Below are 144,179 nucleotides of genomic sequence, written 5' to 3' on the forward strand. Positions count from 1 at the left end.
AAAGCTTTTTGTCCCCCAGCTGATCTAGTATCTTTGTTCCTGCATTAAGGTTTGTTTTCTTGCAAGCTCTGAATGTTTCTTTGTACTCTTATCCCATAATTATTTCATTAGGACCCATGAGGCTGCTGCATCAGCACAGCACATAAAGTCCAGGTGTTGCTGAAATGATAATCTACGGGAAGCAATCAGAGTATGCAGCAGCCTGCAGGTCACACCTGCTCAGGGGGGTGGGCTTGTGTTCCATTATGAATTTTCCACAGGGTTTATTCCAGGATAATACATTTAGATGTAGGTCTGGCAGGCAATTCAAGGATTTTAGAGTGGATTCATTTTTTGTGATGGATGGGATTTACAATTAAATGTTAATTGAGTAAGGCAACTTTCTGAAGCCCCTTTCACTGATGATTGTGTATTTGAGGGACTCTACTGTGACATCATAATTCTTTAAAATGGCAGATGAACCTTATTTTATTTAATTCACACTTAACTTGCCCTTTAAAGAGACCAAGTTACGGCTTGGTTTAACATTCTTAAAGCCAACTGCACTAAAAATGTGTTGAAGAGCAACAAATGTTGTTCTCCACAAGAATTCCCAGGGTGAGTGGGTTGTGCACCATTGCTGAATAACTGATCTTAGCACACACATCCCTTTGTGTACGTGTGTTGTGTCTGTAAACACAAACTCATCCGGCATTCTTAGAGCTAAACATTTTTCTTTATTAAAGGAGTTCACAGTTTGTGCCTGGAGGGGACTGTGTTTTCTTGCAGAGCCACCTGGAAGAGGCCAGTTTAAAAGACATGTAAGCAGTCAATATAAACACAATTCACATGCAATGACTGAATTCCTCTGAGCTCCAGGCATAAAAAAAGACTTTTTTTTTTTTTTTTTTTTTTTTTTTTTTGTCAGAGGCTTTTTAGTTTCAGCCAGATTTCTGAAGAAAATAATTAGATTTGTATAGCTGAGACCAGCATTTCTTCCCATTGATCATGGAGCTAAGAGTGGCCTCAGGGCTGTGTTCACTCCAGAGGGAAAATCAGCTTGGAGAGAACAGATACAAGAAGGTGGTATTTAGCCCAGTTATTTTCCAGCTTTTAATGTGCTTGACAGAGGCTCTTTTTCTTGTCAGATGAAACATGTCAGAGGCAGATCTCTCCATCACTAACCTGTGGTCAGTAATACCAGAGTACTCAGACAAAGCCTGCCATGGAAATGCTACAAATAGCTTTCCTGGCCATCTTGCAGGGTGAGGGTTCTCCTGGACTGCTCATGAGGACAGACCCTTTAAATCCTCTGCCCCATCCAGCTCTTGGCAATGTTTGCTCCCAAGAGTGAAAAATATTCTGGGTGCAAGAAGCCAGCAGAGAAATGATGATGTTGTGGGCTGTGGGATGGAAGGGCACTGCCTCTCCTTCCTCTCCTGTCTCCTGGATCTTGAGGTTAAATTCTCAAACAAGCCCAAAAGATGAGAATATACCTGGAATAGCAGGAGGCCATTGCCACTGATGAAGCATTCATGGTGTTTATTCTGTCAGTACTTTAGCTACCGTGTGTATATGAAGACAAGTATCTTCCCATCTGTACCTAAACACCCTTTTCATGCTGTAACTCATTTAAGTATCCCAGGTGATGTGTTTTCTTCAGGGGTTTAGCCAGGGAGCAGGGTTAAATGGTGTTTTTCTACTCAAGCAGTTCCCCAAGTCCAGAATTTTCAAATGCTTTTTTCTAATGTAGATAGCAAAATTTATTTGAAAAAAAAAATTAGAGACATTTTACCATAGAATGCAATTTCCTAGATTTGAAATGCATTGAAGATTTCAGGCCTTCATTGAAAACCTCACAATATTGTATTTTTTGATTTGTTTTCAGTGTAAATTGTACAAAGCAAACCTGAAGGAACACCATCTCAGACTGCTGCTACTATTTTGGGTCAAGACTATGTGTGAACAAGATTTTAGAATAAGTGCCCTAACTTGAAAAACTTTACTTTGAAGAGACAAATTATTTAATGCATATAGATAGCCCATGTCATTATGTATACAAGTCCAGGATTTTGTCCATGACACATATGTACATGTATGGTCCTCCAAAAGCATCACAGCAAAGAATCACCTATTTATGTTCATATTTTCATCTACTCTTCCACCACAGCTTTCCCACATCTGTAAGACCCTCCTGCACAGCTTCTTGGTGGATGGGGAAGTGTCTGCCCTGTATTCTGACATTAAAATTAATGTTGTTGTTTCTATTCAAAAGGGAACAAGTGATATTTTACTCCTTTTTAGCAGAGACACAGGAGCTGTTCAATCTCTCTTCCTCTCCCACACCTCCCTTTCTCCACCCTGAGCCTTTCCAGCTTTAAAAATTACCCCCTCAGAGCATGTCAGAGCTGGTTATCACACACACAGCTGTTCAGCCAAATAAATGTTCAGCATTATTGATGAATTGGTCGGTGATTCTCTTAAATGCAAAATTTCTGCTTTTTTTCCCCTCTCTCCTCTGAACATTACATGCCATAGTGAGTAGTTGTATATAGAGAAATCCACATTCACACATACACTTTCTGTAGGTTATAATTCCTGCAGATTAAAATACAATGCACACCCTCTGCCCGGAGAAGAGGAGATGCATTATTCAGTGGGACTAACCACCACACAGTCTCACTGCAGAGTAATTAGCAGCATGACTGTTGGGCACAGAGAGGGAAAAAAAAGTCTGGAAAGGGCTGCAAAGGATGAAAAAGCTGGCGAAGTGTATGACTTGCTATTAGTAACACATAAGCTGCCAGGTATGGCTTCCAACTTAAATGGTAAGAATTATTTATAGCAGGGATTTCTCCCCAGCAGCAATAGCTGCCAATGATTAATTCATACAGAAAGCTGAGTTAATTACGAAGTATTGCAAATTAAAACTCCAAGCACTAAAAAGAAATGTAAATCTTAAAAAGAGACAGCTTTAAAAGGGATTACTTTTCCCAAATAAGCCAGCAAGGTAGTGCATTTCTCAGACTGGATTGTGAGAACCAGGAGGGGTTTTTTTCTAAATTTCAACATTTAAGGAACCTGTAGGCAAATGAGCACCTGGTGCTTGCAATGGAATCATAGAATGCTTTCGGTTGGAAAGGGTCTTAAAGATCATCTCATTCCAAAGATTATCTCATTCCCTCATTCCCTACCCATGGCAGGGACACCTTCCACTTGACCAGATGCTCCAAGCCCCATCCAACCTGGCCTTGAACACTCCCAGGGATAGGAAGTGTTTGTAAGTCCTGAAAATTTTTATTTCTAAATAAATATACGCATTTGGAGCTAATTTTGGTGTTTATTTATTTTAAAATTTTCTTATTAGAGGTTTATTTCATATTAATTTCATATTCAAATTAATAAAGTGATCACATTATTAAATATGGGTCTAATAAGCATGTGTATAGTTAAAGAAGTCAAAGCAAATAAAATGTAGCTGACCAGCATTTTTCAAAGCATGAAAGCATTTTGGAGCTTTTTTGCTCCACTGTTCTGTTGAAAGCTAAAATAACAACAGGAAGAAACAACTCCCTGGCTTTTCTTCACTCTTTTTTTGAGCAATCTTAATTAGAAATTACTGAATAGTAAAACCTTATAACCATCAACAGCTGATTTGGCTGTGGCTATTCCTTTCCTGCTTGTTCTTCAGTAGATACAGAGATGGCTGATTAAAGACCAGAGGGTGTTAGTGAAGGAATCATTTTTGGCCTGGATGCAGTTCACACCTGCAGAGCAGCAAACCCGGCAGGCTCTGCCCTGCTCCCTGCCTGGGGAACCACAATTCCATCAGCTGGGTGGGTAAAGCAAAAGCACCCATGTACCAACAGGCATCTTCACATGCAAATGGATGTTTGTGAGTGCTCTTCTGTCTACCCATGCTGGCACAGGCATCATGCTGGCATTTATATTTCAGCATAAGTTATCAAACAATCACTTAGCTGAAGGCAGGAGAAACCAGGACAAAGGGAGGGATATAAAACTCCAGCAAAGTGGGCAGATGTTGTCAGTGTGTTGTAGCACCACAGCAAGAGAGGGATGAGGAGGAGGAAAATGCCACGAGGAAGGACTGAGAGAGGAGGCAGGAGGAAGGGAAGGTCCCTCCTCTCATGTCATTGATGCTGAGAGATAGAAACAGATTTCTTCTACAATCATGCCCCTCTTTAGGAATGGTTAGAAAAACATCTTATTTCTCTCCACATCTGCTTTTCTTACAGGTGACAAAGCAACAGCATTGCTGTTGATTCACTCTCCTGTGAACTGTTTGGAACAAAAAATACCCAGGCCCACATTTTCCTGGTAGAATATTGCTATTGACATTCCACTGACGTGCATTCCATATTAATGCTGGTGCTGCCCTCCTCCTACTGCTATCCATGCAAGCTGTCAACTAAATAATGTCATTTTTTGACCAAGTGCCTTCAGTATCTGACACTCGAAAGATGAAACATTTCTCCTCACTTCAGTCCAGTTGGTTGTATTTTTCTGTCTCCTCTGAATACAGAAGTCCTGTTTTGGAAATTCATCTTCAAACGTGAATGTGTCCAGCTGCTGAAGCTGCTGGTTAAAAAAGTTTAACAACTCCAAACCAATTATAAGCCATCATTCAAGAATCAATAACCTATTAATGGCTTGGGGTGATACTTGTCATGTGCTGGCATAATAGGCTCTATATAGAAATAACACGTGGTGGACATTTTAAATAAAATCAAAGCTACCTGCATGCAAGCAAAAGAGTGCTGAGCTGTCAGCAGATCCTCTCCCACTTTTCACTCTTTTTGAAAAATCTGTGTATAGCAAATAGCCCACTGTCCTGAAAATTTATTCCCATTCCTAAGACCTGTTAGACTTCATCCAGAGATGGGTTAAGACCCAAGAGAGCAATTTAGACCATAAACATTTATCTCCTATTACAAGTGACATTGGCAAAATTCCAGTGAAAATGTTTTTTGTTCTCAGTCTGGGTGTTTGCAGCACAAAAAGGCTGCTGCCACAGAGGCACCAGCAGAAGTTTGAGCCCTTTTCTAAGAAACCTGCATCAGCAGTGAAATCACAACACATGGAAGATGGAAACCACTAAATAGATTAAAATGCACTGCAGGCAATGTAGCTACAGAAATAAATGACCTGCGTAGTGATGATGTCATTATCTTCAGCATGACATTTGGATCTGGGGCTACTGAGCTCCTGAAGAGGCTCCTCTCTTTGGTTTTTCCAAAAGTGAAGCTCTGTGAAGCAAAGAACAGTGCACAAAGTTCAGTATTTGGTGACTAAAAGAAAGTAGTGTGTTATTTGATATGAAAGGCAGGAGTTTTACAGAAGTGGAAACCTTTGTTAGAATGTGTTTCTTGGCCAGTTCAATGTGGTTAACCTCTTTTTTGATATAAATTGAGAAGAAATTGATGAGGCTGAGTCAAACACTTGGAGTGCCATGAAGAGAAGATTAAAAAAAATTGAGAGTAGACCTCATTGTGGTCTTTAACGACCTCATGAGGGGCAAATACTGATCTCTTCCCTCTCATCATCAGTCACAGGACTCAAGGAAAGGAATGAAGCTGAGTTAGGGGAGGGTTAGGTTGGGTATTAAGAGAAAGTTTTTGACCAGTGGTTGGGTATAGGAATAAATCACACTGGACTTCATTTCCTTCCTGGTGGAAAAAGGCCATTCTTTATGCCCATAACTCCTTTTTATACAGTTTTTTGCAGACTTCGTGTGGGACTCCAACTGGTTGGTAGCTTTCTTGCCAATTACATTTATTGGTTAGTAACAAGTTGTTATTCTGCATTGATTGGTCACTCAAACCCCAAGTGTCTATGTGTAGGGGCAGTTGTTTGCGAATATAATTTTCATTTTTCTATCTAACAGTGTAAAAACAGTTTATGCAGGTGCAAGTTATTTTTTCCCCAGGACTAGCTTGTTATGTTAACAAATTGCTCCCAACAGGATTGCTTTCACATGGGAACTTGCAAAATGCTGGCTTTGACAAGGCCAGCCAGTGCTTCCAGGAGAGCAGGCTTGATTTTATGAAGCCTTTCTCTATGATTTTTCTACCTTACTGCAGCAGTTGGGCACTCAGGCTCCCTGGGACAGTGGGCACAGCACCGAGCCTGCCTGAGCTCAGAAAATGTTTGGACAATGCTCTTGGGCACGTGGTGGCATTCTTGGGGTGTCCCGCACAGGGCTGGGAGCTGGACTCCACAATCCTGGTGCGTCCCTTCCAATATTCTATGATTGTATGAAAGTCCCAATTTTAGGCAGCTCTTCCTTGTGGCTCACCAAAGGCGGCACTGATGTGCTCTGGGGTCTGAGCACCAAGTCTGAGCGAATTTGCTGGGCACACAGAGATTCCCTGGGCACACAGAGGTTCTGGCACATCCCGCTGGGCACACAGAGATTCCCTGGGCACACAGAGGTTCTGGCACATCCCGCTGGGCACACAGAGATTCCCTGGGCACACAGAGGTTCTGGCACATCCCCCGGCCACACAGAGATTCCCTGGGCACCCAGAGGCTCTGGCACATCCAGCTGGGCACACAGAGATTCCCTGGGCACCCAGAGGCTCTGGCACATCCCGCTGGGCACACAGAGATTCCCTGGGCACACAGAGGTTCTGGCACATCCCGCTGGGCACGCAGAGGTTTGCTGAGCACCCAGAGGCTCTGGCACATCCCGCTGGGCACACCGAGGTTTGCTGAGCACCCAGAGGCTCTGACACATCCCGCTGGGCATACAGAGGTTTGCTGGGCACCCAGAGGCTCTGACATATCCCGCTGGGCACACCGAGGCTCTGGCACATCCCGCTGGGCACACAGAGATTCTCTGGGCACCCAGAGGCTCTGACACATCCCGCTGAGTACCCAGAGGTTCTGGCACATCCCGCTGGGCACACAGAGGTTCTGGCACGGCCCCGCAGACCCGTCCCGGCTGTCCCGGAGCATCCCTGCCTGGGCTGGGGGGACATAGAGAGGAGGTCAGAGGAGAGGAGTCCCCGCCGTGCCCCGCACCGCTGGCCAGCGATCCCCGGGCTCCCACGGGGACCAGAGGAGCCGCCCCTCTCCTCTCTTCCTCCTCCTCCTCCCGCTGCTGCCGCTCCTCCTCTCCCGCCGAGCAGCGAGGGCCGGCCGGGGACGCGCCGGGAGCGCAGCGCGGAGCGGGGCTGCAGGAGCGCGGCTGCCGCCCGTGTGTCCCCCCCGTGTCCCCCCGTGTGTCCCCGGGCCCCGCCGGTCCCCGCGTGTCCGCAGCCGGGCCGGAGCATGGCTTGGGGCGAGCTCGGGCTGCTCCGCTGGCTGCGGGAGAGCCGCCAGTCCCGCAAACTCATCCTGCTCATCGTCTTCATCGCGCTGCTGCTGGACAACATGCTGCTCACCGTGGTCGGTAGGTAAAGCGGGCTCGGGCTTCTCTCCCTGCCCCGGCTGCTGCCGGCAATGATCTCCGGCGGCAGATGTGCTCCCTGAATGGCTGATTAATGCTCCCAAACCCGACGTTTTCAAACACTGATTAATTTTGTTTTTAACCATGAATTATATTCCAGGCATTGCGAACGCGCCGCCGTGGACATCAAAGTCTTGCTTTATTTCCGTGTTAATTGCGAGATAAGGAATGGTATAAAAAGGTCTTAATAACTCCTTTTTTTCTCTTTTTATTTTCTATTTTTTTCTTTTTCCTGCTAAACACCACTAATAATTCATAGAACGACAGATAACAGTATTTTTAGCTCATCATCTTTTTTTCTCCTGTGGTCATGCAACTGAAACAACAGGCTAGATAACACTGGAGATGCCTGTTTCCTTGTGATAGTTCTGTCTCCCCCACATTGGTCTTAAAATGATAGGTTAATAAGAAAACTATCTAAGTCACTTTTAAGAAAAGCCCTTCCATGAGTTAGTTTAACAAAATAATAAAAGTTTTGATCAAAGTCTAAGATCCAGCTTTTGATGGCTTCAGTGGCATAGTGTCAAGATTCAGAAATCTACTCAAATAAAACAATTGAATATTTTTCAATATGGTAGACTTAGAAGTCTTCATATTCAAATGTTTGTGTGAATTGAAAGAAGATGGTCCAGAGGAACCAGTGGCTTGTGGATGTGCGCACAAAACACACATGGTTCTCCTGGAAGTGACTTGGTCTGTGCAGAGCTCAGCTCTCAGGTGATGCTTCAGACTCAGCTTCTGAATCTGACTCCTGAATTTCTTGAAGGGGTTTCAGCTTAAAAGTTGATGCCACAAGGTAAACCTTAGTTTAAAAAAAAGTCTATTTTTTGCAAGTTGATTTTGGAATTTTTTACATTAATAATAATATTCCTTTATAAAATTAGTAATATTTAATTTCTTGTTTAGTAATTTGTATGCTAGAGACCCTAGAAATTATTACAGATTGCAGATTTGAGAGGCTGGGCTTTTTCAGGACGAAGTGCAAGATGGGAAGGGGTGATTCTGTCACTTGTATTAAAATGAATGAACCTGACATCTGTTTTTAAGAACTCTGAAATCCTAATGTCTGAAATACATATTAATGCAATTAAATTGCAGCCAAGATCCTAAAACATGTCAGCATGGTTCCTTTTGGATGATCTTTTCAATATAAATTTTACAATAATGAGACATGCAAAGATTGACCTGTTATTTCTGATTCCTTGATGTAGGTCTGTTACCTCTTTTCCTTCTTATGGCTGGTAGCTATCGATATTTTGGTGGTTTATTTTAGAAACGTTTTCTATTGTATTTTTAATATTTTGGTTTAATAATCATTCCAATGCTCTTCTCATTATCCATGCTTTCACAGCCTAATAAAAGCACTTGGGCAGCCACGTGCAACAAAGAGGCTTCAGACATGGGTTTTGATACTTCTAATATTTTACTTAATGATGTATGTATAGAAAACGTTATGGACATCTTATGAAAACTGGAAAAAAAAAATGTAAATGAACTTTTTGTTTTAAACTGCACTTCTGAGTTATGGGTGTGCTTTTTCCCATGAGCAAATTTCTCTTTCAGTTCTGTGTTTCTGAACGTGCTCTGTAGGAAAGCCTTGTGTTTCCTGATCAATGGCACAGCCAGCAGCTTGGTGATTCCATTTCCAAACAACCTGAGAGTAAGATGCCAATGTATTCTATTTGTTTTTCCAGTGCCAATAATTCCCAGTTACCTTTACAGCATCGAACACGAGAAAAATGCCACAGAAATCCAGACTGCTAAACCTAACCTCCCCTCAGCCACCATGGACAATTTCCAGAGCATCTTCTCCTACTACGACAATTCCACCATGGTCACTGCAAACGAATCTGACAAGACACAGCCCGGAGAGCTGCATCAGACCCAGACAGAGCAAATGGTTGTGAGAGTGACTCCCTCCCCCTCTGACTGCCCCAAGGATGACAAGGAGCTGCTGAATGAGAACGTCCGCGTCGGTCTCTTGTTCGCTTCCAAAGCCACAGTGCAGCTGATGACCAACCCCTTCATAGGGCCTCTGACAAACAGGTGTGTCCTTGCTGCTGCGCCATCACTGAGGGTCTCACACTGGTGTTTTAGCCCAGATTAGTGGTGCAAACAGATTATTCTCAGTTCTCTTTCGGCCCTGGATTGCTGCCTTCTTGCTTGTTCTGGAGGATATTTTAGTGGAACACGTTTGGTGAGCAGTTCTAAACGCTTACACCCTTTCCAAAGTAGCTGCACATCAGCCATTAGCATCACACACTTTTCCTCCAGCTCCTGAGGCCTTGGGTTTCTATAAAAACGTTTGCAGAGATGGTGTTGAAATATCTCCCACAGAGTTGTAGGAGGCCAAGACACTGCAATGTAGTATTCACAAAGATTGTGAATTGTCAATAATCCTGTGACACCCACATTAGAAAAAGATGATATTGAAACTGTAGGCAGGGCTCAGATCCCTTCCCTGCTCTCACTGAGCAGCTCTTGGTGGTTTGGAGTTGTCTGAGGAGAGAATCAGTGGGAAATTTGTGTGGACTTCAGGGAAAAGGGAACAAATGTCCAGCTTTGCTGATGCCATGTTCATCACCCGGTTCTGCGGGTCCCACATTCCCATCAGTACATGACTCTGCCCAGCCTCCTAATTGCTCCCTCTAAATTCCTGCAAATATATGATGTCTTGAACCAAATATGTTTAAATGGGACTTCACAGTAAATTTATTTAGGATCAAGCTTATAAACAGCAATATCAATGACTTAAAGCCCCTCTCCGAATCCAAGTAGGGATGATATTTACATGAAGATTAAAAAGTATATATAATATCATTTAAATTTTTGATGTTAATAATAAATTTGATTTCACTGTTAGCATTTTGTGTAACCACTCCCCACAGCAGCAGCTTCAGTCCTCTCAAACAGACTATGAGATCAATCTGCAGGACATAAACTCCAAACTGTATTTAGTCAGGTCACTGATCTGCATGTTTCTTATGTAAGCTGTTTTCATAGAGAGTTATTCCTTTCAGAAAATAACATGCAGCAGAAATTTGCACCTGTAGAACACTTTTGTTTAAGCAGTCAATGTCCATCAATGTTTAAAACAACCAACACACTCCAATGCCAGATATTTCAGGTTTTAAAGCCAAAACTACCTTGTTTAGGTTTTATTGTATATATATATATATATATATATATATACACTATAAATATATATAGTATATATATATTTATAGTGTGTATATATATTATAAAATCTAATATATGTATACAGTGCATATAATATATAATATATAATATATAATATATAATATATAATATATAATATATAATATATAATATATAATATATAATATATTATATATATTATATATATATATTATATATATATATTATATATATATATATATATATATATATATATATATATATATATATATAGTCTGTTTCCTTTCAATCTAATAAAAAGTATCCAGCTGAGAGCTAAGCAGCATTTTTGGACTCACTGTTTTATGTATTCAAACCCAGTGTTTGATCTGTGGAACTGATCTAAACACAAAAGCTTCAAATGAGAGAGACAGTTTCATTTGTCTCTCATTTTCCCTTATCACCAATACATATCACCTCCACAGATATAAGTACACCACCACAAAATTACTTTTGCACAAATATTGCAGCTAGTTGAGAAGGATTTTTCTTACCTGCATGGTTTAGTGAGGATGCTGTAGCTCCTCTGCAGGTAAAGTAACATAACACCAAATTATGTTTTTATAATAGTTCTTTGGATGTGCTTCTAGGTTTTCTTAATTGCCTAAATGGTTGCCCTATTGATATTTGCTGGTTTTGTGTTTGCACCACCATTTTCAGAGCCTGCCAGATCAGGAGGAAGGTGTGTGGTCACCCCTGTCCCCTGGAGCCAGCTCCTGGGGTGTGTGTGATGCATCCCTGGTTTGGCCATGAGGCAGGAGATGTTCCTGGAGCATCCCCCTTTCCTGTTAGGGGCAGGGTTGGCACCACACCAGAGTGAACTTTAGTGCTGGGAGCTGAGGTTTCCTCCTGGAAACATCCCCCAGGCGTTTGCCTGGGGCAGGGTGTGTGACTGCAGGCACAGTTTGCTCACATGAGTGTGACCAGGAAAAACAAGGAGCACTTCATCCCATCATCCCACATGACAAACTCTTCCCTCATACAGCTGAAGTGAGTGCCTTAATGGCAAAGTGGCCCTAAATTAAATTTAGGGTTCCCTGGCTTTCTTTCATGCATTATTTGTATCTTGGTACTGGTATCTGCCTTTCTTCTCAGAAATGTTTAGTGGGAAATATCAGTTAACACATTTATCAATTAACTGTAGAAGTTATTGGATACCCTCCCCCTTTTAAGCTGACAATTTCTAATAACAATGTGCATGATCAGCTAGAATGTGTGATTGTATAAATCAAACAGAAAATATCTGGGTTATCAATAGAAAGACTCTTCCTTACCACTGATAAGCTGTTTGGTTACTGTTAAGCTTTTTGCCTTTATTACTTCTACAGAATTCCAGCAAAATATCAAAGCTTAGGTAGAAATGATTGCTTGTTTCAAGATCAGTGTGCACAGTCGCTTAAGATGCCCAGTAAGTTTCTTTTTCAAATGAGTAGCACACTGTGTACAGTGATTTTTATTTTTCAATCAAATATAGCTGTTTAAGAGTGGTTTAGAGTTTTAGTCAAGTGCTGGTTTTCACCAGCTTTGAGTTTGCTCAGCCAGCAACAGGATGCTCTACTCATATGAGTCTGTGCAAATAATCACTATTTTTAAGGTTTCCTGAAAGTTTTGGAGGCCTATTTCCCTTTCTTTTATAATTACAGAAAGTGTAGCTTTTCAAAAACAAATTTCAGAATCGGTTTCATTCAAGGAGTATGCTCTGCAAAAACCATTTCTTATTTGAAGCCCAGCTCTTTTCATGGAACACCAGGCACACCTGGCTCAGAGAACAGGTTTGCAGCTCCTGAAACAATCCGAGTTCCCTCTGCCCTAACAAAGTCCTGGCAGAGCAAACACCAGTGATGGCTTTGCCATAGGAAGTCAACAACACACTTCCCACCCTGGCACGGTTTCAGGGCAGATCTGATAAGATTTTGTGGGTCAGAAGCACATTGTTTTTCCTGGTGGTGAAATTTCTGAGAAACTGTCCACGAGTACAGCATCAGACACAGGGCTCTTTGTGAGGAGGATGCACTGGCAGGGGCAGAGTGAAGGCTCTGCCTGAAGCTGTCCTGTGAAGAGAGTGGGCAGAAGGCTGCCCTTTGTAACCACCTGCTTTTATCCAACTGCACTGGCAGAGGTGCCCAGAGAAGCTGTGGCTGCCCCTGGATCCCTGGAATGCCCAAGGCCAGGTTGGATGGGGCTCTGAGCACCCTGGTCCAGTGGAAGTTGTCCCTGCCCATGGCAGGGGGTTGGAAGGAGATGGGCTCTAAGTTCCTCTCCAACACAAGCCACTCTGTGATTCTCTGATTGACTCCACTGTTTTTATCAATCTCTCACCAAGCTCTGTGCACCAGGCTGTGAGCCCAGCTGTGCCAGCCCCTCAACCACCAGGGCCAGTTAATGCCTCTACCATGTGTGTCCCCTTCTTTTCATTAGTCTCAAAAAAAAATTTGTAGTTTTAACCTTGTCCTTATTCATATCAGCCTCAAAACCCATTAAAAATCATTAGCTATTTTCCTCATCACCATGATTTTGACACCATCCTGGCTACAGCTTTGAACTCCTTTGCATGAGAGAGAGAGAGTAGCTAGGACCACAATGTGTTCATGCCCAAGACACACACAAAGAAGGAAGCAGAGGAATGAATAACATTTATGGCTGCATATTTACAGTTCAGTTCCTGTGTGAGCTTTCCTTTCAGGTTTTGGCAGGAGGTTGAAATGACCTGTTCTGTCTGTTCAGGTCACTCTGTCCCTCTGCCTTCCCTGTGCTCCAGCATGGGGCTGGGAGGGGCTTCCCTGCTGACCCTACATGTTCTTTTTGCACTCCACACATATTCAGTGGTTCATTGGTTCAGAACCTCAAGGAACATATTCTTGCCATGAATCCTCCCCAGTCTTCACTGGCAGTGAAGAAGAGAGCCAGAGTTCCAGCCAGGACAGAGCAGCAAGGGGTGCTCACGTGGAGCTGCGTAACAGCAAGGCTGGAATCAGTGGATTTGCAGCACTGTAATTGGTAATTAGGCTCTAATAATCCACAGCTGCTCACCTGGTCAATGTAACCTTTATTGTGCTGTTGCACAGGACCAACAATCTGTTGTCTTAGTCTGGAGTGATCTTGTTAATGGGTGTAAATAATTTCCTGAGAGCCCTACAATCTGGAACCACAGTGACTGAAATGGAGTTTGTTTGGGCATTCTCCAGCAGTGGTAGCCTTTCCTTTCCCTCCTTCAACTAGTGACTCAGACTTTTCCAGAGATCAGAACTACTTGTAATAAGCAATTTAGCTGCAAGTAGCCTTGGTGAGACATGCTGGACTCTGCTTCAGAATTGCTTGGAGGGTTTTGAAAGGAGTGCCCAAGAAAATTATATGTTTGGCCATAGTAACAAGAAAAGATAAGAGAGAAGACAGGCTGTAATATTCTTTGGTGCTGCATACATGCAGAGGAACAAAATGCAGGGGTAATTGTGATGGAGGGTGCTATGTCACGGCTGAGGAAAAACTGCATATTCATTGTTTTCACCTGGCAAGAACATGAATGGCCCAGGACCAAGGGGCAGAATCACTGATTTGACTGTTACAGGCGGTGCCTCTCCTTTTTATAATTATTTCTGTTGTGTAGTGCACTTGTTCAGCAAAACCTCCCAGTCTGTGCTCTCCAACATGTGTAGAACAGACCAGGGAAAGCAGCTGCAGGTCAGACACTTGTGGTAGCACAACTGCCAACCAATTAGTGCTGCTATTTCAGGGTTTGCTAAGAGGCAGGGGGTGTCGAGATTGCCCAGGAAAGGGCAATCTGCATATCTAAGGACATGTCAGCTGGACGTGGGCAGGACTGTCCCCTGAGAAAGCCCAGCCATGGCTTCTAGGGGTTCAGCAATTCCATGCAGGGGCAGCACTCCAGAATTGTGCATCTCCACATTTTGGGGGATGCTCTGGGCAGTATTATCCTTCCAGAGAATTATAAGGACTTGTTTAGCTCCCACCCTCTGCTGTGTGTCACTTTCCACCTTGCTGTGGCCCTGTGTGTCCAAGGAAAAGGAAGAATAACGTCTGCAACTGCAAAAATTAAGAGCAGAGCTTGAACAGTCTTACACTGAGCATTAGAAGTGACTTCCAAAATGCTTGTTTTCTTCCTGCCTTCAACCACCAGAAAGCTCCCAGGAAGGTGCAGGAAGCCCATTGGAAGAGTTGAAATCTCCTTTATTTAGTATGATAGCACTGCTCTGTGTTTAATTTGTGAATGTTTGTGAAAGATCTCACAGCTCATGGCTCTGGTGTATTGATGGAAATGTGAAGGTGGGAGCCAATTTGGATGGCATTTCTCCTCATGCAAGTCACTGAATATTATTTCAATGTACTTGTAGCAGAAGCAAACACAGGCCCTGAGTCAAGTCTATGAATTGCTTGATTCCTGTACTGAAATCAGAATTATCCCTCACAGTGCCCATCCTAGATACATCTGGGATGGCCTTGACAGACCCACTTTACTTTACTTAACAGGGGGAAAAGGCATAAAGACATCCACCTTCTTTCACACCCCAGAAAAAGCTGATAATGCCCACCACCAGCAGTATCCATACTGCACAGTTTATTTATTTTTTTATCTGTACTCCTATCAGTGCTTTCTTTAATTGAAAAACTCAAAATCAAAGCAATTGTGATCTCTGTGGCCTGCTCTACCTGGGCTCACTGAGAAGTGCTCACTTCAGCTCTGAGGCAGGTAAAAAGTTGGCAAGAGGTAATTTTTTATTCCCTCATGTACACAGAAACACCAGTGGAGACCAGCATCCCAGTGTAATACCTATTACACACACAGCAAGGGAAAGCTGGCTCTAGAAAAAAATCATTCACTTTAAATAAAGCAGACAAAAAAAGTATTGCTCTTTTATATATCATGTATGAAGGTGCTGGGAGATTAAAATTATTATCCTAAGGCCACAGGGGAAGTTTGTGATAGGGATTTAATTTGCTTTGGAGACACCAGTTTGGGTAAGTAGCACATGAGTGACCAGTCTCTGCTGGATATTTACAACACACACTTACAGATTTCAACTGGGAGAATCTATGTTAATATGTTTTATAATATGTTTTTTTCATGTTTTAATGCAGTGATGATTCAAGGCAAAACACCACGTGAAAGCTCAATTAATTTCATTCACAAGAATGAGACAAACACTGAACATTGAGCTCTGCACTCTAGGGAGTTTGCCATTATCAAAGGTCCTTGACTGTATAAAAATAATAATACGAAAACAAACCTCATAATAATTATCTTGGTTTGTCTATGTCATGACTACTGTTATTAAAAGGGCCATTTTTGACCCTTCCATTATTTGATTGACCTGCTTTAGCCAATACTGCCCATTTAAATGTGCAACACTGTCAAGTCACTGGAAACTGAAATCCTTGGAAAATACTCCTCTGAAAAGCAGGATCCATGTTGAACAATTTGGCCATTAAATCCTGGCAAATACATTGGAGATGCACAGTCCTACAAAAAATGAAGCTGTGAACAAAGTGAGCTGGATAGGATGTGCACAGTGTCTTCAGAGCTGCCTAGGTTTGGACTCTAGGGTAGATTTTTATTGGTGTGAAAAATAATATGTTGTGATCTTTTCTTTTTGTGGTTGAATTTTCAGTTTTATCTGCTCAAAAAATAGAATTGCTTCCCAGCCAGGAAGTTCTTTATTTCCTGGAAACTTGAAAATACTTGGAGCAACCAGGCATTTCTACAGGCTGTTTGGAGTCCTAATGAAGAAATGGGCTGATGAAGAAAGCTTTGATCAGCTCCATTTCTACTCCTAAACCCATGGAAAGCAAAAGTATTATTCTCAGGCTCTTTGGAACTCTTCCAGTGCTCCTGAGGCAAAACTCCCAGAAAAGCTGATGACAAATTTTTCCAGTAAAAAAGCCATTGGCTCGACTGTGTCTCATTATAATCATTGTCTCACGAGGATGGAAACAGATGAGCACTGAAACACGACTGGGGTATTTCAAAATTCAGCACACTCAGGGAAATCTTCCCTTGGCATATCTTTGGCAACCTTGTAGAGTCCCAGAGGGGCTTTATTTGGAACAATTAAGGCAGAATGAGAACAGGAAAATCATGAGAAGGATTTTTCCAGGGATTTCAGATAAAAAGTCTGCTGTATCAGATGAAAAGAAATTTGTGATGTGGACAAATATGGCCATGTGGTCCACAATAAGTGGTTCAAAGCCTGCCAAGGAACTACAGGTTGGGTTTGTGTGGTGTGTGAACTCGTGTAAGACTAACTCAAAACCTCAGAAATGTGAATATTCATTTTGTTTTCCAGAATAGGCTACCAGATCCCACTGTTTGCTGGCTTCTGCATCATGTTTGTTTCAACAATCAGTAAGTGTCACATCTTACTTGGTCTGGCCCAGGCACAACTTTTAAATTACTGGTCTATAATAATTAGCACTAGGAATTCCTCTTGTTGATGTCTGGGGACTAATTCCCAAGGAAAGTTTAAGGGAGTCAGCTCCACATTGGTGGTGGTGCTGATGAGATTGAACAAGTGCTCTCCTGGGAACTTGATCTGAGGGGTCACAACCCTTCATCCCACCTCAGGTCCCTTCCTTAGCTGAGTCTTCCAGGTATTTCTGATCTGGAGCAGTGCTCAAACAGTTTTAAATAGCCATGGGAGAGCTGTCTAGCAAGGCCCTGGACAAGCAGATACCGTGGGGGTTTATCACAAAGATTGTGAGGCTGCAGTGGCTCATGAGTCAACAGGATCACAGTGTTGCTAAACATCTCTGTGGGATGTGCAAACAGGAGCACAGCCTGCGAGTCAGCTGAGATAATTTGCCTGCTCTAATGGCATTGATAAGGCTTCAGCTGCTGTTTTATGTTTGGCTTTGGCCTGACATTTAAAGCTGTGGCCCAGACAGAAAAGGTACAGAGAACATCAAGGTTCATTAGAAGCTTGTGAGGATCAGTGAAAGAACTGTTTCTGCCTCAGAAGGCAGATGTAAGATGTATTAGAGCCTGTGACAAAAAAAGGAAGGGGACAAACAGTTTTCCATGTCCACTGTACATAAAAGAAAGAATAATGAGAGGTTTCCCAGAGGAGATGTGGATGGCCCATCCCTGGAAGTGCTCAAGGCCAGGTTGGACAGGGCTTGGAGCAGCCTGGTCTAGTGGAAAGTGTCCCTGGCCATGGCAGGGGATTGAGCCAGGTGATCTTTAAGGTCTCTTCTAACCCAAAACATTCCATAATTCTCTGATCTTAAAACTGTATCATCAAGGGGACTGAAGTACTAGAGAAGATGACCTGGTCTTAGAGCCACTGACAGCTCTGTGTTTTAGGAACATGTCAGGTAAATTCTGGTTGGGATGTAGGTAAGAGTAGGGAGCCTAATTCATGCCAGAGGGGAGAACTGCTGATCTGCTGAAATCCTTTTTTTCCTTTATTTTTATGTGGCCACACAGTAGGGATTTTTGTAAAATGTGGTGAAAAGCCCCAAGAGGCACAAGCACAGGGCAGATGGGAGCAGTGCACGTGGATCCCACGTTTAGTTGGTGCACAACACCTTCCTGCAGCTATAACCTGCCCAGCAAAATTCCTTAGGTGGCCCACAGATGGAAGCTGAAAAAAACCCAACTTTATAAACTCACTGCAGAGTCAATGACACTGACAACAACATGGGCTCTACAAGCAGAGATGGGGCTGGGTTTCTGAGGATCTCCTGTTTTCCAGTGTTGAGGGTGGGGAATTCAGCCAGGCTGAGTGCAGCATCCAGGGGCTCTGTCCCAAAGGGCAGGGAGTGGCTGAGAGTGAAACCTGGGGTTAAATCTCTCCACATCCTCTGGTGCAGTTTCTCCGCTAGTGGCAGGAGAAGGAACTCGCTGGAGGTTTGGAATGGGGGGATCTGGCTTCCCTGCACCTTCAGCCAGCTGTGCTCCACACATCTGGCACGGGGCTGGCAGCACCAGGGGAAAACCTCTCTCCACCCCCTCACTACTGGAGGAAGCAGTGGTGAGTGTGTGTTCCAGCCTGCCTGGAGCTCCAGACTGGGCAGCCTTAAGCGAAGCAGCGTGGAGAGGTGAGGCTGGAAAGAAAACTCTTATTACTCCTCTTGTGGGCAGCTGAACCAGAGCAGATGTAATCAAATCCTGAGTAATTAGTTAAAACTGCTTGGGCTCTTGCATTCTGTGTTACCTGGAGGCTTAGACACCTGAGAGCAATTCAACACTGACACGTCTAAATGCAATAAGGGAAAATAATGCAGTTAGCATTGAAAGTGGCACAAGTCACTGTAAACACTTGACTAAATTGTAGGAAGTTTTTGTGATAGTTTCAAGAAATCTAACTTTTTAAACTAGTTAGAGTTAACCTAATTTTAAAAATTGCCTTTTTTTTTTTTTTTTTTTTCTGCAGTGTTTGCCTTCTCTGGAAGCTATGCACTACTATTTATTGCCAGGTCCCTTCAAGGAGTGGGTTCCTCATGTTCTTCTGTGGCAGGTAAGAGATGATAGAGGAAAATGCAGATCACTTTCAGTCTTTTTTAAAATTGAATTTTATCAGCACATTCAATAATTAATACAAAAATATTTAATTGAATCCATTTATCTTTTTTTTTTTCCTATTTCATATAAAGTAGCTCAAAAGCAAATGTCTTTTAAGACTTCCCTGGTATTTGGGTTGCAGTGAGGTAGAGCACTAAATGAACTGCACTCTCCCTGGGATTTCTGCACCTGTGTCTTCAATATTTTAAATTCATTTTTAGCCATTTTAAAGGTCACTGGGAACTTATGTTGGTACTTATTACAGTTAGAACAGCAGCTCTGTCTGTTATGGAAATTTCTGTTATAAAATGTTGTTTTCAAGGGCTTACCATGCTGGCTGCCAGTTTGGGCTCAGTATTTCTGTACCACCTCTCCAAAAAAAGTGTCTCATTTTTAAATTAGTAGGTAAAATGGACTATGGGTTTTCAGCCCAAATTATTTGAGCATTCTTGAGGCTGAGGCTGGAGAAAATACCTTTTGTTCATGCTGAATATTCCAATCTTGGAAAAATTTCCTGCAATGGCAGGAACTGACATCAGTTAGGGCTGCAAGTCAAGCTTTCCCAAGGGAAGACATGCCAGAATCAAAATTATTGTTCAGCTGTAACTCAGTCCCTCTGCAGGGGAGAGGGAGCTCACCTTGAGCTGTGGGCTCTTAGGTGAACACAAGACATTTTTTTCTCAGCCAGTGAACACAAAAGAGCAGAAGAGGCCAAGGGACCGTCTAGTCCACCCCTTCCTGAAGGCAGGATCAGCTTAATATCTGTCATTCCTTATGCACACTTGACAGGCATGACCTCAGAAGCCTCCAGAACTGCCCTCAGCATCCAGCTCAGTGCTTACGTACCTTTATGGTCAGGAAGGTTTTGTTCCTGATGCCTCATCTAAAGGCTCTTTACTGCCATGTGAACTCATTTCTGCTTGCCATCCTTCAGAGAATACAAAGATCAGTTTCCTTTCTTTATCTTCCTGGCTATCTTTCCTATTGCAAGACTGTTATCACATCTCACATCAGTTTGATCCTCTCTGGTTTTAAATTGGAAGTCCTGCAGTTGTCCCTCACAGGTGTTATTCTGAACTCTTGCTCTGCCTCTGAGCATTGCCCTTCTCTGCATGGTCTCCAAGCAGCCCCAGATTTCTGCCTGTGCTGCAGCAGACCCAGACCCAGCTCTGGGGAGAAGCTCTGGCTCCTTCCAGGGTCCCCAGCAGTGAGAGTCTCACCCTGTGTCTCACAGCAAAGGGAGTTTTGTGTGCCATTGCTGGCAGTCATTTACTGCCTGCATTTGTGTGTGCAATCATTCCTATCTATGTGTAGAACTTTGTGTTATTGTCTTTGCATTTCCCTCTCCTTTTTTTTCCCCAGAATATTTCCCCAAATCCCACATTCATTGTGAATTCTAATGCAGCTCTCCAGCTGTTCGTGCAAACAATTTGATGTCACCCACTCTTTTCAATAAACATGGTAATCCACTCAGGACCTCTGCTCTTTTGATGATGGATGGTATTTACTGAATGATCAACCATGCAATGTATTGTTTTCCTTCTCTCTGTAGCTGCAGAACTTATTTACTGAGTCCTATGTAAATCTTGATTTGAAAACAGAATTATTAATTTCTATAAGGACTCTTCTGCAGCATTTACGTCTGCAGCGTCTGAGTGCTCCACAAAAAGACAAGCAAATTGGGTTTCATGGTTCCTTTTGTGAAATGAAGGCTCATAATCAAGTGCAGAAATAAGGCATGTGAAGATAAAGGTCAAAAGGATCCTTTAATTTTTTTGATGCTGAACTTGAAATACTCATTTACAAAGCAATCAGCTCTGCATAATACCTCATGCCCAGAGCACTGCCCAACAATTGGAGCTAAGTGGTCACCAGACCTTTGTGCACCCCGAGTATAAATGAATGATGGTGAATACTTGTCAAAAGCTTTGCTTCTGCTCATTGGAAAGCATCATCAAAAAGCTCTGTGACAAAGAGATGAATAAAGAATCTAACAAATAAGGGCATCCTAGATTACCTGACTAATACTGCACAATAGAACGTGGTCTTGGGGACCAGGAGTGTTGCCAAAACCATTTTTGCTTGGAAGTCAATTCTATGGGGAGGGAAATATATATATACACACATATATATATGTATATATATATAGAGAGAGAGAGAGAGACAGATAGATATATACACACACAAATACTTGGTCATTTCTATATAATATTTAGTGGGTGTGGCAAATGATGACCATTAGCTGTAGCACACAGATGCCTAATTTTGTGCTGTGCTTTTTTCCCTTTTGTCTCTTTATTTATTTATTTATTTGTAATTGTAGGGATGGGCTTGCTTGCCACTGTTTATACGGATGATGAAGAAAGAGGCAACGCAATGGGAATTGCACTTGGAGGCCTGGCTATGGGAGTGTTAGGTCAGTGAGCTGGAGGCTCTGCTGGCAGAAGAAACCATCCCCCAGCCATGCCAAAGCTTGTTCTTGGGACCTGTGACAGCAGCAGAAGGGTCTCACTGGGTGTCATGGTATTGTGCAGTCTCCAGACTGGATTCATGGTGCATGTGAGGAGCAGCTTTTCCCACAGCACACATTCCCTGTGTGGATCCACACAGGGGATTACATGTCAAGCAGTAATCTCTGTGATGTTTGGGTTTTGTTTACATTGCACGGTGTTTTTGGGGAATGAAGGATCTGGTTATTGCCATGATCAATGGTCTTTGTGGGGGTTTTCAAGCTGGATTTTTGGTTGCTGTGTGCCCGTTGCAGGACGCCCAAATGCTCACAGGGGTTTTGTTCAGAGTCAGAGTTTTCACAACTGTGTCCTCTCCTTTCCTTGGCAGTGGGCCCCCCTTTTGGGAGTGTCATGTATGAGTTTGTGGGGAAAAGCTCTCCTTTCCTGGTGCTGGCAGCCCTGGCTCTGTTCGATGGAGGTCAGTAGGTACCTGAGTCAGTATCACCCTGAGGCACGTCCCTTTCCCATTCCTGCCATCCATCCCCCTTCCTGCAGGGGAGTCACAGCATGGATTTCTTTTCACAGCTGTTCAGTTACTTGTCCTGCAGCCCTCCAGAACACAGGCAGAAGTGAGTATCAAGGTAAAACACTGCAGGAATGGGTGTCACTTTGCCTTTCCTAATCCCAAGCTTTTGTTTTGCAGAGCCAGAAGGGCACACCTTTACTGACACTTCTGAAGGACCCATATATCATTATTGCAGCAGGTACCAGACCTTCTTTTCCTTCTTTAGACCACCCATTGATGTCATGTCCTGGCCTCTTGGCATGCCTTGGGCTGAGCTGCTTTAACAGCATTGTCATTTGCTGATTTACTTTATGCAAAGACGTAAGAATGCGTTGGTAATACAGGACGAATGTACCAGCAGAAGCACAATAGGCAGAAAATTTGAAATTAATGTGTCTTTCCAACAAAGAGGCCACTGATGACTTGCAGGTGCCTGCTGGGGCAATGAGAAGTGCTCAGGAAACTTCCTGTGAGGCAAGTGACTTGGGCCAAGGCTTTCAGGGTGAGGGATTGCACAGGGAATAACACTGAACTTTGTTTCTGTTTGAAGAGGGAGTAAGTTTGGTCTCTTGAGTGTGAATTGTTGCGTTTCAGAAAAGGCCTGGTGGAACGGGGAGTGGTGTTTGGTATTGTATGTATCTTTTTTCTGATGAGCCTTTCTGTGTCAAGAGGAGTTTGCCTTTTTGCATTGCACTTTGTTCAATGTTTATTCTGAAGTCTGTAATTAGGCCTGGCCCTTTCTAATGTTGATAAAATACCTGGAAACAGATAATAATTTTCACAGTTGTGTTTCTACATCCTAACTTGCTCGTCTAACAGAGCAATTCTTCCAGGCATTTCTGGAAGTTTTCAGTTTCTTGCTGATTTTAGGGAATTATCCTAACCTTAACTCTGTCACTTGATCGTGCTGTGACTTAAGTTATGCTTTTGCTTGAGAAATTCTTGGAGCAGGAAAAAAACACTGAATAAAACTATTTGAGGGAAAGGTATAGCAGTGACAATGCTTGTGATAAGAGATCAGATTTGTCCTTCAGCTGATTCAGTAACTTCTACAGCAGTTAAAGGATATAAAATATGAGAAATGCCCATGGATTATCAGTGGGATTAAGGGGAGCACCTGGGGTCTCTGCCTCCCAGAAAATCAGTGCTGCTGCCTGACAAAGCTGCATGGACAGACAAGTTGGTTTAAATGATCACATCCAAAAACCAGAGCTGAGACAGATACCACCATGAGCTTGGGAAGGTGTGGGACAGCTTTTCGCTGGGTGCAGCTCTTTCACAGGAAAATGCCACTGATGTCTGTGGCACTCTGCCAAAAGCTGGGGGGTTTCTTGGCTGTGGAGATGGGATTCAGCTGGAAGGCTGCAATTTCACACCTCCTGCCCAACACAGGACCTTTAATCTCATTCAAGGAGGAAAAGGATTCATGCTCTTGGCACATGGCACTTTTAAGTAAGGTCAGCTCCAGGCAGGGCTGAGGAAAAAAATAATTTCTTTTCATTTGGGGAAGCTTTGCTGAGGTAGCAGGCTCTTGGAGTTCACCCTGAGACTGCAGAGTACAGCTCAGGCTCTCGCTTTTCTCTTGGGGCACATTCCACAGGTCTGAAGCAATTTTATCACCATATCCCTGTGTGCTTTGGTAAGCTCTGGTGCTGCTTCCTGGCCTAAGGAGAAGTGGGTGCCACAGCAGTGTGCAAGCACTCCTGCAATTTCTCCTTCCTTTGTGAGCTTTGTTCAGAATAGAATAAACTAAACAGAATAGAATGTTTAATTAAATAGAATATTTAATGAAATAGCAAATCCTTTGCTATTTGAGCTGTCTCAGTTAGAATGGTCCTGCTTCCTCTGGCTGCACTTTGTGCAGCCTGAAATGCTTTTTCCAGCATCAGGGAAGCTGTTTTGAGCCTGGCTGATTTTGGCTTGGGAGATCCCCAAGGGGTTTAACTGGGGCTCCTTACAGACCCACTCTGGGAGCTTGCACCCAAGTGGAAAGGTTGGCTTTTGTCTTTAGGGCAAAGCAGTGCTGAGCTGTTGCTCCTGGCCCAGGGAAGGGAGTGAGCCAGCTAGCCAGCAAGTTCATTTTAGGAATTGTGGATACACAGTCTAATATATTCTGACAGGTTTGAGCAAAGAATGACATCAGTGCTCATTTGGTTTTGAACCTTGTGATGAGGAACTCCCTCTGAGAGAAATAAGGTTTCTCTGACCTCTGAAAAATACAGCTTTTTTTTTTGTTAAAAAAAAAAAAGGTAAAATTTGTGTAGTAAATGACTGGAAGAGTCTAGAATATTTTCCTGAAATTCAGATACTGTAAGTATTAGGAAGAAAGATGGGAACACAAGTTTGAAGTTGTCACTTCCAGCAGTGATTCCCAAAAGCCATTTTTAAGGGATTAGCAGAGGGGACATGTCCTGTTGCCCTGCATTAAGCTTTGAGTGCCTGAGGGTCTTTTGAGTAAGTGTTAAAGGCATCTTGAATCCAAAGAAATACCCTGGGGTTTCTTAATCCCTGCACTGGAGCTGAAGTGCAGCACTGAGGAGAGATGAGCACGACACAAACCCACTGGAGCCTGGCTCTGCAGGCACCGCTGAGGAGCTGCCAGGCCGGACTGAATCAGCACTTCCACCACTTGTTATCCTTTGTGTCTGGCTTATTCAAGGTCCAGGGATTCAAAAGAGATTTGTGAGCATTGGAAATTCATAGGGTTGTGCAAGCTCAAAGCCAGAGCCGCGTTTGCTGCACAGGCTGGCTCACTGCTGCCTGTAGGATCTCCAGAGAAAACCCCCATTTGTGGGGAGCAGACATCCCTGTGCTTGTATCGTGGTATTTTCAGGATCGAGACCTCCACATCCTGTCATGTGAGGTAGGCCTGAGCTCTCAGATGACAGAGGCACAGGGTCAGAGCCTGAGCCTCTTGCACAGCAGGGCCCTGGTGTTGCCCCAGGAGAGCAGGTAAAGACCAAGTGATTGCAGTTTCAGCTAATCATTTGTACAACAGACCTCATGAACTTTCCAAATGTCATCAAGCTCACTGCAAACTTTCACATTATGAAATAGCTTAACCTTTATTGTAGAATTTCTAGGAGGATAGAAACATATAAAAAGCTAGCCTTCAGTGATTTTACACTGTGTTCTATTTAATGTTAATCACCATCTGACGCAGGACAAACAGGGCTGTGAAAAGTGCAGTATTTTATGTAAAACCATCCATTCTTTGCCTGGTGTTTTGCTTATCGTCAAAAGAAATAATTACTACTGTTTTTCCCCCCTCCCTTTCTTTCTTTAAGGCTCAATCTGTTTCGCAAACATGGCTATTGCTATGCTTGAGCCAGCTTTACCCATCTGGATGATGGAGACCATGTGCTCAAAAAAATGGCAGCTTGGTAAAGTACAGTACATTGTTTGCATCTCTATGTTTTGTTTATTGAATGTCTGAGTTCTGGGCCTGTTAAAGATTATTTGCTTCAGGGGAATAATTTTTAATTATTTTTTTTTTACAATCTGTAAAGTGTGTTAAACCTGCACAATTACAAACACTGATATGTAAAAAAAAAATACAGTGGGGGGATGTTACTGCAATAGAGGCTCTTGTAATGGGCTACACTCAACTACTGAACTATTTGAACTATTTGTCAAGGAAAAATAGTTGCAGGCAGCCTCAGGACTGGGGTTGATCCAGCTCCATTGGGAATCCCAGCACTGCTCTAGCAGTGGATGTTGCCAGGGCAGCTGCAAGGTGCCTGTTGAGCTACAGAGCTAGCCTTGCAGAGCAAAACCATTTGGTTTTTCCCTGCAGGGAATCCCTCCTCAGTCCCTAGTTTGAATTGCCCTGAGCAGGCAGGCACAGAGATCTGCAGCAGGTGCTCTGTGCTTGCTGCAAAGCAGGTTCATGGCAGCACAGCCTCCTTCCACCCTGCTCCTGCTGACACGTGGAGCAAAGATGGACTGCTGCTCAAAACGTGGACGAGGAGCACTTTCCCTTGGAATTTACATATTTGGCTTCCTTTAGTGGTTACTTAATCATCCCTTTCAACAGAAAGCAGTGGGGAGCCCCACCTTGGACCTCAGTATGAGTTTTAGCAGGGACACAGCCTTGGGAAAACAAGTCCCTGGGCACACATGGAGCTTGCCCCTTGTATCCGTTTGCACTCCAGAGGAAAGGGGGACAGTTCCTTTCCCTTTGAGGTGAGCAAGAGCAGGGAAAAACCACCAGAAAGTGGATTAAATTCTAGTGAGTGACAAACTGGGTGTGAGAGGTTGATGTGAATCTTCTTGAGTGGGGGATGCCCAGCCTTCATCTCTCTCTGATTAATTTAATGATGTGGTCATGAGGGTATTTTTTAATATCAGTGTATGGTTTGAAAGAAAAAGAAAAAATCCTTCATGAAAATGATGTTCAGCTGATATCCCTGCTCTGTGTTAATGTACACACTGCACCCTATAGGAAGCACAAATCTTAGTCCTAATTAATGTGGTTGAGATCTAGAGTGGCCACAGAGGCAGTTCTTAGTGTACTGCTGAACCTGGCAATAACTTCTAGCCTGTAATACAGCAGAACGAACACGCAAACATAGGTATTTTGAACCTCAAAAAGGAAAAATAAATATTGCCTATCTACCCCCCTCACCAGTTTCATATTACTGGTGCAATAGAAATGAGATTTACAGATCTCCTCATTGAACAGAGGTCACTAGAAGGAAAATATCCATTTTAAATTAAGACTAATTTAACCCCTTAATGATGCAAGTAATTGACTCCATTTCACTTGGTCTGATTTGACAGCATTAATTAAAATTTTTAAGCCTCTTACATTTTAAATTGAACTGCAGAGTTTTAAGCAAATTATTATCTCATGCAATTGGAAGCCAGCTGTTTGAAGCATGATCTGAAGAAGGTATAAAGAACCTTGATTTGACCAATGAATATTACTGTGCATAAAACCCATTTAGAAAATTATGGTTCTGCCTCAGTCTACCACAGCTTACAGACCAGCCTGTGCAAGTCTTATTTAACAAACCTGTGCAGTATAATTTCTCTTTTACAGCTGCCAAGGTCTGCTCTGTGTGACCATTTGGTATAACCAGACAGCTCCAAGCAGTACTGAAGTAGCTGTGGTTACACAGGCTGCAATGAAATCTTTCCCCAGCGCCACCGCTGTAACCCACAAGGTTTTTAATCACAGGATATTGCTGTGCTAAAAATTACCTCTTGATTTTTTTTTTTCCTTATGAATATATCAGAGAGATGGGAAGGAAGATGGATAGGCAGGAAATGAGAAAACCTGTGCTGCCCTGGTGAAAGATGAGGAGCACACACAGGTGAAGGCAGGGGTTGGGTTGTGTACCCTGACACCGTGGCTGCTTTCTGAATCTCTGGCTGGATCCTGCCCTGGGACTTCTGTGCAAGGAGAGGATGAATGCTCCGGAACAGACTGTAATAACTGGATTTTAAACCAGAGATGTCAGCAGACAACAGCATCTGCTCTAGATACAGCCACTGCTGTGGCAACCTCAGGGATAGAAAAACATTGCTGGTGCCAACAATGTGTTTTTCCAAGTGGAGGTGGGAAATGAGAGAGAATTTACTCAGGTGTCTTCATCTACAAGCTATTACAGTTTTCTTTTAATTTTATTTTATTTAAACCAATATGTGATTTTTTAAAAAAAAATTAAAAATACTTTGGCTAAATCATTTTAATACTGTTTTTAAAGATTTTTTATCCTTACATTATTGATACATGCTTCAGTCTGTTCTTGACCGAGGGCAGTATCACAGCACTACAGACTTGCCTGTCACAGGAAGCTTAATGGCATTCCCAGGCTTGGAGGGGGACTGTCACTTGCAGAGCCACAGCAGCCCTGCTGTCCCCTCCTGCAGGGGGATTCACCCACCCTGAGCACCCCGGGCTGGCTGCATGTGCAGAGCATATGCTCCATAAGCCCTGAGCTGCAGGAGACTCGCTCTCCTTGACCTAGCCCAAAGCTTATTGCAGTCAGATATAAACTTTTTGCTCTTTGTTGTTCTGTCCCTTCTCCCAGGCCAGTTCCTTTTCAAAGGCATCACGTTGCTGCTGCATTTCACAGATGATGTCCTTAGATTTCACGGGGAGGCTGCAACAAACCGGATATTTGATTCTTTGGGCTCTATTAGATGTGTCCAGATCAAAATTGCAGTGTCTGGCATTTATTAGTTTCTTCTAACACTTCCCTGAAATCCTTGCTGATAAAACCTCTCATTCATATTTTTCAGGCGTCGCTTTTCTTCCAGCTAGCATCTCTTATCTCATTGGGACGAATCTTTTTGGGATACTTGCACACAAAATTGGAAGGTATGCTTAATTTAAAAATACTAATCACCTTCCAGTCTCTTCATGTACCATCTCCACTGTTTCCCAGGACAGTTTATTGATAGTGGAAATTATTAAATTGCTCTATAGGAGCAAAATTGCTTTTTTTCTTTGAACACATTGCTACTTTTGCTGTTTAACTCAGCGCTTCAGACGTGGCTTTGAAACATTCAGGATCACTCTAATACCTCATTATCACCACCTCTGAGTGATGTTTCTTCTTTGGTAGGTGGCTTTGTGCTTTGCTCGGGATGCTAATCGTGGGAATAAGTATTTTATGTGTAAGTAGATAATCACACATCTTTTAAATCATGTGAATGTTTGTGTGCTCATCTTCAAATACGTGCTTTTCCCCTGAGAGTCCTATGACATATTATTAAACAATGCATGGTTAATAGGTTCCAGATCAGAGTTTTGAGTGCTTTCCAATTTCAGTGCTTCAATTATTTTTAGAAATGATGACTCTGAGAGGAGCAAGCTCCTCTGTTGAGCTGTCACTCAGCAGTTTATAATAGTAAGTGTGTCAGTGGTTTAATGGCACAGTTGTCTGCAATGACAGCTCAGAACAAGGATCAAGCTCTCAGATCTGCACAAAGTGGGCCATAACTACTCGGAGAATTTATCTCAGAAAAAGAAACTAACCTCATTAGCATGTGCAGCGTGATGTAATTAACTGCCTGAAATTCCCTTTGTAGGTACCGTTTGCTAAAAACATTTATGGGCTCATAGCACCAACTTTTGGAGTTGGATTTGCCATAGGTAAGAACATTTGCAATGAGTTCTTACAATCTGTTATTTCTGTAAAAATGATTAGATATGAAGTTACGCAGAAAATCAGGTTTTTTGCCATTCTGATCTAACAGTGGTGCAGCCTGAGCTGTGGCCCAGACTGGCAGGCTGAGCAAGAAGGATTGAGGGACAGTGCTTAGGGAGTTTGAACCAGGCTGCTTTAGTCCAGCTGGACCCCCAGGCTTGTCCAGAACTGCTCCACCAACCTAAACAGCCCTTTCAGCCTGTCCACAAATATAAATGTTGTTTTTAGAAATGCAGCTGCGCACTGCCCCAAACCCCACAGCCTTTCCTGCAGAGGAAAAGGATTTATATAGATATTTCCACTAGAAAAAAAAAGGCTTAAATTGTTTGTACATGAAGAGGAATTCCCAGGCTCACACACATGTACTCCTCAAGGGGCACGTGTGACTTTCCTTACACTGGGCCATGCAGGCAGGCTGCAGTGAGGACCCTGCCTTGCTCTGCAGTGCTTGGTGCTCAGCCAATGTCCTGGGGCATCTCCACACCAGAGATGTGCAGTGAGGAAAGAAGCTACAGGCACCGATTCACACCCCAAGTGTCTCAGCAGCTTTGTGAGCTGCCTGTGCTGTTTCTTGCCAGAAATTAGGGTGTGCATCAAAAGGCATGATAAAAACGCTGTAGATCATTTTGGTTGACTGGGGGTTAATGCTGTCTTTAGGCCTTCAGTCAGGGCAAGCTCACCCCAGATATCTTTCCCCTGATTACTTGGCAGGGAATGCGAGGTGGGAGCTTTGCTCAGAGAGTTGGTGGGAAGTGTGGATACACCTTAAGCTCACTTCTCTCCTGTCTCTGGCAGGTGCCACATGCACACCTGTATACCTGCCCACACATGACCCCAGACACAGCAAACACCATGAAAAGCAAAGCTAGCACAGACTATTTTTACTATTTTTACACAAATCTTGCTTAGTCATGAACAAGCATCCTTTTAGCTGCTTTTGCACCCCTTCTTAGCACATAATTCACCTAAAAGGGTTAAAAGAAGGGCAAGAAAAGGCAGCGTTTTCCTGGAATATGTTTTGCAGGGATGGTGGACTCCTCCATGATGCCAATCATGGGCTACCTGGTGGACCTGCGCCACGTGTCAGTCTATGGCAGTGTGTATGCAATAGCTGACGTTGCCTTTTGCATGGGCTTTGCCATAGGTAAGTCCAGCCTCTCCCTGCCTGGAGAGCACAGTTAAGAAAAGGGGAATCTGCAACAATGCCAGCTGTGAATCCCAGTGGTGCTTGCAGGTTTTATGAGGAGAGGTTCTTATTTTCTGCGAGAAATCAGAGCGGGGAATTGGTGTTTGGCATCTGTTCCCCTCCCCTGCTGCGATTTGTGCTCATTTCATGAGCTGTAAGGGGCCTGAAGGTGGCTGAAGGCACTGAACACAAATGGGATATGCTGAGGAAAGAGGCCTTGGAGCATTTAAAACTAACACCACAGCTGTGCTCCAAGGGTCTGTGAGGGAATCACTCCCCCCTGACTCCCTGCCTCCCTGAGAGCATGGCACAGATGCCCCAGGAATGCCTCTAATCTCCCCAAGGAATGTGGGATATGGTGCCAAGAAAGTTTTATGATATAATTCCAAATATGTCTTTACATTCCTCAAATCTGTTTGTAAGATGGGGGGTTTGTATACAAAATTAGCATTGTTTAAAGTGTCTGCTGCAAATGTTGTGTCAGAGCAATCTCCAGCAAAGGTTTTTTATCTGTACAAGGTCCCTCTGCTGGTGGTGCCATTGCCAAGGCCATTGGATTCCCATGGCTCATGACAATCATAGGAATTGTGGATATCATCTTTGCTCCCTTGTGCTTTTTTCTTCGAAGTCCACCTGCCAAAGAGGAGAAAATGGTAAGTGTAACTTGGTTTATTTTTTTTTTTTTTTTAATTTTGTGGTTTTTTTATTGAAACAAATGGTAACTTACATTTGCATCTTTGCCTCTAACTTCCTCAAAACAGGACCAGCACAGTGTCCCCTCGTTTCACCCTCAGGCATTCACTTTGCAATGAACTCCCCCTGCCTTCTATGTCCAAGATGTATGAAGGCAAACCCTTAATTAATTAGATGTTGCAAAGTCACAAATTTGATGTTTATGAAACAGGGTCCTGCAGACATTCCTCTCCACCAGCACATGCTGTGGTGGAGTCAGTATAGAATTCATTTCTCTTTTCCTTGAGGAGCCAGAACTCTATTGGCCAATTGACCAAATTATTCCTTGGTGTGCCTCAAACTGTTTTTTTTCTCATGGTCCTCTGGGGAAAAAAAATTACAAAAATATACCACAGTATATTTTGAATCATCTTTTTTTCCACCTTCCCTTTCCTTCATACAGTTCACCTGTCCCTACAAACTAGTGGCTTCTCTTGTCCAGTATGTACCACAGGGCTTCTCTTTTTTTCCTTTTTTTTAATATAAATTTGCCAAAGACTCTGCTGTGAGTGCTCTGAGGGCTCTGTTACTTTGCTCTGAGTGCTCCCCAGCCACTCTAGGGTGTGTAAGAACAGAGTCCCCTTCTGTAGGTTTTGCCCACTCACCACTCCATCCTTGCTCTTCCTGAAAAAGGCTGATCTGGGACCAAAATGTAGTTGCTGGTCGTTTATTTGGGTGAAATAAGAAACTAATTTTGCACGGCCATGGTCTTATTCTGCAATGGCACCTCTCTGCAAGGTAAGGACAGCGCCTGATGCTGGTGCTGCTCACTTTGTACTGGCAGAAGGTGGAAAATTGAATCTTGCTGAAATAATGGTGTGTGTGAGGCCAGAGAGCTTCTGTTTGGCTCATATTTGGACTGCAGAATCCCAGTTAATCCCTTGTCATGACCTTTGCTGAGTGCACTGGTTTCGTTTGTTTTGGGTTTTGTACATTAAATAAGGCTGAGGAACAGAAAGGAAAAAAAAAATCAGCTGCTGTTTCTTGGCAATATAAAATTTATCAGATACTTCCATGGTCCCTGACTGTTTCATTTGTAACATCACAACCCTGAAGGGACAGGATCTCTCCCCATGGTCCCAACACCTTCCAGCACCTGCCACCTCTAACACACCTTTAAATGCAAAATAGCTCCTGTTCCCAGGTGGCTCAAGGCTGTAAATTGATACACCAATTCTTTCAGGTGGGAGGAAAGTCAGAAAGAGGGTCCCAAAATTGTGGTCTTTGCATAATTATGAACCCCCAAGCTTAATTACACTCAGCATGAAGAACTCTATACAGCTGCTCCAAAACTCTTTGGGAAATTTCAGCCCAGAGAATTCAGTATTTTGTCTGGCCCTTACCATGATTTCCACTTTTAGCTTGCCGTGGGTGTCAAAGCACAGTGTTGGGAACACCACTCCTGGCATCATCCTCAGTTTTGCTGTTCTGGATCTCCATGGAAAGAGGGAAAAAAAGCAGTAAAAGAGTCCTACTTGAAGCAGTGGGACTGCTCTTGATCATTCATCCAGGTTTTAATAGATGGAAAATAATTCTGGGAGGGGTGGACTATTGTCTCTGGAGAGCAGGTAGATGTATTTCAGTAATACCTGGGCTGAAATACTGGAAATAGAAATTTTCCAGAGCTGTCTTTAGCACCAAGATACCCCCTCACACAGACCTGAGGACTCAAGTTACCCTGATTGGAAGCAGTTTGGGCTCTGCCTCAAGGGAGGAGAGGCGAATCCCTGAGCGGTGCATGCAGCCCCAGCCTCAGCTGGATGCTAAGCAGAAATACTCACACTCTCTTTTCTTCCAGGCAATACTCATGGATCACAACTGTCCTGTGAAAACAAAAATGTACACCCAGAACAACATCCAATCCTACCCCATAGGTGAAGAAGAGGAGGAATATGAAAGTGATGAATAACAGAAAAGCCATATAACATATTTAGGTGTACAAAATGCTGTGGTTCATGTGAAACATCTCATCCAGAAATAGGTTTTAGTTGTACTGTACATTTAATAGTGAAATGGTCAGAAAAACCAAAGGTATATTATTTATTGCCCGTGACTATAAAGCAGACTGCAAACCGCCTTATGGGGGGAAAGAGCTTTTATAGACCATTTGTATAGTGTTACTCTTTGTGTATTTAATTTTATTGAATATTACACTCTATTTTTTATTAAATGTGTAGTATAAATCTGTATAAAATGTGAATTTTAACTATTTGGTTTTTAAAGTCACCTCATTGACAGTATTTCATATTTTATTTGAAGTCATAGGTTACTGTCAAACTTGAATCTTTCTTATTTAATTCAAAATTTTGAAAAGCAACCCTCAAAGAAAACCCATCCAATTTGCATCCTTTTAAGTGACACCCTTGTAAGTGCATTGAGAGGAGCTGGAATTCAGAGTGTGGACAGCACTATCACTTTTTCCATCAACGTTATGTCCTAATAATATATACAAAGAACTAAATAAGAGGCACAACTGCTCTGCCAGTTTAAGTACTGACTACTCCCTGACCACCAATGTTGAGGAAAACATGTTGTTAAACAAATGAGTGTATTGCTATTCTTGGTATTTAACAAAGTTTTAATCAAGCAGTTGAGCAATATGAAGCCCCCAAACACACAGCACCAGGTGAACAAGTGGGTATGAACATGCACTGGTCCTTTCCCTTAGCAGGGAATGTAATAATAGCATGAGGATACTTTTTGTATTTGTGTCTTTTGGATCTTTCAACATATTTCAACTTTATTTTAGTTTATTTGTTTTCAGCAAGGGGTTAGGAAAAGCTGCAGTATTACAGTCTTTAGACTTAGCGTGTACTGAAAATGAGCTGCTAACTGGAGCAGTTCAAACAACTCCTCTACACGCATTTACGTATACATCCAAAGATTTAATGTACATTTATTTTTTTAAATGAGTTCAAAAACATTCTTTGCTTAAAAAAAAAAATGGAAGAAACAGCCAGTTTGTTACCAATCTCTCATAGCATTTGGGGACACAGCCCAATACAGGTGAAGTATTTATTGTATTAGGCAGTCCTTGCCTGCACTTAGAAAAAACAAGACTTGGAAAGAAAGAATTTTAAAACCAATCCCAGTGTCCTTCTCAACCACGGTGTACCATTTCATTTGTAAAATGAAAATCTTTATGTGCCTTCTCTGATGTAACTGCAGATGTTTTATGTACTACAGCATAGATACTATGTTTACATATAGTTTTGTAAAGCGTATATACTATGGTCAAAAAATATGAAAAATATAGTGGATCAAGCTGCAAGTATTGCTCTGTCAATAATTATGCATTCAGAACGCATCAAAATAAAGTTATCTGACAGAAGTTCACGATCTATTGTAATAAAGTGAAAAAAGGATTAAAAAAGAACAACCCCCCTCATGATTTGCCTTATGCAGTGTGCTTTAGCAGTGTGAGGAAAGCTGGCAGGAAAGCATTTCTCAGAGCTCCTTCAGCAACCAAGAGTCTGTCGTATGATGAATTCTTCACCAACACCAAGTAAGTAATAATTGTGCAGATCAGTGGCTATTTACATTAGGCTCAGCTTTTACTGTGATTTGCACACTGAATCTTTGCCCCAAGAGATGTTATTCTGCTTCACTGAAGTCTTTTGGTCAACATCAAATTGTTAATCTGATCAAATTTGAGAGTGAAATACCAATGCAAGAGTTCTGAATTATTACAGGACGTGTTCATCTTTTTGCCAGCTGATCAACCAGTGTATTTCTTGAATGCACTAATACAGAATTCAAACATAGCAACTCACTTTTTTTTTTTTAAAACACAAAAAGGCTTTCTTCGTGGCTTTGTTCTGAATTTTTGAGCACATCAAAACTAAGGAGGAGTTTGCATTAATCTGCAACATGAGTATGAGGAGAAGAACCAAGGAGAGAGAAATGGATCACATTCCTTTCCTACAGCTGGTGCCAGTTTCTGCTGGGCCTGAGGGAGCAGCATCCTCCCAGGATTTGCTGAGCAGATCAGTGCAGTGCAGTGGCTCCCCTTCTCTTGCTCCACGCCTGCTCCATCAGAAGAGGAAGATTAATTAAAATCCACACAGACACTCATGTTTGTAATCTCTGTGCCACCTTTCTCCCCACTCCCTAATAAAAACTTAGCAGTTGTTTAGGATTTTTTGAGTAATGAGTAACCAAACCTCTTTTGGTGACAGTCAGGAAGAAATTTTACTCAGAAAATACACGAAAATCCCCCTTCTGTCCTGGAAAAATGTGGATTTTTTCCTATTTTTTATATTTTGATCTGTGTCAGTTCAGGTGTGATAAAGACACTTTATTCATTTGTTCCCACCATTTATTCCTCCTCTGCAGTTGCAAACTTCCACAGATGCTTTCTTTCGAATATCTCACCCCAAATAATCTAGTTATCAATATTTTATATAATACAAAATGTGCTTCTCCCCTGAGGATCCTTCCTTTAAGAGATGGCTTTAGATGATAAGCTACTGCAATAGAAGTGCTTAAAGAACATTGACACAATGCAAGAAAGTTGATAATTTAGCAAAACTATTTTATTAAAGCTTATTTTCATGATAAAATAATAGCCAACAAAATCATATTAGGCAGATCTTCTGCAAATGTGTGTAGCTGCCACCTATTCAGATATCATTAAGTCAAGATATTCTTGTTTTCTGTGGTATTCTTTATTTTCAGCTATTTACAGTCAAGCATGAAGCAAAGATTACATCAGGAATGTAGTATTACAATTTCCCCCTGGAGATTCACTGCTTATTGTAAATAATGCCAGATAGGAATTCATGTTTTCCTTCTTATCACTAAAATACAACTATTTTGCCCTTCTTCCATTCAGTATATTTAAAAATATTGCACTACGTTTAATTTACCTCTTACAATCATCATCATTAGCAACACTATGTGAGGAAAACGATACCCAGCTTTTCTTACCCGCTGTGTTACAGGAGTCAATTTAAAACCATGAATGTGTTTTTTTTGAAATCAGTATTTGCATTGTTTTCACAGCTCCTTCATGTGCACCAGGGCTTAAATGAAGCACTTGGATATATTTGAAAACCTCTGTAGTAGTCTGTCAGAGCAAACACTGATGGCATTGAATGCAGATCACCACCAATGGTAAGCTGCTGAGAAAATGGAGTGGGGAAGTCTTAATATGCATCTCAAGCAAGTACAGGTTAAATAACTTTCAGACAAGAAGGGAAGCTAATTTTGTGCGATTATTTGCTGAAGCTTAATTTCAGAAGTGTGTCACATGCCTGTTTTAGCATGGATAGCTTTCCATACATCAACTAAGTAGTATCAACTGCCCACAACTCACTAAAAAGTGCAAGTAGTTGCATGACTGGCAGTAACCATTTTGCTTAGAAGCAGAAGCACGCTGTCCCATGATGAAAACCACTGCTTCTTAATTTTGCCCATCATAAACTAAACCAAGAAGCAAATTTAAAGGAGAGGTACATTACAGGTGACCTCAAAACCTACAGGAGTTATTTTTACCATCTCAAACTCCACTCCCACAAAGGCTTTTTTTTTCTACTACCAGCAATACCAGTGATAATGATACGAGTACCTAGCACAGTACCTAAAATAAAGATGATATTTTATACAAAATTTCTATACACAGAAGATGAAACAATGTCTACAGGAAATAAATAAGAATGACGGCCTTAGCCAGGTGATGCTAAGATCCACAGTTTACACATAGCGCAAGACCAGACAGTTCTTTTCGAAAGCAGCTGGCTGAATTTCTTCCTCATCTCTACTGGACTCACAAATTGACTCAAATAAAACATGTTATATACACTATAAGACATTTTGCTGACAAAGGTGATCCTTCTGCTCAGACTCTATCTTCTGTCTGAGAAGCTGAATGCAACTTACCATGCTATGATTACTCAAAAGTGTTGAGAGAACAATAGTTACTTTGTATTTTGCACCTTAAGCTTTCCAAAATGATAGTCTGCAGCAAAATATTAATTTCTTTATATTACTTACACCATGATTACATGCTTTTTCACAGAAGGCAATGAAACCTCCAACTCTCGTGAAGAACAATGTTCCTTTATCAGGCTATCAGATAATACAACATCACATACATATGATTTCGTTCTGGAGGGCAACGAGCCTCTTACCTTGAAAATATTCCCAATTAAATTATTATGAGATACCAGTTTACACTTTGACAACTAACAATAGTCCCCAGTTCTAAGGAGGATTTTTTTAAGCATAGCATTACTATATTTTGTGTTAAATACAAACTACAAAAAGTTCTTGTATTTAACAAAAACATGGAAAACAAATGATATGCAATGGTAACTTCAGTAAGTATCAATAACAGACAAAATGAAAGAGCTTTTGTTTGCTTTCATGATATGTTTGGCAAAAAATACACAACTACCTAGAAGACATACAATAAAACGGTGATCAACACTTGAAAGCCTGGCCCCTTGGTGACTTCTGAGTCAGTCATCAGCTTAGGCATGCAACAAGCTTATGCTGTTTTCATCATACAATGGATACTAAACATCTTGAAAACCCTGCCTGTTTCCCATTGAAAATACTAGCTAAAAAAAAAAAATACAGAGAGGGGAAGTGGGGTCAAGTAACGCATTGTTGAGGAAACCACACACATTGATGTGAAATGGTAAGGTTACATAATTAGAAAAAATAAAAATAAGTTATTAAAAATAAATTTCCAATATAAACCCCAAAGTGTAGTTTTAACCAGCTACTTTACCAAAATGATGGTGCTGTAGCTGGAGAAGAACCACTATTAGCAATTAACTGTGGAGAAGCAGGACACGCACATTGTACCAGTGTTTTAATTTAATTTGTGTGTGTTTGGAGTTAAGTGCAAAGTATTCTTTTAGTCCATTCCTTCAAAGACTAAATATGTAAATATCAGTCTACTGATTGAGGTGGATCAACAGGTTCTTCTGATATGATGTTCAATGTCGGAGCCTCTGTCAGACTGCCATCTTCGCTATCCACTTCTTCTGCTATACTGGGTTCCTCAAAATCTTTAGTCAGTTTTTTGGATTGCTTCTCTGAGAACATGTTCTCCAGGGACTCTAGATCCTCAATGCCTGCCCTGTAGTGGATCATCAGCAGCGTGAGGGCCTGCAGTCTCTCACCCGACTTAGCCAGTGCAGCAGAAATCAGGGCTTTTTTCCTCACGTCGGTCGTCTCCTTCTCTTCTTTAACCAGCGAATTATTGTTTTCCAGCTCTTGGTCTATTTCATTCTGCAGCTTATCCAACATAAACTCCAATTTCTGAAAGCGCTCCTCTGTGGGTAAACTTCTGTAGAGATCACGGCCGATTTCCTTCACGGCGATGAAGACGCTGTCGTCGAGGCCGCCCTCCTTGCGGACCAGCTTGATGCCGGCGCCCGCGGCGCGCTTGGAGGGGCTGCTGGGCCCGCTCAGCTCGGTGTCGCTGCTCTCGTTGTCGGACGTGTTCGGGGTGTGCTTTGGCGAAGGCTCGGCCACGTCCGGGCCCTGCTCGGCCAGGCGGGTTTTGGGCACCTGCCGGAGGTTCAGCAGCCGGGTGCTCGTGTTGATGATGTGCCTGGTCAGACCCGTAGTTCTGTTGGCGGACTTGGCCTCGGAATCAACCCGAGAGGATGCGGCCGCAGGAGCCTCCTGGCCCTCGGCTCTGCTGCTGCCCCCGGTTCGATCGAGCCGCTTTTCAGCTCCTACACAAAAGGGCATCTCAGTTAAACATTTTTCTTGACATTTTTTATGGCAAACGTAAGCACAGAACATGCACTGCGAAGCTGCTTTAGTCCATACTTTCTTTTTGCAGTAATCGCACCAAGTTGGATTCTGAAACTGAGTATCTTGAAAGTTATGCTTGTTCTCTGTGAGAACTTGTCCTGAGAAAGGATCCTCTTTCTGAAGAGCACGAGCTTCTTCTTCTGAGTGACACTCTCTCTCTTTCTCCAGAAATACGCTTGAATCATCAATTTCACCTTCTTTTAAATATTTGAATTGTAAAGTTACATCACCGTAACAAAATTTTTCATTGAAACCTTTATGGGTGGTCAAACTCCGCAACGCTGTTCTGGTGACTGCTGCTTTGGGTGTAGGAGCACGCAGCTGAAATTTTCTAACAAATTCCATCGAGGACGTAGCTAGACAATCTAAAGCAATTTCTTCAAGTTTTATGCTTGCATATCCTAAGCAGATAAAACCACCTGCTTTGAAAGGGTCTCTGCACCACAGTGCAACATTAAGGTACTTATGGTATTTTTCTACTTCAAATAGACAGGATGATGTTCTCGTCATCGGCCATCGGCCCTGACGGCTTTTGTAAGGAATTTCTGGTGACTCCCACGTTCGATGATCATCACTATCTTTGCAACTACGTGCATTTTCTGTAAGTCCATCTTTTAATGTATCTTGCTTTGGTGCTGTTACTACTTTTGATACTGCTGGGTCTTCTACCTGATCACTAATTTTAAGTAGCTTCTCTGTAGATTTTTCTCCGTTATTTGCAGGGGGAGGTGGCCTCTCCGGTTTATCAGAACATACACTTCCAGTTTCTAACGTAGTTTGGCTATCAGTAGTAGACAAAACAGGCTTAATTTGTGGCCTAGGTGGCACAGGAGGCTTGGTACTAGATCCTTGTGACTGTTTACCCGACGTCTGTGGTGCATCTGAAACCTCAACAGTTTTAGGCGTTGCCACTTTAGCCCCATCTTTTTGTTGTGTTTTGGATGCTGCCTGGTAATTTCCTAAATGCAGTTTTCGATTCAGGATGGGTGATATAGTTCCAAGAGGTTTAGCAGCAGCAAGAATTACTACCGACCGTTTGGGACTCGGAGATGTTGGCAGCTCTTCTTTTTGGTCAGGTGCATCACAAGCTAAGTCTTCAAACTCTGAATCAAAATCTCTGCTATCAGTATCAGCTGCTAAACTATTCTGGTCATCTTCTGCCTGTGCCAAGAAAGCTGTGTCCTCCAATTGTCCAAACCCATCCTGCAGTGCTGAGCCATGCTGATTATACCCAACAGGCCTTTCATAAAAGACTAAAACTCTCTCTCCAGCTTGTCTAATAAGCTTCAACACTTGGACAGTTGATGTGATTTTAACACCTATTAAAAAAAAAGACAAACACTATTAAGTTCTAATTATGATAATAATCTAAGTGACCAAAAATAGTCAACAAACACACTGTTGCTCAGTAACAAAGGAAGTCAATTATGACAGAAGAGCTTAATTGAAATGTAACAGACGGATTCTCTTCATTTTATTCATATAAATATGGAGCTAGAAAAAATAATTACAGAAACATTTCAGTTTGCTGCTTGTAATAATACTGTCATCTTACACAGTAATGTTGATTTGATGGAAACAATTTTAACCTTGCTCTTACTGTAAGTTTGGACTTTTCAGCAGTAGACATTTAACAAAGGACTAAAAAAAGATGGGTATCTTTAAACACAGTTATAATTGTAACAGAAGCAGGCTAAAATGAAAATACTTCCAATGTGTTAATGAAATATGGGCATAATGCTACATTATCTGTGTGGCAGGAGTGAGCTGAACCATCTTCCTGAGCACAACTTTCAGAGCCATTTGGTGTATCTCCAAATTACATGCAAGCTAAAATATCTTAATGAGCACACAGTCTAAATACAGTCATGCAGGGGATCACATAAAAACGACTTTTCCTTTTAATAAATAGCTGATGAATGTCTTAGAACAAAGGAAATGAAAACCCTTTTAAATTACTGGAGTATTGCAATGGGGATTTATTTAGGCACTACCTAAGCAAAAGAACCCATAGTAGATTTTAAGCTCTGGTCTGTAAAACCTCTGTAAAAGGTTAAACTTCCTGCTAGCCCAATCACATTAATGTTTTGGCTCGGTTTTCTATTGTTTTGTTTTGTTTGTTTGTTCTGTTTTTAATGTTGTTGCCAAATGTTTATTCAAGCTTCTTTTGCCTTTTACCTAAGAAGGAGTAAATAAATATGCAAGAAAATAAATCAAGCAAACAAAGACCTTAAGTGACCATAAATACATTAATATTAGCTTTTGAGTGCCAAGCACAACTGTAACTATTAAGAAAGGGAGATTGGCTGAACTGCAAAGAGGACAAGATGACCCTTATTGTGAAAGCTGACATATCACTCACTGCCAATCGCCAGCAGTCTGTCTCCTCTCTGTAGATCAGCAGCTGCAGCAGGTGAGTTTGGAGTCACAGTTTCGATGACAACGTGCCCTGCATCCTCCTCCTTGGACTGCACAAGGCGCAGCGTGAGCCCAACGCTTTGCAGATTCCCTTTCACAAGTTCTGCCTGCAGAGACAGAAGTCAAAAGTATTTCAGTAAATCTGACTGCAAGGATTCATTTATTACTAACAATAATTCAAACAAAAATGAAATAAAATTATAGCATTTTAGTATTAAAACCAGATTATTATTTAAAAAACGCATGAGGACATCCATTGACTTCACCTAATTGATTAACTGTCTGCCAACTAATTTTACACCTTTGGAGATATTCACAGAAAGTCCCAGTCCTAAATAAAATAATACTATTAAACACAATCCATTTTATTAGGAGCACTGCACCATCAACCGAGGTATCACTTTGAATGTAGCCCATTTGTGTTATAAAACCTAACACTAAGAGCAGCTTTCCAGTAGTCTGTGCACAAGGGTGTTTGGAGTGACAAAACTCTTATGTACTTACAGATTGCTTAAGTATATTTAGGACAAATCTCAATTAACAATAGCCTAAAAAGTTTCTTCAAAGAGGCAAACCTTTTTCTCATACTTATCTTGCAAAAGAAATACAACTTAAATTTTAACTCAAATAACCTCAAATTCCTTTTTAAAAACAAACGAACAAAAACCAAAAAAAGGACAACTGAGGTGCAATCCCTGTAGCTGACTTTCATATGACAGACCTAGGTAGGGATCAATTATTTACAGACTTCAGTGTCTGAGGTCCTTGGCAACTTTTTTCCTAAAAAAAGCAGCCCTTACTGAATTTAACAATATCATTTTTGCCTCTATAGCACATTCCTTTTGGACTATTTCAAATGACTGTCTACCATCATTCCATCAACAGATATTCTATTTGAAAGAAGAACTCATATGTTTCAGCTTCAAGGATAGAAATTTAATTTGTTTTTTTGATTCCCAAGAAGAGAGAGGCCGACAGTGTAGAAACCTCCACAGGAAATTTTATATTTGGTTTCAATTTACTGAGTTCAGGTAGACAGCCTCCTCCTCCAGCCTTCTGCATTTCCTTTGTTGGTATTCAATTGTGGATGTTTGAACTGTCTGGAGCTGAGCCTCCTCTTTGGAGGATGTGCTCATTTACTCACTTTGTGCAATGGCCTTCCTCAGATGGAAGTGGATTACTTAAGCTCAGTCCATGGCTCTCTCCTTGGCTGCATGGCTGTCACTCCTTTCCTATAATCTTAATGGCAATGCATCTTGGTTTTTTTAATTATAGTTCAGTTCTTTACAGAAATAAAAAGGCTGTGCTGCTCTGCAGTTTGCTATAGAACAGCACTGAGTTTGAAGAAGCAGACTTGTATTAACTTTCAAAGCTTTGTCACTATTTTCTGCATTTCCCACAGGCACCTACTCTTTTTTCTCCAACTTCCATTGTTAATAACCAGTAATGTATGTAAGAATAACAAGACCAATATAAGCTTAATTGCAGTTCCAAGACTTAAAGGTTATTCCAGAATGAAGCAAGTAAATAGTTGCCTACAGAAACAACCCTGATGGAGTTTTCAGGTTGATTTTTGTTCATTTATTTGTTTAAATGCTATCCTCATTTACACCAAAACTACTGTTACATAATAAAATTTCAAAAAAAATTAAACTATAAACTACTAAGTGTTAAGAAACAAAGAAGTATTAGAAAAGTCTGTGGAAGAAGACAAACTTTTTTTTTTAAAAAAAGAATTGCTCTTCTGCTTTAGCCCTTTATTTATATGCAATATAGCTTTAAGCTAGCAATTCACAAATGTTGCAATGTGCTGTATGGAAACAACATGAACAATTACTGCAATTTCAAACAACACTAATTGAATATTTTAACTGTCAAAAACATAAATGACATGAATTTGCTTTGGCAGCACGCAAAGCGGCAACAAAAACAACATCCAAAGATCACAATAATATAACTGCACATTCTTATCAAACAATGAGGAAACCATTATTTCTGAGCTTTGCTCGGAGTCCAAGTACTCAAATCTCAGTTTTCCTATGATGGTTCCTTTGTAAGTCTTGCTCTAAGTGATTAAGCTCAAAAAAATACTTCCAAATCATTGCGTTTGAATAGAAGAGGAACTATCATAATGAAGATCAGGAAGTAAACTCACATTTAAGGAATGCTGACAAACATGAAAATTACAAAGGGCTGAAAAACAAATTATAACCACTTTTCCCCCTAATTTCTGTAAGTGCACTGAAGTAGAAAGCTGTTTAGTGACAGAATTCCAGGAAAGAAATGGATGCATAGAACAGTGAACGGGAAAAAAAAAAACAAAACACCAAAAACCTCAAGATGGTTTTCCTTTTACCGCCCTGTTATTCTGCCCATTTAATTGTACTCCTTTAGGAAGTCATCTATTTGGACTGCATACAGTTTCTTCTGAAATCTTACATCAGTTCTGTAGCTCAAAGCCCAGAAGTGGAGCTCATTAGCAAGACAAGATGTTCGAGAGTCAAGGCCCTTTCAGGGTGGACATCCTGTTAGCTTTGCATGGCAGCAGAAGAGACATTGCTGGGAGTTTGTTCTCAACGTAAGACAACTCTTGTCCACTCAGTCTCTGAGCAGAGAAACACCCAACTACTGAAGGAAGGTGGCCACCACAACCCTGTCACAGGAGTTACCGCAGGCAAACCTACTCCTTTCTTTTACAGTTGGTATTTTCTCATCCATTCAAAGAATGGCCCAAAGTATAAGATTTCTCCAGAAAGTCACAAGTCTTGTCTGAAAGAGGATGTCAGGAGGAAGAGCTGGTGTTGCAACATCTGACTTTTTGAAAAAGACAGGAATGACCTCTAACCACTGTTGGTACTCGCAATTATGGCAAAGTGCATGATGAGCAGATATGGAGAGAGGGCATAGTTAGACAGTAAAAAGGAATAAAAAAGTTACCAAAAGCTGTTTTTAAAAGAGCTTGTCAGTACAGACTCTGACGCTCTTGAGTTTCCTTTGAATCCGAGGACTCCTTTGAGCGGAACTACACAGTGGATGACTTAACAGTGAAAATATTCTGTAGTGCAAAGACTAGAAACTCCTGAGGTGATTCCCAGCATTTCACCCTTCCCTCCTCCTCCAGGGAGAGACCACATGAAAGAAATCAGGGACAGCTGGGACCCAAGATATGTAGGTATCTCTGAACATTTGGCTCCCATGCAGGGACACAGCCTGCAGATTACAACATGTATGACTCACTGATGGCAAGGAGACTTCCCATATTCCAGCAGTATCTGATGGAAAGCTGTTTTTGGAAGGAGAGTGCCTTTGAACGTAACAAGCAAAGTTCATCACAACTTTTTATTAACTCTGGCACAGTCACAAGCTTTCTCATGAAGCAAAGTGGTTTTATTTATCAAGCCAAACCAGATGAATGGTTTCCTTGATTATTCTTTCTGGCACCTGCAAGAAACACCACGCTGTCTCAGGCTATGATGAATGCAGGTGAAGACCATTTGGAGCTCTCAAACACCCCCACCCCAACAAGTTCACTCACAAACCCAAACATCTTTGTATACCCAGCACAGCTACTTTGTGCCTTTCTGTCTCCCCCTCAAATTAAGACTTGATAATAAATGTGAAGAGCCAAAGACCTATTGGAACACTAAACACGAGGAGGATGAAAATCAGCTAAATGACACAGAGGCTGGAAGAAAATTGCTAATAATGAAAGGACATTTATTGTCAAGAAACCTTGCTGCAAGGGAGAAAAACTAACAGCTGCACCCAGGAGAAAGGGAAATTTTAACCAATTAGCTATATTATATTAAAGCAAGTTTATTTTAATTTGATCTAATTAATAGCTCTGTTTTACTAGTTCCTGCAAAACTTAGTAGTTATTTAAATAAGGAGCAAGACAAAGCAGATATTAGCACTTCATTGTCAGCGACAGGCATACATTCAATGTATTATATATTGAAATAGTTAGAGCTAAACTGTATCACAGAGCTTAGAAAATGTCTCTTAAAAAAAAAAAGGCAAGAAATCCCCAGACTAGTTATTAAATACTTGTTGAGATTAAGATGCAACAAAACAGGAACGACTATCCTGGAGAGAAAAAAAAAAAAAAGTAGTAATTTCCTTAGTGTTTTATTATTAAAAAATCCTCCAAACCCAACAATAAAACAAGAGGACACAAGATGTCCATTAACTTTAGAATTAACAGAACGTTTTAATGTGGAGCTGTGAACACTTGGCTTTTACAGCACGAAGTCCACAAGCATCAATTCCACAGCACAGCCTTTAGTTCGTTTGTATGCACCAGTGTTTGAGGCACTGCAGAGCACAACCCCACTGCCACGTTCAGTTCAGTACTGATGTGTGCTCTGGAAACACAACGCAGGAGAAAATCATCCTGTGTCTCACAGCCTTTTCTTGCCCCAGCCTGGTTGTTCTGAAAGCCCAGCAGCTGAATGTCAGTGAAAAGAAAATTTTCCAGACCTTTTCCAACATACCAGCACTGAACTCCACAGTTTTGCAGTTATTAATCAGAAGTTTACAGCTTGCTAGTATCATTTAAATGGCCAAATATTTACGTGAGTGTCAGAAAACGATGCAGTTTTAATCTTCAAATGCTTCATGAAATTATCAGTCTGAAATAATTTACAAATATAATGGGATGATAAAGAAACATGCCTTTAACAGGCAACGGGCAAATGTGATGCCATCTCATTAACTATTTATTCCAGAACTATATATGAAATTAGATTACTATTTGATTCACAGGTAAGAATGCCACCAGTAATACTGTAGTCTCATAAGTAGAATATAAACAAACATTAGATACAGCACTTCCATTCAGAATTTCAAAGACAAGACATAATAAATATTGCCTATTAATAAATACAGAGATTACAACATCTAGGAAAGTGAATATGACAATCTCTTACCAGTAGTGCAACATTGTTCAGCTAAACTTTAAAAATTATTAGGTGTATACAAAAATAGAAAATGACAAAATTAAGCCATAGTAGGATAACTGGAGCAGAAGACTCTTGCTTTTAAACCAAAGTGCTTATTTTCAGGAAGTAAAAAAGAAATAGTTGTTTTTGTAGACTTAATTTTACACTGTAAAATAATTTATAATAGTCTAAATTTTCTAAACTATTTGTACCCATTAACATCATAAATCTTTACTAGAATTTAGTAAGTATGTCACATTCTTTCGATTAATTGCTAAGAAAAGCTTGATCACCCAATGACAACTAGGAAATCTTTTTTTACTGACTTTATATCAACTAGAAGAATACTGTGTTTCCCAATTGTTCATATTCCCCAGCAGGGCTATGTAACACTCTATGTAGCAGAAACTGAACCCGTGTCAGTGCTGTACTATAGATAAAAATATTTATTTTTGCCAAACCATTGGCATTGTTAAAGGTGGTATCTTAGGTATTCTTCCAAGGTATAATCTAATGCCTTTTGAGGAAAAAAGTGAAAATGTCTGTGAATATGTCTGTAAAGTATTACACTCTCCCAGACAACCCCGCACGCCGAGAGGAGAGGAAGGAATATTTCATGTCAAACCCCCCCAAAACATTAAAGCCCAAAACTGGGAAGCAGTTTCTTCTCTTCAGAAGACTCAGTTCTTCGTATTATTGAAAAAACATTTTTGGCAAACATCCTTAAAACATTGACTTTAGTATTATTGCTTTTTTCAACCCTATTACTGAACACAGTTATTATGTATGACCTGCACAGCAAAGAGCTGTGGGATTATTTACAGGGGACAGGAGGCACTGAAGGGAAACATGTATCACCAAACTCATGATTTGCTCCTTAGAAACACTGGGCACAAAGGAAATAAAATAATTTTCTTTTAATGTTGTGAGAGGATTTCAATCTATGGCTTAGAAAAGGAGTAGATGTTGTTCATCTCCTTGTGACACAGCCCTGAAGCCTAAAAAGAGAGCTTGGGGCAGTGCAGCACAAGTCTTTTCCAGCCCTCCTGTCATGGTAACCCCAGACCTGCTCTGATGTAAACCTGGACTAAGGAATCCATGATGACAGAAACACTTTCATTTCCCAGGCACTGAGAAAACTCCCAATTATAGAAAGGGAAATGTTTTCTGAGCATTCAAGAGCTACCCTTGCTCTTGGGATGTTTAAATAGCTCAGTAGTCAGTAAAGGATGCCCCAATTATCAGTTCTACACTGTATGTGCTGTTATGTCTTACATACACACAGGTGCAATGATGCACATGTGTGGATGTGCCTCCATCTCCACATTTAACCTATTCCCTTTAGTCGGTTCAGAAATGTTGAAACACACTGACAGAAGGTCTAAATAAAATAAAAAGCTGTAGTAATATTTATAGAATAACTACACTATACAGTACAAAAAACAATGAAAAGGAATGAAATAATCTCTGCAATCAAATTAAATTTATATAAAAAATTGACTTAAGTTCTTTTCCTCCCCACTAGAAAGAGGCATTAATTACAAATCACTCATTAGAAAAAGACTGATGGTAATGTAATGTAAAAGATAATACATTGGCTACTTAAAACATCAGTATACACTACAGCTAGAATAATTTATGCCATTCTAAGAAACCAAAATATACTAGAAAACACATTTACAAACTTGGAAATTAATTTACAGATTTTTGAATTTTTTTTTCAAATAATTTAAAAAAGACTGCTCAAATAAAAAAATTTCTTCCAAAATTGAATCTAAATCCTAAATCTAAAATTGCTACTGCTCTACAATTTGTATCAAGACTTCTATAACAATAACTAACATACTCTTCCTTGCTATGTGATCCTTCCTCCACGCCAAACATACACAAATCTTTAGAATCATTCAAGTGGAAATTTAAATGTATTTTTCTACCATTCCCAAGTTGACAATTTCTACCATTCCCAAGTTTACAACTGATTCAGTTAATTTCAACAAACATTTTGATTTGTCCCCTCCATTTTTCTTAATATTTTGACAAAACATATCAGATAAATATGTTGAATGAATATGTATTTCTTCTAGATATACAGAATGGCAGATGAAAGGGGGGTGAAATAACTGAATTTATTAGTACACTTAAATATATCTATATGTGTGTATGAATAGAACTTCCAAAAAGAAATCAAAAGGAAACTATCTGCTGCTTATAAAAAAAATTCCTGTTGAACAGCAATCCCAATTATTGTTTTTGCACAATTCTTTTTACAGTCATAACTGAGCAACTGCTATGAAAGTATTCTTATGCCCATTTTGCCTGAAAGAACTAATTTGATAATACTATTAAAAACTTAAAATGCAAAACCAAAATAAGTTTGAAAAAGCTACTAAAATGGACTTTTACCATAAGGAGATATCACTAATAAAAAAACAATTTCAATTACATTTTCGTAATTTCTCTTTCTGTTCTGTGCCTCTTACTCAATAGCTAAACCATTCCTTACTTGTACCCAACATTCACTGGAGTGTTCGTAGTGGGCTTCTAAACCAGGCTGATCAAACTTTGGACATATTCAAATTTTAGATGGTTTTAATTGTTTTTTTTTTACTTAACCTGGTCTTCTGCTTTCCTCCCCTGCAGCTCTTACAGTGTGCTGGAACTCCGTGAGTCAGGAGGGTTCTCCTGTACTCACAGCTGTCCTGAGCAGACCTCCACTTGCTTAATCCCCTAAAAAAGTCAACTTTTCACACTGCTCACCTTTCTCTCCAAAACCTCTGAACAACACACCCTGTCCCGAAAACAATTTTCATCAGTGAAACAAAGGAATCAGCCAACACTCAAAATTATCTTGAGACTAATTATTCACACACAATTTTTCTAGTAAAAATATCAGAAAATATCTAGTGCAATATCAGAAAATAAGTTCTTCAGCTCCTTTCCTTTGATTCAACACCGCCCATTTTGTAATTTCTGCATTTTTGCCACATATTTGCATTCCATACCCTATCAACTGGAGCAGCTTTATAGGACTGGATATACCTTGGTGTCTCCTTGAGTGTTACTGCATGAATAGGCACCAACTGTTTTATGGAATATTAGGAAAACCATGTTTTTGATGACTATAAAACAGTGAAAAAAGGGAAGTGGGAAGTTCTACCTTTTGATGTTAATCTTTGCAGTCCTGTGCACTGTGCATGGGGAGACACAATGATCTCAGATGAACACTGCATTTTTCCTGTTTGGTTTGTTTTACTTCTAGGAAGAAGTGTACTTATGGACAAAGGTCTTGATATTTTCTTACTAGTCATCCTAAACGGCAAGCCAGTGGGACTAATTTTCTGTTCTACATGATAACTTCTAAAACCCAAAAAACACAAGTTTAAAAATATGACGATAATTTCATTCTGAAATGAGTTACATATTGGGCCAAGATCATATTTAAAATAGCAATTCATTAACACCACAGTATGGCAAATGTTATGCACATGTCTAACTTCACCATCATAAACTACTCGTCTGAAAAGAAATGTGACAATTCATCGTAGGAAAATGAAGCATCTGCATGTCTGCCTGATGAGCACTGAAAACTTTAGACATCAGCAAAATCCAGAACAGGCTTGTTACTGAACAGAATGAGGAGCTGTATCTTATTTTCCCAAATACTGGTGACACATTGCAGGTACTCTTTGGCTAAGCTACTCCTAAAAAATTGCACCTTCCAATTGCATGGGGAAGCAGGTTAGACGACTGTAAGAAGCAAACTGTTTAGCAATTATCATGAATTGCTGGGGCATTCTTACAGCAATTATAGGACTTGAATGGAGGAGATAAAGACAAGGCAGCAGAAAACCTGCATTTAACTTTGAAGTGTCAAAAGCAGGAAAAATAAAGGCCTTCAGTTTTAGGTGGAGCTCTTCTTTGCAGAGCAATTTAGCACAAACACCAACATAGCTCGTCTTTAAGTGCTCTTACTCACTGACATCCTTTTAGTCTTTATTAAATCCAACTTTGATGATTTCCTTTGGCTCTGAATAAATGAAAAAGATCAATTTTTTTTCCCTAATGTCATATAACCATATAAGCCTTTCATAGGAAAAAGGCTTCCTCCAATATTGCTTAAGCATTTCTCGGTAATCATATAAATATTTTGTGCAAAACTCAGGTAGTCTAATAAGAAACACTGAAATAATGTTACTACATTAATTAATAATACCATGTGTGTCATCAAACCAATAAAAACTTTACCAATCACTGCATTGAAAATTGCAGATAAAGGAGATTGATGAGAAGCTGTGAGATGGAAGCAAAAAACTGAAAAAATTCAAGTGTATGCATTAGAAGTAAACCCTTTAAAACAGTAATTATTTATATGTATCTTGGAAGTATCTAATTAATGGTGATATGACAGGTACTATTAATCTTCCTGCAATAAACTCAAAATATTGGACTATCAGGTGAAGTTCTTTACAATGGAACTAACAGACACAGTGAAGAGTTTCCTCCACACAGAGAAACTGCTTGGCAATTTTCACTATCAGACCCAGAGCATTAACTACTGAATACTGACATGGATATTGCCATCAAAACTAAAAATATGAAAAGTTATTATCCACTGTGTTTACAATAATATGCATCACAGGTGCTAGTCTCCATGGAAAGAGGATATACAATATAATTTATATGTACTAAAAAGTAGTAACTCTTTGATTTCAATAATGGGCTTAAAAGTCACATTTTAAAGGGCTTAGAAGTTACTTTTCTGACAGAAAAGCTACACTTTCACAAAAAAAACCATTAAGACTGCAGGTAATACAAATTACAGTCTTATCAATAACACAGCCAAAGCAACAGGGACCTCACATGCACCTAGAAGCTCCATAATCATACAGTTTGAAATATCATAGAACTTAAAACAGTTTGTTTTTTCTGCACTGCAGAAACACTATTTTCTTGGCAACTGGTACATTTCTCATCAGCATTAATGGCTAGATGGCTATTAAAGCAAAGCACAAGCCTGAACAATATCCTGTGTGACCCACAGAGTGTTCAGACTCCCACATTCCCACTGAACGAGCTAAGCCCAAAGGAACTAAAGCAGATGTAGAAAAATGATTCGTGATCTTAACAGCTCTTCAGAGATTAAATAGAAGACCCATCTGTATCAAAATGAAGTTCCTGCTGCATACAAGCCCAGCCCCACCCTTTGCCCAGTCAAACCAGACCAACACTTTTCTGAAATTCTGTGTTACCATGGCCAGAAGAAATGAGGATTTATATTTAACTTATTCCAAATGATTACTGCAAGAAGGCCAAGGTTTTGTATATAATAATTTTTCTGTACCTAGAAAGGCAGCCAAACCACACTGAGTTGTTTTCAATTAAATTCTGGACAAAACACTGCAGTATAAACACACAAATATACACCCAGTAAAGGTTTCCACGACCATACATCTATTTCTGGTTATTTTGTTGAACACATCACATCAAATCAATTTATTTATGGTTATAGGGCACAAGTCACTGGCAGGCAGTGAAACAGCAGCTCAATGTCACATCTAATTAGTAGCACCAAGACAACAGCACACCTAGAAACCAGATTTTCATTCTGTTACTGACGACCACCACTTATAAAAATTGCCACAACTATTAAACTGAAAATAACTTTACATCAAGTCAGTCAAATACTGACAATTCACTTTGCAAAAAAAACCAAAATCAATACCCAGCTCTATCTCCTCTGCACTTGAAAAATAACCCAGATTATTTTTTAATACACATAAAGATCAGTTTCCAACAGACTCAAAGAATGCTTCAGAAACAGAATGTTAGCTGTAAATTGGAATGCACATACCAGCCAGCTTTGCAACCGAGCTTCTAAAAACGCTTCACGAAAATCCAAACGTCTGAACTTTCCATAGAAGGGATCTTTGTCTGCTCTGCTCTCTCCACACAACCAACGTGACCATAAATGCCTAATAAAAAGTAGGACTTCCTTTCCCTATAGTCAGCTATCTGAATGACAAGAAAACAATTTGTGTAACTACGTCTTCTCCAGAAACCAATTTTAGATCTCTCTAACACTAAAGCATGTAAAAGAGTTAAAAAGAAATATTCTTCCAGAAACAGCTTATTAAGAGTAAACCCAAAAAAAGTTACAAGAGAAGCAGAACACTACCCATAATGGAAGTAAAAGTTCATTCCTTTTGACCTCTTTTTTTCAATTTCTTCTGGCTCAGGGAAGTAATAGATACCATGTCCTCGTCTCCCTTTTGTAGGGTAAGTGAAAGAATGAATAGGAAATTATGTCAAGCTTAAAAACTTCTTTTACTTCAGCACTCACTATAACTTCATACACTCTGGTTTTATGCTCTATTATTTTTAAATTAGCAACACATTCTATTGATAGTTGGTGAAATATATATGAAAAATACCCAGGGGATTTCATAAAGTAACATCTTTCTACTTCCTTTTTTCCTCTTCTCTCTTCTGTCACCAGAAACCCAGCTTGCTTGGGACTGTGACCAATTACCTCTTCCACAGAATTCAGAACTGACTCATTAAATTGAAAATTGAACAAAGGATTAGTCAATACCATACAAGGCTTGAGAAATAAATCTAACTTGAAAAAAAAGTCATATTGAAGAAGGTAGGAATCATTCAGCTTACTTAATAATTTCAGTGACCCTTATTATAAAAGAAAAAGAAAATTGCATCCAAGAAGTTGATGAGAACTTGTGAAGTAATTTGAATACTTGGTTCAGACCACGGTACTATACTTTTTTGATCATCACAGTAAGGGCATTGGTGAAACAGCCCAAAAGAGGCATCATTCATAAACGGCACATTCAACACTAAGGATTCAAAAGTCTGAGGTTTCTCTTTTCAAGTGGTACTTGTAAAAATATTTCATTTTAAACTTACAGGCTTAAGACATTAGGACTCCACAGAAAAAACCAATGTGCAATGTGATGAATGATGAAATACCTCACAGTAAAAAGAAGAGGAAAACTTACAAAATTCCCAATAGCAAAGCTTCAGGACACAAAATTACAAATTTAACCATCAGCTTGCTCCCAACATTATGCAGCCACTTTCCTCCCACTAGAGTTCAATATTTTTTATAACCTCTACAACATACAAAAAAAAAAAAAAAAACCTACCAGAAAAATGATATTCAGTCAGGGTTTAGGGGGAAAAAATAAAGGGGTAAAAAGATTGTGTAATATAGAGCCAGAAAGGGCAAGGAGATTAGAGATGGGAAAAAAAAAAATCAGATCTGGACCAGGAATTAAGTTGGAGTTTGTAAATCCATGGCTGCACTATGACGGCAATACACTTCTAATATTCCCATTCTCATGACCTCTGATTAATAAAAATTTATTAATTCACATTAACTACAGGAAACCAATGGATTTAACTTTAAATTGATAATTTTCAATTATTTGTGAACAGTGTTACATTTCGGTAGAGACATCCATGCATATATTGCAATATATTAAGAAAGGAATTGCCTTTTTTGCATGAAAAAGGGGAAAAAAAGACAACGTGCGAGTTAAGAAAGCAAAGCTATCAATGCTTTTTTTTTACTTGGGAGCTCTACCAAAAGAAAACCATAACGAATAAACATGTGTATTCATCATGCACAGCTTGCCCTGCTTCATGAACTCCTGAAGTCCACAAAACCAGCCTGTGACTTACATACTTTCATGCCATTTGATCAAGAGCATTGCAAAGTAATTAAGCCTCAGGTAAATCTCTACTGTTAAGTCAGACAAACATCAAAATTAACTGTAATTTAGATGCCTTCAGCAGAAACATCATTGATTTTTTTTCCATTTTCATACAAGGACACATTTCTAAATTTAAACAGCAGTATTTTGCATAGAAAGCAGTCCAAGGTTAAAAATGGCATGCAAGAATCATAGTCTGAATATAATATCAACTAGTGAGTTGTTAATAATTCTTGAAAGAGCTATAGTAGAGCTATAGTTTTATCACAGGGAGAGTGAAGTGCTTGCTACCATGAAGAATATCTGGGTTTTTTGCAGGCCCTCCTCCATGGCAGCTGCCAGAGCTGTGGTCACAGGGGCAAACCAGCCCTGATGGGGACAAGTGGCAATAGTGGCAGCATCACCCATGCCCAAAGGTGAGTGGAGAGGGACAGGGTGTTCCCACAGCAGCACCTTGGACACCCATGGCAGCAGGACCCTTCTGGCAGCCAGGCTGCCCTGCTGGGGAGGTGTCCCTGAGCGGGGGGACCTGAGAGCCAACCCAGCCCACAGAAAGCCTGAGCTTTTCACCTGGGCTTGCTGCAGCTCTCTGCAAAGCCCTCACCAAGTTGCATAACCCAACATCTTTTTATTTCCCTTTCCTGCTGCTCTCCTCTGCAACCACAAACCCAGCTTGTGTGGGACTGTGGCCAATCACCTTCCCCAAAGAATTCACAATTCACCCATTTAATTGAAAATTGAACAAAGAATTTGTCAACACCATACAATGCATGAGAAATAAATACAACTTTAAAAAACTCATACAAGTAGCAAAGCTCTGAGGACACAGGGCCAACAACACTAACAAGGACTAGAGCCAAGCTAGGCCATGGCCACCTTCTTGGTTTAATCCTCTGCCTGGGCAAACAACTTTTTTTCCAACAGAAGTTCAAACTCTATTTTACAAATAACTGTGCCTTAAAAAAAAAAAAAAAAAAAAAAAAAAAAAAAGAAGAGAGAGAATTCTACAGGTATAAAGACACTCAGAAATATCAAAAAAGGAGACATAGCTAAATTAATACAAGATGAGACTTTTCCAATGAGCAGTGAGACACTTTGCAATGGATATCAAAGTTATGCCTGCGGATTCAGTGACACTCAGTTGACTTACCTACCTTAAAGCAGCATGGCTAAAATACGATCTTTTGAAATTCTTAAATAACAAAAAATTGCATTACTAACAATAACCAATTTTTAAAAAATCTATACACTAGATAAGACCTCTAGCCAGCATTCCCATTACAGAGTATTCAAGACAAATGGGAGCAATACTCAAAAAATGGAACTAAAGATATGCTGGGGAAGAGGTGAAGTGATAGAAACTCAAAAAAAGCTTGTCTGCATCTACAGTGCATATTTTGCATATCAGCCACACTTTCTCTCTCACAGGAAGGCACTGCTTTAAAGGAGTGCCTTTAAAGATAGTTACTGGCTGCCTGCTCATCCAGCACTCTCAACTGCTATTCCTTCCTTAATAAATGCTATGTAGAAATGCATGATACCTATAGATTCACAAAAAGATGACTGTACACTTCAAGTTCATGACTTATTTGCAAAATTTTCATTTTTCAGTAACAACAAATTAACCACTGCTCTCCTGTCCTGGCTTTATGCTGCTGCCTCGAGAGAAATTCCACTTAAAAAATTCAATCAGTTCTATTGACAGTAGAAAGTTATACTAGAACACTTGAAACTTACCTAGTAATCTGTAGAACTGTTAGACACCAATAATCAGGAAAGCACATTGCAAGAAAAAAAGAATCTAGCTTTCAAAAGGAAGGGGAATCTCTTTCAGAAGTTGGTTGGTAAAGTTACTCCCCAGTAAAATGCAAAAATAAAAAATAAGAAAGAGTGCCAAGGTTCAATGTCAAAGATTTATTTCTGATATGGACAGAAGAGAAGAAAGAGAAAGGCATTTGCTTGCACCTCTCCCATTCTACAACTGCTTTGCTGAAAAGGAGTCCCGGGACAAAATCTGTCAAGACCCACACAGCATCCTTTCCTACACTGTTCTTCCTGCAGCCACAGCAGCATCCTTTCAGTCTTTTCTACTGTAGATTTAAAACACCTACCTCAGCATTTGAAGAGTTATACACCAGGTTGAGGATTTGGCAAAATCAAAAAAGAACCCTTTGCTCCACTAAATTATTTCTGAATGTGCAGAAAAGTGTGTATTGTGTCCAGGACACATTTCCAGTGTCTTTATAAGTTACTACTTCCATCTGTTAAAACAAATTCAGAAACAAAACTAATCTCTGTAGAAGTAAATTTTTTCTTCTTAGTGAGAATCAGGTTCTTAATTTTCTGGTTCTTTATTTTCATTATGTTTACTAGATATGAGGGAATATTGCTTTAATGACCTGTCGTAAAATCTGTTCCTCCTAGCAGCTATTTTTAAAGCTCGGGAATTAATTACAACTCTTGGTTACCTCAATCATATGCAACCAAGACTTTTGGTTCCTCATCCACTTCTACACATCAGTTGGCAAGAATCTGAATGCCTCTGCTCACAACAGCAGCCAAGAGTTTGCTCTGAGTTATTACAAACATTTTTAGAATACTCCCTATTTCAGACTCTCTTCCAATAGCAGAAGCTTCAAGAACTATCGTGGAAATAAAAATGTTTATCAAGATTGGCAAAAAATTTGTTTGAGAAAAGAATTCTTTTCTCAAATATTGCTTTGCAAGGAGTAAAAACCCATCATAGATGTTCCCATGTTTTGGCTAAACACCCACTGTAGCCAAAATGAAGACATTTAATATTACTTTCTCTCTCCAGCAGGCCTGCACCTCAGATGTAATCTTGGAACAATTTAATTAAGAGTTTTTAGGCTAAAACTGCCTCCAGCCTGGACTGTCTGCTATGCAAAGAAAGCTTATTCCATCTGAAGCCATGCCTACAGATACATTCTTAGGCTAGTCTGAATACTAAATTAGTATTTTTGTGAATTATTTTTATTTAACTAGTTGAAATGAGATAGCTCTGCTGCCCTCCCCCCTGTGTAACAACATAGTCTGTCATGTACTATTTACTAAAAGTCAAAATACAATTTGAAGAAAAAAGACTTTTTTATCAATGAGCACTGCCTGGCTGTGCTCAGGAAGAGGGTCTGAGCCAGCTTGGCACTGACCTTGCTGGAGCTGAGACCAGATTACCTCCAGAGGTCCCTTCCCTTCTAAATTACTGATTCTACTCAAACAGATACCTTGTCCAGATGCCATTTTAATCTTCTTGTGGACTACATATAATTATAAAAAATGCTTGGAATCAAGCCAATTTTTCTGCTGAATGTTTCAACCACGTATTTCCTAGGAGTTTCTCAAACCTGTAAATAACATAAAAGAATCAGGCACTTTAAAGGTTCCACACTAGCTAAATATTCACAGCTGATTCCACACTAGCTAAATATTCAAAGCCAGCTCTACTCCCATGGTCTCCTGCAGCAAGCTGGCCATCACTGTTTGCTCTTCCTCACTGCTGTGCACAGGCACAGCCTCTTAGCTCAGGCCAGCCACGAGTTCTTGAGGCAGAAGTCCCCATGGTCCCCACCTCCTGTGCTTGGATTTGCGTTAGGAAGGGCTCCTGCTCCTGGAACACAGCGAGTGCAGTCCCTGCAGAGGAAGCTGTGGCAGCAGTGGTGCTGCTAATGCCAATCCTGATGTGAGGGCTCCAGGACTGCCCGCAGCCCCAAGGCTGTACCAGCTCTAACAGGGCAGCCTAAGCACCCCACTGTCCACTTTACTTGCAAAATACACATCTGTATCAACTTTCTTTTATTTATATGTACATGTTCACAGAGAGAATTTGATCTACAGTCTATACACAAGTCTTGAATCCAGAAATAGATTAATTATCATATTGGTGTGTTTCACAGTCCCCAAGAACAGACTGTACAGCTCAAACAGAACTGGACTCCACATTTCACAGAAATACCATGTGACTGAACAGCAGTTTGTGACTGAAGCAAGTTACTTGTTGTACACTTAACTAGTCCAATGAAACCCTACTGTAAATGTGCATCTGATTTAAACCAGTGGAAATCGCTGCTTTGGAAGGGGGAGATTTACAGTGGAGATGAGCCACATGTTTGTTTGCATTATAAGTTCTGGACACTGTAATCCTATGCTCCCTTCACATGTAGCTCACATTGTTATGCAAAGTGATTGTTTTTAGTTTACAAGCTGCTGCACAGACTATTTCTGATATATTCCCACAGATGTGTGATTTAACTACTGTGGAACCTAGAAACAGATTTCTGCACTTGCTCTCTAAATATCAACTTTGTTATTTCTTGACTCTGCTGATGAACTTCAGATGAGTCAATTCCAGTTTCTCAAGGGTCACTTACTGTATTTGCAAGTATCTACATTTTTTTAAATGCGTGGTTAACTTGTTATCTACCAGACTTCCATATATATTAAACTGAAGTAGAGCAACTGATGTTTTTCATTACATACTTACATATATAGTGCATGTACTTATATGCACAACTTATACATAAAAAGTGCATGTGCATATTTATAACATATATACTTTTTAGATGGCTTTTACAATTAAAAAAACCCAGCAAATAAAACACACAAAAAATATTTCTGCATATCTGCCTCAGGTTTCTAAGGAATTAGGCTTCTTTTCTTCAGCCAAGGAAAACCTAAAGCTTCGATTAGTATCAAATGGATCTGAGGGTACACAAACATGATATTTGTTTCAAACTAAGCATCTAAAAATGGAAAGGGATGACAGAAGTATAGATCTGAATATACTGACTTTTGGTTAAAGTATCTGTGAAGACACATAGTTTGTAAATTCTATTTATCTCACCCAAACTCTGACAGAGGCAGCCTTTTACCAGATTGCATTAAGGGAGATGCTCCATTTTCTAATGATTATTTACTCCTGATCACTTCTGATCTGCAGGTGGCCTTTGCAGAGCGTCACTCTGCTCCCTCTAACCTTAATACACCAGGTGACCTTTTAGTCATTTCATTTGTATGACAGGAATTGGCAATTCCAGGTTTGATCCCCAAGGCTTTTCCAGGACAATTGCTGCACTGCCCACTCACATTATTCTCTTATTGCTCTCTGCCTTTATTACAGAGCTCTGGGAGAACATGCACTGCACTCCTCTGGGGAAATTTTTGCTTATAAATTGTTTTTAAATTATGGAAACTGTTTTTAAGATGCTTGGTCACCAATAAGAATCACTCACCTTGCACTGATAATTATCTTAATATTCACTTTTGCCCACAAAATGAGATTCCACTCCTGCTATTCTACAGACAGAACAGCCACAGTAACTGGTAATGCAATAACCATTGAAAATTATAATAACAATACAAATATACCACTGTTCTCATTCACTCTGTGTGGCCTCCAAGTGTTGAGCTCCACCAGACCTAGAACAGACTTGTAAGACTGAGACAAGCACGTAATTTCTGGTTCAGCTTGTGATTGAAGAGGGAGAAAGAAAGAAAGTAGATAAACAGTTGATTTGACATAATGTTCAGTTAAATAATTACATTCTAGGAAGGCAAGATGTGACACACGTAACAACACTGCATTACCTTGAGTTCAAGAATCTGAACTACTTAAAGCATTTGACTTAATAAAAATAGTTACAATACATTAGACTGTACTCAGAATAAGGAATTCCTCCCACAAAATTAAAGGCTTTCTTTGCAGTCACTCAGTACATTTTATGCCTGTATTTTGATACTTGAACCATAAAATTTTAAATGACTAGACATCAACTAACTATTTGTGATGTATGAAAATTCATTTCTATCCCATTGCAGGGCATCAGATACCTACATTAAAGAATGGTAGGTTTATTAGTTAAATAATTATTATAAATAATTATTTTATAGTTATTGATTAAGGCTATTTTTAAAAATCTCCATTCCAAATTTCTTCCTAGTATGCAACCTGATGATGCTTTTGTTTAAGCTAACGTAATTGTTAATTTAGCCAGTGCAAACAAAAAAATAAGTACCAGAATCAAGCAGCTGAGATTTCTTGTATGGGCTTTCCAGCAGTTATTAATGCACTCCAAGTCTATAAACAGGTGAGATATTTATACTCAGAAGCAAGGACAATATCAGATTCCTGAAGGGCAGAAGTTAAACATCAGCTGTTCTGTGACAACTACAAGCACTTGCCTATCCTTTGACAATCTGCAGAAACTCCAATGTCATTTTCTCTTCCTTAACTGCAAGATGAACTTCCAGATGATGAACTGCTTGTGGCAGTAATGCTCAGACAGGTTCTTACTGAGCGACCTGCAGTCAGAAAGAACAACTCTGCAACTCTGTCATGTCAAACCTGCACACATCTCACACAGATGTTGGGAGATGTTGGTTTTAGGAGAGTTTGTGAGCTCCAAGTGCCAATACCTTGCTATTTCTTAACAAGATTTTTACTCACTGCCACGGGCCCCTTTTCCACAACTTTTTCCCCACTTTTTTCCAGGCTTCCTCTCTGGAAAACATTTCTGTTCAGTATTTACACATTCAAGCACAGACTCCCCTTCTGCATTATTTTGGAAGACATAACTGTCAACCTGCCCAACTTGATGAGGTCTTGATTTGGTAGGAAACATTGCAACATCACTAAAATCCATACACATGAGTAAATTAGCTCCAATCCAGTTACTACCTCCTTAGTAAGAACAGATCCCAGCCTCTTAATCAGAAAAAAAACCTATATTAGGAAAAGGCTAACTATTATAAAATAGTTTATCAGAGAAAATATATTTTAAAAGTAAATTTGAGGGCTGAAGAGGAAAACAGACTACAATACAATGAGAACAGAACCAGCTTATTTTTCCAAAGGTGGCTGTAGATATCTGTTTAAGAAAGTCCCTCCCCTTCCACTTCAGCCACGTGAGGCAGCCTCCAAGCTGCCAGCTCATCTGGCCATGCAACTTTGCAACAGGATGTAACAAAATAATTGAAAAAGCCATTCCAGAAATACTGAATTACCCAGGAACCACTTTGTGTACTCTGGTCAATAAAACACTGTTATCTCTCTTACAATAAGCCATACTGTTTATACAAACAAAGTCAGCTTTCATGCATCGGCCATCTATTTATTTAGCAAGATCAGCTATCACTGTAAATCAATTTGTTTGCAAATGAGAAAGACAGCTGCTGTAAAACCTACTTAAAACTCTTTACTGCATTCAGTATTTGGACCTGTTGCTGAACAGGCAAGAAGAATAGAGGGAGAAAAATAAAAAAGAGTCACCAGCACCACATCTGGTGACACTCTGAAACAGTGTTCACTTTTCCAAGCATTTCTAAGGAAAAGGTATAATTTACTGTTTACTTAATAGTTACATATCTTTAAATATGAACCAGTACTTTAAAAAGTAAGACAAGAAAAGCTTACAACTGACAATCAAACTGGGTACTATCAGAATGATACATAAAATAGTCACCTGAAAGCTAACTCATTGAATCTGTACTACAGGTTGGCTATTCCATGAGGAAAAACACAGCAAAAATGGGTTTCTTTTCAGATCAGCTCTGTAAAAAAGAGAACAGAACTAATCCTGAGTAAGCCTGAAGTTTCATGCAGCTTTTGTCCTAGAACAGTCATACAGAAAAGTCTTATAAGGACAATTCACCCAACATAACCAACTAAAAGGCTGGAGCCTCTTTCATGACTGATGAATCAGGAGGTCACTGCCATGTTTTCAGAAGTCAACACCTTGCAAGATATCAGCTTGGAAGGCAGCTGGATAGACAGTACCACCAGAGGCATCTGCAATACAACTTGGCTACAAAATCTGATGGAGATTTCCAATGGAATCAGGTGGCTTCAAATCAAACTTATTTCACTACACAAGACAAGTAGCTGGTTGTGGAACTCCTAAATCCAAGGACCATGAATTAGCCTTGCTGGCAGCTCTCTAAGGAGGAGCTGGGGATGGGGAAGTGCAAGAGCACAGAGAGCACTAAGCACTGCTCAGCACAGCTTCTTCTCACTCAAGTTCTTTTATCCATTAATCTTTTCATCTACTATTTTAAATTTGAGATCAGCGAGTCAGATTCATTTCAAGCAGTCAATGTCTGTAGCCCTCCAGGGAAAATCACAATGTCAAATTTGGACACGGAGAAAAAGGTGCAGGGAAGGGAAGCCCCAGACTTGGATGCTCATGCTGTATTTAGGACTGTCTGCTGCCAAATGCCAGAATGGAGAAAGCTCTACTTTCTGCCTGCCCCAGCAATGGTGCTCATGGCCAGGATGCAGCACAGGCCAGGTTCTGATGAGCAGGTAAGAAGTTCCAGGTCAGGCTGTGACTGAAATAATGGCATTGGGCTCTAAATAACTATCTGAACACACACTGAAATAAACCCCCTGTCAGTGGGGTTTTGGTGTTTTGTTTTGTTTTTTAATGCTCATATGCAACAGTTTCTGAGTAATAAAGAACTACAGTGCATTTTCACAGAAGGTTGTTCATTAAGTCACAGTAAAGCTTTCTGAAACCCCAAGTCAAAAAGCTTAAATGTTTAGGATGAGACTGAAAAAATCCTGGTGGCCTTCAAGTTTATTTGAAAGACAGATTACAGAATATTATGTAAGGCACAAATCTCAGAACTATTCCCCATTGTATTTACAAATATTACCAAGTTTTACAAGATCATGAATTTTCATAAAAAGTGACATTTTCAAAAAGCTTTTCTTGCTTTAATCCTCCTTCTTTCTTTTGATAGGATTAAATGCTGAAATGGCAGGCTGTTAAATAAGCACAGTGAAATGCCAACTGTGAGGCATTTAACTCCATGTATTCACAAATTAACATTTCACAGTTGCTTTAAATTTTGACATTATAGTTTAGTACCTTCAGGCAACTCATTTCATAAGGTGCTGGATTTGATTTACATTATTTTTTATTTTAGATTCATATTTATGGTACTGGAATACCTTGAAGTTTCCCTTAATCCCTGATAAAGGAAAATTAGTTTTATGAAAAGCTGAGAAATATTGCTCTTTTTTTTTTTATAGTGCAAGATTGAAAGATGGTGTTATAGGTCCTCCCCTTGAGTTACTCCAGCGCTGATCACAACGCTCAGAATGAACTGGAGAAAATATCAAGCAATATTCATAAAAAACCATGGGATGATAATCTTAATTAATCTTAATACTTTAATTTTTTCTATTATTAGATTACTTCAGGAGATATTTGTGTGCTTCTGAGACAACTGATGCAAGAGTGAATCCTATGGGCCACCAGATGTGGCATTTTAGATGGAAATCTTTACTTTTCAGAATATGAAATCCAGTTTCAGTATTGCTAAAGTTAATATTTATAGAAGGGATTTCAAAAAAATCATAATGAAAAACCCTACTAACAATAAAAAAGCTCCAAGACTTAATACCTGTAGAAATAAGAAATTGTGGAGAAATGAACTTGTGGCTATTCTTACAGTACCACCTCAGACAACATAGTTGACACCAGAGTTTAAAGATGTTCCTTCATTTCTCTTGTGCTATGTAACTTATTTCATGATCAATAATGGTTCTCTTGTGCTCCTGAATTTTTATAAAAAAGACGTTAAGAGAAAACTTGGAACAGATATATTTTTGGTGTGCAGTGGAGAACCTCTCCACATTACTTTGGATTCTTACAACCAATAAAAAGCACAAACCATTTACAGTTCACGTATGTATAACATTATCAGAAGATACCAATCTCTTTGCAATAGTTTCTACAATTTCTAGAAAACTACTTCATGTTTATCAGAAAAATCTGTATGTAGATAAAAGAAACATGACTACAAATATTTGCAGAGCAGTTAATAAGAAACAAGATTCTCCCTAAATACCACTGGACTTCTGAGTCATTCTTCTATACAGAGGTGGATCCAGAGAAAAGCACCAGCATTTACAGAGCAGCCAATGCACAGGGTACTTACAAAGCTACCTCAGGTCTCTCCTACTCATACTTCAAGTTCATCTCCATGTCCATTCTTCTGCCACTTGTACAGAAAGACTGTATTTTCCTTTTATAAATAAAGACATTTTGATTTTTGCTGAAAAATCCTGCTGTTCATTCACAACACTACAGGAAGTGCTGGCAGTGGTAAAGAGTCTCACCAAGGGTAGAGAGGGCTCAGAGTTCACTCTGAACAGATTTGCTCCAAGGGAAAATAGAACAATTCTTTTTGTTTGTAGAAATTAACCTGGTGCTGCTGACTGGCAGGCCAGTGGACACACGCATCCACGTTTATGACACAGCCTCCACTCCACATCTACAGGCATGTATCTCATCATTTAGAGATATCTCCTTATTTAACCACAGAACACCTGTCTGCCAATCCAATGCTGCTAATGCTAATTACTGCATCCTAGCCATTCATCACTTTTACACAGCAATGCACTGATTAACCTTAATTCCAGCAGCATGTACTACTAATTAAGGTATTTAAGGATGTTTACATGTTTCACATGGGAATGTGCCAAATCACTCTCTGAAGTCTTACTCGTGTTTCAGATTTGACAAACATACGCCTGAGACACCTTTGTATTGTAACAGACACTTCAATAATGCTCCAGATATATTCAATAACACAGCAGCTTTTTTCAAAATCAATTGTGACATCTACTAATGTTCCATAAATTCTGGGATCAGATTAAAGTCTTGCCAAAATTCATTACAAAGTATTAAACCTGTCCAATCTTTTATCACTACGACTAACACAATAAAATGAATGAAAATGTCAGGAAGTATAGAAAGTTATGAGAATTTTCCTCAGGAACATTGTAGAGCATAGTCTGAATCAGGTATCGTCATGCCTTTGTGAGGCTTGTATAAATTGGATCCTGTTAAACCAGAATGTACCTTTAACTTTTCACTTCAACTTTGTCTGCTATTTCTCTTTTGTAGTTTCTGACATTGTTATTCATTCTAATTTCATTTCAAGTAAGTATTGCAAACATGAGCATTACAATCAGGATTTAATATAAAAAAGATATTAAGTATTGCTATCAACTGCCTCATGGTTAACATTGCATTAGAGCTAATAATCACAACTAAGGATAGAAGTAAACTTTTTGTTTGGAAAAATAACCCAATTTTTTCATTATAAATTACAATTTAACTACTCACACAGTTAATATTTCTGAAAAGAACTAAGTTCCAGTGCTAAATGTGTAAGCCACACCTCCTATTTCGTTGAGAACCTTTGAAAATACTCTTACCACTCAGTGAGATGTCCTAACATTTTGTAACTTAGCTTGCAAATTTAACTGGATTTCTTAAGGAAAAGAGATTTCCATGATTTTGCTACATCTCTTGAATATAAATTGAGAACCAAAAAGTAGTTCTGCAAGCTGCTAATTTTCAGTTTCCATACTGAGATTTCAAAAGCAGCATCTTTAAACAGGGCCACCATTCCAGGGGCCTCAAGTTCAAGGTGGTTGGGCACAGTGAATTCTCCAGTGCCAGCTGAGCTCGAGATGCAGCAACCCAAATTAAGGAGTCTCTGCTCTGGCAGTGTTTGAACCCACTGAATGAAGGACTGCACCACAGATGCACAGAAAACCCTCTGGACATTGAGGGCCAGATTTCCAAAAACTTAGGACATTTTTTAAAAACTGCCATTTAATTTAAAAACCTGCCATTTCACTTTAGATACTGACACGGAAGATGAGTTTTTGAGAGCCTCCCCGTGAGTGCTTTTCCATAGCTTTAGAAGAAGCCATTCCACCCTCACTCCTTTACTCCTACTGCCATCTGCTGTCACAAACACATCAGTGCCACAGTCTTTGTACAGCGTTTTTCCTTTCCTCCCCTGTGTAAAAGAATGTGTTGCAACACTGCTACTCAACCTCTAAAAATAATTACATGATAATTTTTCTAGAGAAGGGCACTGGTAAATCAATGGATTGCCACCTTCACTGCCAGAGCATCAACCCCGCAGATCCGTGCATGTTTTCATCCACAGCTGCTGCTCAGCCATCCTCCCTTTTTGGCAAAACCTAATATACAGTAAGCTGAAAACAAGTATCACAGCATTTGTTACAAGGATTTTAGACCCAATGCAAAGTGGAATTTATTGGTGGAAAACTGAAAGAGATGTTGAAATTCTGGATTCTTGCTGCTCCAGTGGAAAACGATGCTGGTCTCCAAACACAACTCCAGTCAGATGTAACAAAGGCAAAGGCTTAAGTTAGTGGCACTCAGCAGAGGGTAAATTTCAGGACAGGGATTTTTGTTCCAGTGATTTCTTTACATGAAACCAACTGCTAACATGAAGTCTTTTTAAAGCTTTGGGGGGTTTTCTTCAATAAGCACACCACTTAATGCTCAGCACAAGCCCAATTCAATTTGATTACTAACACAATATCCCTCTAATGTAAAACTGAAAAGCTCTTTCATACATCACACCTCTTCTGTGAAGAAACAGAAAAAGGTCATTCTCACCCTCACAAAAAATAGGCAGGCAATCTGCAGGCTGTATGCTGCTGAACTCCTGTTATCAAGTGCAATAATTAGTAAAACACTGCCTGGCCAGTATTGTAAGGTAAAGATAGGTGAATCTTACTGCTCTCTAAACACTGCTCCACCCAAATATAACAGGACTATAAAATGTATATTTTCTGCTTGTTTTAATGCAGCTGGACAGCTGGCAGAATATTCAAACCAGGTACAGTTTCAAGCACACTTGTGAGAACTGAACACAAAGTTATCCATACATGGTAATTTACCAGTGGACTAAAAAGTAAATAACTGGCCTGCTATGTTTTGGGTTTGGTTTTTTCTGTTATGTCACCCACTTGATTGCCTAAAGACACACTTTCTAGACAATGTATCAAGTGTAGAAGACAAAGTGCAATATGCAAAGATGACATCCTTTTTTTTACCGTTTTAATAGAACTTCTTGATTTTTCTTCCCAAACATTACTGCTCAGCTCCATTGTGCAATGAACATTTGTTTCTCTTTCATAGGATCCAAACACCAGTAACCTGAAATAGAAAAGCCTATGGTAAGAACTGTAATACCATTACACACATCCCAGATACCACACAGAATTCCTTATTCTTCATCTATACACTATTGTTACCAATGTGTATACCTAAAAGTCCAGAGAGAACAGATTGCACAGGCACGGCCTTACACCAAAGGAAAGACACTGCCACCCTCTAGTGGAAGAACTCAAAACATATAAAATATAATCGAATTTTTAGCTGAGGAGTTTTGTTTGAGTTGACTTTTTCCCCTACAGTGTGTTTTTTTGTTTTTTTTTTTTTTTTTTTTGATTGGTTGGTGTTTTTTAAAATAAAAATTGGCATTTCTCCATAAAGGGCTTTTGTTTTATTTTAGGAAGAGCAACAATAGCCACCAGAGTCTTCCACATTAATCCAAAACACCACAATGTGAAGCTCTTGTTAGTTTAAAAGAGTGCTACTGTAGATTAAAGTCAGTTTACTAATGCTTCTATTTGTATTTCACTAAACTGGGATCCTCTTATCTATGATGTTTGTAACTTTTATAACAAAGAGTGGTTCTTCATGCATGATACCCTACTCCAGAAGGCTACAAAGCTTTTCAGACAGATATTAGTACAAAAAAACCAAAAAAAACCAAACAAACCCAGACGATCAACTTTAGGCTATAGACCAGCAATCAAGTTGTTCACAGCATATTTCACAGTAGCTGCAAGCAGATAAATATTTTGGAATAAAAGCTTCAAACAAACCTTACTCATTCAAAAGAGCTGTTAGATTTTAATTCCCCCCTAAACTTTCTATATACATTTGACAAGACCAGAAGCTTTCATCGCAAGTATCTTATTTGTGATTGTGATGTGTTAGACATTTCTTTAGATGATACAGACAAAAGCTGTCAGGAAAACGTGTCAATTTTCTCTGTTTATCTTGACGTTGTTAAATAATGTTTCTAGGTTAAATATTTATAATCAAAAAGTCTCATCTTTCAGATGTGCAGATTTGTAGTAAAAATTCCTTTGAAAATTAAGTAAAGTTATGAAGACAACTTACACCAATAATCAGAACTGGTAAAATTAAGACGACCCAAGGGTAAACACCTCTCTGACTGTGACAGCTCTCAAGCTTGCTTCTGCTCACTTAGATACAATCTTAGGGACTTTTTCAGGGGCACTTATGGCCCTTCTGAAATATCAGCCCAGGATCTACTTTGCTGTACTGGGTAGAAAAACAAGCACATGAGATAGCTCAGAAGAGGAACAGAACAATTTTTAGCCAGAACTGCAACATAAGCACAAGCAAAGCAACGAGCCATCCTGAGATTCCACCTTAGAGCAGGTTAACAAACACACCACAAGGCAGCCAAACTACACATTTAAATTTTAGAGAGCTCTTCATGCTGGAGTTTGGAGCTCAATTTCCAATTTCAGAAAGACAAAGGCAAAATTTTAGCTTCTGCTATACTAAGAAAATTTTTGTGTGAAGAGTATCTCCATTAATTGCAAAGAAAGGGGCTGCATCCTGTAAGACAGCTGCACATAAAGACTGACATCATTATATATGACTAATATTAAAGAGATATCTATATCCTACAGATTGAAAAGTGCCCACTTTATGGCAGAGTTTTGGAAGTGTATTCTTGCCTAATAAAGTCAGAGTTTATTACCTTTGTTACTTTTTCCAGAGTGTTTCTTGATTAAAAAGAAACAAAGCCAAAATTTAACAGAATGCTGCTTTGTTTTTCTGGTTTTCATAGAAGTTTTAAGATAATGACAGATAACAGCATTTTTGCAACAATTGAGTTCTTTGAGGATGCTGCAATTTTGAAAACTTGAGTTTTTTGTACAGGTCAGATAATGTATCTTGCCAGATATATTCCTAATTATTTCTTTACACCAAAGTTCCCATCCTTTCATTAATTTATGAGCAAATTTAATTCTTCTTTCAACAGCACGACAGCAGAAAATTGCTATGGTCAAGCCTGCAATTAGAAAAGAAGTGTGAAAACTGCAAGTATTTGGTCATGTGAAGAGTATAATTTAATTAAACAAGATATTTATAACACAGAAAAAGTTAGCTAAACATTTTACCACTATAGTTTCACCACTGATGTCCAGACTTAAATGGGAGAAGCAGCTGTTACCTGACTAGGTGGAAGAATTCTACTTCCAAATTCTGTAGAGAAGTCAAAGATCATCTACTGTACTGAGAAAATAGAAAACCTTCTGGGGCACTGAGCAAAACTGAAAACCACACAGAAATTAAAGTAATCCTTCACTCTGGAATGAGAATGAGAGGTTGAACGTTTAGGTTCTTATGGCAGATGTAAGTGCAAAAGCCCTGGATGTCAGCACACAGTGCTGCACTGGGAATTGGCCCAGCCAACCCTCACACCACTCACTGAGGGCTGATGAAAAAGGGAAATTTGATCACTGTTACTTTTGTATATAGAGTGTATGTTTCTTCTTTCACTACCAAAATTCTCTGTTTCTCTTTCTACCTCAAAAATATCTTCAGATGCAAATTAAACAAGAGTATTTACTCACTGAGGGACTCTATGGACAGCAGTTGTAGCTGTTTAGTTCAAAAAAAGAACAGGACAACTGGAAGATCTGAGGAATTACTGTGGGTCCAACAGTCAGACACCTTGGCTGAGAAGTGTCTGTTGAGATAATTTCCAAGTGTGTGGTGAAAAACTCCAAGCTGCATAAAACACTTGGATTATGTCAGACCTGACAAATCAGCAACTGCATCCTCTCCCAGCCATCTGATAAGCATCTGTGACAGCTGAAAACACTGAGAGCTCAGAATGATGTCAGACGGAGCAATCTGAGCTCTCAGTGCAAGGAAACTCAAAAGTTGATGCTGCACGGTGTTTCAGATTCAGCAAAGACAACATTTAAAAATAACTTCCCAAACCAAGAACAACTGTACACAGTGTAAGGTGGTCATTTTGGCCCTCATGGGAAAAACAAATGCATCACTGGGCTGAAACTGGAGAACTGCTTTGAAGAGAGATCAGAGTTTCCTTATTCAGTACAGACAAAGGGGAAATGCTCCTGATGGCCAAGGAATGCAGACAGTTATTTAGTATCCTTGGATCATCCACAGAAAACACCACAAATATAGGGAGACAGGTAAGCAGGAATTTTAGCACAAAAAACATAACCACTGCCACCACAGAACCCTTTAGAAGCAGCAGAATATCTTCAGGAAATCCTGACCACTGCTAAATGACATAAGTCCAGCAAATACAGCTCAAATGTTGTACAGTGCTACAGAAAGAAAAATTGCAAAGAGGAGTTGATATGGGAATACAAGCAATGAAAAGAACAGGTTAAAAAAGAGTCTTTCTGCAAAGCAGTTTAGCTCATAAAGAGTAGAACTGCACATGACTAGATCAGAGCCTTAGCACTACTTGGATAAGATCTAACACGAACCAAGAGGCCTGACAAAACCCCCCAACAAACCAAAAGCCCACACACCTTTTCTCCAGCTTTGAAGAGAATAATATTCTCTCCAATGAATGAAGGACATAGATTTTATTTCTTTCCATTATTTACTCAAGACCAAATCAGTAAATAATGTCTTATGAAAGTGATTTGGATTTATCAAAGTAAGACTGAGTGAAACGATTATTTCCCTTTGGTTACATAACACAGTAATATAATTACAACATCTATGTTGTCCTGGAAAGAGACCCATAATTTGGTGTGGCAGAAAAGCAAACCAAGCAAGTAAGAGGAGGCACAGATTAGCTAGTAACCAGGCAAAATTCAGAAAGGCAAAGGCTTGCCCCCACACAAACCCAAAGCGCCTCAAGAAAGTAACTGCAACTTTCATTTGTTCATTTTTACTTCAAGCAAAGCACATTTTGTGGTTAGAGTGCAATCACAACACCAAAGCTGCCACTTTGCAAATCAGAACTGCCCTACAACTATAATTACTACAAACTGAGGAAACACAGGCCTTGCTTAGTCGAGAATGAGCAAAAGTGCTCAAAAATATACCTTGTACATTCGATTAATGTGACCTTCAGTCGACCTTCTGTCAATAGAAAATCCTGTATACAGAGGTCTCGATCTTCATATTCATCAGCTGGCAACACTTGACATGGAAAAAATGGCTTGAACCTGAAAAATATAGAAGAAACTTCTCTTAATTCACATTACACAACATGAACACACAAAAATATCAAAAAGGTAAAAGGACAACAGTGAATGCTTAACACTCTTTAAAAAGAGAAATGCTGCCATTGCTATGCAGTCGTTGGTCAAAAGGAATGAGTAGGAGCTCCTAAAGCTTTTTGAATGCAGCAGACTGGACAATACAAACAAAAATTGCTTCACAGGAATAGATTGAATGACATTTACTAGCACAGATAATTTTTAGGAAGTGGGAAGCTGGTAAAAATCACATGGTATTTTTACGATTGCAAACATGATTTAACACAAGAGTCCTACTGCAGTAAATAGCTTACCAGGTCTTTAAGATAATCTGCATAAACATCACAGCATAGAAAGATGAAAATGTGCTATGACCCCAAAGCTTAAACTTTTTATGACAGTACTGTTGGTGCACCCTAATGAACAGTTCACTTTAGTTACACAGATTGATTCTTCTCTCACTTTGTAAAAAACTTCAAGTGGCTCTTCTTAGCCAGTCTTCTTGAATAAAAATAAAGATACAGGTATTCTAAACATTTACCCTTCAGCTTTATTTCCCTCACTGCAGCGTGTGATTCACAGGAAAAGCAGTTCATGTTCCAGATAACTGTGCAAAACACCAGCTATCTCGCCACATAATTCTCTCTCTTTGATTAGAAAATGCTGAGTTATAAATACCAATTTGGTTTCTAAGTGATAGTGCTCTGGTGTCGGACACAGCCCTGATCTGAGGGAGGGAAGGAGGGGGAGAGGCTGCACAGCTGCAGCCCCATCACATGGCTGACACACACAGCAAGGGCCACAACCCTGCACAAAGAATGATATCACAGCATCTGTGCTAAAGTTTTTGAAAAAAAAAAAAAAAGGTCTTAGAGGGTATTCCTTCTGTCTTTATTTATTGCTGTCATTTCCCAGCACTGCCTTGTGCCTTGGTTTCCATCCTTGTCACTGGTGCAGCCTCCCAGCAAGTATTTGTGTGGAGACTCACAAATAGCAGGAAAGGAGCAGCAGAGCCTGCAGGATGGCTCTGCCATTTCATGAGAAAGAACTCTTTCATAAGCACTGTTTGCTCAACCATCAGAGGCATCTGCTTGTCACATTCAGAGATCACAATATGTTCAGGAAACAGTCACATGGAGCTGAACTGAAGAGTTTCAGAAACTCAAATAAATAATTAAGCATCCTTTAACTGTCAGCACACACTTTGGGAGGGAGCTCCATGCTCTGATTCCAGACACTTCGGTTCTGTACGAGCAACAGCCTCATACAGAGCCATGAGAAAGTAATTTCTTTTGTTCTCTTTGTGAATAAACACAACTCAACACTCCAGCTATTTTCCTGAAATCCAATTCAACTCCTAACTTTAATTTGGTTCCAAGTTTCTCCCTCATTAACTCCTTCATAAAGAAAACCATTTTGAAATATGTCACATAAAAATAGTCAGTTTTAAATCCTTCTTTTTTTTTTTTTTTTAAGTCTTGTGCATGAAAAATATGAGGCTATTAAATCACTCTGGCCATGGTTTAGGTTTATGAGTGTACCACAAACAACTAACTCAAAATATGCCTTGTTCAAGTACTGACTGATCTGGTACTTTACTCATAATCTTCCTTTATAGTTCTTGAATTTCTAAAGTAATAGCAAACATCATAATGGTAGGTTTAAAAAACACCAAGATGACCCCACTGTTTTGATTCTGCAAAACTTCATCCCAGTTCAGGGCCTGATCACCTCCCAAGCCAAACTCACCCCACGTTTCTCACTTTAAGCACAAGCAAGGGTACCCTGGCTCCTGTTAGGAATGATTTTATCCCCTCAAAATACTGACTGAGCTAAGATTTTATTAGGCAGAAAATGATGAGTTAGGGAAGCACACTGGAAAATAATAATAAGTTTTGAGTGAATAGGTACTTGTAAGTTTGAAGATTTTTAAGCACTAATAAACTGTTCAGTTAGTACTAGCAACTGCCAATACTCCTTCTCCCAAATCTATTATAGTTTTCCATGGGAGCAAACTAACTATCAACAACCATTCTGAGCTTCAGTGACTTACTGAAACAAGACTTCTGGCAAAAAAAAAAAGGTAAAGGAAGAGGATTCAGTAGGCTACCATCTCTCCCAATTTCTGCAAATTCCATGTTTAAAAGTGTTGGTATTTCACAGGTCTTTCACTTATGTATGCACACATCCTGCAGGACATTTACAAGAACACAAACTTGGACAAACCCATTTTATATCCTAAAATTAAGAACAGAAAAGCAAAATAACTGACTGAAACATTCCAGCAAGGATGCAGACATATCCACCTACACATTCAAACTAAAAACATCATCCTCTAGTGACTTCAGAACAAAGTGTTAGTACAACACATACTGCAAGCCTTTGCTGCAGCACAGAATAATGAAATAATGCCCAGAAAAAGCTATTTTCCTTCCTAGATTAAGACAATGTTTATTGTAATTTTGATTTCTATTTTCAAAATCCTTTAAAAAAAAACTTTATACAAGAATGAATTAAAGACTAATTAATTTTAAAATACCAATACAGTTATATACATTAATATATAAAACACTAAGCAGTGCATGAGGGACTTGCTGCAGCACCACTTAAATTTTCTACAAATATGGGATTAAAAGGCAGTCTCAACATCATGTTTCATTTTCAACAAGCACTTATGTTCACATTCTTATCACAACTAATTTGCAAAACCATTAGCAAAAAAGGAACACATCACCTATTTTCATTGGCACTAGCAACATAAAAAGAGCTGAATATCTCACATTAAATGCATTTTTAATGTTTTAGTGCTGCTTTGGAGCCTTCCAAATTTATATCATAGCACTTATCTATTTAATTTACAGAGAGTTTGTGCTTTTTCCAAAATTAAACATTGGACAAATTACTACTTCCTGCAGAGTTCAATTACATACTAGGGAATTGAACTGTTGTCAGAATATTTAAGTGCAAGACAACACGATTTATTTGGAAAGACTTTCCCACTGGGAGTTGGTGAACTAAGACTCAAATGGGAACTGCTGGTAACAGGGTGGGACCATTCCCTCGTGTTGTAAAACCACACACAGGAAATCCATGCTCCCAACAGGTCGGGCATCACAGGCTCTCCCACCTTTTTCCCCATGGTAGGAGAAGCCTGTGAACTTCCCCACCTTTTAAAAGCAGGGCACACCTTCTTACAGAGCCATCATCCCTCTCCTCCTGTTTGGCAGGACTGCAGCAGGCCAGCAATGGATGCTCCCTCTGCAGAAAGTCTTTAAAAGTGCTTTATATGAAATGCTTAGTGTCTTTTCAACTTGTTTTTAAACTACCAGAGTCCCTCCACAAACTCATCTTACTTCTCCAAAGGTCTGAAATTCAGACAGCACACTCTTAAGAAAAAGCTAGCTAAAACTTAGCATTAATATGAAGAGGAATATCCATCAATCATGTGACATTTAAGCAAATGAAAAAAACCCAACCCTACAGAAACGATATTAAAAAGAAGCTGTAGCACAGTGAGTGTTTCTTGACAAATATTGCAAGATACAAACAGCAAAAATTCCTCCTTCACGTGAGGAATTAGTCAGATGATTATACTGAAAGTAATTAAGATAAAGTTACTGAATTAATATATAGGATTAAAGGTAGATACTAAAATAGCACAATACTAAGCTCTTCCATACACAAAGCACAGCAAAAATGTTTCCAGCCGCTGCAGGCAGTGTCTCCTTGACGTGAAGGACTTCCACACTCCCTTCATGCCAGACTTCAGAGTCACTTCAGTGGCTCATTCCCTCTCACCACCACCTTCCTCAAAGTCTAGATCAAAAGTGTATCCAGAAAAACCCCAAGCACATTAAGCTTCTTCCCTTCCCTGTGAGTGCTTTCAGCCCCAGAAAGGGGAGAATTCTCCCTTCCAGCTGGCGGTTCTGGGAGGCAGAACTCATCTGCTTGGAACAAGTCTGGATCTGGTGATTTAATTTTGAAGATGTCTGACCTACATTGCCTTTAATTTAAATTCACTATTCTGTGATGATTGTTTTGTGGTCCTTTAGCCAACTTTTAACAGAGAAGAGGACAGAAGTCTTTTATACCTTAGTTTAATTAACATAATCCCCAAATTAACTGCTCGCACAGTACCTACTGAACAATATTTTTAGTTGTATGAGAAAATCTATTGAGAACTAAAAAAAATTGATTTATCTGGTATGATAACCATATGCTTCTGTGTCTGCTCATTGCTTCAGTTAAGAATATCCAGAATCACAGTAAAAAAACCAACAATTGTTCAGAGCTAAACAGAGCCAGAAACAAAATTCAAAAGCTGTCAGTATTCCATCTCCTGCTTGGAGAAGTAGAAAGTCTTATGGTTTCATTTCTAAGGGCAGAAAGAAGTGGGATTTTATAGAGCTTATGGTAAAAAGTGTGAATATTTTTCTAAAATAAGATATTGGAAAAGTTTTAAATTATTCTCTGGTTTTATAAAGGAAGTTTGGTATCTAAAACAGCGTTTAAAATTACTGAATATCTGTTTAAGACCACATTAAACACTTGAATGATGTGAATCTCAGCACTACTCTATTGACATAAAGATAAAACATTTTCAGGTTTGGGAATTTTGAAGTTACATTAACTGAACATTAGAATTTTAATAAAGAGCAAAAAAGATTTTAAACCCTAGAAGAATCAATCATCCAAAAATGCAAGCATCTTCAGCATGAAGCAATTTTGAATGCATTGCAAGTCTCAATTTTCATCTAGAATATTAAGCAAAATTCTATCACAATCTTAAGAGAGACTGTGTTTAGAAGATTTCAATTTTGCAAGTGCTACTATATGTGGAGATTATTTTATCTAAAATACTGTTGAAAGAATAACTGCTGGATTTATTTCCAGTTTGAGGATTAATCAAAAGGTTCAACTAACTACACAACAGAATTGAGATATTTTTAGATTGTGTTTTTCACCAGAGTCACAGAAACACAAGTCAGGCTCTTGTAAAGCATGTAAATTTCAAAGAAGGATTGAGAACAGATATTTTAAGATGTAAATAAGTCCTCTATTGTTACACTACATTTAAGGTGAAGTTTTACTTCTACAAAAATTCTAAAATATTACAATCCACTCCTAAAAAGACATCGTCACCTTAATAAGATCCTAAAAGTGCTTATCAGCTAACATTTACACTTGTCAGGTATTATAATGTAAACAGCTTATATCATTCTCCACACTGAAGATATAAAATGAGGTTTATCCTTATTTTGAACAAAAAATAGTAGCAGTACTGATTTCTCTATAGATTTTGTTATAGATTTACAAAAGCAATTCTCCAGCTTCCACTAATTTCTCAAGGATAATGCTGTTGAACTGTATCAGTATTTACACGCAGGGACTTCAACAATTCAAATTACAGTAGATTTCTATAACGAATAAGACTAATTTCAGCTTTACTCACAGCTATGAAAATCTGACTTACAAGCAGCCTGAAAAAACCATTGCAATAAGATGGTGTTTATTTCTAGGAAGCTTTATGGTAAACTGCAAATCAGATCTAGTAATCCACCCACTCACTGTCTTACAGGATATTCTGCCACCCACATGTAGGAGGCTCATACACACAAGGTCTCAATATATGAACAGTCCCTTTTTTTTAAACCAAGACCTCAAAAGAAAAAAAAAAAAGGCAAGAATTTAACTAGCCTTTTTTTCTTCAAAGAAGTTTCACACATTTCCAGTTTCTTAAAATAGTCTTCTTTCTTCTCAGTAATTCTGAGGGTATACCTTGAATTATACATTTGAGACAAGACACTTCTCAAACTTCAATTTGTTCTTGACTTCCACAAGAACAAATAAAAGAATAAATGCAAACAGTCTAGTAGCTTCTTTAAAAAAGATCATTGATTTTTTTCTTGCTTATATGACAGAAATTGCAAATACAACATGGACAGTTGTAATGATGTGGTTTTACTGCCTGCATTGGAATAGCCACAGGTAAAAAATCTAAGCAAAATTTCTCTCTAATCATCACAAACCAGATCAACTTGACCATGTGCATATTCTTTTGTATTTCAGGAACACTTCCCAAATTCTAAATTACAAAAATACTGAAACAGCTTTGTGAACTCCATGTAGTCAATGTCTGTTTGATGCCTAAGTTATCAGGTTCTGTTGATTCAAATTAAGGGAAGAAAATCCCTGTAATTCTGACAGGATGAAGACAAAATTTCCCTGTCTAACCAAAAAGCCTGAACTGTTGTGGCTTTGCTCCAAATGAGACAGAAAATACAGAATGTGCTTATGTTCACATAGAGCTGAAAGAGAAGTAGGTGTGGTTTAGCAACCAGCTTTTAGGCATTCAAGGAAAACAGCAGCAGGAAAAAAATAACAACGAATAAAAAGCACACACACAAAAAGCAAATAAAACCCAAGGCACCCCAAGACTCTACCTCCAGCCAGCTGGATTAGAGGTTGGTCCCAGTGACTGAGGCAAACATTTGCTTTTGCTCACTTCAGCAGAATGCTCTCCCATAAGGAAGTCTCGAGTGTCTACAAACATCACCTGTCTGCAATCCTGGTTAGAGCAAAAAGCTGAGAATGTTCTATGAGAAGTCTTAGCTCTGAACATGACTCACTTTGAGCTGAAGAGTTTTAATCTCTGCTCTAAACCCCAGCCTATATCCATGTGAAATAAAGTGACATCTCTTAGGCTGCTTAGACAGAAAACAACTGTCTCACTGCTGAAAACAGTCCCTGACAGCTTAAACCAAAAGTGAAAAAACATTTGTATCTGCTGTGAATTCTAGGCAAGAGAGCTTCCCAAGGTTTATCCTCACTCCTCCAGTTAGCTTTAAAAACACTCAAACTGCAGAAGCTTCACCTCAATCTACCTTTATCAAGTCACTTCTGACAAAACATTTAAGGGAGATACAGGCTAGAATTAAGGAGGAAGTTTTTCACAGAAAGAGTGGTCAAATACTGGAATCATCTGCCCAGGGAGGTGGTGGAGTCACCATCCCTGGATTTGTTTAAAAAAAGACTGGATGTGGCACTTGGTGCCATGATCTAGTTGAGGCCTTGGAACATGGGTTGGACTCAATCTTAAAGGTCTCTTCCAACCTAGAAATTCTGTGATTCTGTGAAAACAGAAGATGCTCCAGTTCACCGTCTGGAAGCCCAGGCTTAGCAGCAGCATTTTCAAAGCTGAGATGACTGACAGCTCACCCTGAAGCTGGTCTGCACACAGCTCAAGGACTGCAGTGGTGGGGAGGGCACAAATGGCCCCGGGGACACACCATGGCCATGCGCGTGCCAGCTGTCCCCCAAGCAAAGATGACACCACAGGCAAGTCACAGCACTTTATTAATAGAGCCACACTGTAAACAGGATCAAGTAACACGGGAGCTCAGTCTGACCTGTGGCACCACTGATGACAATCAAACACAGGAAGGGTTTGTGAGGTTAATTAACAGGAAGGATTCCTGCACTTTCCAAATCCTGCATCACCCGTGGCACATTACAACTTGTGATTACATTTGATAGAAGCAGCTGCTCAAATTATGAATTTGGATACTTCCTCTAATTTGCCCTTCATTCAGAGGAACAGAGGAAAAGAAAAAACCATCTGAATTTTTGTAGAATTGTTTTAGAACAATACCACTGCCTAACACTGCTGTTCCCACCCTACCTCCCTTTCTAATTCACTGGGCTCTTTGCTTGGAAAGATTAGGCTAACATATTAGCATAGGTAACATATTGCATCAAGTTTTGTTAGCAAGTGTATGGTTAGTCTTTAAGAAAACACTGAAACCAACAAAAAACCCACACAACTGTTGAAGTTTCTGGAGTAATTTCTCCTGGTTAATTACTTAAGAACTATTCACCAAGCCAGACCCTTCAGAGGTGATCCAAACACCACCAGGAAGCTCAGTGCCATGCCACCACCAGACTGGGATCTTCCATTTCTACTCTTCCTATTTGAGCTCAGGAATAATGGTTTAACAATGGTTTAAACCATTTACTACACAAGTGACATTTATGAAAATGTCCATTTTAATTTTTACCACTAAATGGGTTTTCTTTAAGATACTACATATAAAATACATGGCAGGATATTTTTCACAGGTTTAAGTATAATTTAAAGCATTGTACATATTTGGTAGCAGTTACTACCAGTATTACTATCTTTATTTCACTGGCAAATACCACATAATCTTGTACTTAATGCTATTACAAAAGTGAATTTCAGTATTTGTTCACATTTCCTTTTGAGTGAGCATTTTTCATAGCAATGTAGCCATTGACACTGATGCAGGGAAATATCCTGCTTAGCATTAGGTCTCAGTAAAAAAGTCAGGAACAAAGTATGTGAGTGTTATGATTTCCATTAGATAGCATCAGATAATTTCTAAAAGACAGAAAGTAAGAAATAATGGTTTGAATTTACATCTCAAAGTGTCCCTGTAAGTTTTTCAGCCAGAGCAATAAAAAAACTGCCAAAAAATTAATCCCCAAGTGATTATCCTAATTTAATTTTATGCTCGTCATATCTGGCAATTAATTACTGCCTTTGAGTGTGTGTAACAGTCTGATTAACTATCAGTGGCTGATCACTGTAATACACTCTATTTCAGACAGAGCTTTATGGCATCTGGGAAGCCTTCAAAAATGTGTGAACCGTACTGGTGTAGCAGAACTCCTCATGAAGCAGCTTTAATGCAGGGGACACACTGCTCACAGGCCATTCTGCTGAGCTCCAGCAGCACTGAACAGCAGAATTAAGATGTTATGAAGGTAAGTTGTACCAAACAGCTTTAAGGTTAAAATGAATTAAAGCAGCTAGTAGGGGAAAAAAAATACCAAACCAAGCAGCTCTACAGAGCCCAGCTCAGAGCTGAACATAATTTCTGTGGGTTTTTTATCTCACAAAACTTAACGTTTTCCCCTCTCTTTCTTTTATTCTCTGCTACACCCAGAATCTCCTGGCAGTTTGCAGAGCTGTGTTTGGCCACAGACAGGTGTAAAACACTGCCAGCCTCCAGCTGGGTCCTACATGAAACAGCCCTGAGAGGACTTCACTCAGGCAGGGCTCCACAAGGGTAGGAGTCCTTCCAGAAGGAAGGGTGTGCTTAGGGAACCAGATGTACCCAAATGGCTTTGGGCAGGTGTGGGAATCTTCATCATCACATTGGATCATCGCTTGTTTTCTGCATGGAAGGATGGTTTGAGATCATCATGCAAAGGTTTCTGCAGTTCAACAATTCAGGGATTTCGACAGACTGGGGTGACACAAATTATCTATTTATGTAACCTACCTATGTGAGTTGCTAATTTCTCTCCATTCTCAGTTTAGAAAATAAAGCTTATTAATCCTAGAAGAAGTGTTACATTTAAAGTCTTTTACTATACTCTAAAGAAAAAATAATGTCAAGAATACCCAAATGTTGCAACAATTTTAAATCAAACAAGTGTGAACATGAACTGCAAACACAGGAGCACATGGGGTGACTTTAGGCCATCTCTGCAGGAATGCAGAATAAGCAGCTTCCCACAGAAAGCCAGAACATGAAAGGACCAGCTCCAGTAGTGAATCCAGAAGCTTGAGGCTGAGCTTCACCAGCACTGCACTGCTCTACCCCACTAAAACCCACTGACCTTACCCAGGCTGCTTTTAAGATTTTTCTGATCAAGTGCCATTTGCCAATAAAAGATTAACTGTTGCATGCATTTAATATATATAAATAGGTTTGACAAAAAAGCCTCCTACATTTTTACATCCAATGAGCTACTGAGAGTTGTATTAGCTACAGATCTTCACAGGCAAATTCTCTGTCCTTTTCCTTGAATTAACCTCCTTCAGGAAAACCCAGTGCTCAGTTCCATGTGGGGAACTCAGACAAGTGGGGAACATTAACCAAACTATCTATCACAGAGTCTAAAAATCATAACAGAGCCTGTAGAAGGTGGCTCAGAACAGCCCAGTTCCAGAGCCTGAACATATCTGTCCTGCTCCAGCAGACAGGCTCAGAACCTGCCCACACATTTCTTAGAATCCACACATTTCTTAGGTGCCTACAGTTCAGTAAAGTGATTAACTCCTATATGATCTATATTTTGAAATAAATTACCCTAAAAATAAACACTACTACTGCTTATTTCATATTTATTTAAATGCATTGAAAGCAACATCAATTATGACAATTGAATAGAAAGATCCATATTTGTGTGCACTGAGCAGCACGATCAGTTAAAGGGCAGAGTCCAGATAATCAAAAATGTGTCCTCAATGCTGCTGCATGCAAAACACCATCAAATACTAAATAAATCTCAGCAGATTTTTCAGAGTCTTTATTCACCATCCACATGAAAGTTCACTGCAGAACTAAGATCAAGTAACTTCTAATACAAACCAGCAAAGAATTAAACGAGGTCATTTTCTTTACACTATTATTGTACAGTGTTTTATAGACTGTACAAGAAAGCAAGGAAGAAAACCTGAGAGAGGTCCTATTTTCATGTCAGACCAGTTATGCCTATTGGATTTCCATCTGCAGCAAAGGCAGATGCTAATGACCAAAATGGATTCCTTTATCCCGTGCTTTTATCCCTCACTCCCTCCAACTGAGATCTTCTCTTTACCCCATACCTCTGATCTCCCAGTTTTGTCACTAATCCATCTCAAGTCAGTGATGTGTTAGTTCCTCACCCTTGAAGGTAAAAATGGAAAATACAAAATTTGTTGACTAACCATAGAAAAAGGCTCACTCTTAAGCTGAAAAGAATGCCAGCTGTATGCTGGGAAATGTCTGGTATGTAGCTGGTCAGTCATTACTTCTGACTTTACTATGAGCAAGTTTCAAACTGGCATTCTTTCAGAATTCAGTCTTTCCAGTCTGAAAACTCATGAAATGCTGGAGCTGGGGAAGATGACTAAAAATGTTTCAAAATCCTTAGAGTCAATTGAACTTGCTAGCTAACATAAGATTTACATACAGCCATTGTGCCAGGTAATTTCACACAATCTTAAGAAATTTGTACTTGGTGACCCTCCAGAAATTATGTATGCCTGAGATGGAGCCCTCCCAAAAAGAAAAATCAGGAAAAACTCTGCACTACCAAAATCTTCCTTCTACATGTAGCACTCTTGGGGAAAAAAAAAATAAAAAAGAAAATATTTGCTGTTCTGAGGTTTGATTGTGTTCATTGTGTGTCAGGTTGCCTACAGACCCATTTATTCAATTCCTCTAAGACAAAGCAAAGCTGCTTCTCCATCCACTATTAAGATAATCTTCCAAGCATGGAACTACTGACTACAGACAGATCTACTGAGTGAAATTATCTCCCCTTGGCCATGAGTAGAATAGCCTGTGCTGGCATCATTCAGGGCAGTATCTCTGGGACAGTCTGAAAATCACAGCGCTGCTTTACCATCAACTTTTGCAGAAGAGAAAAGGACTCAGATCCTGGAGGGATTTTTTAATGCTTTTGTACCTAAAATAGGCATGGCATTAAAAACCCCAATAAACAGAACCAACTAACAAACCACCCTTCTTTCCTATCAGCAGCAGTAGGAATGAGAACTTCAAACAGGAGTGTCTTACAGATTTAACTAGCGAGAGATTCCTATAACGACTGTAGAAATCCACTCAAAAAGGAAAACCCTCCCTTTGCAGCAGCTACAGAGAAAGGTCTCTGAAGCAAAGACATGACCACAGTCCCAAAATCTGATTATTTCTGGTACTCCTGCCTCATCATATGAATAATGCATGCTTTTTAAAATTTTATACTTTTTCCAATACCTCAATTTCCTCATTATGAAGTAATTTCTATTGTAAAACATGTTTCAAATCAATAGGTATTTACATTACTTCTAGGCTTAAGTTTTGCTGAAAATAAGAAACTACTATATAACTCTCAAATTGCATTCTATAATGGGAAATAAAAATAGGCTTGTCTAATTGTTCTTCCCAGAGAAATTCAATATAACCTCAGCTTCCAAATAGAGCATAAAACTATACAACATGACTAAATATATTGCAAATGATCAGTTCTAAGGATAATTCATGTTGAAAGTGGCCAGAGGAGGTCATCTAAACACCCAATGCAGAAATGGTAGAAGCAATGCTTTACGAGAATACCTATAAAGAAAATAAACTTATTCCCCTCTGTGGCAGCATGCATTAAAACCAAGCAAACAGATTTTCTCAAAGCAGACTAGTATCAATACAAAATAGTTGGGTTTTTTAACATAACAAACCAAGAAACAAAGTGTTTCTAAAATATACAGAACTGACCCACTGCTTAGGCAACACCTGGTCTGCTTAGAATCTGAATGGATAAACTTGTGAGATGTTTAATTTAAGAAAAAAAAAAAAAGGCACCTGACAGGTTTTTTTACATCATTGCTTGAGAAACACCAGGAAGTTAAATTCTGGCAGAAGAAGGACTTTACATATACACAACAGGCTTTGTATCTTCATTATGGCAAAGTGTATTTTTATTGCCTAGAAGGAACCCAAAACCCAAACCCATCCAAAATCTAAAAGCAAGATCAAGAGCTGTGCAAAAGAGCAAAAATACATCCAACTATTAACAACAGGCTGGACACAGCATAATCAGTGTATTGATAAGCCTGAGGTGAGAGGGGGCACAGCAAGGCTGGCACCATAAGCAACTTAATAAAAGGTTAATGAGCAAGGTAGAGCTCATTAGAGAACTGACACAGATGAACCCATGACTACTGCAACAGCACCATCAAGCAAGGAGACAGACACCCGAAATAGTCCTCAGTGCCTCTAAATTTAAGAGCCACTGTTAAAAGGACATGATAAAGGTAAAACCAACATGAACAGTGTCTGTAGCATTGAAGAACTGTTTGAGTGCACAACATGAAAAACCAAAGGCTGGATTCAGGTTACAAGATAAACTCCACTTTGTGCTGATAGCATTCACTGCCCCATTAAAAGAAGCCTACATGAAAACAAGGTAGTATTAGGTTTTTCCCACACCTGAACAAGACACTGCTCTGATGTACCAAAACACAGAAACACTGTTTGCATTTCTATTATAAAGCAACAAATACATTAATATTAAATACAAAAGTTTAACTATTGCCATTATCAATAGAATTGCATAAATCCTTTATCAATGATGACCAAAAGAAAAAAAAAAAAACAAACCCAGAACCAAAACACCCAGCCTACATTCACTGGATTTTACCAACAGCCTTACATCCAGGGATTTCCTCAAATTCTACTACACAAGATAGCAATCCCCATTCAATAGCAGAGCAGCTACAAAACAGTGTTTTGCCAGACACAAACACATTTATTAAAGAGACAGAGAAAAGTGATTACATGCTATTAGAGTAAAACACAAATTACTACTTACACAAAGCACAACCCTTCTTTTTCAATTAGTAGACAATTGCTTTTATGGAGAAAAATGTGTATAAAATGCTAGACAAACTTTAAATGCACTTACTAGGCTACACTGCCTCTCCCTATAGACTCTGAGGAGTGCAGCAGGAATGCAAGATGCATCTTCCTACTTTCAAGGTACAGTCATGCAGATCACACAAAGCCTGTAGAAATGGATGATACCAAATATGATCTTACTCATCACTGCTGGGCTGCATAAATTTTGTACCAAACTGGAAAGAATACAAAGTACTTGTGTAGTAATTTGGCTGTAGCAACAGACAGTGCACATATGAATAGACATTTTTTTAAATACAGTATTTTGTAACTAAATAACAGAGGAGGCCAGGATCTGTAACACAAACTTAGTTACAGGATGTTCAAAATCAACTACTGGCAAAAGTTCTCTTCATGTGACATTCAACACCCAGTAATCACCTCTAGAAGTTGATTAATACAAAAGACAAGGAAAAATGGCATATTTTTATGTACTAATTAACACCTTGAAACAAGATAAAACTCTTTTGTGGGCTTACACGTGGAAGCCAACAGAGTAGCAAAGTGCCCCTTTTGATCAGATGAAGAGAGAATTCCTCACACTCCAAGTACTTCTGTTTGCAAAGTTGTAATTGCTGTTATTCAGAGTTTTGTTTACAAAGTTACTCGAGCAAGAGCAGGGAGACATCAAAAAGGTTTTGAACTACGCATGGAAGCAAATACTGTGTACTTAAGGACATATAGGCAGTAGTGAAAAAAACTGGGAAAGAATAATCACATTTCATGTAGATGAGAAACTCGTAAGCTTTAAGTAAGGTAAGAGGTTATTAAGCAGTTGTGAAACTCCTGACGTTCTCCTAGATATTCTTTGCTAAGAAATACATTAGCATGCCATAATCCCAAATCCAGTGTAATCTTACAATTTAAAGCCCCACTTTTGCATCTTATCAGCAAGGGACTTGATTTTCCAAACCAGCTTTCAGTAACACCTGAACTCTCAGCTCTGCCACCACCTAAGAGTGTACTGTTACTGCTCAGCTGTTATCAAGTTTGGGGATTCACCTGCCTAAACTCAGCTTGGGCACACTGGGGAAGAATTTGTAGTTTTGGTCTGTGCTCCACAAAACCTTGGGCCCCTGTGGACACCTCAAAGCTCCCACCTGAAGCTGTAAATGCCATGTTATGGACAGCTGGGACATCAATGAGCCAACCTTCCCTCCTGAGGACAATTCCATTAATGTGCATTGAGCCGTAGTGTCCCCTTCACAACACGGGGGGTTGGAATGACACCTTCAGTACATGGCATAAAAGGTAAAGGTCAAAAGCACCAGAGCAGAATTGGACACTTTCACTGAGCACAGCAGGCTACCAGCCCACTATCTAGTGTGAAAATCAGCTATGATACTGCTTTTTCCTCTGAAGCATTCATAGATTCCCAACTCCTTCAACCACAGAGAACATTTTAAGTTAACTGTTAATGCTTCTTAGTTTTAGAATTATTTATGCTTCATACATCATTCTAAGTGTCAGTTACCTTCTATCATCACACTTCTCATTTCTGTTTCAGGCTCTGCACTCTGCTTCTTTCTTTATTTGCCCTTCAGTCCCTCACACATGCCTCATTCATTCTTTATGGTGGCAGAAAGTTCGACAAACATGTGGAAAAATGACTGTCTCCAACTAAATGGTGAGAACACCCCACTGTCCATGCACATCTCTCAGAGGCAAAGTGGAGATGTCTGTCTTCATCTGCTGGAGGGGAGGAGCACATCATCCACCACAGGTTGCACAGGAACCCTAAAAACTTGCCTCAGGAGTGCAAAGTTCATTTGTCCTGTCTAGGTGTGCTGAGAGTGCTGACTGTGCACCACGACTGTGCTATCCCAACCTCTCCTTCAGGCTCCTCTCCACTGTACAGCTTCACTGTTTCCAAAGCAGTAACAGAATGGAAGCAAACCTGCCGTGACAGCTTCCCTGCTGTCCAGGGATTGCTCTCTTCTGGAGAGCAGCTCAGTACCTCAAAACTTGAAAAACCACTACACTACTCCAAAAAACTACTTACTGCCCTGTCAGGGCGATCCAAATCTTGGATATTTTAAAAATCCACCTTCATGAGAGCACTTATAAATTCAACTGCAGGGGAACCAGCTGAAAAGTCTTCAAAAATTACACCACTACAAAGCTAATTACACTTCAAAATTCAAACAGGCATTTTCAGTTACTCATCTCTCATGAATTTCAGGGAAAAGGCTTATTGCAGAAGAATGTTGTAAACAAGCCAAAAATCCTTACTTAACACATAAAAAATGCTAAAAAGAACAAACAAAAGAGAAAGGAAAGGGGGTATCCTGAGAGTGGTAAGACACAACAGAAAGGAAACACAGTACCTGAGCAGTGGTAAGACATTCAATATCAGTATCAGGAGATAGAAACAAAGTGAATATGCCTCTTGCCACTTCTGCTACAGAAGTATCATTGCACATCTCATTATACTGACTATATAATGCAGTCTGTGCTGCAGTGTGTACATTTGTAAAGGAAAATATACTGTAATACAAAAAAACCCCCACAAAAACCCAGAAGGTCCTTCAAAGTTTTAGCTACCACAGCAGCGGTGACAGCTCTCTTATCAACTTTCAGACTTATCCCAAAATTTACTGAGGGAATTAAGCAGACCAGAATGCAAGCAGACTGCCTATATCATGGGATCTCAAAAATATTCCTTAGACAGTGAACTCTGCCCTTTCTTATATTAAGTAATAACCACCTCACCTTTAGAGGTAAGCAGTAGCCACAAGTCTTGCCCTGGTTGCTCACCAGCAGCAGAAGTTTGGGAGGACACTCCAAACACACACACACTCCATGGAGCCATCCTCCTACCTCTTCCAAAGAGGGACACCTGGTCCTGTTGTCACACAGCTGACAAGATCCCCAAACTTTTCATACGTACTGATTAGTTACACCCAGATGAGGGCACGGAACAACCTCACCGTGCAAGGCTTCTTCACCTGTTACAAATGGAAAGGATCCTTCCTTTCAGGAAAGCTCCTGCCAGCAGACAAGCAACGCACCGTGCTAAACACCCATTGAGAGCAAAACAGCAATTCTGCTGCACACCACCCAAAGCAACGCTGAGGACGCGGGACAACTCACCTGATTTTATAATTGGGCAAGGTGTGCTTGCGCTTAATTACTTTCTTGAACTGGTTCACTATGATGGAAGTGAGCTGAGGCATGGGCCTCCCTTCAAACTGAGACTTCACCTCAAAGACTATCACGGGGTCGTCCATAAACGAGAAGGACCAGTGAGTGAAGGGCAGGCGCGTGAAGACCAGCTTCAGCCTCCCCATCACCCGGGAGATCTTCACGAACAGGTAGGCCGACTTGCCGAACACCAGGTCGGCATCGATGGCCAGGTGGAAGCCACCATTGTACTCCAGGTCTACCTCAAAGCCCAGCTCCTCGGGACAGCCCTCCTCATTGCAGGCCACCGGCCGGATGAGCTTCACGGACTTGAAGACAGGCAGGACATCGCCGAGAGACACCTCCCTGAGGCTGAGCCCCTCCAGCACCTTCCCTGTCATCTTGGCCTGGAGCAGCTCCTCGAACTCCACCTTGATCTTCTTGATGACCCAGTCCCTGACCAGGGCAGTGTCCCTGAGCTCCCTGAAGAGGAAGAGGAAGATGGCATTGAGGAAGTGGCACGTCTCCTCGCGGGAGGAGGGGGCTGGAGGGGGCTCCGGCTGCTGCTGCGGCGGCGGCTGCTGGTGCTTGGGGCCGGGATCGGGGCCCGGGGCGGCGGCGGGCGCGGAGGCCGGGGCCGGGCTGGGGGCTGGCTCCGCGGAGGCCGTGCCGCCGACCGGCTCCGCGCTCTGCAGGTATTCCCTGAGGCCGTGCTCGGGGGCCACGCGGGCATAAACGATGCCGCCGTAGGCTCCGTCCGCCCTGGGGGGCTCGGGCTTCCTCCTGTAGACGAGCAGGAGCTGGACCAGGAGCGTGAGGCAGCAGCCGGCCAGCGCCGAGAGCAGGATCACGTACAGCAGCGGCATCCTCGGGCCTCCGCGCTGCCCCGGGCGCGCCGCCCTCACCGCGCCGCCGCCATCGCGGGGGTCGCGCCCGCGCCCCGCCGGCGTTTAACGGCCGCGGCCGCCAGGGGCCGCCTCATCCGGGTCCCCCCCGCCGCCGGCCGCGGGGCGGGGCGGGGCGGCGGCGGCAGCCAACCAGCGGCGCCGGCCTCGCCCTCCTCGCGCTCCGATTGGCGAGCCCGGCGGGTTACGTCATGGCGCCGGGCGCCGCCGTGGCGTCACGGCGCGGCCGGCGCGTGCGCGCGGGGAGGAGAGCTGCGTGGGCGGGGCGGGGGCGCGCGGAGGGGGTCACCCGCGGCCGTGAGGGGCGGCGCGCGCGCGGCGCGGGGCGCGCTCCCCAAGCTCGCTCCCGAGAGCCGTTCTCAGGGCGCGCTCCCCAAGCTCGCTCCCGAGAGCCGTTCTCAGGGCGCGCTCCCCAAGCTCGCTCCCGAGAGCCGTTCTCAGGGCGCGCTCCCCAAGCTCGCTCCCGAGAGCCGGCGCGGGGCGCGCTCCCCAAGCTCGCTCCCGAGAGCCGTTCTCAGGGCGCGCTCCCTGGAACGCTCCCAGGGACCCCTCTCCCGGGGCGCGCTCCTCGTACCCGCTCCCGGCGCACGGTCCCGAGACCCTGTGCCGGGGCTTGTTTCTGAGACCGGCCCCCGGTGCGCGCTCCCCTGATCTGCTCCGCGGGCACAGGCCCGACAGCCGCTCCGGGGCGCGCTCCCGAGGCGGCCGAGGCCCGGTGTGGCCGTGCCCGGTGTGGCCGTGCCCGGCGTGGCGGTGCCCGGTGTGGCCGTGCCCGGTGTGGCCGTGCCCGGTGTGGCGGTGCGGGCAGGGGAGGCGGGCTGGGCACGGCCGGGGGACGCGCCGCCCGTGGGAAGGTGACCGGCGTCGATGGCACTTGGAGCACCGCGGGGCGGTGACAGGAAAAGGACATTGAGCGTCTTCAAAAATCGGCGGGTGGGTGGGGATTGTGTCGGTGAAATTGCTCCGGAGAGGGGCGATGACATAAAGTCTGTTTTCGTGGGCGTTGTGTGACTTCCTAGAAACCTCCTTGTTTCCTGCTGATGAGAGATGCTTTTAGCGCATTAAAAAAAAACAACAAAAACAAAAAAAACCCCCTGCCTAGATGACATTTTATCCAGCTCTGCTATTATTGGTGATGAGATATAAATCTGTTTCCGTCCCCTCCAGCTATCTACTCGTACTTAAAAGTCGTCATTGAGTACATGAGGTAAAAAAAACCCTACCGAACCTGTGGAGAAAAGGAGCATGAAAAAACGAAAGCCGAGAGCTTTGCATGATATTTCAGCCTCTGATGTGTGTGAGACCGCTGCTGTCCTGTGGGTAGGACAGCCAAGGACAGAGGTTTCTTTTAGGACACACTGTGGCTTCGATGAGATCACAGAGGAAAGCGGAGGAGGGATCTCACTGCCCAGGCTGCTGAGAACCCTTCCAGGGAGGTGACAGATGTGGGCTGTGCAGGAGGCACAGCCAGTGACAGCCCATCAAACTGGGGATGTTGGACATCGCAGGGCGGATGGACATTACAGCACTGCTTTAAAACCCTGAGCGAGGGGAGAAAGAAGAAACGTGGCATGAGGCAGGGCTACAGCACGCAGGGAAAACGTGTGACTCTTCAGAAGGAGTTATTTTGAGTGCTTAACTCGGAAGAGCCATTCAAATTTGGCTTACAGAATTGTCATAGGAAATAACTATATTTTTACTGGAAAATATAACTATATCTCCAAAAGAAACTCCTGGTGTTGTAATCCAGCAAAGTCATTTAAAGGCCAGATCAAAGCTGTATATACTGCTAGAAAATGTAATATCTCAGCTGTACACTGTTTTTCCAGGTGCTTCCCTTTGTCAGGGGTTGTCTTTTCTTTCAGTCTTGGAATAGAAGTTTTATGATTTCTGAAAGGCAGCAACAATTGAGACAAAAGTTACTTAAACGATTAACCTTGTTTTTCACTCTGTTGTTTATGTTTAGCTAAATACCTAGCTAAAAGTTCTTTGATTATGTTATACTTCAGTAGAATAAAAGAAAACTCATGCTCATATTGTTGGTTGTTCTTTTCCCCAACCCCCAGAACTGCTTAAAAATGCAAACGAGAGGAGAAGAAAATGTGAAATTTTATTACCAAGAAGATAAAAGCTCTCTTCCCCATCCCCCTTCGTAAAGTGTGTGGGGTGGGAGGCTTGAAAAGCTCTTAATGATGTAGTGCTGTGGTTTGAAACTAGAGATTCGGAGTATGAATTTTTTATAGGTCTTGTGACTGAAAGTTGAAATGCCTGGGTGTTTAACAGAGCGCTTCTATAGAAATACCAGAGAGGTCATTAGTCCAGCGTTTGAGCTGCTCTGTTACGGGCCTGCACCGTGGCTAACACGGCCATACGTGGTAATAATGGCAAGGTTTGGGATTTGCAGCTAAATGGCTTTTCAGATAAGGACTAATCTATTCGAAAAGGCAATAGCAGCCTTGCTTTTGGGTCAAGGGGAACAGCAGGAGGATAAAAAAAAAAAAAGTCATGTTGCAGATGTCTCAATTGAGTATTTTCTTCTGTTAGACAAGCAAAATAGGGAATTTGGCACATTCTGTGCACCTGATGGCAGCTTAAGAGCCTCTGAAATGTTCAGCTCAGTAATCGCTTTTCTCCTTCCCCGGGAACATTTTCAACAGGAGCTGTGTTATCTTAAAAGCCACGTTCTGAAGCAAGAATCGGCCGTGTTTTAGCGTTTTCAATGGGAATGGGAGAATGGAGGGAACTAGCAAAGGTGTTAACCTGAATACAAAATGATTGTGCAAAAAATGTTATATAACATAGGATGGAAATAAAAGAAAAAATCTTTCAATTTGTCAGGTAGAGGAGAAAATGAAGATTCATTTTAATACTATCTAAAAAGGGCCTTTAAGAACATATTTTACTTTGGCTTCCATTTAGAAGGTCTTATTTGCATTTTCTGGAAATCTAGATAAGTAGAAAGGTTTATGTAGTCTCACCAATTTCACCCGGGTTACACAGAGCTTTGTAAAACTGTGTAGAATGTACTCAATTGTTTACTCTTTATAGCTGGAAATTATTAAATGGGGCTCAAGACATGCAAAATAAAAAGGCCTATATTTATACCAATCTTTTAAAAAAGTGCTAGAAAATAGTTTATTAAAAGGGATATTTTACCTGTATTTAAGCAAGAAAAATACTCTTCATTTGTAAATCAATTTAGTACGTGACGGCAGCAAATCACTAAATGTAGAGCTTCAAAATTAATTTCAACACTTTGTGGGAGATTTCAACAATGATAGTGCACAAAGATTGCAGAATATGTCGAGTTCCACAATTGAGAATAGAGAGCAAGTAGCATAAATTCACAGAAGGGATGTGTTTGAGGCAATTGTCCTGTTCTAAGCAAGGAGCGGTGGAGCCTTGGGAACATTTGTCTCAATTCATCTCACTCCTGCCCGATCCAAGGATCACTGGGCTTTGGGAGCATTTTCAGTAACCCCAGGCAGCAGGAGCAGGCAAAGCTGCACACTTTAAAGTTCATGTTGTGGAACCAAGGAAAGAAGCACCCACCCACATCACAATCTTGGAAAGGCAATTACTGATGGGTGGGTTTTATTTTTTTCAGAACTGCAAAGTAGTCTAAATAGATTGTTTTTCAAAGCAGGATGTTTTGTAATGAGTGGTTTTAGTAATTTTCTTCATCACTGGACTGGAATTGTTGCCTTCTTTTGTAATATCTGTTGGCAAAATGATTTCATTCTTTCCTGGGCCTCCTATTGTTTTTGTATTACATCTCTTAGAGACCAAAATTAGATTATCATTCTCATGGTGCTGCATGAAACAGGATTTAGAAAGTGATTAGGTAAATTCATGAGGAAAAAACAATCCATTGAAGGCTATTAAACACAAAGATTGCTGGAAGTTACACTGTGACAGACAGCTGGTGGGTGCCTTTTCCTTTTCACTGTCCTCAGGCATCTACAAATTCAGACAGGATATGCTGCACAGAGAGCAGCTGGTCTGCTCCAGTGCTGAAGATATGTTAAAACCCAAAAAAAAAAAAAATAAAAATAGGAAACACAGTGATCAGTACTGTTTCCAGTTCTAGTTCTGAACCCTGCCAAGAACAGTGTTACCTTAATATCAGGCAATTCTGCATTTTATAGATATAAACCTCTTTAAAAACACTGGGGCTTCAGGTGAGATTTCCTTTGAGGCCTTATAAATTCCTGCTTTTTTTTTAATTCTGCCTTTGAAGGGGTAGGTTGCACTGTGAGTCCTCTCCCAGAGCTGGCAGAAAGAGCTCACCCTCTTTCTAGCTGGTCCCTGGGTAGGTTTGTTCAAATTTGTCTCATGCCCCCTCTGAGCCCATTCCTTGTCTAGAGGAGAATCCATTGCTTGGGGCTCCATATTCATTTCCAAATCTCCCAAGTACATTTCACTATTATAAGCCAAATTCCCCCACTCAGAATTTTGGGGGAAAAACCAGTTTGGGTGATTCAATCATGTTTAGGCTGTGTCAATGCTGCAGAGAACCGCCAGCATTTCGTCAGCTGGAATAAATCATTGGCTCTCTTGCATTAATGCATCCATTTATCCTACTAAAAATATGACACATGCATCCCCCAACTTCTAGTTATTTTTAAGGCTGGCAACTGAGAATTCTGGAAGGTTTTATTCCTATCCTAGAAATGTCTCACTGGAAGGCTTATTTTTTTCAAGATGAGAGTGCATATTGCTTTTTGGTGGATCCTTCCTGACATACCCAACCCTCATCGTTCAGAGATAATGAGAAACTACAGAATTTACTCTGAAACTGTGAATATTGCGTGCAGCAGGAGAAAAAAACAAAACAACTCCATTGGCTGAGTAAAGATGAGGATGCCCCAAATCGCCACTTCTGAAAAAGAAGAGGTTTTTAACTCTGGGTCCAAATTTGCAGATCTGGTATAACCTGTCTCACAGGAATGCTGTCATTTATCAATCTTACTGTAACAAATACAACACTTGAGTTGTTTGGTAACAGTGGCTTAGAGCCTGACCACTTTGGATCAGAACATGTTAAAACAAAAAAAAAAAAGACTGAGGGTTTGCATCCAAGATTTAGTTTGGCCCAAATACAAACCCAGTATTTTCACTGAAGCTCATCTTTAATTATCTTTTAAAGTACGTTCTGCTTGTTTAATCAAGAGCTTAACATTTTGGATGTAAAGATGCTTTGGATACTTACTTCAAGAGGCTCATCATACTCAAGCTTAAAGTATCATGGTTCTTAATTAGGGATTCTGTTCCTATCTTACACAGACTCTGGTTTTTATTATATCATGAAGCAAGATACTCCACATAGGAACTGTAGCTCTCAGATAACTTTTCCAAGATTAAAAAAATTTGAAATAGATATTTTAATTGTAAATATAACAAATTCAGGTTTTCAGTATTACCAGTATGCAAGGCAAACTGAAGATTTCCTTTATTCCCTGTCTGCTGTTACATCTTAAGTCCAGAAACTGTTACTTAATTCGCAGCTGCGGGTGAGACTTGTCACACGTATTTCGCTTTTTCCTGCATTTACTTTGCTGACTTGTGGTATTCATGTAAATGCCAGCTTGCTTAAGCTTTAAAAAGTCATATGTTTGGGACAGTGATTATCACATTTGTCATTTAGTGGTACCTTTGCCTTACATGCTCTGAAGCATATTCACATCCCTACTCAGAATTGCAGGCACCCTCCCCAGGGCCCTCTTGCAAGCTCCCAAATTATCTTATTCAGAGTGGAGATTGTTTTAGCTACTTCCCCTAATCCATTTCAAGTATAATTACACTATGGTCAATATGTTTTTAATGTTCCATAACCTCACATTATTTTTTTTTAATGCTTGTTTCATTTCCTGGATTAGTCCAAAGCAGCCTCTGGCTGATGGAGAGGCTTCAGGAAACTGCATTAAAAAGCAATTTTGGTTTGCACAGGGATTCACTGGCTAAAGGGTTAATACACACTTCAGGGATGAATGTGGTGTTTGAGATGAGGGTCCCTGTGAGCCTTTGTGCCTCACTTGCCCTTCATTAAAAGTGTAATTCCTTTCATCAGTCCACAGGTTGTTGGTTGTGTCTGGCAGCCACCGGTCACGGAGCATCTGCTGTGTCTTGTTAGCCTCCAGATAAGCTCAGCCAAATCAGGCCATGCCAAGGAGCTCCTTCCCTCCCTCCTTCCCTCCCTGCTGCTGGAGGTGATCACCCCTGCAGAAAGGTCAGAGCTGCACACGTGGCTGGGCTGCAGTCCTGTGGCTTAGAGAGGGACTCTTCATCAGCCTGGATGTCCAACCCTTCATCAGCCTTTATGTCTGATCCTTCATCAGCCTGTATGTCCATCTCTTCATCAGCCTGGATGTCTGACCCTTCATCAGCCTCTATATCTGACCTTTTATCTCTTCATCAGCCTCTATGTCTGACCCTTTATCAGCCTCTATGTCCATCTCTTCATCAGTGTCTATGTCCAACTCCGTATCAGCCTCTATGTCCGACCCTTCATCAGCCTCTGTCCATCTCTTCATCAGCCTCTGTATCTGACCCTTTATCAGCCACTGTATCTGACCCTTTATCCCTTCATCAGCCTCTGTGTCCATCTCAATCTGCCTCTGTATCCGACCCTTTTTCAGCCTCCATATCTGACCCTTTATCCCTTTGTCAGCCTCTGTGTCCGAGCCTTTGTCGGCCTGTGTGTCCTGCAGCAGGGAGGGCAAAGGGCTGCACTGGGAGCAGTGGGAAAGAACCACCTGGCCCTGCCACAATACCAGCCCCAGTTCATGTCCTGGGGAGAGTGATTCCTTGTGCAAAGGCTTGCTCATCCAATTCCAGCAGCTCCAGCCCTGGGGTTGGTGACAAGCTATGGCAGGTCCTGGATTCCTGTAGCTGCTCACAGCCCCCATGGATCTTGATGCTGGCTCAGCTGGAAAGAGAAAAGACGTAGGGGAACAGGAGATTTGGGGGAAACTGCTCCATCTCTTCAAGCCAGAGGGAGTGTCTCAGAAATTTTAGCTCATATTGAAGTTTTCTCAGAAAAGGAAGATTCTGGGATTTCTCCATTATTCACCTTAGCGTCTCTGATTGTTGCTAAGTTTCATACAAGGTCTTGAGCCATTAAAACAAGAACAAAAAAAAATTAAAAAAGAGGAAATTACTGATCAGCTCATGTACTTTCTGAGGAAGGTGTGTTTGGTGTAAGTGCAGTGGGCAGGCATGACTGTATCCTGTCCCCCTGGCATTCCTGGGACTTCTGAGGTACCTTCACAGGGCTGCACATAAAGCTGTCCATCTCAGCATCTGTAAACATGTTTGTGGAGCTGAACCAGTGAAGAGATCCTTCCATCTCCCCTCCTGTTTGGTCAGCCCTTCCTCCCCTCAACCCAGCAGTTTAAACTAAAATGAATATAACCTGTTCCAAGCACTCAAAGATAGACCAGGCATTTTGATGTAAATAAATCTAGGGGAAATATACCTTTTGTACTGGCAAGACGCTTAGGAAAGGTAAATGGAAACATTTATTTACATATTCTTATTTCTGTTTCGTCCTACTAATGGGTTTTTATAACAGTCTTGCGCTGCCTGTATTGATGCTTCTGTATCCAGAGAATGAAAATATGCATGTGGGCTCCCAAGGCTAATCTAGACACATGTAGTTTCATTCCCTTCACTACATATTTCTACACAAACTCAAGTAGATTTTCTCAGAAGATGTCCCAAAGGCCGTGTTTAATGACAAATTATGATCATTGCAACCATATCTGAACTATAATTCTAATATATGTATGTATGTTTGTATTTTAACACATATACATATCAATTTGGGCTACATATTTGTAATAACACGAGTTCCTTTGTTGAACTATGTAAGACAAATAGCTATATTTTTGAAATCTCTGTAAATACCATTAATAACACATTTCAGCTGAGAAAGCATAACATTACAATTCCTGCCATTCTCCATTTAGACTTTATTTAATAGTCTGGTTTCATACTCCTCTCTCTGTGCTGCTACTGTTCAGAGCAAGACAAATTTACATTCACCCAGAAACACAACCTCACCTTCACACTCAGGAAGTGATACATTTGAGAGGACAGATGCAATTTGTAAAGTCACAAACATTTTACATGTTGGAAAACTGTATTATCCCTGTAGTAACAGTGAAATCTGGCTGTATCCTTTGACACAGAGTCTAGGCCATAAGTTTTTGACAGTTTGGTTTTGTTTTTTTTGTGCATAAGACATTGCAGAGGAATGGGCTAAGTGAACTGCCTACACAAAGGAAGTAACAACAATCAGTAAGAAAAAGAGTAAGGAATATCAACAGATTGGGGAGGTTGCTCTAAAGTTTGGATTATCAGTAAAAATAGATGGAAATCTCTGGCAGAAATGCAATTTAAAACAAGGATCTTCATGTTCACTTCCAAACTTCTGACAGGGCAAAAATTCCAAATCCCTCTTAACTGAAGAACAATTTCCCCTTTTCTAGACAAACTGTACTCCTGTAGCATCATTAGGCCAGAAGGCAAAGCTCATGAGTGTTTGTCCAGTTTTGGATCTGTTCGATTTCCTCTCTCTTTTCCTGGAGATATGAGCTCAGTGATGCTGAGGATGCTGAATTGAGTGAGAAGGTGAAATTCCAGTCTGCAGGCTCAAACAAGTGAGGAACCTGTTTGTTGTCCTCAGCATCACAGCAGATTGGCATTTCCTCCCACTACCAGCCTACAACTTTTCAGTTGTTTCACTAATTTAAGAAGCATGTCTCTAAAACCACAGCTGCCTCAAATGCAGCCTGTACACTTCTATTTGAATTTACTTATTGAGCTCTACATCTAACAAATGGAAAAATTGAAGCAAATATTTTCAATATGACATGTAAAACTTCTCTGAAATAAGCCTTAAAGAAGCTTGGGTTCCTGAATAATTTCTGCTAAAATTTGTCATCCCCGCAAGGTTATTTAATCCAAATCAACATTAAAAAAAAAAAAAAAAGCCAGGAAGATGAAAAAACTGACATCTGAAAAGTGAAACTGAAGTTCTGTGAGGGCTGTATTTCCAAATAATGTTGTCTTTATTGGAATGGGTAAAGCTTAGAATATGGTAATAAAAACTTGGAGGTCTTTTTGGCCAAGATTTTGATTTAACTGCTTTTGATCAGCAATATTTTCTCAAATCTTTTGAAAAGAGCAGCCCATGTAACTGCATGAGTACCAACAATGCATTTTCTGCCATTGGTACTATGACCTGATCTGCTCAGCTTAAAGACAAATAAAATCTTTCATGCAGTCAATGCAGTTTTTATTTGAATGCCATGTGTTGAAGCTACTCAGATTTTACTGAGGGAGCTCCAAATGCATGCACTGCCAGCCATGTGAATGATAACCCTTATTTTTATAATAGGATTGCTGCATTTATCACCCCAATTACAATGATACTAAGCACTGATCCTAAGCCCTTCTGCTTTAAAAAAGGCAAAATGTATTAAACAAGGGATACCTGCTAAGGCAAGGAGCTGTTAATGGAGTGCTGAAACTGTACATCCACAAATTTTTAAGGGTTGAAAAACTGAGTAAAGCTCCTCTCAAGTGCTGTTTAGTTCCACAGCCTGTGTACTCCCACCACCTCCTACAAGTGGGAGTATTGTCAGTTTCTGGTAGTCTGAGAGAGAAATGTTACCTTTGAGGAATATAATCAATGCACATCACCTACAGTGGCTACAATAAAGGTCTCCGTAGCAACATTAAGAACAGATATTTTTAAATGCTCTTAGTCTTATGTTCATGGTTTGTTTTTTTTTAAATACAGCTATTAACTGCTTCCACTGCAGATGTTGCTGTGAGCTAATCATCCAACAAAACTCCTTTGCTGAGGCTTGAAAGGATGATGCCTGCCTTGTTTTTCTGCAGATCACTTGCTTTCCCCTGCAATCACTTAATTTCCACTAAATATTGCATCATTATTTATCAACAGGCAGCTGGTCTGAAAAATCAACCTGTCAGAGCTTTCTCTCCTCTGAGAGGAGCCAGAAGAGCTGTGGGAATAGAAAGAGTTTAAAAAGGAAAATTTGAGCAGGTTATGGCCACCAAAATGAGAGAAACAAGAAGAAACAAGAAAACAAGAGACCAGGGAGGCTCATCATGCCTTGGAATGGGTCTGGGGGAAGCAGAGTTAGAAGCTAGGGTGGTGAGGAGGAGGAGGAGGAGGAGGAGGAGGAAGCTGGAAAGCTCCTCAAAGCCCTGTGAGCTGCGTCAGGTGCTGCAGCGGGGGAGCTGCTGTGGGAGCAGAGCTTGATTAGGAGGAGAAGAACAACAGAAACAGTTGGGTTTATCTCAGGGATCCCAAATAGCTGCTTCTGGAGGAGGAGCAGGAAGAACGCTAATATTTTTCTGAGAAATGAAACAGTGTGTGAGTTTTCCTTGTATTTTCTGGCTCCGTTGGGCCAGTGTCCCCAGAGCTTCACCCCCTTCTGATTCCACCTTAAAGACTGAGTTAAGGCAAGTATGGAATCCCGTACCTCCTTGTATTCAGCATTTTTCTTTCTTATCTCAGAGTTATCCTACTGTTTTCCCCTGATTCCTCAACCCTACAGTTCGAGAGGAGAATGTAGATTTCAGGCAGGTAAAACAGGTAGAGAAGGGCTGAGCTCAGCCGTGTGCTGAGTGCTACTGGGGCTTCATTTCTGAAAAAAACAGAAAGCTCTTCCTTTTCACTGTAGCTTCTTAAGAGACAACCAGCAAGGACCAACAATAGCAATAATTTATACACTGCTGTACACAGCAGGCATACAGGAGTGATAGAGGCATGTACTGCAAGCCTCATATTTCATTAATTATATATAAATACGCATACTGGGTAAAAACCAACCCTCCTAAGTTTGTTAATAGACTTTTCAGAGGCTAATCTTTGCTTCATCAGCTTAAATGTTTAAAGCATAGTCTGGCAATACTGTTTGTACCATGCAGAAATGATCTGCTCTGGAGAGAGCACAAACCAGGGAACATGAGAGTGTAGTCATCCATTATCCACTCTATTATGTACACAGGGCTCTGGTCCATCTCTGCAGCAGCTTGGGCAGAAAGGATATCAAAGGCAGGGGAAGGGAATTACAGGTAAACATGTGAAAATTGTGTGTTGAGTGTCAGGGCTCACCCCTAGATTGGGGTGACCCCGAAAGATGGAAAAGTCTCTCCTCCAACCCGTGCCTTCAAAGAAAGGCTTAGTAGTCTTCAGTCGTCTGGTCTCAAGGTTGTTTATTGTGTGTTATCTAAAAGATTTTCTTCCTGAGCTGCTGTGGCCCGTTCAGCAGGTCAGACAAAGGCACACTGCCCTCCCATGGGGCTGGTGCCATCTTTTATATCACACATTACATGTTAAATGTTTATGGATTTTCCCCAATGCCTACTATCTATATTGAATGGTGACTTTCTACTCTAAACCAATCTGTGAGTGCCAACATCACCAAAGACATGGAGGTTTGGAAGGAGAAAGAAAGAGGACAGGGCACACCCAAATCCCTCCATCTTAGAACCCCTGACCCCCATGTACAAAACTTGGACCCCTGCGTACAAGGCTTAAAACCCCCCTGTACAGCACTCAAAAACTCTTCCCTTCACTTTGTGACTACTTCTACTACAATACCTAAACTTTTGTGACTTGTAATTCTTCATACAGAGTTGGTAATTTGCTCCACGGGCTAAGATCAAAACCCCACATGTTTTTGGCTGCATGCCAGGGTCTCAGAGCCCCCTGCCAGGGGCTCGGGCCATCCAGGGCACCCAGAGGGGTGTTCTGGGTTCCAACAGTTGAGAAGGATGGCAGGCAAAAAAAACGAGTGGGGGTTTAACAGCAGCCCTTGTCAAGAACAGGGTATGCAGAAGGGTAGGTAAAAGGATTGAATTCTGTCCCATTCTAAATCTTTTCAAGGGACACCAGAAGTCTTTAACAATGATTTGTGCAACGGAATTGCCTGGGCTGGGCAGAGCTGGTACATTTGAGTGCTCTTCTCTCTTCTATTAGGACAGGAGCACAGATTTTCTTCAGCTAATTCAGCTGTGTTCCTAATGGCAATTATCTGGGAAGTTCTCCTTCTTCAGGACTATATCCCCCCTCCAGTCATGCTGTTTTGCTGGGAAAGCCTGGGAGAGGCTTTGTTGATGGCAATTTGGCTGAGCTGCCCATATCTCTAGGAAAAGGGCAGCCGTCAGCAGCTCTGTGAATGCTTAATGCAGTCAGTACAGCTCCTGGCTGGGAAGTAGCTGAAAATTTAGGATCAACTGCGAGGTCTGTTCAGGATCTGTGCCAAGGAGCAGCTGGACAGGCTGCTGGCTGAAGCCTGTTACACCACCATGGTTCATAACCCAGGTAATTGTCTGTGTTTGATTTTACACAGGAGATTTGTGGGCATCAGTACTTCCTGCACACCAGTTGCTCGGCGTATCTGATGCTGTAACACGAGCTCACTGGCTTTCTCCTTGTCAGAAGGGCACCATCAAGGACACTTTCAAAGTGTATGCCAAGTTATTTGTGAAACCCTCTCAGAAAAATAAAAATATTGCTTTTCCACAAGGCCAAGTTGTTATTTGATTCCTACAGTTATCCTCATCAGCATGATTCTTCCCACAGTGACTTTATTTTTTATGTCTTCTCTTCATGTGCATTTACTGGGGGAAATTTTTCATTTGACACAAGATAGGTGCCATTAAGAGCAAGCACATGTTCAAATTTAGGTGAGGAGGAGGTCACACAGATGCAATGAAGATTTAAAAGCAAGTTATTTCTGTCCTTCTCACACCATTGATTTTTTTACCTTTTGATTTTGACCTTCTGCTTTACATACTTTTTACATTTAGTAGAGGTAGCAGTAACAATCTGTAATTGTTTTACATTTTGTATTTCGTTTTGTTGTTGTTTTGTTGGTTTTTGTGTTTTTTTTGACACAAGTGTTACCTACAGCAATAGGATTTAGTTACAATTCATTTGCACAGACCTGTCTTCCCTCCTTGCTCACAATTCTGGCTCGATGTTTTGTTTCTGTGTTATTCTGTGCCTGGGTTCAATATGCCCAGCTGTCAAGGTGATTTTGCTTTGAATCTGCCCCATCCTAACATTTAAGGAGGGTATTTTAATGATTTGGATACCAGACCTGGAGAGAACAGCCCTGTGAGACAGCAATGCCAGGATTCCTGCTTGAACTCTCACCAGACACCAGCCAAGTTGCTTCATTGTCTTCAGAAGGTATTTAGTCACCTGAAGCTTAGGTCTTCAAGCCCTGAAATCACATGTGTAATATCAGGATAAATGTGCTTACTAAAATTACAGGCTGGTTAGATAAGTTGGACATGTAGACTCATCTGGGGCAGCTGGAATAAATATCCCTCACCATTATCAACACTTTTGAGCTAATTTAGCTCTTGTTGGAGGCCAGGGCTGCAGGAAACTGCTTTAGGTGCTCTGGGAGGAACAAGGGGCAGTGAGGGTGCTGCGGTTGCTCTCACTACATTTTCTCTCTGTGGTTTGGTGACTCATCTTTCACACTTCCTCATTTTGCCATTTACCAACAATACAAAGTGTCCTTTTCTAACTCTGAAGCGTTTAGGAGAGCTGGGTTTGGATAAACAGTGTAAGAACGATTCTTGGTAGCTGTGAAGAGTTTTGGTTCACAGCTTTTCTGAGGAGTGCTGGTCTTGATGCGAACACACCTCTTTTCCACAGCCCACTGCTTACCCAAGAGCCAGCTGCTCATAGTTGGAGCAATACCCCTGCTGTACTCAGTGCTTCTCTAGTCCAGAATTCATGATGGATGATGAGAATTTGCAATGTCTGATCCTCTTCGTCTGAAGATTTCACGCTCAATAAATCACATGCATTTCTTTTTTCTTATTTTCATCTGGGAAGAAAACTTTTAGTGCCTTTTCTGTGTTTGCCTTGGTTCATTCTGCTTTAGCTACACTTATTTCCTGATTTAGCTCATCCAAGAAAACCAGGTCCTGCATGGCTCTGGCAAACAGTGCGTGTGTGCTCTTGTGTGCTATGATGCAGTACCAGGTGGAGAACTTGAAAAACAAGTTATTTGGAAATGCAATTAAGATGCCAAGGAGTAGCTTGCAAGATTTTGCTGGACATACAGACCCAAACAGGCTATTGCTAAATAGGTGCTGTAGACTAGCACAGCTGTGTGGAAGGAAAAGCAAATAAAGAATGGTCATAATAAAATGAAGTAGATTTTCATGTAGGAAAGAAAGGAAGGGATCATCTGTCTTACATTACAGATTCTACAGGCTTGGGATTTTATTTTTTAAAATTTTTGGTTAGTTTGTTAATTTGGTTGGTTTTTTTTTTTTTCACTAAGTGTGAAATATGTTTCAATTAATTAAATGCTTCAGGAGTTAACCACACAGAGACTCATAGTTGCACCTCTCTGATTTCCAGTGGCATTAAAAGCCTGACCAACACAATAAAAATATATTATCCTTTGAACACTTCCTCCTGAGGATACTCTCAGCTTGAAGAGACAAAATATGGTCCAAAGCTTCATCCTCATAGCTCTTCTGGGACATGGGGGTCTGAAACTTTGTTCTTTTTGAATAGCAAAAGATGCAGAGTGAGCCTATCCTTTCTCCAAAACAGATCAGCATCTGCAGAGCACTGTGTAAAACAGAACAGCAAAGAGTATGAGGCCATTAGATCTTGCCAAGGTTTGTCTAGTCAGGCTTCCTGTAACGTGATACTAAATCCAGCAGCAGAGGGATACTGGAAAAGCTAAGTGCAGAGCCTTCCTCTGCAGGCAATAATATGCCATTATATCTTGTCAGTTCTGCTTATTGATGTTAAGAGAAGAGCTTTGCAGTTGTGTAGACATACTCAAGCAATCATTACAATGAAGAAGATTTTCAGTTTCTTCCCCTTTTTGCCTCCAGACTGAGCCCCCATTGAGGAAGAATCAGCACAAAGGCCTGAACTCACACATAAAAGTATGTAGCATGGGCGGCTTATTTTTTTCATCTCTGGCTAATGATAAAACTGCTACCTTCACCAGGGAGCACAACCCTGATTTCTTAACAAATTTTGAAGACCATGAGTACATTTCTCACCATGCAGTTGTGGTACCTCACCTATAGATAATCCACAAGCTAGTAGAGAAGTCCAAAAAGTGACATGACGGAAATGTCAGCCATCATCCTGATGTCCTTAAGCAACCACCCTGAACAGACAAGGAGGATGTTTTATCAGGCTGCTATACCCAGATAAAACTTCAGCAGGATCTGAAAGGCTGGCTTATGTGCCTCTGCTTTTTAGTTTCAGTACACGTGTTTTTAGATTCAACTGTCATTCCTTGCAGCATCCATATTCTAAATGTAAGCTATGAATAGTGAGCAGGGTTTTACTGCAGCCCTTCCCACAACTGTGAATTAAAGGTTTGGATCTCTGAGCAAAACTTGTTGCTCAAGTGCCTAAATATAAAACCCTGGCTCAAGCACAAATCAAGTACACCAGAGCCATAAACCAGGCAAGAGTGTTACCAAAGCCCAGGGCTCAAAAATGAGCGAGCTCTTGCAGTGTAATGAGTTACTGACTGAGCATCAGTGGAGCCAGATGTTCTTGGCCTGTCTCATATTTGAGGAAAAATGTGTTCATTTAAATGTCAGCAGAAGAAGATTTAAGATAATACATTTTTGCTGAGTGTTTGTGAGAGTCTAGAAGAATGCATGTGGTGGAACCCCCAGCCTCAAGGAGCACACAGTAACTCTCCAGCCAACAGTAACTTGTTTATCTCCCCCAACCCTGAACTGAACCACAGCACTGGCTTCAGATTAAAACTGAGTAAGAGGCACTGGGCTGCCAGAAAAGGTGTAAATTTAACATCTTAAATTGCAAGTCTGGTCAAGTAAGGAACAGTGTTTTACTGAGGATTTCCTTTCTGGAGTCACAGCATCAGCACTTCACTAAAGAAAAGCCTATTGTCTCTGAGGGAGAGTGGAGCATTTCCTAGTGCACAGCTGGTAAAAAAACAGTCTGTGTCTGGCTCACACTGGGCTGTTCAGTATTTTTCTAACACACCAAGAAAGCGATTCAAGGTGTTCTCAAGTTCCCCAACTCGTCCAAAGCAGCTGATGCACTCCTTGGTGGCCTGGTTCATATCCCCCAAGAGGAGTCACTCTGCAGCCCTGGCTCAGCAAGGAGTGAAGCAGAGTGGCTGCAATCCTAGGCAATCCCTGTGTCTGCTTCTTCAAGGCCAGGGAGACATTTGGATGCTTGAAATATTCCCTCTGCTGTATTTAACACATTGTGGGTTGGAACATGATAGCATGATAAGAAAAAAAAAGCAATCATGATGTAGAAACAAATCACTTGTGATGTAGGATTGCCAAGTTGGACTTGGACTACCTGGATCTAGTGGCCATCTAAATCTTGGGAAATAGGGCTGTGAAGGTTTTAATAGGGGTCTGCACTGTATTTCATACAGATTTCCTTTTAAAAAAGCATTGATAGCAGATCCTTCACTCATCATACAGAAACCACGACATCTGTATGACTCTGCCAAGTGCAGAAAACCCCTTTGTTTAGACAGCATTGCCAGAAAATGCCTAAGAAGCCAAGGGGATGAATAGAAACCATCTGAGAGCCAAAAAGCCCTTGGTAAAAACTGATTGTACAAGCTGACAACTTGCATAGACACCCCAAGTTTATCCATACTTTACCTTCAACTCAAAAATACCTTATTGAGTGAATTAAGCTTATTCTGAAGGCCAATATCTATGGAGAGAACATTGTGTGGGTCAGAGCAGAGGAGCAGAGGAGTGGCTTCTGCTTCAAGTACAAGATCTGGGTGGATAGTTATATATATATACACATTATTTATATATATATATATATAAAATATCTTCATTCCCTGGATGGTGGCACTTATAAAATCTACAAATTTTTTTTTTTTGGATACACAACACTTTCAGGAGACATTTAAACAGTGGTTAATCCAGCCCAAGCTGTTACATCCCAAAATTACTGTCTGTCTCAGTTTGTGGCCACTGGATGTCACTACCGATCCATTTCAGAGGACCAGCAGATTTTTATGAGTGCAAAACAAATACCCTCCTAATTTGGAGAAAACGAAACATTATTTTACTTCTTATTATTGTTTATAAGAACTTGACAGACCCTTTTCCTAAGTCAGCATAGCATGCCTGTTTCTTTGTCTGTAACTGTGAAGGGGCACAGGCACAGACTGTTTCCTTGCATTGCCAGACAACTTCTAGTCAGGGAGGAGATCTTGGGATCCAAGGGAAAACTGCAGATTTGGAGTGATGGTGCCATGTCAAGGCTGCCTGGAGCAGAAGCAGCTCCATTCAGCCTGGGCTCATGAGCTGGGGGATGCCAGGAGCCTGGCAGGGGAGGGTGCTGGGACCCTGCCCCACGCTTTCCTGGAGCTGGTGCTAAATGCCAACTCGGCACCACCCTCATTCTGTGCCTCCTGTGTGGAAACAGGACAGATCTGTTTATTTTCTTGGAGATAAAAGACTGATCCCAAGTATTATAAATTTTAAAAAACAGTAGTGACAAAGCACCTGCCAGGTCACTAAAGATGAGTTCTCCACAGATCCACCCCAGTGTGTGGGACACTTGCATGGACATCGAGTGAGAGCTGGGTCTGCCTCTGAAGCCCTGCACTAAAGGAGGTAGCAGAGATCAGAGCACAAAACTATTCTGTGCTGTGATATCTTTGCTCTGCTCTTCTGGCATCCCCACAGGCCAGAGGAGAGGCAATCTGTCAGAAGCAGATGAAATGGGGCTCTGGGGAGGGAAGAGAGAAGATGACATCAAGATTTGGATGAGAAGAAAGAGTTTTATGGCAATGAAAGGCAGGTTAAGGAGATTCTGGAACAATCACATCAAAGACATAATGAAACAAGGAATCAGCCTTGCTTCCCTGAGACCTCTGGGCAGATCACATACATTCACCCACTCAATGCAGTGCTCTGGGGGGTCTGACACAACCACTGGAGTGCTTTTCTAAACATTCTGTCAGTCCACCCTGCACTGCCCGAGTCCCACCTCATGCCAAGGTTGCTCAGAACTTCCCAGGAAAAGGTCTTATTTGCCATTCAGTACAGCCTCACAAAATTTTCATCATTCAAGCTGAAAACTCCTGTTAGATTTTTCTGCCTCAAGCTGAAACACAAGGGAATTAAACTATTAATCTATTTCTAAGAAAGAAAATTGAAAGAGAAATCATATACTCAGTAGAGACTTCTAGAGATTAATAATTGGACTCTCCCAGGATTTATCCCCTTTAGGCATGCAAGGATCCCCAGGCCACTGAAAAACTGGGTGACAGCCTGGGAGGAGAAAGGACAACAGGACCAGACAGCTAAAGGGATAGAGGATAAATTAAGCTGGTATAGGCAACCCAAAATTATTGCCTTTGAGCTCCTCCCTACCACCTGGAAGTGTTCTGAATGCTTTTTGGAGTACCTTCTCCTTGTGACCCACTTTGTGATTGGGTGTTGTTTGGGGTGATTCAGGTATTTACAAAAGCACAGATTTTGGAGCTGCAGGGTTCCTGAGCCCATCACAGGCTCTTGAGGAGCAGAGCATGGCCTCACAGCCTCATCATCCGAGCCACAGCTTGGTCCAGTGTGAATTACATCAGCTTGCTGAGTTCCTGCAGTGACATAACCAGATAAAGAGAGTGGTGACCAACACCCAGTTATCTCATGGAGCTGTGGCTCTAACAGGGCTGAGCCAGGGCTCTCCCCATCACCAGCCCACTGACCTCATTGGAAACCTGAGGAACTCCTCAGATTTATGCTGGGAGGCTCATTTTGATTTAATCAGTCTGGCATTTTGCCAGCATAAAATTTTCCTCTCTGACATTTTCCAGACTTTCTGTGAGACCTAAAGGATAAGCCAAGGAGTTCTTCAGGAGCTCCTTTTTCCTCCTGTTTCCCTATGTGCAGACCCATATTAATGCCATGGGGAATAGCACCACGTGCAGAGTTGTATTAATGTCATGGGAAATGAAAGAAATACATGTAACAGCACGGAGGGGGCACAGAGCAGGTACTTCACCTAACTGGCTGACTTTGTTCAGGAAAAGAAGGAGCAGGACCGTGCCCATGGGATCCACCCTTTTCATCTGCTAGTGGAAAAGCTACTTTATTTAAATCAGGGTATCCAGAGAAGTACACTCCCTCTACCAGTGAGACTGGGAATTTGGCTGGAGGGAGGAGGAAAAGCAAAAAAAAAAAGCCACAATCAAAAAACACAATCAGAATGGCTTTTTAGACAAATTTACTCTATCCTTTCTAACCCTGGATTTCTTTGTGGATGCTGGGAGAGCCAAGCAGGCAGCAAAACTCAGCCATGGCATCTCAGTTCCAATATACTGCAATGCCTGTAGGGCATTTAAAGCTTTCCAATACATAAGTAGACTAGGTGAATGGATGTTTGGAATCAAAGCTAGGGGCCTCTAAACCATGCCAGGACATCTTTCAACTCCATTGCACTACCACTGGTTCCAGCACAATTATTTGCAGAGTAGGAATCTACTCAGCCTGAGGGAGAGAACCTGATCCCTTCTTTTCAGCTGAAAATGTAAACTTTGGGACAAGGATAATTTCCATTTTGCAGAGGCTCAGTTTGGCTCTCTCTTCAACCATTCTGTAAAGCAGCATATTACAGGAAGGCTATTTGTTAGTCCAAACCAGCATACTGAATATCAACTTTAAATCTCTTTTAGAATCATAGAATTATAGAATTTCTTAGGTTGGAAGTACCTTTAAGATCCCTGCATCCAACCATTAACCCATCACTGCCAAAGCCCCCATGAAACCCCGTCCCTAAGCACCACATCTACTGGACTTTGAAATATCTCCAAGGTTTGTGACTCCAACACTTCCCTGGGCAGCCTGTGCCAGTGTTTCCCCGCCAGCTCATGTTTGAGCACATGGGAACAGGATGCTCCTCAGCCTTGAAGGTTTCCTTCCCAAAGAATGCCCAGCCTTCCTGAACTCCTTTGCCCTTCAGCTCTTATTCCAAGGGACTCCATGAATCTGCCTCCTAAAGAGGACAAAGTCTTCCCTCCGTTTGACCAACACAGCAGTTGTGTGGATCCTTCTCCTTACTTCTCTGAGAATGAAAATCTCTATCAGCCCATGCTCCCTGTGCCCCAGGCAGCCTCCAACCATCACACCCCCCCAGTCCTTCTCTGTTCACAAGCAGAGGTTCAGTGGGTGCCTTTCCGGGCTGGCTCCCTCACCAGCTGTGTCAGGAAGTTCTCTCCTGCACTCCTGCCACCTTTTCCAGGGAGAACTCCTAATTCCTGCCTGGCAATTCTCAGGTGCTTCCATGGTTTCTAACATTTCAATAACCCTCGTGTCTCTGCTGCTGCACAAATCTCTGTCCCTTCTCTCACTGAGAGAGCAGACCAAAGGACCTCACTAGCACCCTGCCCTTCAAATTTTGGGGTGCTGGCCCACACTTCTCTCTAGCAAGCCTGGGTTTATCCCTTCCCCCTTCAAATGTTTTAAGGTGTCTTTTTTCTAGTTTTTAGCTGCCTCAATGAGCCCTGCTAATTCCTGTGCAAGGATCCTTTCCCATTTTGACACAGGTGTACCCCATCTGTTGCCATCCAGCTCGGAGTCGTGTAAACTGACCCATGATCAAAAACCCCAAAATTCTCCCAGTAACATCAGGCTTGGAGCCAGCTATTGATCTGCTGGCTCTTCCTGTTTCTTCCCTCATCATTCTCTGCAACTGGAAAGATGGAGGAGAACACTGCCTGTGCTCCTGATCCCTTGTTGTCCCAAGCCCCCGAAGCCTCTCTTGATTGCGCTTGAAATTCTTGTCATAAAATTGTCGCTTCCTACCTGAAAAATCAGTAATGGATAGAAATTCAGCACTCATCCCAGGGCAGAAATCTTTCTCTGCACATCTTTAACCTGGACTCTAGGAAGGCAGTATGCTTCCCTAAGAAATGAGTCTGTTTGGCATATAGTAGACCTTCTGAGCCCTTCAGGAGGGAGTCTTCTCTGACACTGACCCATTTTCATCAGCTTCATTTCACAGTCTCACTATATATTAGGGTGGAAAACTTGAATTTTCCCAACAAGAAAGCAAAGAGGGAAGGAGCTGGCCAGAGCTTTGTGAGACACATTGGCAGGATCCTTCCTTCCCCACTCCACTGCCTGGCAGATGACTCCCTGAATGCCTTAGCACCCGCTGCACGCTTCTCCCTCCTTTCCTGGAAGTGTTGCTTTGTCCTGTGGAAACTCAAATGCATATGATAATATGTAAGCAGTTCTTACTAGCTCTTTTTATGAGCACTGTGGAAGATGTCAGATGATTATCTGAGGCCTCCCTGCCAAACCCATTGCTTCAGGGGGACACATGAAGGCTGGCAAGAAAGGGAAATCCTATGGCCAAAAGCTCTTGGAGAGAGCAGTTTCTCCTCCCACTTGCAGAGACCGTGCTTAAATATTTGTGGTATCATAAATATGCTCTTTAGTGTGTGCACTAATAGATCTCTGGAACACAGATGAGTTTGGACTCTTGGGCTTGTGAAAAGCAAGGTAAGGAGTGTCCAGTGTGTGTGTGAGGGGGCGTTGGGTGGGTGTCTGCTGGGCTCGGGGTCATTCTGTTTGACCCCATCCTGGTACTAAAGCAATCTGCCACCATTACAGCTGTGGGATTTTGAAAATAACATTTTTTTTATCAATAACCTGGATAACCATGACATAAGCATTACATGCAGGGAGGAAAAGTTACTACCATTGAGAGAAAACGTGGCAAAACAGACCTCTAGTGCCTTACAGGTTATACAGCCACTCATGCATGCATGAAATGAATATAAGAACATGTAAAATGTTTATATAAACATAGCTGATAATATTCTGCCTACCCTCCATACGCTAAAAGTTGCCACTTGCCTAACATGGTGCTAAAGCCTCCATCTGAAGTCTTAATTCCCTTCTTCAGCCACGTTAAAACCCTTCCTTTGGGAACAGAACTTCTCTTTTCCCCCATGCCCTTGCTTTCCCATGCTGTTTACTTATGGCTTCAGAGAAGTCTCTTCAGTCTCAGAAGCTGAGGTCCTTCCTAAGGAAAGCAGTTAAAGAGGGCTGAAGGCTTTACCTGCAGTGGTTTGGTGTAACAAGATAGCAATCCCTCAGAGGCAGAGGGGTTGAGGTTGATTTTAATGATTTCCTTCATGTCAAGGAAAGTTTAAATAGATTTCTGTGCCCTGAACATGAGAGCAGTAAGAAGTGATTTCTCTTTAAGTAGGTGTTAGGAGGTGGGAAAGAGTGTTGTAATAACAACCTGTCTCATAAGCCAAGGAAGTGAGATGTTGAATCTGTACCCAAACAAAGAGTGAACCTGAGCCACAAGAACACTTTGCATTTATAGGGCAGCTTTCACTGGAGAATTTCAGCCTGTTCCAGAGTGTTTTACCTAGCTGGAGAGCAGGGGTAAACATGTGAACTTACACCAAGTGCAGCTTTCCTTGGTGATGTCATGGAGCCAAACAGTCAAGGAACACAGAGCCTGGGACTGTTTCAGTATGAGTAAGAGGACACAATTTGGGCCCTTATGCTTAACTTTCACATCTCTTTTCCCTTGTAAATTCAGCTTTCATTCAACTTTATAGCTAGGTAACTGATGTACAGAGATCCCAGGGAGTTTGTCTAAAGTCACAAATTGAGGAAGGTAATGAAAAAGGACTCAAAAGTTTTGGCTTTGTGCTCTAACCCCAAGGAAAACTTAATTTGGCACTAGCAGCTGCTTGATCTTCAGGGCTTCTGCATGAACAGGGAGTAGTTTGGTTAATGAAATAATATCCCAGGCACATATGAAGAGCAATTACTTGCTCTCATATAAACTCTCATGTATTCATCTAGAAAAAATGTTCATGACTCAGTCATCTGGGGTGGTTCAGGCTACTCACCCTCCAGCATGAGGCGTAGGCATTGCAGTGGTGAGGTTAAAAAGGAAGACACGTGACCCCAATTACTCACAAGGAGAAGAATTATGATCTCAGATACAGTGGTATAAATCCAAAGTCATTCCCCCCTGAAGTAATTGGCATCATACTGTATTTTCTCTAACATACAGGAAATCATAATGCAGTCTGTATCCCAGTTTGTCTGCAGAGCTTTGTCCAGGGAGAGGCTTTGCTCTCCTGCAATGGATGTTAAGTTATGGAGAAAAATATAAGGCTGGAAAATGCACAAGAAAGAAACATGTGCCAAGCTTCCCTGTAGCAAGAGCAACAAATTACTACTTAGTTTTAACAGTGTGCTTAATAATTATTTCACTTTTTTAAATCAGGTTTTCTTCATTTTTAACAAACAATAAAAATAAACTGATATACAGAAAGACTGTCTAGTTGACCTGTATCTCAATTTCCTCTTTTTTGCTCTGGATATCACAAACATTGAGGAAGGAAGGTGTTGACTGTCAGGAAAGGTGAAGAAAATTACAAATGTTCAAATTTACAGATGGAATTTGACAACAAACACAGATGTAGTATCAGGGACATTGCAAGTTCAGAGAAAAGATTAATTAATGTAATGACCACAGTGAACTGTTCCTGTGGGACATGGGAAATTGTATGAAACTATTTCCATCAGTGTAGAACAAAGGACTCAAGACTTGAAGAGTGGGGACTGGATTCATCACAGCAGGAGATCACATAGAAAAATATTTTAAATAGACTCTCCATTTATCATTTCTGAGATTTTGATAATTGTAATATTCTCAACTTCATGGTTTCAGTAATTTGGAACTGACAGATGAGAACTTTACCCCTTGGGACTACAGAAAACCTGGCAAGAAATGAACAGGGAAAGGATTCAGTTTGAAACATTATAGGCACCTAGCAAGTTTCCAGCACATCAGGCGACCCGGAGTTTTTACAAATACGTGTGCTTTTAACGTTTTCTAAGACCACAGAAGCAGTTCAAACATATGTAAAATTATGTTATTGGCAAATTGTCCCAGCAGGGTACAGGAGATATTCCTTAAAAACTCTGGATGTGCAGGAGGACAGATGGGATGCCACCACAGAGCATCCTGCCTGCCCCTGCTGCTGGCACGGGGAGGAGCACAGCGTGCAGCTCCAGTGCATGTCCCAGTACTTTATGGGCACTTATTGAAATGTCTGGCTGGTCACCAGGTTCAGATTCCTTCCTGAAAAGTCTTGGCACACACATCTTGTTGATATAATTTCTAAGTATGCAGAGGACATGCTTGTGCACCAGTAAAGCTACAGATCTTGTGGACTTAGGAAAGTTGATACCTGTATTACATGCATGAATGCAAAGCCTGTATATTTACACACGCATAGAAGGTAGATGTATTCTACATATGTGTAATGGAGTGCAGCACAAGGTCCAGGGGTATCATTAGGAGACACTTGAGTGAAGGTGGTGAGGAAACTGTTTGCACTGGCACAGCTGAAATACTGGAGCCTTCTGCCTCTTTGCAGAGAGAGGCAGGCATTGTAACAACTTGAAATGTTTTTGTGGCAGATCCAAGAATAGTAAAACCTTTCCCAGCATCAAGTACAGTCAGAGTGATGGTTTGCAGTCGTTTGCTGTGTGTAATTAACAACTCTCCATATCTGCATCTGTCTAAACTCCTGCTGTGGAACTTCCACGTCTCTGGTAACCCTGGCAGAGAAGTGGCCCCAAATAGCTCCCAGCCCAGTGCAGCTGAGTGGGGCCAGCTGCTCTGTGATGCTTCAAAATCACAACTGTGTCCTGGTCTGGGTTGGGCACCCTGCATGTCCAAAAGCATAGAGCAAAAAACTGTCCTTTAATTAAGTATCCTTTATTACTAAAGTAATCAGTGGTTTTGGAGCAGTTTTATACAATATCAGTTCAGAAAGGATTTTTTTTTCTAAAATAGTACCTCATCCCATCCCTGCACATCTGCAGTGTGTGCAATGTGATCAGCAGAGAAGGTGCTGTACACCAGAACAGTAAAACCCACCTCCCACAATAAGCTCATCTTCCCTCTGAAGAGGCAGTTCTGCTTTTCTCATGGAGAGACACTCACAAGAGCTGTCCCTCAAAGTGCTGCTCTGGCCTGGGACCCCAGTGGGAAGTGATCACTGGTCCTTTGGCTAGCCAGCAGCATCCAGGTCTCTGATGCAGGGAGAGGAAGCTGGACACATGGCACATTTGTGAGATGAAGGAGAATGTGAGGGGGAAACATCTAAAGGACCCTGAGAAATTCAAAGGTATCCTGTCAACACCAAGAGTGTGCTGAGAGCTGTGTTTTGGCAGCTGGGAAAAAGTCACACAATGTAGGACCAGTCTTCACAAACACAAGAGGTTCTGGTCCTTGAGAAGCTTTAAAGAAAAGGATTCTAGCCGGTGTTGCATGAGAAGAGATCATTGTCTCCAGAGGTGACAACCTCCCTTACTTTTGTTTTTGTTTCATCATAGACACAGTCCCTTACAGGCTCTGATGGGAGCACAGGGCTGTTTTCCAGCAGCACCATCCCAGACCCCAGCCAGGACCAAGTCTGCAAGGCTCTGGGAAAGCTAAACCTCTAAAATGTCATAAATATCACTCTGCAGCCCTATTTTCAAAAGTGCTGATACTGATATAGCTCCTCTCATCTGAAAGGTAGCTAAAAAACTTCAGTGAGGGTTGTAGGGCTGCAGCAGAGCACTTTGAACTGCATTTTCCTCGTTCTTGGTGAACAGAGAAATCTTTAATGGGGTATTTATTTAGTGTGCCAGAGCCAACAGGTGTAGGTAATTTGGAACTGCCAAGGACAAATCACCACGTGTAATGTTAAGACAGTTACTCCAGGGAGGAGAGAGGGAGGGGGGAAGCGCTGTATATTAGCATAACTATCTCCTCACACATCCTCCTCTCTTCTTTGCATAATATCCCAGTCTTGTGGGCCCCTGCCAGCAAAATAAAACAATGATCCCAGCCCTGTGGGCCTGTCATTATTGATTTATAAAATACTTACAGCTAGTTGTGTTAAATGTGTCCTTCCACTGCAAGGAGGAATTACTGGGCATACAGTGGTGTAAGACTACACAGTTATTATCATGCTTTAGGAGTTACATATAAAGGCATCTTCAAAATGCTTTTTTTTTTTTTAGGCATTTTGATCACTCCATGGAAACCCATCTGGAAATGAACGTAGCTGGCCTAATGTATGTAATGAATCTAATGTGCTGTTCTTCCACATTAAGGATAAATCTAATAGGATGATTGAGTGGGGCCAAACTTCTCCAGGAAATTCCTTTATAATACATGATTGAATTATTGTTTTTCTATTAGGGCAGCCAAAACATTCAGTGTTCTTGACAATGCAGGATGTGTGCCGTAACTTTTTTTGCCACTAAGCTAGGCATACTGTATCTGGACATATGCCCAGCTTTTTTGAGTATTTCCAGTTGAGTGATTTATTTATTTTCCAAAGAAAGGCTACATAAGTTATACAGAACTCAGTAGGCTTCTTTTGGGGTCAGACAACACTACTTGGTGCCTGGCTGCCAAATGGACGAAATCTCAGGAATCCAGAGGTGTTTCCAGCAAAGCTGAGATTTTCTTAATGGATACCTAAAAGTTGTGCTTGTGGAACTACAAAACCTTTTCTCAATAGAAATTGTGCTCCTAACTCCCTTTGCAAATCTCTACTTCAAGTCTGCATTCAAGCCCCTAATTATGCTGATTTTCCAAAATGTTGGCCTTCCAGCTGCAACCGTGTAATCAAAGAGAAGCTGAATGTGGCACATATGAAAATTTGATTATTTACTTATAAGCCTAAATATGATTCTAGAAGCCTGACTTCAGGTGCCTTTTAAAACCTAGGGCCAGGTTCAATGATCTTAAAGGTCTTTTCCAACCTGAATAGTTCTATGGTTCTATAATTTGAATGTGGATTGTTTGGTCTTTATTTTTTTCTGGAAAAACATTGTGTATTTGAGACATCCACTTGCACTCCCAGGGGTCACAGCCATGAAATGTGTGTCATTATTAGTGCACATGATGAGAATATGACTCTAGGACATCCTGAAACCCCAAACGTAAGTGTATGGCTACATACAAAAGGAGAAACTCTCCTTTTTTCAATAGAAGAACTCTCTATTTTTTCAAACTACAGCTTGGGGAAAGGTGGTGTTTATTAGTGTAGCCTCCTAACCTTGTCTGAAAGATCTCATTGCTCATTTCCTGTAGCAACAGAGCTTCTTCCTTTCAGTCTTCTTATTAGGGGAGGGCAATTATTTTTCTTCTGTGAATAAAATACTTGACACCACCCCCCCCTTCCCTAGTAGTCTCAGGTCAAATCAGTCATATAGTTGCAGCTGGAAACTATTTTTGGCCTAGGTTTACAGCTCTGTAGAGGATATCCAGATACTCTACCAAATATTTAAGGCACTCAGCCAGGGTGTGGGAGATGGCAGGTTCAAATCTCTCTGGAGAAGTGGATTTGAATCCACCCCCCTGGAGGTGACTATCATCAGCATCTTGCTGTGTAGGGATGATGAGTGAATGATTCAAGCAACCCGAGGTTTGACCAGCTACTTGTCTCACTTGAGGCTTTCCTCAGTTCTTGGGCTGCAGGGAAGGTGGGATGGGGAGCAGAACTGAGCAGGGGCCTCGGTTTTACCTTGCAGGCTAAACCAAACCACTTTCACATTCGACCATCATCTGTTTCAGTCATGTAGAGGTGAGGCTGGGCTCGCTCTCACCCCTACCATCTCCCAGAGAAACCAGTGTTTGGTTGTTGTGTTTGGTTTCTTTTTAATCCTCCTTAAACTGAAACTCAGAGATTATCTGCCACTGAGCCAGGATCCTTACTCATCCTGGCAGAGATCAGGTTCTGACCTCTGGGACACCAAATAAAAGCAAGGAGGGGAGTAATATTTGTTGGCTTTGTTTAAAACAGAGTGAAAGACACCCAATTGGCTAAAACTGGAGTGGCCCAGTACCTGCTCTGTGCACAGAAAATGCTGGATTTCTCCTGGATATTTCTCTATGTGTGCCCCGCAGCCTTGCTCCTCAAGTGTGCCTGGAGTTCAAGAGCTCTCCAGGTTAACCCATACTGCTGGTGCAGGATTCCTAAGCTAGCCGAGTGTTTATCATCCTTGAGGAATCTCGCCTGTGGAGGTTTGATTAATTTTTTTCATACACATATAAACAGATTCAAGATGTTCTTGCTCAGCCAGAGGATAAAGGTTTCTCCTGCTATCTCAGCTCTCCATCAGAAAAACAGTCAGTCCCAATGTGCCAAGACTGTCCCAAAGGCATTATTGCCGTCATCTGCCTTCACGAACGCAGGCTTGCAGGCATCCTAAAAACAAGGACACTGTCCTTTCCCAGCATGAGCTCTGAATTCTGGATAGTCCCAGGTTGGAACTGCTTCTTGCATGTACCGAGAGCCAGGAGAGCTCCCAGAGAAGACCTGGAGATGCCATCCACACAGCAGAAGTGACGGCGGTCAGCTCTGAACGGTGGCCCAGCCTCTCCAAAGCAGAAGTATGAAACCTGTGATTCCAGTTTGGACAAGTGCAGAGCGTGACCTAAACTTTCTTAGTTCACTCCAGAGTCTTCCCTTTCCCTCCTAAGTTGCCAAATCACCCTGCCAGATATTTCTCAACCACTGATGTGGATTTGCACTGTGTGTGCCACGTGTGAGTGGATGTTAAAGAGAGTAATTCTCATTAAAGAGGCTGCATTTGCTATAAAAATATCACTGCAAAATCACTGCAACCTCATCAGAGGATTTAGCCACAGAGCTCCCTAGGATGCCCCAGACCCACTTGTCCTTTCCTCCAACCAGAGGGTAGGCTGTGGGTCCAGCACAAATCCAACCAAACTCTAAGCAGCCTTTAAGTGATTTCACTGATCTTAAATGAAGAAAAGATTATTTGGTTAAGGATTCAAAAAAAGTGAAAAATTTCCATCATTCCATCTTTTGTTGCCAAACCCCAAATATTTAAATTGAATGCAACTGGACCAAAAAAAAAAAAAATCCACCAAAACGGAGTATTTTGATTATCTGGGATCTCAGCCTTCTTACTGAGAAATAAGGTTACAGAAAGTGGACAAGAAAGTGCATTTCAGAAAATTCTTAACCCCAGTGCTACAGCCTTGCCCTTGTGTCAGTGTCCTAAAAAGTAAAAGACCTTTTTGGCCAATTCTGCTTAATTCTTTCTGGGAGATGCTTGCCTATTCAGTCTAGTGTAATCTGCCTATACTATCTCATTTTCATTCTAATCATCAGCACAACTGTATTCCTGGCTGGCAGCATGAATGTCCAGGTTCAGGATCTCTGCTTTCTTCTCCCCTTTTATTTTGCCTTCTAATTTGCATGTATGCACATTCACACTTCAGTTATACCCAACGATATCAGGTGTTAAATTCCCCCACCATTTGCTGTCTCAGAGAATTGTGCAAACTGGAATTCTCAGTTCTGAAAGACCAGAGCTTGTCAAAGCTCTCCTCTGCACCACTTCCTACTGACATGTGAACAAAATAAAATGCCAGGGATCCCCTGTAGCATGTTTCCAGCTTTCCACAGCAGTCTGGGGAAGGAACTTGTTCGCTGATTGCCACAGCTACACAATGTCATAAAATGTCATTATTAATATATTTGCTTTATTAGGCAGAATAATATGAATTATTCCCTCATAAATTTTTACAGTAACTCCTCCCTACACAGGGCTCTGGTTGACAAGAATTGTAGGTCTAATTATTGGAACATGTGCTTTAATGTGTTTTAATGTCATGTTTTCCTTTAATTGTATTATATTGTAAGCCTGCTCTAGAAATAACACTATTAAAGTTCCCTTTCAAAACAAAGATCAATCAAAGAGACAAGCAATTATTTCATTATCCTTAAGAAGCTCATAACATAATGAAAGGAATGTTAAAAATAAACTAAATGGGTGTACTTGATTGAAAGAATAGATCAGTCCTAGTGACTTTTCTCTGAGAGTAAAAAATTATCCAGGATTACATTTTCACAGCTTTGAGTATATTGTGGATTCTCTGTTTCTAATAATTGAGTAAGGAAGACTTTTTTTCGATAATAAACTGAGAATGAAATTAGCAACAGATGTATCTGAGGAGAAGCAAACACTCAGGATGAAAAGCCAAAACTGCAGTTCTGAGGGCAGGTGGGATTAGGTGGTGTCTGGGTTGACTGAGTCCTCCCCAGCCTGGCTTGGAGGAGACTCCATGTGTGACTCCTCACCATCCCTGCTGGTGAGCCCTGGAGCCCTCTTGAAAGGAATTTTGGAAAGCTTTATGGGCCTTCTTTGATTTATTTTTTTTTTCAACTTTTTGTAGCATTGGAGCCTTTCAGAAGCTCAGATACTGAAGGTAGAAGCAGTGTAGAGGGACATCAGAGAAAAACTCTTTGAAACAGAAAAGCTTTCCCAAGAAACTGTAAGAAGAAAAAGCTGGGCAGGTAGGATATGGGTTAAGGGAGGAGATTGTCTCTCCTCTCAGTCCTCTATCCAAATCTGACTTCTCTGGCCTTCAGTCTAAACTAGGCAGCACGAGGCAGCCTGGCTGCAGGAGGTGATTTGGGACATTTGTCACATGTCACTGGGGCCAGATGGACTCTGCAGCACGGAAAACAACGCTCGGGAGAACCAAGCAAATTTTTCCTTTCACAGGCAGAGCGAAATGCCTTGCTTTCTGTCTGCTTTGCTCAGTGGAGGGGGAAAACCAGATGGAGGATGAGGGGGTCTCAATTCAGCACCACTGGGCAGGCCAGGTGAGCATCACTGCCCTCCCTGTGCCCCTGCCCAGCAGCCATCAGCAGCAGGCAGCCATCAGGACTGGTTTCTGTGGGGTCACTCTGAGCCAGCTGTGCTGGGAGCAGCCCTTTGGACATCTGCTCTACCTACACAGCCATTTGTACCAACACAGCTCTCCTGGGGGTTGTGTTTTCACTCCTTGCAGCAGAACTGGGCTGGCAGTGCCTTCCTGCTGTTGGCTGGACCTGAGCTTGAAGCTGGAAGTGGTCCAGTCAGTGCTGCTTACACTGAAAAGTGGTACACACATTCCTGCTCAGAATTCCTTTAGCTCCCATTGTTCCCCTTTTCCTGAGCGAGGAGAAGAGTGAGAACAGCTGCAGGTGGCCATGGCACCAGGTGTGGGGGCAGGTGACATCCCAGGTGCCAGGGCCTCGTTTGTCATGCTGACAGCAACAACAAGGGCTCCAACATGACTAAACTGGGTCCTGACTTCCAGAAGGAAAATCCCTCTTGGCATCACTGCATCCCAGCACGGCACCATCGTTGGTTTAACCAGTTTCTCAGTCTACATAACCAGTTCATCCTGCCCGAGGTGTATGCATCAGTATTTATTAGATTTGGTTCTCATGTCTTGTGTTTGCAGAAGAAAAGTCTCTGTCTAACACTTTTCATGCTTTCTTTTGCTGTTTCTTTCTCTGGGGGGGGGGAGCTTGCTGTGGCAATTTCTTTCACATGTTGAGACAGTTGTTTTTCTAACACAAAACACTATACATTTCAAAAGCTTAGTAGGAAAGAGATATTTCTAAGTCATGTTTCTTGCCAGAGGAGTAGTGAACACTAAATGTTGGCTGTAGACAGTGGTAGACTTGGGATTTGGTAGTTAACCAGTAAAAATATTAAAACAGGCAAAGTCTGTCATCATGTAAGAGACAGCTTTCAACTTTACTAAATGTCTTTCTACTTACAAAGTTAATGGAAACCAGTCACAATGATAAAATCTGTGATTGTCTTAAATAGAAAGAATTCTTGGTTCCTTGTGGTAGAAAGAAGACTGGAATTTAAATTCTTGGGCTTTCCCTCCTCATTTTTAATTCCTTTCATTTGATTAAAAGAAAGTTTTTTAAATGAACAGGCCAATGCAGGAAGAAAAGAGAAACATACATCTTAGCAAGATAAAACCCTAACCCTTTTAAAAAAATACCCAAACCGTGCAATTATGAGAAATCCAACAGCCCCAAAACATGTGGGCCCAGAGCAGATAGAGAAGGTAAACAAAACCTTGGGCAAAAATGGGCAAATGCAGGAATGTTACTGGAGAATGCCTGATAAAAACATGACAGGGAAAACCACCATGCAAACCACTTGCAGCTCGGGAAAAGGAACAGCAAGGAGGCAGAGATGGGAGCCACAGATAGCAACGTGGGGAAATTTTCTGAGAGAAATCAGGGAGAAGAATCAAAGAGAAATCGAAGAGATTCAGATGTGCTGAAATGCCAACAGAGTGGAGAAAATCATGAGGGAAAGCAACTGTGAGAACATAGAGTTGAGAAGCTGTGACAGCTCTGGAGAGCCTCCGCAGTCGCTGATCATTGCGAAAGGAGGAGGAACACCCCAGATCTTCTGCCTCACCTTGGACATCTCTGCCCAAAGGAGGAGGGTGTACTATGACATCATGCTGCTGTTGCAGCCTTGCTACAGCTCAGGTCTGGAGGAAAACCTCAGCTCTTGCTCTCACTTTGTGAGAGAAGCTGTTCTTCCAGCTCTTTTAACCTGGTGCAACGCAACCCAGGCTCAGTCCCCTGCTCGGGCTCTGAGACAACAGCAATGCCCAAATAACAAATAGCAGAGTAAAGTCTGAGTCTCACAGCATCAAAACTGAATGGACTGACTCTTGTTAGCCTAGGAAAGATAATATTGGCCCCTGCATGGAAGCCAAAATTCAAAGTCAGCTGGTGTTTAGTGCAGATTTTTGTCTGCTCTCTGGAGTAGTCTTTTAGAGTGATGAAAGGGGAAGTAATATTTTCTAGCCTATGAAAACTTCTATTGTAAAAATGGTCTAATCTGGTCTGTGCTAGAATGAAGCCATGGCTCTCTGGTGTTTTACATGAACAAACAGAGACAGGCTCTCATCACAGCACACATTAGCCCAGTGACCTTGACACCTGCCTGTTCAGACTGCTGGTGAGACCTACTGTCCCGTATCTCAAGTGGGTCACCACAAGGTTCTTCTCTCTTAATTTGATGTACTGGAGGGTTTTTGTAGTGAAACTTGAAGGATCCAGAGTCTAACCCAAGTCAATGACAAAACAGGCTGGGATTAATCTCTGAGAGCTTTGCCAGAGGGGTTTAACAACAAGGTAACTAACAGGTTATCACTAGGGGCATTTCTTTATTCGTGGGGAAATAGAGTCTCCAGTGAGCGACTGTGAGAAACCCCAGGGGAGGATTCCTGCCACCCTGAAGCAGGTACCTACAACAGGTGAGTCATGGTTGCTTCTCTCTTGCTCCATGGACCAGAACAGCACCCTTAGGATTTGTTCAGCTTTAAACACCCAGCGTTCCCCTGGCTCACGTTCAATTGGAAGAATCCACCCAGAGGACTTTGACATGTTTGGGTCAGGTCCTACAAGGGCATGTGCATTCGGAAATAAAATTTGCTGGGGAAAAATATTTGGTTAAGCCCTTTTATTTAGAGTAATGTCTATATTGCTGCTTCTCCAAATTAAAAACTTTTTCTTTCAGTCAGGGTAGGGGAACCATGCTGGTTCTAACACTACCTGGGGAAGGTTTCTCAGTCCAGGCTAGAATTGTTATCAAAATAAAGAAAACACCCCAACCACAAGAACCAAAAGGTACTGCAGTGATAATTGCTCCTGTTGGAAGAATCTGAGCTTCATTTGGGAGGCCAAAAGAACATCTGAAAGCCAAAGACTCAAGCCTGTCAAAATGGCATTCACCAAACATGTGACTCCTGTCTCTCCTTCTCCTGATGCTCTCCTGCATTTTACTGAGCTGTATCTTAGCAGTGTTAATGTTACAGTGGTAAAATACACTGGTTACCTCTGCAGAAGTTTAATTTCACTTTAAAAAAATGCCTCAGTAAGTGGTCAAGTGTAGCTGGCACACATTTATGCTGCAACATAGCACTTAGATGATTCCTCTTAAATGTTTAAACTTAGTAATTCCAGGCAATTTTGAGAAATATTGATAGTTTTACTAGCTTTTAGTAGTAATGGACAGTACATAATTACTAAAAATGTAATATTTTTACACCTGTGTTTTTTTATGATAGTGTTACTCCTGTGCAAAATTAAATGTCAGCAAGAGAAGAGTTATTCTAAAATGCAATTTAACATAAATGTATTATTACACTGAGGAGGTAATATGGTGATTTAATATGGTGACTAGTCACACCTGAGTAACTAAAGAGTTTGTTTTTACAGGGAACCACTAAGTTTACTAAAGGGAGGGAAAAGTATTTTATTACAAATAGATTATCTTGGTGCTTTCCCTCAGTTTGGTGCAAAACTTCATGTAGAAGCTGGGATTTGACAGAAGTGCAGCTGGGGAAAATGTTTCTTAAAAAAGCCAAGGAAAAAAGTTATCAAAGCAAGGTCACTAAACACAAAGTACTGAGGAAGAGAGCAGCCAAGGACCTTCCTGCACCCCTGTGCATCCATGCTCTGTGCTAAAACCCCACAGGTCCCCCAGCAGCAGCAGCAGGACCAGGGGCACCCCACCCCTCTTTGGGGTGAGACTGGCAGCTCTTCAGGGCTAGAGCATCTCCACCACAGCCAGGAGTCACTGGACTGCTGGCTAAAAGCCACTCTCCACCCACTGGAGTTTATAGGGCTGGAGAATTTGTGACAGCTCATTTCTAAAATTCTGTTCAACCCAGGAACACCAGGTGCTGAATGGGTGCAAAAGAATGCTGTATTTTTTTCATCTAGAGATTTCTAGAAGGAACTTAATTTGCTGACGTTGTAAATTCAAAAAATCTCTGTTGTGAGTACATGGTTAATTGGAGTTAATTGCAATGCTGAAGTTCTTATTCTGACTGGGAAAAGTTCAGTTTTACTTGTGGGTCTTTGTAAGGCAAGTTTTTCCACAGATATGTGCACTGTGTCCTCTTTGTGAGGAGAGAGGTGTGAGAGGCTGCACAACTGAACCACAGATTAGAATGTGTCATTTATGTCATCCCCCACTTTTTTCTTGTTTTTCCTACTTGGGGAACCTCAGCCCAGTAACAGCAGAAAAATACTGGGTGTCTTTCAGGATAAAAGAACAGTGTTCATCTTCATTCTACAGAAAATTGTTCTGCTTTCTCCTGAAATGGCCTCTGTAATTTTTTTATAACTTCCTTATTTTCCATCCATGCAGCTTCCCTTTGCTGATTTCTTGCATCAGACTATTCACTAGATAGGAGGATGTAAAAGAGAATTAAAAAATAAAGAAAAAATAAGGATCTGTTCCCAAAGACAGTGAAAACAATGGGAGTCAAAGAAACTGGCATTGACAAAAGATTTTATTTCCCTCAGGAGAGTAAGAATGATCCTTGCCAAAATTTTATAAAACAAAGATTCCAGTAATAAGTCCAACACAGCAGAACATAAACTGGCATCACATTTAGGTTCTTCCTTCCTTGCTAGCAGTGGCACACACCTCAGATTATTGTCATTATTGTAATAACTGCATACAGCATGATCTTTAATCTTGCTACGGGATTTTAGGCTGACCACTGTAATATTGTTTCAGACTGCTGAAAGCTGAGGGTAGCCCCTAAAAAAAGATAAAATCTCCCTTTTTTTTCAGCTTTGGAAATTACAAACAGAAGAGCCTGTGATGAAGAGACACACAGAGGGAAATGATCTGAGAGAGGCTTTAATAAGCTAAATAAGTTCATCCTAATGTAGATTCATGTCTTCATTAATTTAGTGGATGATTTTCAGAAGAGTGAGCTTCTCTTTCTCTGGAGGAGGCAAAATGCAGCTAAACTCACCCCCTGCTGATTTGCTATGGGTAAAATCATCTAGAAATCACTTAATCTGAAAGCAAAAATCCTCTTATTTGGAAAAATACTTCCTTGAACGAGCTAAGCTCAGGCAATCGTGTACAGAAGATGGTGATTTAGCTGGAGATTTTCCTGCAGCACAGTCCCAGCCCTGCATCTCTGCCCTCACTGCACACCATGGCTCTCCCTCCCCTGGCCTTGGGAAGGAGCTCTGTGCTCCAAGGAACTTACAGCTGGAGCTCTGACACAACAAATCCAGTCAGAGGCTGAGAGGGGCTGGGAACACAAACCCTGTGAGGAAGCACTGAGGGAGCTGGGGGTGCTCAGCCTGGAGAAAAGGAGACTCAGGGCTGCCCTCATCACTCTCACAGCTCCTGAAAGGTGGCTGTGCTCAGCTGGGGCTGGGCTCTTTCTCCAGGCAGCACTGACAGAACAGAGCACACAGCCTCAAGGGAAATGCAGGTTGGATATCAGGAAAAAGGTTTTTGCAGAAAGGGTGATAAAGTTCTGGAATGGCTGCCTGGGGAGGTGGTGGAGTCACCATCCCTGGGTGTGTTTAACACAGCCTGGATGTGGCACTGGGTGCCAGGGTTGAGTTGAGCTGTTGGGGCTGGGCTGGACTCGATGGTCTTGAAGGTCTCTTCCCACCCAGTGATTCTGTGATTCTGTGAAATCTCATGAGAGGGAGCTGTCCCATGGGGTCACATAAAAGAACAAGCAGCACTCAGGAAGCAGGCGTGTCTCAGGTGCCAAAGCACTGCTCCTGAGGAGCTGACTGAATGGCACACCTCTGTTTCCATCCCAGCTGCTCCACAGTGCCCATCCAGCAACAGCCAGCCCCACGTGCCAGCTGCTCCTGTGGCATGCACAACAAGACAGACAGGGATGGAACAGGACTCCAGCCCAATCCATCACCCCAGCATCCTGTGTGCAGTGCAGGATGTGCTGGAGCTCTGGAGGGAGACCAGAATTGCACACAGCTGGTTTTAAAACAACCCAAAACATACACTGGTATGGGGATAATTGGCTAAGGGAAATTTAATGCAAAATAACAGTTGGCGTGGATGTTTTTATCTTCTCTGGAAGCGTTCAAATTTGGGGAAATGGCTGCCTCTGCACTGTAATAGCTTTGGGGCAGGTGTTGGGTTTGTTGAGAGGTTGTGGTCAGGAAGGTTTTGTTTGCAGGTGCTGTGCCATAGGTCTGAATGGAATTCTCTGAATGGGATACTTCATTCTCCTCATTGCACTTTGAGCATAGAAAGTACACTAAACCACATGAGATCACTTAAACAGACAGGTCCTGTATCTCAGTGGTAATCTAAGAGTGCTACAAACTCTGTTTAACAGCAGCCTAACTCTGACACACTTGCTTTTGGGAAGCTGGATTTCAGAAGTTGATTTCAAATTCCCAAGTACCAAATACTGCTCTTGCAATTAAACACTCTTCTTTTTTCTTTATTTCCCTTTTTTTTTCCTCCCAAGGCTTTTAAAAATATTCCCTGATTAAAAGGTGTCACATTTCAGTATTGATTATCCATGCAGCTTGTAAATTATATTTTTATTATTTTGCTTCATGGTTTTAAAAGGATGCTGGACTGCAACATTTGGAGGCTCACTAAAAACCTACAATCTTCTATTTGATTCCCAGGATCTTTTTTTTTCCAATTTCATATTCACTGAAAATGATCAAAAAATAATTTAGCTGCAGTACTTGCCTACAGGAAGATATTTTTCTGTGCAATGCATGCTCAAATGATGGTCTTTGCTACATGGAAGTAGAGCAAATATCTCTGCTGGGATCTGATAGGGGAATCTGCATGAGATTATTTATGCTTTGTTCTCACTTGATCAGATCATAGACTTTTTATCATTTAGTGGCTCATTTGTGTCTGGAGTCCCTGCATCTGTTGCAGCAAAGTTGGTGCTAGGGATTATCTGGTGAATTAGTATCAGGCTTCAGTAGTGAAGAATGAGACTTTCTTTATCCCCTCCCAGTCTTTAAATGGTGTTGCTGGTCCAAATCCATTAATGGGTTTGCTACCATCCTCCAGCAACGTGGGAAAAGAAAAGACAAAGACTATTCATGTCAACAAGAAATCTGGAGGGGGGAACAAAACAAAACCAAACCAGGCTTTCATAATCAAAGAAATGTCTCTGTCCTTATACAGTGTAAAGCAGGATAAAAAATGAAAAGTATTTATGATTCCCCAACAATAAATATGCCTGTAGTGTGAAAAACAGCATCAATAACACAGAGATAACTGACGTGCCATTTTAACTGCATATTTCAGTTGAAAATGTTGAAAACTCACCAAAAAACCTCCCAGTCTGAGGCATACAGAGCTTGTGTCCACACTGCCACATGATGGATGCCTAATGGTTTCCTCCAGACAACCAACCTTAAAATATCTTAGACCTTATTGTGTTGTTGGGGTTTATAATTTCTACTGTAGTCAAGCCTAAGAGCCGAGGGCCACAACTGTGCTGGGAATGGCAGAAAGAGAGAAAAACCAGATCCTGCAGTCTGAAAACCTCATCTGTCACCTGCTCTTTCCTCTAGCTGATGGTTTGTGTTTCCTCCAGTCTGACTCTTCAGTGAAACCTCTCTGAGATAAGAACAACTTGTTGCTGACACATCTGTGTGTCACTTTTATAGGGTTGTTGAATGAATAAACAACAATACACTGAGTAGAGCTTTGTATGTGCCTGTTTGGGTTTTTGGGGTTTTGGGTTTTTGGGGTTTTGGGTTTTTGGGGTTTTGGGTGTTTTTTGTTTTGTTTTTTTGTTTTTTTTTTTTTTTTTTTCTCTGAGAAGGAAAGGACTCCAGTGGCTTTTGGAGTATTTACACTCAGCTGAGTTTTTTTGGAATCCACAAAATACAAGCCATAATAACCAATAAATTATATCTTCTGTGCTGTTGTGTAATTTCATTGTAATTCTCTGGAATTCTATTGAAATTCTTCTTGGAGATGCCTCTGTCCTTTGCTGGGTCTGGCCGAGGAATTGAATGTGGGCTAGTGAGGAGCATTAATGCAGTGATGGAACATGTCCACTCACTCTATTGTGATTCCAGGCAGCCAGCTTCTTTTCCAACATCTCTCTTGAAGGCTGTGGCACTTGAATGAACCAGCGCTAGAGTCAAGCAGGGCACTGGAATCCAATTCACCTTCTGCTGCCTGACTTGTAAAAAATTATTGCCACGTCTGGGGTTACCATTTATTGCCACGTCTGGGGTCACCATTTATTACCGTGGGTCTTCTGGGCAGTCTGGACTTGGTGGAGCAAAGGAGAGATCTTGACTCCATTTCGGAAGGCTGGTTTATTATATTATGATATCTATTATATTAAAAAAGACCACACTATAACTATACTACAAAGAACAGAGAGAAAAGAATCATCAGAAGGCAAGACAGGAATAGAAGGGAATGAATAACAAAGTTCTGTGACTCCCAGAGAGTCCGAGAGCTGTTGCCTCCTCGATTGGCCACCAAGTAGAAACATCCCACACTGACCAATCGAGAAAGCACCTGCTGCATCCCACAGCAGCAGCTAACAAATTGTTTACACTTGAAGCTGAGGCCCTTCAGCTTCTCAGGAGAAGAAAATCCTAGCAAAGGGATTTTCATAAAATATCACAACTACAAAAAATATTTCTGTAGAACCAGAGAACCATCAAGTTTGGAAAGGAGCTTCAAATCATCTGGAGTCCAGCCCTACACGCAACACTGCTACTTCATCCCCTAAACCACAAAGCCTCCCTTGGCCCCTGGGGTTACGAGGAGGAGGTGGAGCCTCACCTGGGAGTGGATGTGTTCACTCTGTTCCCACCACGCTGCCTTCCTCTGGCTGCTCCAGGCGGTGGCTGCTTCACCCAAAAACTCTCCAGGGCTCCCTGAGCAGCACTGACCACCCCACTGCCAGGGTTAGGAACACCAGCAGCACTCTTCCCTCAGTACAGCTTCCCTCAGCACAGCTGCAGTGAAATACACTCCTTTAAAAACATGATGCAGGCACATCTTACTTGAAAAATCAAAGGAGAGAAAGCCCTCTGCTATCTCCAGCCTGAGGCCAGTGCTTGCTTTTGGTGCTGCGAGTTGTGTGGCACATCAGTCCCTTGGGATGATCCCTTGCACGAAGCCCCATCCCTGCTCCCGGTGTGGCCAGCCCCACCTCCTGAGCTCTCCCCTGCCTCGCTCATGGGGCAAACTTCACCCTAAGTTGCTCTCTCCAGATTCTTGCTGCCTGATTCTGCCCCTGCCCACTCTGTCTTTTACTAAAACTGCCTGTGAGTCGCTCAAACCCACAGAGTCTGCTTCATTTCTTCACTCAACCCTGTCATGATCAATTGTTTCAGCTACTTTGAGTTTTCTGTGGAACGTGTGCCAGTTTTATTTCCAAGAATGCAGCATCACCAACATTTTTCAATTATTCAGATAGGTTTTAGGCTGTCATCATCTCCATCTCTGTGGAAGGAATTACTCACACTTGCCCTACCTCTGGTTTCACTGACACTAATGTGATGACATTGACTCTGCAGAGGTTACTTCCAATTTCAGCAGGAAGGGGAGAGCAGGATCCATCCCTGCTATGCTGCTTCTCCTGCCATGTGGAGCAACGCTGAGCTGCTCAGTGCATCTGGTCTCAAAATAAAACCCTCTACAACAGAAAAATATGTTAAACCTTTGAAAGACTTATTTCCAGGTTTCAACAACATTCTCTTCAGAAATGAGCACTTAATGGAGTTCATTTAAGGTTGTTGAAGCCACAACTTGCTGTCAGCACTATTTACCACTTCAGTGGCTCAGCTAGAGCCTCAGCTGTTGTGAGCCAGTTCAGTGCTAATAACGGAGTCCTCCTGATTTACATCAGCTGAAAATCTGACCGAGCCTCTGCCAGGCTGACAGCCCTCCTCTGCTGGGTTCCAGTAGCTGTTTACATGCTCAGTGCAGACACAAGTAAAAGCAGTTTTTCTTCTGACACTCCTGTCTGTGCCCTATTTTTACAGTCAAACCAAACGAGCGTGGCAGATGCTGCAGCGCAGTGTCCCCTGTTGGCTGGGCACTGTGACTGGGCAGGCAGCAGGATTGGCTTTCCCAGCCCAGGAATGCAGCTGGAGCAGCTCTCAGTGGTGCTTTGTGCTCCCCTCTCAAGGGCTGCGTTCAAGGGCTCTTCTCCCCAGTCCTCTGGGAGCTGATGGAAGCAAATCTCCCTCCCTCACTGCAATCCCTGCTCCTGTACTCCTTGGCTTTGCTCCTCTGGGCTGAGAGGAAGGACCTTCATTTTTTCAATCATTACTTTTAATTCTGTTTTCCAGGAAGAACAGCTCAGTTCCTTTACATCCATTGGGCTTTTTGCTTGCTGCTGCTGTAATTTCCACTCCTGCTCCCAAATTCAAGAGCCACAGATCTTGCCAAAGCCATGGCACTGGCCCATTTCCAGCTATGCAGGTTAAAATTATCAACTTTTTTTTTTTTTTTTTACTTCAAGCCTATTATCATCTTCCAGGGTTCTGCCCTGGCTAAGGCTGTGTAGCCTGTAGAGCCTGTAAAAACTGTATCATCAACTCACAGAGCCAAAGCCATGCAAAATGGCAGCCATCTGCTTCGTGGTAAACTGGCAGTGCCCAGCAAGCTGAGAAGTGGATGATTGTAGGGAATAAAACCACAATGCCTTCTGTCATTTATTTCAGCAGCAACATTAATGTTATTCTCTTTCCCCCCAGATTGCCACAGAAATTTGCTGAGAGCCATCACGGGAGGTTTTGGCCCTCTGGGTTATTAGGTTGGTCAAATGTCAGTTTGCAGCTCCTGCAGAAGCCCAGCTTTTTTAACGGAGGGGAAGGGCAGCTTGCAGGCAGACCCAGACCTCCTCTCTGGGAAGGTACTGAGGAAATGTTGATTTCCTCTTAGCTCATCCCCATTCTTTAGTAGGTGGAGAATAGTGGCAGCACCCAGTGGGTGGTGCTGAGGGGCTGGGCTGGAGCAGAGGGCACTGAGCTCAGGGATGCCACACCAGAGGCCCTGGGGAGCCCTGAGCTGTCATCTGGGAGAGAAAGAGAGCTAAAAACTGGCCCGGGGGCAACTCAGCTTTTGGGGTGGAGAAACCAGGCTGCGAAAGGGTGGGGAGATTTGTTAATTCACTACATGCCCCCAAAGCGAAAGAGCTGAGAGGCGATTTTTTGCGACTGTCAATACCAAAATGTTTTAAAGAGAAAAGAGTGAAATCCACAAACACGTGTGATTGGCTTAATAATAATAATAGCATTGCACTTGTGGCTGTGCCTAATTTCCCTTCTGAAGGGTACATTTTTACCATTCTAAAATATACCTTTCTCAAAAAAAAAAAAACCTTTAAAAACACAAATCCAAGACTTTCTCTTGATTGCTTCCCTCAGATGGGAAAGGGAAGTCTTGTATATGACATGAAAAAACTGTGGGAGCTGACAACAATAAATCTTACTTAGAAGGGCTGCTGCCACCACAACATTTGTGATTTCAGAATTTAATTTTAATGTACAGATCTAACATTTTTGTGTCAGTTTTTAAGGGCATATCAGGATATTGTGCTCCAGCACTGTATGTTAATGGATTCCTGCCTCCCTCCAGGAAAAATGGAATATTTCTTCTCTGAGCTTTCATGCACTCTTCTGCCAAGTCAAAGCAGAAAGGAAAAACTGTGTACAATGTTTTATTAGGCCAAATGTCAATTTGTTTTTCTGAAATCTTTACCAATCTCCCTGGCATTTAATATTAAAACAAAGCAAAAAAAAAAAAGGCAGAAAAATAATAAGGGTTTTTTTTCAGTCAGCAGGGTCAGCAGCACCTGAGACATCCAACAGGCCATGGTACATGGAGCTACATTTCTCTCTTATAGAGGAAAGGGGGGCAGTGAAAGATGCTTGAGAAGATGGACAGCACCTGGATAAAAAGGAAAAGTATAGAATCACTTTGTATTTTTGAGCCTTTTAAGCCAGCTTTCATTAATTTCTGCTGAATCTGGCTAAAGACAGCACACCTCCCATTCGGTCAGATCTGGCTCTTTCCCTCAAAAGATGACTTTTTTCCATGTATAAAAGGATTTCAGTTTCTACCTCACTTGGAAACCTTCCCACATTTCCAGCTCACTGGACAGCACAGCATGAATGTCAGCTGAACTTTTTTACATATTAGCATTGTTTGGTCCTTGGTGTTTGAAACAAATCAGCACACGCACCTTGATCAGCCAGAAAGCCCAGCTGAGCCAGGTATTTCCTTTGACAGAAGAGCTTGAGAGTTTGTAAACTTCATTTCCAGTGCAGGGAACCACTGCTTGACCACCTCGCTGAGAGCTGCTCCCCTCTCTTGGAGCCAGCCTCCCGCAGCAGCTCCCTCCTGGCCACGGGCACGCTGGAGCCTGGCACACCCTGTGCAAAGCCTGGGCATGCCAATGCCACCTCTGCCCTCTGGGCATCCTTGCAGCGCCCCGGTGAAGCCCAGCGCACACACCCAGAGCCCTGCCTGCAGGACAGGGGTGTGGGGCTGCTCTGGGCATGTCCAGCTGCCTCTGGGGTTCAGCTCCAAGGGAAACACTGCCTGGCTGTCCAGGTAGTCCCTTTGATGAAAGAGAGACAGAAACAGGTTTGCTTTTTCGCTTCCTGAGGGCTGTAGAGAGACTTGGATAAGCATTGCTCCTGAGTATTTAACACAAGGACTCGTATCTAATCCAGATTTGGTTTAGACAGGGACAGCTCTGTGCCCACAGTTACCTGTCAGCAGGATTTGTGTCATATTAAGAGGTGCCCAGCAAGGCTCAGAAGCATCAGCTGCAGATTTAAGTGACTTCTATGAGTTGTGACTCTTTTGTATTTTCAGTTACACTGCTTTTAAGCAGGAAAAGGAGCCTGGATTTTACTTTAAAGGTCCTTACTGCAGAGGCTCAGTGTGTTAGCAGACTTTGAGATCACTTTTGTCCACTGGGTATTGCAAAGGGATTCAGTTTGGGACCTTAGCCCATGTCAGGGGTGTGTGGGAAACAGAATTCATCCTATTTCACTGTGAGCATGACACAGGCTTTGTGCATTAATGCCATGCCCAGATAGTGGATTCTCCCCAAAACACCACTGGGCATGAGATCTTCTGAAAATATACTCCATTACCTACCAGGCCTAAGTGCTACATTCCTCCTGGGACTGTGAATTGCTGCTGCTGGAACAGCTCTTTCCTCTGTCCCTGGAAAATGGGATGTTGTTGCTTTGCCTCTTGGTGACTTCCCTGCTGTTGAGAGGGCACTGAGGCATCTCAGTGACAGCACAGCAGGACAGGACAGCAAACTGTAAAACAGTGAATCTAGTCACCCGTCCAGGAGTTATTCTTCCTGATGCATAGGAACATTTTTTTCCATTGAGCTCTAGTTAAAAGCCTACAGGACTCTTCCACTGAAATCCCAAAGAAACCTGATGTCATGGATCATCTCATTAATTTTTTTCCAGGGCTGTAAAAGCATTAACTCATCAGAGGGAGGTTAGAGGTACTTGAAAGCAAGAGATTCAGCCTGATTCCCCATCACTGCTGCCTCCCCCTTCCTCCTGCCCATCGAAATGTGACAAAGGTGCCAGGTCCCTACAGACCAGGTCTGAAATCAGCCCACAGCCTGCAGGGAGGGCAGGGGCAGACACCTCTGTGCAGCGAGGCACTTCCCTTGGTAGCACAGACCCAGCCTCACTGGAGAAGATTTTCAGAGAGCTGGAAAGAATATACATCCATGACAACACAAGAATTCACAACTTTGCCTTTGAAACAGCACAAAAATGTGTCCAAAGGATGGAGGTGCTCCTTTGCCTAACGCTCTACCTTTCTGAAATTATTTCACCCAAAAGTACAAGTTCCAACAAAGAGCTTTTTGCCCAGCTCAGATCTTTTCCAGCTGGTGTGGTCTGTGCAGGATCCATTCGTATTTGAGCCTTCCTGGCTATTAGCCCAATGAAGTGATCTGGCTAGGATAAAAGAAAATGGTGAATTTACATTTCCCCCTTCTGGCATTCTTACTTTCTAGTATATTTTTAGTAATAATCCTGTTTACAGAAGAGAGGTTCCCAAGGAGTTACTGTATGTTAGACAAAAAGAATAGCCATAGGCAAAAAGTTGACTTCAAATATATTTCAGCAGATATTTATATTCTACTTAGCTCAAAATTTTCTCATAAAATATCTGCTTTTCTCTACCTAGGGGAGGAAGGGATCATTTGAGGAAAAACGTAATTTAATAATTTCAGCCTTTTATTTTTCTGCTAAAAATACCCCAGGATTTGGCCAAAAGAAAAAATATATTTTCAACAGAACATCAGTGACCTCTCCAATACGTGGATAAGTAATAAAAAGGATGGCATATGGTCCAAACAGTGTGCAATCAAAGAGATCTTCAGGCATTTTTAAAGCCCTTTCTATCACAGGAGATAGTGTTGATTCAAGTTCCCTTTCATCTTTTTTTTTTCCCCTATGCTTTCAGAACTCAGCTAAAGTATTGTCACAGATGATTCAGGGAAGAAGCAAAGGTACATCTCAATGGGTTCTGGCAATGAACCCTTTATCACCCCAAGCTTTTAGGGAATGTCACATTCCTACAGGAGATGAGGAACCACCAGGCAGGAGATGGGGTTAAGCCCCTGTCTTCTCCTTGAGACTTCAAGGCTTGCATGGAGACTTGTGGTTTTCATTCTGCTTTCTGCAACAACGCCAGCTTTGGGTCTGAGTTCAGCACATGGACCTCTCCAAGGTCTGGAAACGTGAGGATCCTGTGTTTGGGTTGGGTCTCCTCCTGCTGAAAACATGTCACTGCCTTTGGTGAATGATGATCAATGTGTATTTAATAAACCACAGGGAAGCGTGCAGCTATTCAGTACCTTTCACCAGAGGCTCTGAAAGTACTGCACAAATAAATAGCTCAGTTTTATAACAATTTCTCACTCCAGGTTTTCTAGATAGTAGGAAAGCTGACATCCAAGTGGCTTTCCCACAACCACACATCAAAACTGCACCAACTTGTGAACAGCACTAACACATCCCAAGTCCAGGTCTAGTTTCATTCTCAACCAAGATTTGTTATTTCTGCACTTATTTATCCAAAGTTGCCATAACTGCTGGCCAGAGATAGACTTGATCATTTACACCAATGTACTCATTTTTAGCTTGAGACTTCTTCCCCTCTTTAATATGAATAAATGAAATGGATAAATTTGAGCAATCAGAAGAGAAGGTATGCCAGGAAAAGGAGCAATAGTTTCAAACACCAGCTGCATGTCCCAAACCAGTGCTGGCTGCTCCTGACCTGGCACATCACCCTTGGAGGTAATGGCTACTGCCATGCTGATCATAAAGCTGGGAAGAGTGGTAGGAAGAGTGGAAAGCAAGAGAAACTGGAGAGAAATCCAGTCCTGGTCAAAGCAGATGTAATTTCTGACGAGAGGAGCAAAGCTGAGCACTTTCACAGCAAAAGTAATTTTGTTGTTGTTCTCTGGGTCCTGAATTCCTGCCCTGCCATGTAAGAATGATGTCCAAGGCCAAATAGTTATTAATAATACTCATTAGTTAATAACAACAGTGGTGCTATTGGAAAATTTCAGGTCCCGTACTCACAACTTACTGCCAAGGTAGTCACTTCCCAAACTGACTTCTAAAATTAGAAACAAACAGGCCTCTTCTAAAGGCAATAAACAGCACTTTAATTGGACTAAAACCTATAAATCTGTCAGCAGCCAGTTACCCGGGCTCCCCTGTGTGATCAGCAGCTTTGAATGCCCTTCTGGGTCGTTTCCAGAGGGCTATGATGTGATCTGATGTCATCACAACAAAGGTGTGATCAAACAAAGCAGCGTGGCCTGGCGGCTCAGTGCAGGGGCTGACGTGGCCCAGAGGGGGCTGGACAGAGGGTGTCACCATCAGCAGGGCAGAGGGACAGCCTTGTGCTGCACAGCTCTGGCTGTGGGCTGGGAACACTTGGACATGGACACGGAATAACACCTTGGGTAAGTCTCATGTCAGGGCCACCTGAAATGCATATTACAATTAATTTTCCTTAGCTGAACCAGTACATTTTCGTCTATTTGTTGTGTGATGGAAGGCTTTTAAATGAATTCTCGCACCTCTCATAAAGATGCCAAGTGTCAGCCTTGTGATGCAGAAGATCCCATCGAGAGAAGTGATGCCCTGGTAGCATGTCCCCTGCCAAGAACATGCTTATAGGAAAAACAAACAAATAAATACACAAACCTGATGGGATGAGGAAACAAGCCTTTTCTGATTGAGCAATACTGGAAAAAAAAACCATGAGGCAGTCTCCAGAACACTAGAAATAATCAGCAGTAGCTGTAGGTCTATGCTACTGTTTACACTTTGCTTACTTTCTATTGATATAATTTTCATTGATATAGTTTTATTATATATATTATATATTGTTATTATATATAATAATATATATTATATAATAATATATATTCTATATTATATAATATTGTATATTATATATATTATAAAATTATATTGATATAATTTTCATCTTGAAAGAAAAAGAAAATATTTCACTAAACAAAACCGAGTATTTTACTCTATACTACATTGGCCTGAGGCATAGAGTGCAGGAGGAGACAGTCCTTCCCATGCTTCCCAGCAGACACACAGCATCACCTGCCACAAGGCTGTCACCTGGCTGTGACTGGGTGACCTCCCTTTGACCGAGCCATTCACACCTCTGCAAAGCTGATCCTCAGCTGCAAATGTGCTCAATGCCAGGCTCCAAAGGAAAATAATAATAAATTTCAGCAGTGTGCCTGTGAAAACATCTGATTTGCTGGGCCCTTGGAATTCCCTGTATTTATAAACAAAGGAGGGTTTTAGTTTTTCTTGTCCTAGAAAAACACACTGGAACATTTCACCACCGTTTTCTTTCACTTTAATTAGCAAGCAAAGAGGGAATGTCAAAGAGCAATTATACAAAATATATACTGTGCTGATTAGGGATTTCTTTTCTGTAGCATGGAGAAGGCAGCTTGAAGTTCACATTAAATCTCTCTCCCCCTCTAATGAGATATGCCTTATCCAACCCAGAAAGATACAATTAACTCAGGAAAGAATGCAGCCACTTTCTCAGGGGGAAAAAATCAGAAGGGAGGGAAGGAAAGATTCATGTTAAAAGGTGAAGCATGAAAGGCTGATCCTGCAGATCCTGAGTGTGTATCTGACTCAAAAGAAACATCTTGAGCAGCTCCAGGCCTTCAAATAAGCCCACAGTTTAACAAGGCTCACTCCTGGTCCTAAACACTTGTGGGTTCCAGCCTAAATCACCTCTCTTTCTGCCTAGAAGTGCTGGGACTGTTTGCTTCCCCTTGCGCAGGCCATGGCTGTTTGGGGACCAGGAAATCAAAGAATTGGGAGACTGAGCAAGGGCTTAAAGGGACCCTAAAGGCCACCACCAGTGTGGGCTGTGCTCTCTGGGGACTGTAAAGATTGTGTGGGTCCTGGCTGACCTAAAGCAGCTCTGGGAAAGCTGGACAGGGACTCTTTACGGGGGTATGCAGTGATAGGACAAGGGGGAATGGCTTGATGCTGAAGGAAGGTAGATTTAGATTGGATATTAGGAAGAAATCCTTTACTGTGAGGGTGGTGAGGACCTGGCACAGGTTACCCAGAGAAGCTGTGGTGCCCCATCCCTGGGAGTGTTCCTGGATGGGGCTTGGAGCAGCCTGGGATAGTGGAAGGTGTCCCTGCCCATGGCAGGGGGCTTGGAACCAAGGGATTTCTGAGGTCCCTTCAACCCAAATCATTCTGTGATTCTATGACCAGCCAGCCCCAGCTTCCCACAGGGAATGGATATTCCTGGGGGCTGCCCACCTCACACCTCAGCCCAGCCTTACTGCTCATTATAACTTCAGGGTGTTTTGGGGTTTTTTCCCCATGACATTTGCTACTATTTCCATTCGAGGAGGCACGGCATCCCTCTCTCCCCTTGCCCCTGGCGATGGCAGGGCGTCCCGGCTGGAGCGTGTCCTCCTCCAAATCCCTCCTCAACCGAGAGCAGGGTCACAGGGAAAATAAAAATAAAATAAAATAAAATAAAAAAACCCAGCAACAGCCCAGGAGCACAAATTGGACGCAGAAGGGCAGATGCGGAGCGAGCAGGAAGCGCTGCCCGAGGCGAAATGAAACAGCTGTTGCCATTGTTCTGCCTCTGCGCGCCCCGCGGCCGGGCCGCGGCAGCAGCTGCTCGCAATTACCGCACATGAAAGGGGGGCACGGGATTAGGCGAGTGACGAAACAGCGAGGGGACCCGAGATTTATCGCCCCGCGGCCCCGCTCCGGAGCGCGGCGGCGGCCCCGGGAGCCGCCCGGCCCGCAGCCGGGGATGCTGCGCCCGGCCCGGGGCTCCACGGACAGAGCCGGGCATCCGCGGCCGGGAATGTGCCCGGAGCCCCCGCAGGGATCTGCTCGGGTCCGCAGGGATCTGCTCGGGTCCACAGGGATCTGCTCGGGTCCACAGGGATCTGCTCCGGTCCGCAGAGCCGCGTTCCGTCCGTAATTCTCGGCATCATCCTCCCCCGAGGGATCCCACGGGGACCGGGCAGATTCCATCACCTCTCTTCCGACGAGCAGGAAAACAACAAGCAGACGAGATACGAGTTTAACGTTCCTTGTGGGATTACTTCAGCTCTCCCACATAATCAGAGTCGCAAAATAAAAATAAAATAAATAAAACAAGACAAACCCTCACAGCTTTCTTTTTTTTTTTTTTTTTCTTTTTTTTTTGCGAGGAGTGATGAGCGTAAGAAAGGTTTTTGGGAAGGTGGAGCATGTGTTTGCCATCTTCGCTCCTGATATGGAAACCATATGCCTAAATACCCCACCAAACATACACAATATAACACTCTTTTTTATTAAAGGTGGTTTTATAAAAGCTATCCACCTTCCGTCCACTGGTGACTCCCAAAGAGGTCACATATTCTTCATTGCAACTATCAATACGTATTTGGGATAAATTAAGCTCCAAATAGACTGTTTCTGATTATTACTGCCAAGGGAGCAAGAGGCCGTCTTATTTTCCCTCACTGATAAATTAAAAGAACTGTAATGGGTGATTTCTGCAACCTGCAAAAGGGCAACAGCATCTGTGACTCATTTAGTGTCGCTTTAAAGAAAATTTATTTTATTAATTTGGGCAGAGTATAAAGAGAATATACTTTTTTTAAAAACCAAAAAAAACCTCTACTCCTAAAGAGAAAGAAGCAGCACCAGATTTGCCCCATCCCTGGAAGTGTTTGCCCCATCCCTGGAAGTGTTCAGTCAGGCTGGATGGAGCTCTGAGCAACCAGATCTAGTGAAAGATGTTCCTATCCCTGTGATGGGGGTTGGAACTAAGTAATCTTTAAGGTCACTTCCATCCCAGGCTATTCTATGATTCTAGAAGAAAACCCTGCCTCAGAAAAAATATTTTGCAAGTAAAAATTGCCTAAAGTGTTATTAGAAGTGCAGAAGCTCCTGCCGCCCTCTTTACTTTTATGTTTGTGCCCTGGCAAATAGAAGACCACAACATGAGATGGCTTTAACTAGTTCCATATCATTGATGAAGGAATAGATGAGCAGCAAAACATGAAAAAAGCAGAACTGAGATTGAGGCTGCTCCATTGCTCCTCTTGTTGGAGTCAAAAGGAACCAACCAGCCATCCCCTGGTGTGATCCTTACAAAGATCTATGTAAGACTATTTCCTTCAGGTTATGCAGCCAGGAGCAGCACCATTTTGTCAAATGATTTTTTAGTTTATGCAGCATCCAAAAAACACCAACAAAGAAGAGCAGGGAGAATATAGACGAAGAGAGGACAGCAATTTCCCATTCTTCAAACCAGAGGTAATGGTGGCAACCACAACATAAACACCTTTGTCTGGACTGACAAGCAGGAAGTGGAGAAAAGATCAAAAGCAAGTGGGAATCAAAAGGATTAAGATATTGAAATTCTTCTGTTTTGCCACAGGCTGTCACCCTAGCTCCACGTATCACTCAGCCAGACAGGAACACTCCGTGCAGGGCAAAGAGAAACAGCTCTAGAAGTCTGCAAGCTTGCTCCTCTTCAAATTTAATTGGCCTGCAGATTGCCCACAACCTCAACTCCTCTGCTTGTAATTCAGAGAGTAATATTGAATAGTAATTATCATATCTAATTCTTAAATAATACGTTAATTTTTATAAGTGATGGCAAATTCCTTGAAGCCTGGCTTGTCAAGAGGGGCCTGCCTCAACTCTGGAGTGCCAAATGACATCTTTTCTGCTTCAAGTTTTGCGCATGGGCAAAGTTGTTGTTTGCTCTTCGACCAGGCTAAGTTGCTTTGGACTGCTGAACCCCTCTGCAAAGATGGGGCATTTTATCCCTGTACTGCTCCAAGGATCAGGGCCCAGCACAGGTATGTACCTCCGAGCATCTGGATCTTCCTTACGATCCGTGACTCATCCAATTGCATTTTTTTGTCACCACAAACATCAGCCCTGTGACAGTCCCGCAGGCAGTTGTCCATCTTGCACGCCCAGCATGTGCCACCTGCTCCTCTGCTAAAAACTTGAGGAGTCATTAGGGTTGGATCCCTGAAGGTACTCAGGTTTCTCACTGCTCTTTCTACATTTTGGACAAAACCCCCCTTTTCTGGTGGAAAGATTACATATTTTCATGACTTGCTGTGGAAAACACAGATGGACCTCCAAGCTGTAAATGAGAAAAGAGGAAAATGTGTGTTTTTTCAGGGTATCTGAGATCCTGGCAGGAGGTTGGAGCCAGGTGGGGGTTGGCCTCTCCTCCCAGGCAACCAGTAACAGGACAAAAGGATGCTGCCTTAAGCTGCGCCAGGAGAAGTTTAGGTTGGACATTAGAAGGAATTCCTTCTCAGAGTGGGTGGTTAGACATTGCAGTGGGCTGCCCAGGGAGGTGGTGGAGTCTCCATCCCTGGAGGTGTTTAAGAAAAGACTGGATGTGGCACTCAGTGCCATGGTCTGGTTGACGAGGTGGTGTTGGGTCATGGGTTGAGATGCCTGTGATTTGACTTGATGAACTCAGAGGTCTTTTCCCATCTAAATGATCCTTTCATTCTGTGCTTTCCAAAACACAATAATGCCATGTTTGTTCCTCTGAGAAAAGGGCAAAAACCTGTGAAATACTCATCAGGATATTTCATTGTTGAAGATGCATTTTGTTAAAATACTGCTCATCAAATATGTTGGTTTTCCTCATTAACAGTATTTTAATTTGTGCCTAGTTTCCTAACAGCTAGAGCCATCATAACTTATCCAAATACGGTTGTTTCACTTAGTGATCAAATTTTCACAAGTCTCTGTCCTAGCTGTGACTTCTACGAAGAAAGATTTGATGATCCCATCATGCCCTTTTTTTCCTTTTGCCACAGAGGAGCTGCAATGTTGGGTGTGGAGCTGCTCAAACCACTCAGTTTTGGTTTTCATAGACAAACTGTTCAGGTTTGGTTTGTTTCTCTAAGTGGCTTTTTACTCTCAGCTGTCCTGGTTTTGTCAAGTGGAAGTTGGGGTAGGGAGGTGGGATTATTGCTCAATGTGTTTCTCTAAACCTGATATTTAGAAAGGGGTTCCATTGGTGCAGGAGGAAAAAATACTTTTCGTAGTCATCAGCTAATCAGGCTTTTCCAAAGTGGCTCTGAAGCTACAGGAAAAGAAATAAAAGAAAAATACTTTAATTTTACTTTGGGGTAAATTACTCTGATTTGGGAATGATGTATTGTGAAGTTTGTTCACAGTGGCAGTACAGGCTCCTGCCCTGTGAGATAACATTGTGTATTTCTTGATTTCACACTGCACGTAGGGAAACCTCCTGCCTAATTTTTGTACAGCTGCATCTTCAGTGAAAGGCTACTGATGTCTGATTATTGCAGGTGATGTAATGGCTTGGGGAATTAAGTCTTATTTTTTCCTTCCTCTTCCCCTCCCTCTATTTGCTTTATTTTGTTTTGTGCTTTTGTGAGCCTTTAGTCAAATATCCCACATACACACTCATCACTGGGGCAGCTTTGAGCACAATGCATGGGCATGTCTGGGCACTGCATTAATGCATCTTCTCCTTGTCTCTCTGTAGATTATCCTCTGTTAGAGTCATTTATAACTCCAGCCCTTTGTGTCCATGCTTCCATTCTGAAAATGTAATGTCACTGCTAATTAAACAGTGGTTTAAGAAGTCAGCTGATAGCTCCTCACAGCATCTAGGAATTAACCTCACCTGGGAGCAAGCTGCTGGTTGAGGCTCAAGTGAAGCTTAGATAAAGGCGGGGAAAAGAAAAGACATCAAAGAAGTACTCACCACCAAAACCTCATCCTCCACAAATTGTAGGTGTGGAAACATTTTTGAGCCACAGGGATCCTCCCTCCGCTGGATTTCCAAATAACTATAATCACCAGAATTCCCTCTTTCACCTCCCTCTGGCCTGATTATCTCATCTTTCTCATTTGAACCCGCTTGTTATGAGCAATACGTTCACTCCTCTCCTCTTTATTACTTTGATCCCAAAAAAGCCTAATTTGGCTCAGATGGTGCTAATTTAGCAGTGCAGAGCTTAGGGACAGCAGTGTCCTGGTGGGCTGCTGTCACCAGTGAACAAAGTTTTGTTCCTAATCTAAAAGATCTCCTTGGGATTTGTTTTATGTGTCATTTCCTGGAGCTCCCTCGGAAACCACGGCTCCAAACTGGTGTGTGCAGAGGAAAAGGCTGTCTGGATACCTGAGCAGTGCTTGAAATTCATGAAAAATTGGGAAATCTAATGTTCAGAAGCCTGAAATTTTTCTGTTTTGTTTTGTTTTTCAAATTAAATATTCTTCTTAGCAGAAGACATGGAATAAACAAAGATGTCACAACCCAAATTAGGCTCATTCTGAGTGGCCTCATGTCAAAATCCAGATACCAAAATCACTAATCACTCTGGATGTAAATTTTAGGATGTTGACAGGGCATATATTCTGTGATAAAGAGTACAGTATGGATAAAGAGCTGAGATAAGGAGGTGATTTAATTCTGCAACAGATAAGCAGGGTGAATTTCAAGGGCTACACAGGGAATTCATCCAGCTCTGTGGGATGGAACAGTATCACTCCTGAGTATTAGTAATGCACCTCAATTCTGTCTTCTCTCTCTTTTTTTTTTCTTTTTTTTTTTTGGTATGTTCACAATTCTTAATAATATATTTGGAAACTGATTAAGCTTACAAATCAAGACTTGGGGTTAAAGGCAACCCTGTCTAACTATCTTATTATTTATAAAAAGATTATCATTAACTATCTTGCAGAGAAATTTTGACCCACTGCAGAATCTGAAAGAAAAAAAAAAAGTGCAGGGAAAAAAAAAGGCTAATGTGTCTACTTTTTAATTAAATGTAAATATAATTTGTAAGGCTTATGGGTTTTAAACAGAGAAAATTTACTCTGCATAATTTCCTTTCTGGTTAACCTTATAGACAGAAGTGTAAGTAGGGTTATTCAGAAGAATTTTGTAGCTATTAAGCCAGTCACCAGCTCCAGATCCATTGTTGCAGATCACTTTGGACACATCCAAGGTTTCACCTGAAGTGAAAGTTCCTAATTGACAGTGACAACATGGTGATTCTGAGCATCAAAACAAACCTTGTTAAACAACCTGGTTTACAGCTTGTTGGGGATGTCAGCAGATTTTTCATCTTTATTGCTGCAGACAGATAACAAGGCTCTGATCCTTGTGGACCTCGTGGAATGGCTCAAACACACAAAAGTGAACTCTTGGTTATTTTAATGTGACAAGTAAATATAGCCCAGTTACAAACACAAAGGCAGGATAAATAGGCCTGACAATACAGCAATGCCTAAATTACTGCCAGCTTAGTATTAAAAGTTCTGTTGTGGTTTCTGGTTCAAAGAGTCCCATAAAAATCAGAGTTAATTTAAAACTTAGCCATCCATGGGAGTATTTCTTATTCACACAATACAGGATCTCTTGCACAGGTCTGTTTATATGCTTCAGCTATGGAGAAATTTTCATTTCAGTTCAAGAAAGTACCCATAATCAGTCCAGCAAAGCAATTAAGCACATGCTTAACTATACACTTTATTTAAGTATGTGCCCATTACCTGTCAACATTTCCCCTGTCACAGCTTTTTGAGCCAGTTGCTTCATTATTTGCTGCTTTTCTTTTTAAAGTGACTAATTCATAACAAGATTGTGATGCTTGGTTACAGTAGATCAAATGTTGTAGAACACTACTGAGTTTTGTACCAGATCATGATCCAGCCAATATGAAAAGTCCACTAATTCCAAAAGTCCACATCCCTGCCTAGAGACCCTTGAAATTCCAGACTCTCCTATGGAAATCCATGTAAACCTTCCCCAATTTCATCAGGAGAGTCACCTGCCAGTCCATAACAGGCAAGAGGAGTGAAGGAAGGTGTTCTACCAGCAGGCAAAGGGTCACCAGCCCTAGAGAGACACTCTGGCAGACCAAATGCCAAGAATTACCAGACCGATTTACAGATTTGTAGACTGGTTGTGCAGTGAGCACCACCAGCACCCCAGGGACAGAGCCCTCCTGCATGGGCAGGCTGCTCACTTCCAGCAAAGGAAGGCATTGTTTGATCAGAAATCAAACAATATTTCTTGTCA

General features: G+C 41.5%; 2 protein-coding genes across 2 annotated transcripts; one reads left to right on the forward strand and one right to left on the reverse strand.

Moving 5' to 3' along the window:
* Positions 1-7,134: 7,134 nt before the first annotated feature.
* On the forward strand, positions 7,135-35,632 carry SLC18A2 (solute carrier family 18 member A2). The gene is made up of 15 exons (XM_038140432.1): positions 7,135-7,393; positions 9,145-9,496; positions 16,948-17,006; positions 19,036-19,119; positions 21,487-21,579; positions 22,002-22,091; positions 22,199-22,242; positions 22,317-22,377; positions 25,466-25,561; positions 28,428-28,506; positions 28,754-28,805; positions 29,220-29,283; positions 30,363-30,482; positions 31,044-31,177; positions 33,055-35,632. Exons 1-15 carry the CDS (start codon positions 7,273-7,275, stop codon positions 33,163-33,165), a joined length of 1,560 nt encoding a protein of 519 aa, XP_037996360.1. The 5' UTR covers positions 7,135-7,272; the 3' UTR covers positions 33,166-35,632.
* Positions 35,633-35,769: 137 nt separating this feature from the next.
* Positions 35,770-88,866, reverse strand: PDZD8 (PDZ domain containing 8). Its single transcript, XM_038140431.1, has 5 exons — positions 87,844-88,866; positions 71,126-71,248; positions 67,031-67,133; positions 41,395-41,557; positions 35,770-40,351 (listed from the first exon to the last, which is right to left on the reverse strand). Exons 1-5 carry the CDS (start codon positions 88,737-88,739, stop codon positions 38,157-38,159), a joined length of 3,480 nt encoding a protein of 1,159 aa, XP_037996359.1. The 5' UTR covers positions 88,740-88,866; the 3' UTR covers positions 35,770-38,156.
* Between the last annotated feature and the right edge of the window lie 55,313 nt (positions 88,867-144,179).

Source organism: Motacilla alba, chromosome 6 (assembly GCF_015832195.1).
Source record: "Motacilla alba alba isolate MOTALB_02 chromosome 6, Motacilla_alba_V1.0_pri, whole genome shotgun sequence".
Taxonomy (NCBI): Eukaryota; Metazoa; Chordata; class Aves; order Passeriformes; family Motacillidae; genus Motacilla; species Motacilla alba.

What these genes read in the sequence shown, in the direction of transcription:
- SLC18A2 (XM_038140432.1), top strand. Translation starts at nt 7,273, where the DNA reads ATGGCTTGGGGCGAGCTCGGGCTGCTCCGCTGGCTGCGGGAGAGCCGC. An exon ending in CATGCTGCTCACCGTGGTCG is followed by an intron (nt 7,394 to 9,144) that starts GTAGGTAAAGCG and finishes TTGTTTTTCCAG; the next exon opens with TGCCAATAATTCCCAGTTAC. An exon ending in CTCATGTTCTTCTGTGGCAG is followed by an intron (nt 19,120 to 21,486) that starts GTAAGAGATGAT and finishes TTGTAATTGTAG; the next exon opens with GGATGGGCTTGCTTGCCACT.
- PDZD8 (XM_038140431.1), bottom strand. Translation starts at nt 88,739, where the DNA reads ATGCCGCTGCTGTACGTGATCCTGCTCTCGGCGCTGGCCGGCTGCTGC. An exon ending in CAAGAAGTTCTATTAAAACG is followed by an intron (nt 41,558 to 67,030) that starts GTAAAAAAAAGG and finishes CTGTCTCTGCAG; the next exon opens with GCAGAACTTGTGAAAGGGAA. An exon ending in CAGACTGCTGGCGATTGGCA is followed by an intron (nt 40,352 to 41,394) that starts GTGAGTGATATG and finishes TTTTTTTAATAG; the next exon opens with GTGTTAAAATCACATCAACT.